The sequence below is a fragment of the Malaclemys terrapin genome, chromosome 8 (genome assembly GCF_027887155.1).
Source record: "Malaclemys terrapin pileata isolate rMalTer1 chromosome 8, rMalTer1.hap1, whole genome shotgun sequence".
Taxonomy (NCBI): Eukaryota; Metazoa; Chordata; order Testudines; family Emydidae; genus Malaclemys; species Malaclemys terrapin.
The window spans coordinates 90,440,766-90,584,944 of record NC_071512.1 but is presented as its reverse complement, the minus strand read 5'-3'; the positions used below and the strand labels follow the sequence as shown (position 1 = coordinate 90,584,944).

General features: G+C 44.0%; 2 protein-coding genes across 4 annotated transcripts; both read right to left on the bottom strand.

Annotated features, from left to right (window-relative positions):
• Positions 1-13,747: 13,747 nt before the first annotated feature.
• DIRAS3 (DIRAS family GTPase 3) lies at positions 13,748-17,795 on the bottom strand. Of its 3 annotated transcripts, none has more exons than XM_054037930.1 (2): positions 17,666-17,795; positions 13,748-15,107 (listed from the first exon to the last, which is right to left on the bottom strand). In XM_054037930.1, exon 2 carries the CDS (start codon positions 15,015-15,017, stop codon positions 14,421-14,423), a length of 597 nt encoding a protein of 198 aa, XP_053893905.1. In that variant the 5' UTR covers positions 15,018-15,107; positions 17,666-17,795; the 3' UTR covers positions 13,748-14,420. The 3 variants fall into 3 exon arrangements, with proteins under 3 accessions (XP_053893905.1, XP_053893907.1, XP_053893908.1); XM_054037932.1 differs by lacking the exon at positions 17,666-17,795 and adding an exon at positions 15,307-15,405; XM_054037933.1 differs by lacking the exon at positions 17,666-17,795 and adding an exon at positions 15,357-15,390.
• A 41,537-nt stretch (positions 17,796-59,332) lies between these two features.
• Positions 59,333-126,570, bottom strand: WLS (Wnt ligand secretion mediator). The gene is made up of 12 exons (XM_054037328.1): positions 126,310-126,570; positions 87,701-87,973; positions 79,885-80,009; positions 74,063-74,224; positions 72,601-72,737; positions 71,659-71,827; positions 70,217-70,314; positions 68,784-68,847; positions 67,621-67,764; positions 65,883-65,966; positions 63,186-63,339; positions 59,333-62,770 (listed from the first exon to the last, which is right to left on the bottom strand). The coding sequence occupies exons 1-12, from the start codon at positions 126,413-126,415 to the stop codon at positions 62,661-62,663; spliced, it is 1,626 nt and encodes a 541-aa protein (XP_053893303.1). The 5' UTR covers positions 126,416-126,570; the 3' UTR covers positions 59,333-62,660.
• Between the last annotated feature and the right edge of the window lie 17,609 nt (positions 126,571-144,179).

The following is a 144,179-nucleotide window of genomic DNA, read 5'->3' as shown; positions in this document are numbered from 1 at the left end:
CAGCATGGATATGAAATGGATGCAACCTAAAAGAATTTTCTGGGTACTGATATACTAAGAAATTTACACCCCCCTTCATTTCAGAGTTGCTGTGCCCACATGCAGTGATAAGCCACTACAGGCACAGCAGTGCCCCAGAGCCAGAGTTACTTGGGACAGCTTGCAAGTGTTGACTCACCACTGAAGTACCTCCTTCTGGTCAGGCATTTCATAGGGGCTGTCTCCCTACCTGGCATCCCTTGCTAACAATCACTCCAGCAGTCTCTCTTCCTGGGACTCAGCCATCCAGTCAGAGCACATGTGAGTTTACCCCTTTCAGGATAAGAGGAAGTCAAACATAAATCAGTCTAATGTCCTCACAAAAGAGGCTTCAGCCCCACCTCTGAACCCTATGATCTCCACACCCTTCTAGACTTAGGGCTTTCCACTGTCCTTATCCCCTTCTCAGGGGCCAGGGCCGGGGCCAGGGCTCCCAGTAGGAATCACAACATGAAAAGCATACAAACAATCCCATTACTGCCTTCCTCAGGCTCGGGTTTGACCTCATATACCTCTGTGTTGCTCTGTTCCTCCATTGAGCACCTCCCCAAGGAACCTCGGTGCTCTCTCCCTGGTAGTCCAAATCCTGCCCTTCTATCAGGGCTCACCAGTAAGACCTGCTTCACTCCCAGTAGCTACTGTCTTGCTGTCCCGGCCTCTTGCCAGACTTCTCCTCTCAGGAATGGATTGTAGGGCCAACTCTATCCCCTAGACTTTATCCTCACAACATCTGAAATCCCAAAGACTAACTGCAATATTCCTCAAATTCTACCTACAGCCCCCTTTTTGAACTTCCTTTCTTTGTAATCACTACCCAGTTGGGCTTAATCTCTAATTAAGCCTGGAGAACTCGCCCCACGACCCAGGTGCTACCAGGTAACCTAATTGGCCTCTCAGGCCCTCATTAACCTTTTCAGGGTCTGTGTGGGGGACATACCCTACTACAGGTAGTAATGGATACAGGAATTCTTGGGGAGAATGGGCTGCTTATAGGGTTACCACCTGGCTGGTATTTGACTGGCCTGGCTCTTTTTTTTTTTTTTTTTTTTAATGGATTTGCCAGTTGCCAGAAAAATAATTTAATCTGTCAGGTTTTTTTCTTTTTAATGTGGGTCTAAAGATTTGCATTATTGTTACAATACACTGGGCTATCTAATGTTAAAAATTTCTGTGTCCAGCTAAAGATGCTGCAGTGTTCAAGTGATGATAGATCAAAACTGTTGAAAATGCAGCAGCTGTCTGCCCACCAACACGCAAGTGTACCACGTGAGTTTGAGAGAGGGTTTGAGTCACACGAGAGTGAGGAGACGTGCAATGTTATCAATCTTGTCTATATGTGTTATCTTTCTAGGTACTATAAGTCGCTATTGAAGATGGGGGTTGTGGAGTTGTCTTGTGGTTGGGGATTGAGGTTGCGCTGGGCTTGCCCTGTGGGGAGGTGCCGGGTGTTTTTTTTAATTTCAAAGGTGGAAACCTTAGCTGCTCAGCACGATCACTTGTGAATCAATAAGCAGCATGTTCTTCCAATGTACAGCAATGTTATAGTGGTGCTGATGTCTGGGAACAAATGGAACAGTTTGCATTTGCTGGGCGCCCTCTGAGTTCTGTCAGTGCAATATTACATGGAGAGAGGCATATTTTTATTCTGAAAAGCATAAATGCATCACTAAAAAAGGCCTCCTTCCCTCTCTCGGGTGGGGACTTTTGTAGAATTCTGTTATAAAGGCTCTGCCCACATCTCACTTCACTATCAGCCTCCTTTTCACTTTCCTGCTCTGCAGAGTAGGAGTGGGGGACTCTAGTGGGGTGAAATGGAACCAATTTAGGAAAAGAGCAGGCTGCCTCTCTGCTCACATGGAAACACCCTCGGCGACCGCCACTTAAGAGAAATATCTGACATCGTTCTGGAGAAAAATTGCAGTGGGAGTCTTTCCCACCCACTGGCTGCTAGTGTAGACAGCAGCATATTTAATAATCCCTCTCTCTCAGGCAGTATAAGCCTTGTGTTTAAACATGGGCACAATACCAAGTGTACGCATAAGGTTCTGGGAAAAGAGAACTGAAGAACAGTGACAACTGAAAGGTCACTCTTCTTTGTCTGGGGGAAAAACTGTTAGGGCTTGTCTACATGGGGATGCCCAGGAAAATTGACTCAAGGTGTGAAGTTTTAAAGCTCTTTAAACCCCTGTGTGGACTCCTTCACTCAGAAGTAAAATGGCCTTAGCCCTGGTCTACACTGGTGGGGGAACGGGGGTGTCGATCTAAGTTATGCAACTTCAGTTACATGAATAACGTAGCTGAAGTCGATGTACTTAGATCTATTTACTGCGGTGTCTTCACTGCTGCCGCTCCCCCGTCGACTCTGCCTGTGCCTCTCGCCAAGCTGGAGTACAGGAGTCCACGGGAGAGCGCTCAGGGATCCATTTATCGCATCTAGACTAGACGCGATAAATCGATCCCCGCTGGATTGATCGCTGCCCTTCCATCCAGCCGGTAGTGAAGACATACCCTTAGTTTGCTATAATGAACTATTCACCTCCCGCTGTTTGTTCAGGCACCTCATGAGATCAAAGCCCTGCCTGTGAAAAATGAGAACATAGTGGGGAATTTAATAAGTACATGAGCTTATTCACTTATCCTAGGAAACCCTTGGCCAAACACAAATGGCCATGGTTCTCTTCTCACTTACATAGCAAGAGTCAAGAGCAGTCCACGGAAGTCAGGGGCATTGTCCCAGTGGAGTAACTCAGGAGAACCTGACCCTACAGTAGAATTGGTCGAAATACAGGCCACATTTTATAAAGAGGAGCTTCTCTGCTCATTTAATAAGTAATACATATTTAGCATTTTCATCCATATTATTCCCATTTACACATGGAAAAACTGATGCACAAAGCCTTATGTTACCCAGGAAGCGAAGAAAATGCAGATCTCCTAACACCCAGTCTGATGCCTTATCCATTGGCCCACATTGTCCCTTGATGCCAACACAGGCAGCATGACTAATCAACGTACAGTTGTCTGACACACCTTTAGTTCAAACCTAATTTGCTTATAATTATGGTCAAATTCTCAAGTCCCTAACAGTCTGACAACTTACTGCACTGCTGCAGTGAGATATTTTTAGATGTCTTTAGCCTAATCCTGTACCTCTTACTCTGTTGCAGAATCAGGCCTGTATTGTGCAGGCTGGATAAAACTAATCCAAAGCAGTTTCTGGGCAGCTAATATTTGCCTGTTAAATTCTACTCACTTAGAGCAGTTTGATGAACTATAAAAGGCAACCACTCATCTATCCTAGATAATGCTCAATCCCACTGTAAACTCCAGTTGTTTAACCTTGACCATTGTTCTGATGTTGACTCATTTTCTTTTAGATTGTCCTCTACAAATAAACCTTGCTGTCAGCTGTGTTTGTCAGTTGTTTTAGGGCCCGGGGAAAAATTTACAGGCATATAAAACACTTCTCTTGTTGAAGAAAGTATGTTGGCTTCAGATGATGAATTATAAGGGTTTTATCTCTGATTTGTAATAGTATATTTTATCAATAAAATAAAAAAAAAATACAGCTGCTAAAAACACACACAATATTTCATTGATGGGCCAAATTCTCCATTGATGTAAGCAAGCACTTTATTATAGAGTTAGAATTGCACCTGCTTCCATTGGCAGTGAATTTGCCCACTTTTGTCTACTTGTAAAAGTTTATACAGATTGAACAGGGGAAATCAGTTATGTTACTGTATAAAAGGGTATATAGTTTACATGAGCAAAGCTGCACAATTGCGATTCCTTTTATATAGATAGTCTAGCTAAATTGTCATGATTCTGCAGTTTAGAAGGATATAGTCACTTTCAGGGTGCTAGGATCCTGGCTATCCATCTACTCTGTAGTCAGCCTATCTACTAAGAAAGATAGAATGAGCTCTTCCGTGGAAGGCCAAATGTGCATGCTGCTGCTAAGTATTGTACACTGGGACCTAAAATAGCCAAAGAGATTTAAGAACCTAAGTCATTCAGGCAATTTTGAACATTTTGCCCACAATATGAAATGGGAGACCATTAGAGCAAAACTCCCATCAACTTCAGTGAGAGTAAGGGAGCACTTTTAGGCTCAGATTCAGCAAACCATCTCTATTAAGCTAAACACTAAGCGTGTGCTCAATTTCCATTGATGTCAATGAGACTTAAGTATGCGCATCAGTGTTTTGCTGAAATGAGGCTTTCATTTGTGATGTACTGAAGCCAGAGCCACTGCAATTTGGTACTGTGCAGAAAACACTGTCCCTGTGGTTGCCAGTACAAAGTCAGCGTTTGCCAACAGTCCCCACAGTGGAATCTGAGATACCCAGGGTTTCCCCAGTGTTTAGACTAGGATATAGCTGCTGTAAAACCAGAAAGGGGCATTAGAGTAGTTTCTGTTTCTAAAGGAAATTAGTGATAAAATCAGCCCTGTTTAATAAAAGTAGCAAACAAAACACCTATACTTGGAACCAATTTTTTTATAATAATGATCCACCAGTGCCAGGTGTGATGACAGGCTTCACTCTGAAACATCCACCACTGTATTTCACTAAGGAGGAGGTGGGGTGAAAGTGAGGAAATTTGTCAATAGCCCACACAAGTCAAATGAAAGCTGCTACTGTTGAAATCAGTGGCAAAATTCCCACTGACTGTAATGGGACCAGGATGTCACTCATTGTCTTTTGGGATCTCTTGGTTGCTATATTTAATTTTTCAAAGTTTTCCCTTTTCCTTTGGAACGCAAGAGTGCTGAATGGTCATCCTGAATTTTTCCGGGAGGGAGAAGCTGTGATTAGTGCTAATCTATACCCAAATTTGCTTAAGAATATTTACTACAATATTTACACACATATTTACACAATAGCCAAGAGGCAGGCTGGCCCTGCTAGCTAATTCATAACCTGCTGGTAAATGCATTAAAAAGCTTACAGAATGCTTTTAACATACATTATATATTTATACCATAATTTTTCTTCTAAATAAGTGTTAATATTCAACCAATGTTAAATTCAAACACATCTAACACATAGTAGAACTTACCTTAAAACAACATGTAAAGTTCCAGCTTTTCTCATGCATTCATGTCCTGAGTAGCACTTTTGGGGCCAGTTAAGTCGGATACATTAATCTGTTTCTTAAAGCATGGTAAGGAAAAATGTACTGACATACAGGAGTCTGTAGAACTTGGAAAACTGTCTGCTAGGCCACAGCTTCAAAGTATTACAGATTCTCCACTTGAGCAGAAAGAGATCCACAGTTTGGTAACATTTATTCCTTATTTGGAAGATCTTTATTCCTCCTGTATTTCGTGCCAAGGGCTGAAGCCCAAGACCCGCCACTGAAGCCGAAGCTTCAGCCGCGCCACCCAAGGCTGAAGCACAGGGTGCATTGACTTCACCGCCAGCTGCCCTCCCCCCCCCCCGAATGATCCGTCATGCTCCCCTTGGCTGATCGTAAACCTGAATCTGACCCTTTCTCATTTTGATTCTTCTGTATTCAATTTATTAATTTAATGCCTGTAAAGGATACTGCAATGACACTACTCTAAAGCAGTAATCCCCAAACTTTTCAGAGTCACACCCCCCCTTGCCTCCTGTGGAGGGGGGGGGGGAGCTTCACAGATAGGGGTAAGAGGGCTGAGGCTGGGGGCAGGTCTTGAGCCTGGAGTGGGGCCAGGGCTGCGAACAGAGCTGCGGCCAGGAGCTGTGGCTGGGAGCCGGGGCCGGGGCCGGGCTGGAGCACAGCTGGGAGCGGAGCAGAACTGAGTGGTGTTCCCTCCCTGCCCTCCATGAGGGCTGGCCCAGACCCCACAATGCCCCCCAGAACGTTCCTCCATGCCCCCCTCAGAGGGGCATGCCCCACAGTCTGGGGACCTCTGCTCTAAAGTGACATTGTCCATGGGCAGAGCAGGTATAACATAAGAAGCAGTTGTGTAAACTTCCCCACAGTGCCTTGCCAGTGTGCTCAAATCCTGACCTGAAGGAACTACTACTACTGGGCACGAAAATTGACCACCATACCTATGTTTGCGTTAACTAACTGAGCCTTTATCTTTTGCTCTTGGAAAAGAACATGGGTTCTCACCGGGGGCGGGGGGGGCTGGGGGGGCTGCAGAAGGGTGTGTGGCAGTCATGGCCACCACCCTGTCTTTCCCTGATTGCTAAATGCCAGGGACATTTCTGTTAGATTGAGAGGAGCCATGCAAAGGAAGGGTGTTTCAGTATGAAAAGGCTGAGAATTGCTGCAATAGAATATAAGCAGGGAAAGTTGTGAATAAATAATTGCTGTGCTTTCATGGTGAATATTTCCAATTTGCCAAAGCTAAGGTCCTTTCCCCTCTTTTTTTTCTAATTTGTCAATGTATCCCTTCTAAATATCAACAAGAAGAGAGTTTACAAAAGGGAAATATTCCAACCTAACTTCTTTCCATGCTATACACCAGTCTGGAAGCCAGGCCTGGGCATAAAACACTCTCTCTCAGATGAAAACAGGAATGCAGAAATTCTCTGCTGCTGTAAATGAAGGCTGTGTCCATTTACATCAGCAGAGAATTAGCCCCAAATATCTGAAGAATAATGGGGATGGAACTGGTGACTCAAAAGTGATGGAAAAATGATCCCCGGGTATACTTTGTTCAGCCAGTTGAGATCCTTCAAGCTGACAAGTGCTAGAAAAATGTAACAATCTTTATGCAACAACTATTATGAATAAGATCTGACAAAATATATAGCATGCCTCCTTGTACTGTACCAAAACAGATCAGTTGTGCTATTTAGGCTAAAACCAGTGCTGTCTTGATCTGGTCAATGTGATGCACTTTGACATGACACAGAATGGATACGTGACAAAGAAATCAGAGCTAATATTCTTGTTCTCTCATTGTTCAGATTGTTCTTTTCTATCATTCTATCCAGGTCAAAGCAGAAATCGTAGGAACATAATTAAACTTAGCATGCTATCCTGGTATCAACTAAGATCAATTACCTAAAGGTCATCATGCTGGAGTAGGTTTTACATGGTCTTTATAGGTTTCCTTAGCTTATAGCTGCTTTCTGAGTACTTAATTTACCTATGTCACAAAACAAACTGCAGAAAATGACAGACTAAGATTAAATCAGACATATCCGTACTCCACTAGCCCCCTTTCCATTTCCTCCTCTGAGTACCCTTTAACTGTGAAACATTAGACATGAAAACCCACGTCACTTATTTAAAAGCACTAATTATACTAATCATGGGCATGCCCTACTCTGATAAAGGGAATTAGACTATAGCAGCAAATCTCCCTCGCTACTCGTTCTTTAAACCCTTGTGTGGGTGGACTCTGAGTTTGCTGCTTACATTTTCTATTACAGATTGCAGCTCAGCTGTTTTATGATTACCATTATTGTCATTTCTGAGGGTAATTTTATTGGCCAGATGCAGGAAGGAAGCTGCATTAAGCCAGTCTCTAAGTGTAGCATGAAAATAAATATTGTTAATTGATAAATGTTTGAATATCTGGATTGTGACAAATGCTTTAAAATGGGAGCTTTTTAAAGCACCCACTTCCCCCCCCCCCAACAAACAAAAAACCTCTAGTGCAATTATCTTTGCCCCCTGAAAACACTTTGGTTCTGACAGTCTCTAGTTTAGTATGATTATTTTTCAACCTGTTTTATATGGTTAAGCTGCCAAGTGTTTTCTATACATTTTTAAAATGGTTGTAAGGGTGCTGAAGCAGTAGAAAGTTATTTTAGGTTATTAAGAGTAACATTTGTGGTGTGTTTTAACCAAGTTTGAAACTCTCCTTTGCTTTCTCTTCTCCTCAGAAATCTTCCATGCACTCTTGCTGCTTTCTTTCACCATATCATATATGAGGGAGAGAATACACACGCCCATGCTGCAGTGACTTGATGCCAGTGCCACCAGTGTAAGTGGCGGCAAAGCAATTGAAGGTCCCCACACTGAGTTCTCCTTGGTGGGGGTGGGGGGGAGAAATGGCATATCTGAGGAATAGCCAAGGTATTTCTTCAACCTGCTGCAGTGCCCAAAGGAGCTATGTCAGTGATATATTCAAGCTACTCCAACCTGCTCCAACAGCCGATCTGGCCTCCCCCCAGTTCTAGCTTCCTCTGTCAGAGCATGACCGGCCTATGGAAGGTTCTGCAGGCGGTCGCCCGTATCCCACATAGAGAAAACTACACTGCATCAGTGCTAGCTTCTCTTATGCTTTTTAGTTTGCTGCTAACCAGATTTGGGGAGGAGGCTCCAAGTTCCACTACAGTAACGCCACAGACTGGAGTAACTTTTTAAAAATTATAATTCTCTTCCATGACACGAATGGTGCTTTAACCAGAGCTGCTGCTGCTCCTATCCTCATTCCGGATGTTGCAGCCAGTTTGGATGGAAATAGATGAATATAATGGCATAATAATGGATGACACCAACCAGCACCAAGTTCCTTTCACTGATGACACTGCAGAAACTAGCAGACACGGGAGCTGGGTTGTAGTTCCGGCTCTGCTAAGAACTGAGTGAGCTCAGGCATACCACTTTACTCATGGGGTTTACTGTACATCAGTAAACCATGGGGTCGGTCCTGCTTTGGACAGGGGGTTGGACTAGATGACCTCCTGAGGTCTCTTCCTAATCTTCCTATGATTCTGTGTGTGTGTATGGGGGGGGGGTAATAATATTTGTCTTGCTCACAAGGGTGTTGAGAAGCAAACCTTTATGAAGTTCTTTGAGAAACATAGATAGAAGAGGCTGGGTAAGTTTAAGCTGTGATTTTATTGACAGGAATGCCTCAATGAGGCTGCCTTCATCCAGCCATTGCCACAAATGTTACTTCAGCCAGTATATTTAGCTACATGTGGAAAATATAGTTGAATGTGCTCACCTCTTGGTCTTGGAAAGAAGTGTTGTGGACAAGTAAATAGCATTTCCGCAACCTGTCAAATCTACTTCCCTAACCCCATCCCCCCAGAGTATGAGTTTTGGGACAGGCTGGGCAAATACTTGAGAAAGTGCATCAACTTGAGAAACAACAAATGCCGTTGTTGTCAGCTCGTAAGAACGAAGAGAAGTGACGGGGCATAGGCAGAGTGCACATTTTAGAAAAGTGTGGGAATTAATGGAACATATAAATATCTCCACAGAGAATGTGTCACTGTTACCTCACAAAGACCATCTGCTTCCGACAGCCCTAATGCACCATTGACATTCTAGGATCCAGGAACACACGAATCTAGCGTGCAAGGAAATGCAAAGCTGACTGAATTGTCTCAATATTTTGATAAAAGGCAAAGATTCTTTGTAACAATTCTTTGCCCAACTCTGTTGCCCTGTAATCATCATTTATATCCCAATTCAGCAAAATACTTAAGTACTAACTTCAAGCATGTGAACTGAGGCTCCAGTTCATTGTAAGACACTTTGCTGATTTTAAAAAGCATAGCTATTTGGGACAGCACTTAAGCATATGCTTAAGTTTCTTGCTTAACTATTGTTCTGAATAGGGATAGACTCACATTATGTGTCTAAGCACTTTCCTGAGTGGGTGCGTCTAAAACAAGTAGTATTATTCAAACTATGGCCTTAACAAAGCATTTGACAATCAGTCCAGCAACGTCTACCTTAGAGTGTCTTCTGAAAGGCAGCCAAAGTTTGTCTACACGGGGAAATTTACGGGCATAGTTATACCTCTATAGTTATACACCGGACCCTGGCTAGAACGTGGGATTTGTGATCCATGCATGGTACTGTGTTAAAATGAATTGCAATTAAAGTAATTAAATTTGGGATCCATGGCCGTGACCCCATTATATGCGAATTCGTGCTATATAGATGCATGTTCTAGCAAGGGTCCAGTGTACTTATATAACCCTCCACATGGAGTTATTCCTTATTCAAGAATTATGCCAGTAAATTTCCCTGTATAGACAAGACCTTCAGAGTGTGATCCTGAGAAGGGCAGAAGTAAAAAGGGGACTAAAGGTGCTCAGAAGCCTTTTAATAATGGTATTACCACTTCTCACAAAGCAATACAGCAACTACAATAACAATTCTTTAGATAGTAGTAGCTGTAATAATTCTTAGTAGAAGGCTAATGATTTATATTGTAGTTTATATTTGTAACGAAGTTTTAATAGTCACAATCTTAACAAAAAACAGTTCCATAAAAGTGACCTTTCATAAGAATAGTGTGTGTGTGTGTGTGTGTGTGTGTATGTGAGTGAGTGAGTGAGTGAGAGAGACTGTCTATATCCAGCTTGGGTCAAATATCAGTGTTGTTGTAGCCTTGTTGGTCCCAGGATATTAGAGAGACAAGGTGGGGGAAGCTAATATCTTGTGTTGGACCAACTTTTGTTGGCGAAAGAGCAGATTTCAAGCCACACAGAGCTCTGCTTCAGGTCTAGTAAGCTTTACAATTCGGTTTTTACATCCCCAATATTTTTATGAGACTGTCACCAAGCAAGGCTTCTCTCCAGCTCCAAAATATACACTGCCAGTCAGTCTCTTTCAAGGAGGTTTATTTTCTTAATGGACGCACCTAAACAAACAGAAAAACTGTATTTTAATTCAGTCCTTATTTTCAGGTTTCAGTTCCACCCCTCTTCAGGGCCTTGCCAGCTTCCCAGGTCTGCTCCCTCTCTAGGGCAGTAGCCTCCTTGCTCTAGGGGCCCACAACAGTGTCAGATTGGGTCAACCCGTCTCAGTCAAACCATTTCTTCCTACCTACTAGTAGTTCTTTATAGGCCCAGGTAGATCCCAGCCCCCTTGAATTGGCTGGATTGCATGTACCTGCTCTGATATAGGCTAGCTGGGCCTAGGCTAGTCACAGAGACCAGCTACCCTGAGGCAGCTAGTTTGGCAGTATAATACATCTCTGGTACATATTCTCACTACTGAAAAATCAGCTTGTAAGAGGACTGTTAAAATGTTATAGATTCAAGACTCTCCTGATGCAGGAGAATGTCCCTGCTGTTATGATTGAAACAGCACATCTACATTTAAACAGGGAAGCTTTGGATGCTGGTATTACTACTGTTCTGTATAGGTTCTTATACCATCCTCATCACTGCAAGATTGGAGCATCTTCTGGCCGTGCATCTGTCACATGTGATCCTGCCTCCATTGAAGTCAATAGGAGTTTTGCCCTTTACTTCAGAAGGTGTCGGCTGGATTGAGCCCTTTTACCATAAATAGTACTTGTCCCTGGTACACTGCCAATGCCTGGTTTAGTTATCATTGCCATTTGATAAGCAGGAAAAATAGTGCAGTGAAAACACATTCCAGAATGGTAAATGTGAATAGATAACTCCACTCTTGGATATGCACTGATGTCTCCGTAAGTCAGAGGGCATTGTGTTTATGGAGAGATTTTTAGGCTGTATGACTATTTTTCTCAAGGTTTACATGTAAAATGTCATATCAGGATTTCTCAGACTGGAATACAGCAGGTTCAGATGGAATTTAAATGTGGTCCCTGGCAACATTACCGCCAAACACTCCATCGTGTAAGCACTGTGTAACTGTTCAGAAATGCTGAAGAAAGAGATCAAAGTCCTGGATATAAAGGAAGGTTATTTACAAACAAAACCACTATTAGTTCTTCCAAGATCAAATGTAAGTCTGACCATCTCGGGTCATAGTTTTGCAGCACACACTCCCTGTTGCCTCCCATACCTGTACAGATTTAACAAATAACGAATTTGGCAGGTAGCTTTCAGGGTTTAGTAGCACTCTGGAGACAGGATGGAGAGAGAAGGTTCAGCACATTTATTAACCGCATGAGTGCTCAGTGCCAACTGAGTCTGCTCAGATTTCTGGGAGACATCCTCATACCTGCTCCAGCTACTTTATGCTGGATAAAAGGGATCTAATAGTCCTAGTTCTGGCTGAGAATGAAGGCAAAGACAACTGAAAGGCAGCCTTCCAAGGAACCCTTATAAGCCCTGATGTAGGGGGGGGTGTCAGGGCCAGGAGAGGCATAACAGACAGTGCTGCAGTCCATAGAGCAGCCTACGGGCCTGTCTAAATTACACTGGGCGCTGCGTCAGAACAGGCAAAGATCAGAATGTTGCAAAAGAGGACGTAGCCTGGACTGTGAATTTTGTACTGTGCCTTTGCTAGGTGCAGCACAAACCTGACCTGTACTTTGCATTGAGCCTGCACAGAGAATTAACACACACATTAATATCATATCTATCCTTACATTTAATATACTGCCTCTTGTGTTAGCATCTAACTACAAGTTGTTCAAATGTGAGACTTTGCTTTAAAGAGGGGAAATATATTGTAAGCTATGTTGAATTCCATTTTTTTTTTAACAGTAATAGAGCCATTACAAACCAGAATGAAATAACTTGCCAATTATCAACAATACAGTATCTCAGCCCAGATGCTCCACAAATGCACAAAGAAAAAAATAGTAGGCTGTGTCATGGGACCAGAAGATTACAGCTGTTAATTACTATTTTCCCCCAAACTCATGAAGACACTTCAAATCATATTAGGCTGTCCATCTGTGAATTTGGGACCTTAAACTAATACAACCCAAAAGTAACATGTTAATATCTATATTATATGCTGGTACATCTACACTACATCGGGGAGTTGATTTAAGATACGCAAATTCAGCTACGTGAATAGCGTAGCTGAATTCGATGTATTGCAGCCGACTTACCCCGTTGTGAGGACGGCGGCAAAATCGACTTCTGCCGCTTTTTGTTGGCGGCGCTTACTACCACCTCCGCTGGTGGAGTTAGAGCGCCGATTCGGGGATCGATTGTCGCGTCCCGACGGGACGCGATAAATCGATCCCCGAGAGGTCGATTTCTACCCGCCGATTCAGCCGGGTAGTATAGACCAGACCTCGTTAAAATAGCTTTACTGATTTGCAGACAGTGGATCAAGGCTGCATATGCAGAAGGCTACTACAAAGAGCCAGGGCACAATTACAAACACTTGTCAGAGACAGAAAAAAGGGGAGGGGTGGCATATAAATTGACTGGGACTCTTGTTCAAGTTCAGAAGGGAAAAAAAAAAAAAAAAAGCAGCATCACCAGGAGTATGCAAAGCTGGATTTGCAGTTCAAAAGGGTAAGTTGGGTTGACAAAATAACCAGCCTCACTGTAGCCAATAATATACCTGTGCTTGGAGTTACCTGAACTTCTCTATAAGAACTCGGGCCATCTCTCTTTAGGGTGATGAAAGGGACAGGCCACTGGCCTAGGAGTCAGACAGACTGAAATCTGTTACCTCAGAGACAATGATAATGTGGCCCATATCACACATATGAGGCAGACTTAAGCAAGTCACTTCACCTCTATGCTTCAGTTTCCCCAGTAGTTCCACAGAGATTGTAAAGCTTGTTCACATTTGTGATGTGATTTGAAATCTATGGCTGAAGAACGCTATATACAATGCAGAGCATTATTTCAGTTGTTGGTGCTCAGCTATGCAATAAGAGTCAAGTTAGCAGACAATTTCTGTTAGTAACTATGCTACATAAGTGCCTGATCTTCTGGGGTTATGAGCTCCCTCCTCTCCAGCTGAAGCCAAGGTACTGTGGATGCCTCCCACTTTACAGGATTGGGCCCCTAGGCACAACATAGCAAGAAAGACATAGGGAATTAACCAAGTTACGGAAATGGAAATGAGAACTGTTGGCAAGAAAAAAGCCCAGCAAACAAACTAATTACATGCAGGAATAACTTTAATAAGTCACAGAGCTGTAAAATATCAATAGCTGCATAACAATACACAAATTTAATTTTTATTATGAAACAACAAGCATGTCTTTGGTAAGCCAGTCAGTCTCTCCCCAAATACCTACATATCTGAAAAATCATGTGTTTGTTCCTTCGTAATAAGACACCTTAACTTTGTGAAAGATTTGCTGCGGTCACTATATTTCTGAAAACATTTTTCCTTGAAGTATATACACACTGTAGGCAAAACAGGATTTTTGTTTCAGGCTAATACATAATCTGAGAATATTTAAAAACCAATATATACTCAGGGATAACGAAGATGATTTCTGCCTCTATTAACACATTCCGGTATTTTGATCTCGTCTGTAAACTTTTTTGTTCAAAACCTGGACTACTGTGTAATGGCTAACACTGGACATTCCATTTGCTTAAAAAGACACGTTCAAAAAAATCAGTGTCTTCCAAGTCAATGATTTAAATGACCCAATTGAGTTATCAGAGAGAAACTATAGGCCTTAAACCTATTTATTCTTCTTGGATTTCTAGCAAATGCCTATGAGCAGACTGTTTCCACTTTACATGAGAATATTCTGAGAGAGAAAGTCCATGCTCTTATTACATCATGCAGTGATGAGGCTCCAGCCATTCAAGGTATACTCACATAACAGAACACTTGCCTTTCAGTTTATCCTTCTTTTTCTGCTGCTTGGATTTCTTCCCATCCACCTGGAGACTGACAGTTCTTCTCTTCTCCAGATTCAAGAGTTCTTGGAAGAGCTCCTGTACATTGTAGTTCATTTTAGCTGATGTCTCCATGAAGGAACACTTCCACTTGCTGGCTAAGGCTTCCCCTTCACTAGCATCCAGTTCCCTCTGGGTCTCATCACTCTTGTTACCAACCAACATTATTGGAATCTTTTGGATATCCCCTTTGAGCTGACAAATCTGATCATAGATTGGCTGAAGTTCTTCCATGGACTGCCTGCTGGTGACCGAGTACACCAAGATGAAAGCATGACCTTTGGAGATAGACAACCTCTGCATAGCAGGGAACTGATGGCTGCCGGTGGTATCTGTAATCTGAAGGGTGCAGATGTTCTTATCACAGCTGATCACCTGTCTGTAAGTGTCCTCAATGGTAGGGATGTAGGTTTCCCTGAAAGTTCCCCTTACAAAACGAAGGACCAAAGAGCTTTTACCAACGCCTGCAGCTCCAAACACAACCACCCTGTAATCATTGCTTTGTTCTGGCATGTTTGCTCTGATGTGACCCAAGAAGTGAGGAAGGTCTGAATTGCAAATGCCCAGGTTTCTTGAGTTTACATGCCCTTATGCAGAGACGGCCTGCAGAGAGGAAAAACAAAGGGTGGGGGAACCCCAACCCTCATCATTCACAGTACACAAGAGGTTTTGCTATGCTGATAAATACACCCCCTTCTCCCATCCTTCATCTCTCTGCTGTATTACAAAGCCAAACCAAATCCCCATGGCACACGTCCCATACACAGCAAGCATCATATTGAAAGTGAAAACTGTAATTCACCTGTGGCCACCAGCTCCAATATCCGGAGAAACGAGATTAAAATCACCCACCAGAGCTAAGATCAGGCAGCGTCTCTCATTAAAGTTCTTCTGTGCCCAAGCAACAGAGCCTCGCAGCATTTAGCTCCCCTGCAGCTGGTGCAGAGGCTCTGCTCAGCAAATGCCTTGGAATCACCTCCTGCTGCCTACGCCAATCCCAGCGACAGGCTCCCTCACTTCCCACCTTTTGTCGGATGCTAATCCTGGAGGGAGAGGGGGGGTTGTTTTTCTCTCTCTAGTTTTTGTGCACTCTCCCACGCTGGCTCTCGCAAAGCAACAGGCAGCACAACTTGGCCATCACTAAAGCTGCATCACCTCCACTGATGGATCTAAGCTAATGCAATATTTCAGCTTCTGGTACAATCAGAGGCATGCAGGCATGAGAGTCACGCACTAGGGTCATCTATAACCAGGAGTGGCTGCATCATCAATCCCCTTCAGAAAAAAGGGGTAAGGTGGATCCTGCTGATTTTTGCATCCAAGCCCCCCTCGATTGGACCATCAGAATAATAATAATAAAAAAAATCTGTCCCAGAAAGCCTGAACCCCCAACATCCTGGCACAACAGACTCCCAAAGCCCAGATCCAGTACCTGGACTCTGCTGGATCCAGCCACATTTTGGCTCCTACCTTCAAATTCTACTGCATAAATAGAGAATGAGGAGAGAGGTACTTCTTACACCAAAAAGAAATTCCAGACTCTGATACACCACAGAGCAATAGTAGAACAGCTACCCAGAGCTGGCACTTGGTTCTCATTCGATCTAGCCAATTTTTGCCCCCAACCATGAAAATTCCACTGGTCAAGTATATCAGCAGAACTTCTGTGTGGGTTTTATTCTGATGGAATCATTTAGAGCTACAGAAGTGAATTGTGCTATTAAAAGGGGGAAAAAATACAGCCTTCACCCCCACCAAGCCTTGATATTTTCCAGTTTAGGCTCCGGTGCTTTGATTTTGTTGCTGATAAAGAAATAATGCCTTATTTAGTTAGGGGGGGGGGCGGAAATCCAGCTTGCATGGCTGACCATTTATGGGACATCACAGGCTGGAGGATGTTTCCAGCACTCTATTTATTTAGAATACACAGACCTAATTTTGTTGCTGTTTCAGTGGTATGTTTACAGTGTTCTGTACAGGGTTGTGAAATGTGCATCTCCATCACCTTTTTGGCAATGCTGTTGCATGAGGATAGGTAAGGATCCAGATTATGCTGGTGATGTAGGGGAAGGTGCATATATATAGTAAGTGTAAGTAGAAAGACTGGGGAGTATGCAGCTAAAAATTATCCAGATTCACAAAGACACTGGTGCCAAATTAGAGAATTGCAGTTTTCTTGAAGGAGGATATCTTGGGAGGAATAGAACAGGAGTACTTGTGGCACCTTAGAGACTAACAAGTTTATTTGAGCATAAGCTTTCGTGGGCTACAGCCTACTTCATCGGATGCATGGGAGGAATAGTAAAAGCTACACCTGCTCTCTCTTTTGATGGTACAATTTCTGGGTTTGCAGCCAAAAGTTGGCAGGATCCCTGGATCCAAGTTTTTGCAGCAAGGTCTAGATTTGTTAAAGGTACAGAAGAAGCAGTGATATGTTCTCTACTTACATGGTAGATTTTAGGGGATTGGGGCCCCAAAATTGGCAGCATCCAGGTGGGTTTTGCAGAGCAGTTGCACCAGGATGTGTCCTGGTCTGGGTGTTTTGGTGGCAGGAAAGTAGCTATTTTGGTACTACATTTGGGGGTGTAACTGCAAATATCAGCAGGATCTAGCCAGCTCCAGGGCTGCCCAGAGGGGGTGGGGGGGAGGCAAATGGGGCAATTTGCCCCAGACCCCATAGGGGCCCCCACGAGAATATAGTATTCTATAATATTGCAACTTTTTTTTAATGGAAGGGGCCCCGGAAATTGCTTTGCCCCAGGCCCCCTGAATCCTCTGGGCAGCCCCAGCCAGCTCCATCTTTCACCCACTTACCTGCCACATTCAAGCCCCAAACATGCACCACTCTCACCCCCTCCACTCCCCAACAGTAGAGCAGACACAACAAGTGCTCCTAGCTCCAGACAAGCAGCTTCCTCCCAGGCAAGTCACCCCGGTACTGTTCAGCTATCAAGCTCTATATGCAGGAGAAAGTGGTAGCCCCAGGCCCTCCCAAAGCCAGGAGGGAGCAAGCAACAGCACCACTGCTGGCTTTTTGATGAGTAATAAGATTGTTGCAGTGCAGCTGAAGACAGCACAGGGCTTTAGCAACAGCCAATGAAAGCAGCCCCCTTTCCTCATCCAAGCCTCAGCATAGAATAAATATGTATATGAATCTTTACCTCATTCTTTTGCTCTTCCAAAAAGCCGGCTAGTGCAGGGCAGCCCACACCCACAGGCAGCCTGGTGTGGAGCTGGCACTCAATGGAAATACAAATTCCACTGTTGTACTTGTACCCGATGGAGAGCAGAGGCTGGGAAGCACCACTGCACCGAGGGAGAGGGCAGGCGTGGCTCCCCCTGTGCAGCAGCCCTAAAGCCAGCCTCCAAATCTGCCCTTGCTGGGAGCCCTGCTCCGCCCTGGCAGCTGGGCCGCTCTGGCGTGGCTGCCTAGCTGTATTTCCAAGGTGATGGAGCCGCACAGACTCACCCCTGCTTGCAGTCACCCTGTCTTTCATTCAGTTTTTCCAGGAGTGGAACATCCCATTCATGCTGCTGGAGTGGAATAATAATAGTTAAAGGAGCCAAGTCTTCCATTAGAGGGTTATCATCTTGTCTGGGGAAAACTGCCTGGGTTTATTAGAGCACTTTTCCAAAGCCAAGCACGGTGTTTAGTGCTGGAAGAAGCAGCTCTGTATAATGCAAATGCTAGCAGGGCTTTCTCTGAGGTAGATGGTTGTCTTTAATGTCAAAACACCTGATGTGAGCCTAGCAAAGCGTTTCTTGGCCAGATCCCAAACCAAAATTGTTATTAATTTCTTATTTGCACCCAAGTACTTATCCCAGCAGTGGCTAGATTTTTCCCAAATTCTATTCACACCTTTTACCATCCCATGAGAGAAAAAAAAAATCAGTGTACTCCTAAGTAAAAATCATTTTAAAAAATGAAGCCAACACTGGAATTGTAGGTACAAATACTACACTGCTAACTGTGAGTGCTTCTATCAGAGGGACCCCCCCCCCCTGAATTGAAGTCACCTGCTGTTAAGACTGGAGATGTCCTCCTCCTTTGGGAGCATTGTAAGTAATGTTCAGCCAGAAACTTCCTGACATTCTGCACAGATATCTTGTTCAGGACAAGCAGTCCAAGACTCTCTCTAGTAGATCAGCATCAGTTGATCAGTCTCTAATAGATCAGCAGTTCAAGGAAGCTATGCTGCCTTATTAGGGGAGCTCAGGTGTTCTTTCTCCTTATTGTCCCAGCCTCATTGTCTGAGACAGGGCAATTTAACCTTCTGTTATCTAGGCGGGACCAGTTTTCCAACCCATCACATGCAGCTGTGCTGATCTTCATTATAAAAAGGCTTTTCTGAGCACTTCTTTATACTAACAAACAACAGTGGGAGAAGATTTTCCTATATTTAGTTGTGCAATGTGCTTCTTCCTTCTTACATCCTGACCTATGGTTATTTATTTGTATTTTAAAAGCAGACAAATTAATTGCATGTCTTCTTCTTGGCTATTTGCTAAAATTTCTGAGCATGTATTGTATAGGGCAGGTGTACATTTGCTTTAGCTAAAAATAGGATTCCTATATTAGCATCTATTGTATTGTCCCCACTGAATGGAGGTTGTTTCCATAGAACTATTCCAATTCAATATAGTCTTCTTTCCTAATACATGTAAGAGAAAGGAAATTCCTAATTTTGTTTCAGGATAAATTTTCATATGGAGTTTTACTTATTTCGATCAGCAAAAGGACTTATCAAAGCGCAAGGTCACAGGTGCCTTGTTACAAGTTCTAAAAAACCAAGACTACGCTTTCTCATTGTTAGTGGAGCCATTTCCTGTTGCAACAATGGAAACTACATCTGTGTAGCCGAGTGTCTGTGCCCCCTGTGACAGTTTGGAGGATATGTCTGTGGCCAATTATGAATACCTCTCTTTTACAACTGGCATGTAACATTTGCTTTTAACGACTCTCTTCCAGCAATCCCATATGAGGCTGAAGCATGGAAAATCCCAGGGGAAGGACAGGAACAAAGAAGATGTGTCGCTTATTTAAAAAGTGACATGCTCTCTAGCATTGGCAGTCATTTCATTACCAGAACCAGAGGAGTCAACAGGAGGAGTGGAGGCAGGTGGGACCTGGCCTCCCTGAAGGATCTGGACCAAACCCCAAGATTCACAAAATGGGGACACAAGATTCCCAAGACTAAGTGGGGATTGTGTTCAGGAGACCGTTGTTTTGCCTAAGTCTAACTCTCTGGTGCTGTCTAAGAGTAAAGCATGAGTGTGTTTAAGAAGTTCCTTTGCAAAGCCTGTGTTCCTCGCTTTAATGGTCATGTGGTTTCCAAAGAGTTAGACTATACACCGGAGTGCACTTGAGGGTGCATTGCTGAAGGGAGCATGTATAAAGTATTTGGGGGACTCAGAAGAGCTGAGACACTAGTTTAAGGGTAGTTGGCTGTATGGCAGGGGCATCCTACCAAGACATGAGGCCTAGAGAGTGTGTGGAGTAACCCAGAGCTAGGAGCAGCAATCAGCCACTATCCCGGCCCAAGAGCGTAGCTAGGGTGGGAGCAGGGGGAGCGGCTGCTCTCCCACTGAGCATATTCACCAAAGATGGCGCCTTGCCGCCAACTCTGTGTGCTCCGGGGCTGGAGGGAGCACCCATGGGGAAAGCCCAGCCCAGCCCAGCTCCCCAGTCCCCGCCCAGCTCACCTCCAGTCCATCTCCACCTCGTCCCCTGAGCGCCGCGTTCTGCTTCTTCCCTGACCTGGCTCCCAGTGCTTGCCCTGCAAAACTGATTCACAGCAAGCCTGGGAGAGGGAGGAGGAGGAACGCAGCATGCTGGGGAAGAGGCAGGGCAAGGGCATAGATTTGGGAAGGGGTCCAATAGGGGCAGGGAGGGGGCGGAGTTGGGGCAGGGCAGGGTTGTTCTTTGGCAGCAGGCCCTTGACTCGCTCCTGGTCTTTGGCGGCATGTCGGTGGCGGGCCCTGCAGAGCCATCGAAGACCCGATAGGGAACTGCCCAGTGAGTACAACCCCCCTGTCTCCCCTCAGAACCCGCAACCCATCAACCCCCTCCCTTGTCCCCTGACCACTCCCTCCCGAGACCCCCCAGGACTGCACCCTCTACCCAACCCCTTCCATCCCCTGACACACACCCCCAGAACCTCCGCCCCCTCCAACTGCTCCATGTCCCTCATCCAACCCCTCCTCCTAGCCCTGGCCTGGCCTGGCCCCCTTACCATGCTGCTCAGGGCAGTGTGTATGGCTGCCGCACGGCCCACTGGAGCTCGCAGCCCCACCCCCTTACCATGCTGTTCAAAGTGGCAGGAGCTGCAGAGCTGCCCAGGAGTGGTCCAGAGCACTGGCGGCGTGGCAGGCTGAGGCTCTGCGAGAGGCGGGAAGGCAGGGGAGCCTCCCCAGCCAGGAGCTCAGGCGGGCCGGATGTGGCCTGCGGACCAGTGTAACAACAGCAAAACCTCCCTCTCCCAGTTAACCACCCCTTTAACAACCGGTTCTAAACCAGCTTCTAAATTTAACAACCAGTTCAGGCGAACCGGCTCCAGCTCACCATTGGATACGGGTGCCTCCAAATAATTTTTGAGCGGTGTCATTTTCTTCTGGACAAGCTTCTGACACCCCCTCCATGCACTTGAGTATCAAGTTTTCCTTGGCATTTGGAGTGGGGGCTGAAGGAGGGGGAATGATGACCCCTCGGGTTTGTTTCAGCAACACTAATGTGGGGGGGCGGGCAAAGTTGTAGGAGAGATATCTTTATTGGGCACGCTGAGGCTGCAGAGTTTGTGCAAGGTGCCTGGCCCCTGCTTGCGTCCCTGAGCCCCTGTTGACACAGCGAACTAGGTCCTCCGGAAACATGGCCCTCTGTGGCCCAGGTCAGGGGAGATGCTGCTGTCTTGGGTCTGGACTAAACAGTTCAGAAGCATTCTGCCATTGCAGGATGTGTGTTATGGGAGCAGTCAGAGACTGTAACAAAGATCTGGACCCCCAGTATAGACACGTGGAAAGAGAATGAGCCTGCAACCTATGTGGGCAAGACAGGCCCAGGTTGGGAGGAGAAACAGAGGCACAGAGAGGAAAGTGACTTGCCCAAGGCCACTTAATGGGTCAGTGGCAGAGCTCAGATCAGGGCCCAGCTCGCCTGATTCCCAGTCCAGTGCCCCATCTCTAGACCCATGCCACCTCCCACATATGTATTGGGTTTGATCCCTTCTTGTTCCACTCATTCAGATCACCTTTATGGAAGGGGGCCTCTACGGTCTGAAAAAAACCTTCTGGTATTAGGAAGGTAGCTCCTGGAGGCTCCAGCTAGAGGAGGGCCCATTGTGCTTGTCAAGGCTGGATCCCCACTTTGAACTTTGGGGTACAAATGTAGGGGCCTGCATGAAAACTTCTAAGCTTAACTACCAGCTTAGCTCTGGTTCCACTGCCACCATTTCCCAATTTTTCCCTCCCTGGGAAGCCCTGAGAAACCTTTCACCAATTCCCTGGTGAGTACAGATCCAACCCCCTTGGATCTTAAAACAAGGAGAAATTAACCATCCCCCCTCCTTCCTCCCACCAACTCCTGGTGAACACAGATCTAATCCCCTTGGGATCTAAAACAAGGAGAAATTAACCATCCCCCCTCCTTCCTCCCACCAACTCCTGGTGAATCAAGATCCAAACCCCTTGGATCTTAAAACAAGGAAAAATCAATCAGGTTCTTAAAAAGAAGGCTTTTAATTAAAGAAAAAAAGTAAAAATCATCTTTGTAAAATCAGTATGGAAATTAACCTTACAGGGTAATCAAACTTAAAGCGCTTAGAGGACTCCCCTCTAGTTTCAGGTTCAAAGTACAGCAAACAAAGATAAACACTCTAGTAAAAGGTACATTTACAAGTTGAGAAAAACAAAGGAAAACTAACACGCCTTGCCTGGCTATTTACTTACAAATTTGAAATAGGAGAGACTTGTTTAGAAAGATATGGAGAACCTGGATTGATGTCTGGTCCCTCTCGGTCCCGAGAACGAACACACTCCCAAACAAAGAACACAAACAAAAGCCTTCCCCCCCCCCAAGATTTGAAAGTATCTTGTCCCCTTATTGGTCCTTTAGGTCAGATGCCAGCCAGGTTACCTGAGCTTCTTAACCCTTTACAGGGAAAAGGATTTTGGAGTCTCTGGCCAGGAGGGATTTTATAGTACTGTACACAGGACAGCTGTTACCCTTCCCTTTATAGTTATGACAGTGCTAGTAAGAGACAGTCCCCTCACTCCAAACAGACAGAGGATGGAGTATTATCCCCATTTTACAGACAGGGAACTGAGGCCCAGAGAGAAAAGTGACTTATCCAAGATCCCCCCAGGGAGTCTGTGGCAGAGGCAGGAACTGAACCTACATCTCTCAAGACCCAGTCTGTTGCCTTATCTAGAAGCCCATCCCCTAAACTGCAGATGCCCCCTAAAGAATGGGAAATGCTCCAGAGCTCATGTCTGCACCCCACGCTTTCCAAGATGGCAGCTGAGTTTTCTCTAGCAGCAGCAGGATTGGCTGCTTTAAATGCTATATTTACAATACCGCCCGCCCCAGAGATTGTACCCTGGACCTGTAGCCCCACAAGTACCAACCCCCTTGAGCCAAGGGAACTACCTCATTGGCTGTGAGTAAGTGGAACCAGCCACTAGGGGGCACCGCACCCCCACAGCCTACTCAATAGTTACACCCATAGATGAGTGAATCTGATTCCCCCGCCCCCTTCACTAAAAATACATCCAGGGTCAGCCTCCTCCCCCACACCGGCACAGAAGATGACCTGGTCCCCACTGAATCCCTCTCACATATCATGCAGTCCCCCTGCATATCTGGGTTGGAGGGGTGCTCCCCAGCACCCCTCGCCACTGGTTCTTTTATGCACAATGTAGGCTCCAGCAATAAAACCCAGAGACCTAAGCCGAGCTCTCAGGCATCTCTCTTGCCTCTCTGCACTAAGCCTTCAGCCACTTGGAATTGCTCACTGCCTTCCCGAATGGGTTTGTAGTTGATATTCTGCGCATGTCACTGGTAATATCTTTATCTGATCTTTTGAAGACATTTTGCTGCAGTAAATGGAACTTGGTAGGGTTTTTTAAAGTTTTTTTATTTTTATTTATTTGGACTGAATGGCACACTGGAGAGCGGTGATGGTACCTAGAGACACCTCTGTTCCTGTAGAACAGGAGAGCAGCAGGGCCAGCCAGCCCCCCCTGGTCCCCCCCATGATGGGCTTCTGTAGATAAATCTCTGATAATTTTCACATGACTTTACATTGTGCCTCTTCATATAACCTTGTAGTGGGTCTACCCATGTGTGACCTCTGTTTTCATGAAACTTTGTATCAAAGCCTCATATAGACACCTTGTACTAATTTGTATCAAAGCCTCATGTAGAAACTTTGCCTTGAACCTTGGTATAATGTTACAGCCCCTAAGGATAGAATAAGATAGAAGAAAAATTTCTCTTTGCTAAGAATAGACTAAGATTTCCCCTCACCCCTTAATCAATTGCCTTGTTGAATGAATGAGGTGTGAATGAGGAAGGTATGGAAGACAGGTACCTCCAGACAGCTGCAACAGTTGGAGAGGGGATGGAAGCCAGACCCAAGGACAATAAAACTTGTCAAGTGGGCTCACATACTTGTAAAACAATATAATTCTTGTGTTTTTATTTTAAGTACAAAATAAATATGTATAACAAATTTAAAAGTATGTAATTAGTAATTTGATATGTCGGGTGGTGCCTTTGTTTATGTGTTCGCTCCCCCTGATGTTAGAACCTGGCTATGCCACTGTCCAGGCCCAGAGAGTTTAGGAGGACGTGGTTCCAATGGTTAGGTCTGACACAACAGACTGGTGACCACCCATAAGGGGAGACCCACCTGGCCTATTACACCCACATTTTCAACCCATTTTTGATCGGAGGTCTGTGGTTTCCATCCTTGTGTGAATAACATTACTAGACTCTGACTTTGGCTGCTTCATTGCCTGCTGCCACCTATTCCAGTGTGTATGCGTATATCTAACCCACAATGGAGCTTGGACGTCCTAAACCTGGCAGCCTGCAGTTTGTTTTTGGAGGGGTTTCCCAGTGGATTAAAGCATACTGAAGGGAACGTGGGTGATGACAGTGCAATGGGCACTGCCGAAGCCCATCATTAATACTTCTCTTATTTAGCAGCTTTTCATTCACACATCTCAAAGCACTTCACAAAGGAAAGCAAGGACCATAATCCCTTTTACAGCTGGAGAAATTTAGGCAAGTCACTTCCCCTCCTGGTGCCTCAAGTCACAAGGCAGATCAGTGGCAGAGCTGGGAATGGAATCCAAGTCTCCTGAGTCTCTGGCCACATGAGGATGAAGACTCTTCATTAGGGGAGCCTAGAATAGGGTGACCAGACAGCAAATGTGAAAAATCAGGATGCGGGTGGTGGTGGTGGTGGTAATAATAGGAGCCTATATAAGAAAAAGACCCCCAAATCGGAACACCTGGTCACCCCAGCCTAGAATGTCCATCACAAGAGTCTGAGTACATTACTGTTATGTGTGCCAGGGTTGGGATCTGCTGCCATAGAGACAATATATATGCAGCATATACATGGAACTGATTGACTATAATGTCTCCCAATCTGACCCTTGAACTGTCAATGGAAAGTTTTTCTTAACAAATGTCATAACCAGATATTTATAGGATAGAGTCTGAAGTGTCACTTTAGAGATCAACCAAACAATGTGTTTCCAGAAGTCTGCAAGGACATTATTATCATGCTCTATAAACAAGTGTTCATGGCCTGACTTTCCATTTCTCACCTCCCCCAAACTACACAAATAGCCCTTACTTCTCTCAGACATCACACCAGTAGGCGTATGGATTTTTTCCACTTTAATAAATATATATATATATATATATGACACTCCTCTGTCTGCACCTCCAAGCACATCTTGTCTATGTCTATCTTCGACTCTCCCAGGAAGGGACTGTCTTAACACGTGACTCATACATAGCTGAGCCCATTGATGGTGCTTAACAAATAATGGATCCTCTATCAGCAGATGATGTCAAATAACCTGTGGTTTAAAAAAGGCCAGTTATTACTTATTGACACTCTAGTCTTAGAAGCAAGACATTATTGAGCACTGAAGTGTGACTAACACAGCTGGTACAAGTACACCTCTTGATGACTTGGGGAGAAGGAAACTTCCTTTGGTTCACCTGATACAGCTGCTCCTTGTGGGTCACAAGGCTCCTAGTTGCAGAAAACATTGGATATACTCACAAGTCCCTCCACCAGCTGCAGGACTCTGCTAGTTAGTTAAGTCTACAGAATAAGGTCATTATCCCTCATCCAGCACCTATAAACTGGTGGTGAAATGTTGTAGAGTAGGGTGGGCTGACCGTTTAAAGGCATGCAGAGCCCAGGGGCAGTAAACCTTGGCCTAAGGAGAGGCCCAGCAGGCACATGTTGGGAATCAGTGGGTCCAGCTAAGCAGCAGCAAATGATTGGCTTGTATTCCCAGCTGGAAGATATAAGTGAGGACCTAGCCCCGTAAAAGAGAAATACCTTTGTAAGTGTTAAAAGGTTGTAAGCAGGTCCTGGGACTCCCTTGAGATTAAGGAGGGCTGTGCACCATGAGGTGCTGAGGACCCAGCAGTATCATTCCAGGTCAGGACACTCATTTTTTGGGGAAGGGAGGCTTTTATGTAGCAGAAGAATAAAGAGCCTATATTGAGTTGGGTGTGGCTAACTGTTGTGTCCCCCCACAGACCCACCAGCCTATAGGTGCCATCCATAGCAGCTGTCCCCAGTTCTAGGGAGGGGGGAATTCTCCCCCAGTGCAAGACCTGCTAATGATAAGTGTAAGGCTATTCTCTGAGGACCACCTTCAAGCTCTGATGTGACGGGTGCTGTAAAAATTGGGCCTATACATTTATCTTAATTGTAAACTCCTTTTTGAAAAGGGAGTGAAGTTCATAAAATACCAAAATAACCTATAACCATATCTTTTGATGGGGGGGAAAAACTGCAAAAAGAAAACAAAAAGGTAGGTTAATCCAAACAAAAAGGACTGTTGATATAATGGCTAGTTCACCTTGAGTGGTTCCTTGAAGTATATGTTAACTACTTATGCTAAACAATTTTTTCCACCTTGTAGTGAGCTGTGACACTCAGAGTACATTTCCCAGACCTGAAATCTGTGTAGCTCAAAAGCTTCTCTCCCTCCTGAAGAGAAGTTGGTCCAATAAAAGATATTTTCACCCACTTTATCTCTCTAATATTCTGGGAGCAACATTGCATATGGTATAAGTGGAAACATAATTCTGAAGTGTGAAAAGAGTGATTTTTGCATAGGGATTAAAATTATTGCAAAGAAGAGCAGGCTGGCTACCTACATGTCTAAGGAGTTTGTAGAATGAGCAGAACCAGGTTAGTAGACTGAGATAGTTGGACATGGCTGAAGAATGAGCGTGAAATGTTAAGGAGGCAGATATATATCTGGCACAGAAACAGGGCCGGCTCCAGGCACCAGCTTAACAAGCAGGTGCTTGGGGCAGCCAAGGGAAAGGGGTGGCACCTGTGGCAATTCGGGGGCGGCAGGTCCCTCACTCCCTCTAGGAGCGAAGGACCTGCCACTGAACTGCCGCCGCCGATCGTAGAGTTGTTTTTTTTGCTTGGGGTGGCAGAAATGCTGGAGCCGGCCTTGCACAGAAATCCCCTTTAAAGGGGAATTAGGGTCCCTGCCTGCCCTGACCTTCTCCAGGAAGAGGCTGGAACGTGGGGAAGGGGGGGCGGAGGGGTGTGTTGCTGTTGCTTCAGGCAGCGCCTCCCGCAGCTCCCATTGGCCGTGGTTCCCCGTTCCCGGCCAATGGGAGCTGCTGGGGGGTGCTGCCTGAAGCAACAGCAACACACTGCCCCCTCCCCACATTCCAGCCTCTTCCCGGAGCGGTGCAGGGTAGGGCAGGCAGGGAGCCTGCCCTGTCCCTAGTGCACATCCGGCTGGAGCCGCTCTAGGTAAACATGGGGGAGTGTGGGGGTGCTGCGAGGGGCTCGTGGACTGCAGAAAATAACCCTGCGGGCCACGTGTTTGAGACCCTTGGTTTAGACTAACCCTAAGTCTCATTTTCAAAAGTGACCGACACTTAAGAGCATAAGTTCCATTGCTTTAAACTGAGACTCAGATGCCAAAGTGCCTAAATCCCTTTTGAAAAGGGACTTAGGTTCCTAAGTCACTTAAGTGCTTTTGAATTGCTTTGGCACCTTTTCTTACTTAAAGTCTTCATTAATATATAGAGAGGAGTCAATGGAGTTATGCCAGGTTACGCCAGCTGAGGACCTGGTCCTAAAATAAAATTGTGAATCTCACTCATTGGACAACAGGTAACCAAAATATATAGCATATGCCTTGGTATGAAGGATAGTCTGGCAGGTGCTGGCCAGTGATGCCAACACATTTAAAAGCACCTGATGTTTCCTCAAGGCAACTCCTCCTCTGACAGAACAAGGAGTAATGGTCTCAAGTTGCAGTGGGGGAGGTTTAGGTTGGATATTAGGAAAAACTTTTTCACTAGGAGGGTGGTGAAGCATTGGAATGGGTTGCCTAGGGAGGTGGTGGAATCTCCTTCCTTGGAGGTTTTTAAGATCAGGCTTGACAAAGCCCTGGCTGGGATGATTTAGTTGGGAATTGGTCCTGCTTTGAGCAGGGGGTTGGACTAGATGATCTCCTGAGGTCCCTTCCAACCCTGATATTCTATGATTCTAACATGCAGAGATGCAATTGTTACCAGCACCCACATCAACCCACTGCAGAATTAGTGCACATTAAGAAACCGTTTTATTGTGTGCTCCCCTTCATTAAAATAGCTGATTTCCCCCACCCTGCTCCTATAGTTCTGCATGGATCTGTTACAGCTGCTTGATAGTTTGTCTACCTGCGACTCAACTAAAAACGTGAGTGTTTCAAAGCTCATTAAAGGATTTAGCCATGCAGCTTCCATTCATTCAATGGTTGGTATAGGGCTAAATTCCCTCAGCAGCTCTGAAACATCTCATCCTTAAGTCTTCCTTTATCCCGTGTCACAGGCTTTTGGAGGCTGCATTTCTTTTCAGGCTCAGTAAATAAAATGGCCAGAATATTTATTACAATAGTGCCTGGGGGCCAATGCAGAATGGCCATCATGTTAGGTGCTGTACAACCACAGAGAAAGATGTGGTTCCCTGCCCCAAGGAGCTTGCAATCTAACCAGACATTGGTTAGAGGCTAGGATTATAATGGGATGGTCTGCAAGTGACATGTTAGTGCCACAACTTTGGTTGTTTCTGTCATTTTAGCTATTTAAATCTTTCAGGTGAGGTTTGTTAGGAGGGGATTAGCTAATTGGAAAGACAAAAGGAGGGAGGAGTTTGGAGCCAACAGCACAGGGGAGAGAATATTCAGCGTGAAAGCTGCAGAAAAGGGTCTGATGACACCATTCGTGTCCATTAGTCTCTGGTTAAACTGCAGCTGCTCTGCTAGCTTTAGTCTCTGGCTGGACCCACCCTGCAGATTCTTTCCCATAGGTCACATTGCTGGAGGGAGAGAGGTGGGTGCCGCACTAGTGGCTCCACATATTGTAAATAGGTTTCATTTTGGTACAAAGTCACACCCCTTGACTCTCATGGATTTCAATGAGAGCAGAATGGGGCACATATTTGTGCTTACCACACCGTGGTTCCTTGATGGGCTCAGCATGGTTGTCTAGTACACAGGGACTCCCAAGCAGCACCTGTTCCCATTTTGTCTAGGAGATCTTGAAAAAGAGTTCATTTCTAGCCACTGCGGAGGAGGAGGAGGTTTTGCCACCACCTGTGCCTGACTAATTCAAACAAAAACCAGTCCTCTTTGCAGTTGTGGCAAACAGAGCTGACTCAGCCAGTGACTCAGAGATGGGAGGAGTGGATGCAGCACTGCTAGCAGATGTGCCTCAGGTCTCATTATCTGAGCTAGTTATGTAGGAGGAGGGTTGTTGTTAGTGCTACAGAACTTCTCACTCCTTCCTGCAGCTACTGTTGGGGTTCCCCTCACCATGCAGGTGCTACTGACTAACCAGCATAACCCTTCTGCTGGGTGGGGTAGGTAGCAATAAGGGCTAGGTTCAATATCTAGAGGTGCCTCTTAATAATACAAAACAGGACTGGCTTGAGCCCCTACCCAGTAATTGGGGAAACCTGAACCCTTGGGCACCTTTAAGAGGCACTACTTCACCACTCACAGGCACTGAGTCTATGTATAACTAAATACTTTTATTAAAAGAAGAAAACAGCATTAATTTGGGGGAAACACTGCAACAATGACTTGAAAGTACACAACCTAGCAGTAAAATACCTGCACCATTGTACCTTGGGTAGTGTGTTGGGAAGAAGGGTTCCCCTTAAGACAGGGAGAGTTCCATGAAGCTGTATCTTGTGGAAGCAACAATGGAGTGCATTACTGTTGATGTGCTTGGGCCTTTGCCTAAGACAAAGGCTGCCAATCACTACTGGCTAATAGCTAGGTACTAAATTACAAAATGGCTGAGGCTTACTCAATAAGGAACCAAGAGGCCATAGCAGCAGTTGGAATCCTAATGAATGAATTCTTCACTAGATTGGGGGGAGGTGAGTTACACACAGATCAAAGAATAAACTTTGAACTCAAAGTGTTTCAGCAGGTTTGTGAGATTCTAGGGATCCACACCACCCTGCACACCCACAGTCCAATGTGATTTAATCAGACTTCAGGGATTCAGCCAGCTACCTTTGTAGAACAGCACCGAAGGGAATGGGACTGACATATCCCAGTCCTTTTGATGATTTATAGAACAGTAGTCAGAGTACAAAGTGTACTCCAGCAGTCCTCCGGTTTGGACATCAGCTTTGTGTGGGATGGGTTGTTTATGGTGCCACTATTTTAGGCTCCAGTAGGGTCATGGATGAAGCTGAGGTGGTGGGGAAGGAAGGTTATGGATTGGGCTAAATGTTATTGAAACTGGTGGGTGTAACCACCTCCCTTCATTTAAAACAGTTGTAAGAAACAGTTAAGCTCCTCTATATAACCAGGTAGTTGAAACAATAGCAGCCTTCACCCTGAAGATGGGCACATGTGATCACCCAAAACAAAGGCACATGCCAGGCAGAGGGGCTTCACTAGCTCTTGTTTTGTGAAGTCAGTGAGAGAGAGGCAGAAAACCCAGAGAAGCAGCAGAAAACCAACAACTCAGTCAGCACAAGTGCTGGGAATGTTGCCCTGAAAATGCCTGGAGAGTGAGCTTTTGGGCTAAGTAGTGGCTGGAAAGGGTCTTGGAACTATGACCAACAAAACAGTGGTCTTCTGTTTGATGCCTGCTGTGTTCAGAGTAACAGACCTCTACGTACATTTGTTGTAATAAATAGGATAGCATCAAAGAAATACCTGACTCAGTCACCAATATCTCCTCAAGACCCTACATTTTTGGCTAACCGCTTGGGTCAAAAGGGCAACATTTTAGGGCCACATCAGCACAGCTATGGTAGGTGATTAATCAAACCGCTGATAGCACAGCCATCTTGTCCCATCAGACAATTCTGACAGAATTAGCTTCAGCATTTGTATCATCAGGACAGGTTCTGGGCTTTTTGAATGATCAAAATTCTGTAGTTAGCCTTCCACAGGGGCAGCACGCCCCAGAAACTGATGTTTCCCTTCATAGTGAAGCTTTCATTTTATGGTATCAGATAATACTGTATGTACAGGTGTCTATTTATGACTCTTCTACAGATGTGATTCATGGTGCACAATGATTTCCTATACACTGAGAGTATCAACACTGACAATAGGGGCCTAACTGTGCCTTCCTTATATCAGGACCTGCATCTGATACTGCCACGGAAGGTTGTTTATATAACCAGAGTACAGCAGCTAATAGGCCTAGTCTTTCCTTCTTCCACCTGAGACAGTATGTCATTATGTAATATAAGATTAGCTCTGAGGATTGAAAGCAGATATTTAGGGTCATACAAGGGTGTATAACTAGGAGAAATGAGATGACATTAAGCATGGCACAATCTGCACTGCATCAAACCTGAATGAGGTGACCTAATGAGTCTTTTCTAGAAGTGAGAGAAATATGGGATTTCTATCCCCTGGGAAATTCCAACATTTCAGCATTTATTTTCATCCAAATTGGGATAGAAAGTTGAAGTTTTGAATGAAATGGAAATTCTGAAAAAAATAGATTCAGAAATTTGTTTAGACATTTTCAATTGAAACTGAACGTTTTGACATTCCCAACATCAAAATGTTTAGTTTTGGTTTATTGACCTGACCTGAAATGCTTTGTTTTGAGTCAGCTCAACATTAATCTGCATTCCCCACAGTGTGCCTTGCCTTGTGGGAGTTGTAGTTTGGGAGCCTGATGCCCATATTACCCACAATAGGCCAGGTTCTTTGTCTGGACTACAATGTAACGCATCCTGAGTCATGTAACTCCCATGATGCACCATTCAATTTAGCCTGAGAAAAATCTACAGTGCATTAGGGGAGATGTAGTGCTCCGGGGAGTCTAGTCTATAGGGGAGAATGTGGGACAAATTACAGCTCTCTTAAGGCAATGCATTGATAGGGGAAAACAGTTCAATGTTTTGTTGAACCAATTCAAAATAAAACCTTTCAGCTAGTTAAAAAAAAAAAATCCAATTTGGGTCAAACAGGCCTGAAATGAAGTATTTCCTGACAGTCTTCTAGACAGAAACATAGAAAAACGTCAGCAAAAAAAATCAAAAATTTCCTGTACAAAACTTTGATGTTATGGAAAATGTTGTGCATTTTCATTTGGAACTCATTCATATGGAAAATTCCCAACTGGCTCTCGTTGTTTCTGCTCTAATTTCTAAAATTCTAGGGCAGGAAGTTTAAAAATGAGCATATGGAGGGAATAGATTTGGGAGGAATGCTCTGCCTCACAGGAGAAAGCCAGCTGAGAGAGAGCAGACCAAACTGTGACCAAGCCATATCAGGGGGCAGTCAGCAAAAGGTTTATGGAAGATAGGCTTGCAGATCAAGTTATTTATCTAGCACTTAAACAGGGCAAAATGGCCTACAGCTGGTGCATAGGAAAAGGTTACTGAAGAGGGGAATTATTTACTGATAACCAGCTGAAAGCCTCCTTTTCCCACCCACATTCCTCAGAGATTACAGGCAACCCAGCAGTGGCCTGCCTTTTCTGTCAGATGAGAAAAGTGCAATTTACAGCTGAGACAGGCCTGGGACTTGTGCACCTTGGCTGGGGGGGGGGGGGGGGCTGCTGCCCAGAGGCAGGGGTGCTGGCACAATTCTTATTGTGGGGGTGCTGATGAGGGAAATCACACATTTGGTGTTTGTTATAACCACTTCAAGCCAGGGGGTGTGGCAGCACCCCAGGAACCCTAGTTCTAGCCCCACTCCCAGACGCACAAGGGGCCGGGCTGGAGTCTGGGCTGCAGAACCTACCCACGAGGAGCCTGACCACCAGAGAAGAGGACAGGGGTGCTGGAACAATGTGTATAGTAGGGGTTCTGAGAGCCACTGAACAAACTGTACACCCTATACATGATGGAAACCACTTCAAGCCAGGGGGTGCGGCAGGCCCCCCACGACCGCTAGTTCAACCCCTATGGAAGATTGTTTAAACACCTGGCTTGGGCAAGGGTTGAGCATGCAGCGCAGTATTAGAGAAGAGACTTGTAGGGGAAAGAGGGAGGAACCAGGCTGTTTCAGAACTTGGATGATAGTCACTGCCTGTCTCTGAGGGGTAAAATGACCTGTTGGGGGAAGGGCTCCTCCTCTTAGAAACAGCCAAAAGGAGGTAAAATATTGCTATAGCCACCAACTCAGTTCCTGTAAAAATATACACAAATAGAAGGCATTCATGCTGAATGTCAACCTTCTAGAGGGATTTGGCCAAGGTCATCAGGTTGACTCTTACTCAAAACAGCCAGGAGTCACCACTGCTGGAAAATATAAACCAAGGCTCTCCCTTTTTGCACTGGGTTGATGGGTGCTATTTGGCAGACACCTTGTATGTAGCCTTTTCCTAAAGGCACCTCGGCATTTCTGGCTAAACTCCCCCTATTCCTTGTAATGTCTTCTCCAATACTTTACTCAGGCAAGCTTCAATGACCACCCCCCCAAACCCACTTCACAGTCTCTCCAGCAATGACCCACAGCCTCATCAAATCTACATTAATTCAAATAAAAGAAAGCCCAAGATCAAAGGGAATCAAAAGGATGCTTAACAAGTAACCTTTTGTCCTGTGTCTAGCAGTGTCATGGCTAACCTAAGTTGTAAGCTCCCCGAGGGGAGACCTGATTCAGTGCTCACACCAGGGGAGAATTTGAGTAACTCCATTAAGGTCGATGGGAACTTCATATTTCTGAAATACTAGCCTCTTATACAGATGTGAGGGGGGCTGGTCCTCTGCAGTGCCTGTGCTGGAGGAATCCTTCCCCAGCTTAAACCAGGGCTTTTGTGTCCCCTTTATGCAGCTCTGGCCCTCTTCTCCCATGTAAAAAGGCCAGACTGGGGGTGAGAATCTTACCTATGTGTGGAGAACAAGGGAGTTGTGGAGTAGTATTTTTTAAAATAAGTAGCATATGCCCCTAGGGTGACCAGATGTCCCGATATTTAGTTGTTTGTCCCGCGTCCTGACCGATGTATGTCCCCTCATTTTGCACTCTGGCTTTTTTTTTTGGCTTCAGCAGCAGCACCCCAGCTTTTGTTTTTTCTTATGTCTCTGTGATATTTTGTTCTTGTCATCTGGACACCCTATATGCCCCTCGGGTTACCTGTGTGATATTCTCCTGAACATCTAGAGTTAAATCAAAGGGGCTGTTAAAGGAACCAAGCAGGAAAAGCAAAACAATGATGCAAATAAGAGTCCTTAAGGAAACAATAGGGAAGCTGTTTATTGGGGAATACCCCCTACTCTATCAAGGTTAAGAACAGTTTACTCTTCCCTAGGCTAACCCAAATGTCAAAAGGGAATTCTAAACTGTGGAGATGCTCGCCCCAGGAAGGAGCAGGAACAGCCCGGGAGTGTCAGTGTCAGGCAGTGCAAAGTGACAGAGACAGAGGTATGCTGAGAGCAGGCCAGCCTGCGAGAGATGCAATGCACCAACGCTTGGCTAAGGGGGAAAAATATGTATATAGATCTCTCGTTTTTACCTTTGCTTGGCTGTGCAAGAACGTTTTGTTTTTAAGACACTTTGTTTTGTTCAAAACTTATCATGGTCATAGGCTCCTGAAGGGAACCCCTTAAAGTTGCCATTCCAAACCCAGGTGGGCCTCTTAGGTTGACACGATCTTTTAAAGGGGTGGGGGGCCTATGGGCAGAGATTGAGTCAGAGTTTCTGAACCTTGTAGTCCCACCCAGAGTGAAGTGTTAGCAGCCAGTCCTGTCACCTGAGGGGTGCACCCAAGAGGGACAAATGGGGGGAGGGGGTGTCTAAGGCACATCTCGCCTGGTCACCATAGATTTCCAGTCCTAACTTTAGGCTCCTACTTAGTAAACTCTTGGTCTCTGTTAAGCACTAAGGCTAGGTCTACACTACGGTGTGTGTGGGGGGGGTCGACCTAAGATACGCAACTTCAGCTACGTGAATAGCATAGCTGAAGTTGCGTATTTTAGGTCGACTTACTTGGCTGTGAGGATGGCAGCAAGTCTACTCCGCTTCCGCCTCTTGCCGTGGTGGATTTCCGGAGTAGACAGCAGAGCCATCAGGGATTGATTTTATCGCATCTTCACTAGACGCGATAAGTCGATCCCCAATAGATTGATTGCTACCCACCGATCCGGCGGGTAGTGAAGACGTGCCCTTAGACACCCACTACATTATTTATGCAGCTACTGCTAATAAAATGGTGCTAAACTTTAAAGCCAGCTCTGTCACATTTTAAAAGCAGAAGCAATATGGTACAAAGTCAGTCAGTGATAAAGATTAGGGCTGATTCTGAGTTCAGCTTGTCTCCAGACCACCGGATTAGATACTTGGCAACACACATAGGTGGGACTAAGATCAGAATCCAGCCAAAAGTCTGAGGAACCATGACAGGAATTTTCAAAGGGGCCTTGAGTAGTTAGAGGCCCAATTCCCTTGGCCTACCTTGAAAATCCCAGCCCCCCAAAGTAATTAATAAATAAAAATCAGAGGGGAAAAGAGTATGTTATATCAATACATCAATAATAAAACCCAGGTTACTGTTGTGTGAAATACAAAAGAATGGGAATTTGTTCTGGCAAACTGTACCCCTCTTACAATAGTAAAACTTACGCGCTACAATCACGCTGAATGAATCACAACTATCTGGAGATTGTGTGTTTTGTTCAGGACATTTTCCTCCTGTTATTAGTCATCTCTCAAAAGAAATTGTTCTCAGCTCACTGGGAGTTAAGGTGACGCTATTACACACAGCATAACCACACAATGTGTAGGAGGGTTAGACTCCGAACAAAAAAAAAAAACCTCACGCATTGCAAATGTCGGGGGTGGGGGCACTGCTTTTGTAACAAGGTTCCCTGCAGAGTTGCACGATGAAATGTAAACAGGGTTAATAGCATTAGAGAGAGGCTGACTCCCTATTTATTCCATTCAGATCTGTGCTGGAACATCAGCAGAGATCCTTTTTTGTTTCCCAGTGTTCAGCTCACAGCATTAACAAACGTGTATTTCAAACTAGAAGCTCACTGAGGCTGGGATGGTCTGGTGCTGGAAGATATGCTTTAGTCAAACACAAGTTACTGGGATCAATACAGGGGTGACTGGATGAAATTCTATGGCCTAGATTAGGCAGGAGGTCAGACGAGATGCTCCTAGAATAGGGAACCCATCCCCAGTTTCAGCCCATAGTTCAGAGTGACTGAAAGCAGTAACTATCTATTGGCTATTCAGTATCCTAAGTGAAGGGAGCTAGTTACCTCAGCAAATCTCATTATGACTGTCACTAATTAGCACTTTGGCTATTGTCTGCACAGAGAAACCAAGGATTAAGTAGAGCTGGAGAATAAACTCTCCCCTCATCCTGCAGGAAGATCCTTTCAGCTCAGGCGGAGAGAGGAGGGAAGCTTGCGTGGATACTGCACATGCAATAATTACTCTGCAGATAAACAGCATCTTTCACTATGGAAAAAATGGAGGGCAATGAGCATGTCATTTCATGGTAGTGATTAACTATTTCTTCCCCATGCTCATACCCTGCATTGAACAGCAGTAACTGACATTAAGCAGCAGCAATTTTCCCTTCTAGGTAAGAGAAAACAAATTGCCAGCCTGACCTTGTTCACATACGAAAGGTGAGTCCTTATGGACTAGTCTGCATATCAACTTGTACCTCATGCTTGGGGCTCTATGGGGAGGTTCAGCAGGCACATTTGTATCCTTTCACGGACGAGAGCACTTTGTTCTCTCTTATAGGAGCCATACATTCACCTGACAAATTCATTCTGTGGGAGTAGACGTTACCTCCCATTCCAGGAAGCTTAGAAACTAAACCGTCAAATAGCTTGTGGTGTGTGATCTTAGAGTCTGAAGAGGAGAGGAGATCTGGCTAGAGTGCCCAAGTTCAAACTAGAAATAAGGCACAATTTTTATTATTATTTTTTTAAACAGTGATGGTAATTAACCAGCGAAACAACTTACCAAGGGTCCAGTGGATTCTCCTTCCCTGGCAATTTTTAAATAAATAAAGATTGGATTTAAAAAAAAAATAATACATGGTCCAATTCAAACAGGAATTCAGGGAAGTCCTATGACCTGCATTATACAAAGAGGGGAGACTGGATGATCACAGTAGTCCCTTTTGGCTTATAATCTGTACTCCACAAAGCCTACTGGCCATATTGACGACATGAGGAACAGGCAGGGAAAGGCCCTAGCTCTGTTCTTGAGGTGAACACTAAAAGGGAAGAGGTGCGCTCTCTCACACACACAGTTAGAAAAGAAACTGATCTACACATGGATCTCCAGACAGTTGTAAATTATAGAAGTAAACAAACATTTATGGGAGAAATCTACCTCCATATTCCAGCAGATGGCAGCAAATAACTGCCACAAATTGGTGAATCACTCACGCTATGTGGGGGGGGGGGGGGGGGGGAAGAAAGATGTATGCAACCAGCTCCAGCCTGTGAATTTTAAGAACCAGACGTTTTTGAAGTATAAACACCCCTGGGAGTGCGGCCTTAGGAAACACAGTCCATATTAAAGGGGGACCCGTGCCTCAAATCAAGTTGGAAGCTAACAAACCCAATCCTAAAAACATTTTCACATGCACAGAGGCCTACAGACATCAATGGAGCTACTCACATACATAAAGTTAAGCTGGTGCATAAGTGTTTGCAAGATCAAGGCCTACCATACAAACTATCAAAGGCATGATGATCCCTTTAGTTCCCTACCTAGCCTACTGTAGCCCGGCAGTGTATCTCTGAGGCAGACTCATACAGGCACAGCGTATTGGACCCTTTACTGACATAAGCAAGTCTTATTTTTTCTAGGTGGATTATAGTATGAATATATTCTAAATCTAAAAGGATTAAAAAACTTTCACAAGACCCAAAAACTGTTGTGGATTCTGTAATTCTTACTTAGTTTGACACAAGTTATGCTTTAAAATGTCAATGCCCCATATGTAATAAATGTGTAGATTATTTAAAAAAAAATCGGAGAAGCATTTATATTCTGAAGTACCTAAATATTTATAGAATAACCTATTTGTAATGTAAACCAAAACCAGAAATAGTCCTGAACTAGGCATTAGGACTAAGGAATAAATCTGAATTTTGGATTTAATGCCAAGAATGCCTACAGCAGAGGAAAAAGTTCTAGGCTCACAGTTCATTTAATAAGATTTTCATATAGTTAAGATATTTGCTAATCTATAGATTCCTAAACGTGGGGTTCACTAGCTGACCAATTCCTGGCACAGAGATTATATTATAGAATATTTGACACCTATCCCAGAAAATAAGTAGTAAAAAAGGATACACGTACCTGACACTCCTGCTCTGCCCACCCACAAAAAATAAAGCTACCACTGTGACGGGTTGGATCACAGAAACCCCCTTGGGAGCTGCCACCCGATGTGCAAAGACTACCCCTGCTTCTGTTTTCCCTGCCAGCTCAGGACTCCAGCACCCTGTCTTGCTGAGCCAGACACTCCCGTCTGGCTCCAGACACAGACCCAGGGTCTGAATCACTTGTCCCAAAGCTGCAAGTTTACCTGAAAACAGCTCGCAGTAGCGTGCTTGTCTTTAGCACTCAGATGCCCAACTCCCAATGGGGTCTAAACCCAGATAAATCCGTTTTACCCTGCATAAAGCTTATGCAGGGCAAACTCATAAATTGTTCGCCCTCTATAACACTGATAGAGATATGCACAGTTGTTTGCTCCCCCAGGTATTAATACATACTCTGAGTGAATTACTAAATAGAAAGTGATTTTATTAAATACAGACAGTAGGATTTAAGTGGTTCAAAGTAGTAACAGACAGAACAAAGTAAGTCACAAGCAAAATAAAATAAAATGCGCAAATCTATGCCTGATCAAACTGAATACAGATAATCTCACCCTCAGAGATGCTTCAGTAAGTTTTTCCTCAGACTGGACACCTTCCAGGCCTGGGCACAATTCTTTCCCCTGGTACAGCTCTTGTTGCAGCTCAGGTGGTAGCTAGGGGATTCTTCATGATGGCTCCTCCTTCTCTGTTCTCTTCCCCCCTTTATATATCTTTTGCATAAGGCGGGAACTCTTTGTCTCTCTGGGTTTCCACCCACCCTCACTGGAAAAGCACCAGGTTAAAGATGGATTCCAGTTCAGGTGACATGATCACATGTCACTGCAAGACTTCATTACTCACTTGCCAGCACACACACATACAGGAAGACTCACAGGTAAATACAGCCATCTGCAGACAATGGGAGTCATCAAGATTCCAAACCATCATTAATGGTCCACACTTTACACAATTACAATAGGCCCTCAGAGTTACATTTTATATTTCTAGTTTTAGATACAAGAGTGGTACATTTATACAAATTAGATGATCACATTCAGTAGATTATAAGCTTTGGAATGATACCTTACAAGAGACCTTTTGCATGAGGCATATCCCAGTTACTTACATTCACTTATTACCGTATTTTCTCTAAAACTATCTCAGTTACATTATATTGACTTATTATCAAGTTTTTTATAAAACCATATAGACTGCACAACGTCACAACCACATTAAAGAAAGTTAACAAATGTTGATCCAACTTGTATTCTCCTGCAATAAAACCTGCAGGAAGAGGCTTTGGGCTGGATATCTCTGCAAAAGTCCCTTCAGAGATCCTTCCATGGTTAGGGGTTGGGATTTGTCCACCATCATGGAAAAGTCTGCAGGGCCCCCACCCCAAAAGCTGGCTGATTCTGCCCAGGATTCCAAGGCACTAACAGCTGGTGTCCAGATCCCTGAGTATGTGGGGGAACTCTAAGCTGTAGTATCTTTGGCAGGTGTTTCTATGGGCTGAGGGGTGGAATGATGGACAAAGGCCTATCCAATATCCTTTCTCAGAGAAGACCAATTATAAACACTGATCATTTATAAAGTGAGTAGTTTTAAGATGTAGCTCCTCATGGAAATTGTTGAGTAGCCTAGTATCTTATATCTCAGTTCAGGTTTGTCTTAAAGGTGATGGCATAGCAGTTACTCCTAGGCCTCCTTGTGAGCAGGTTACAAACTTCTATTGGCCCGGCCAGCCTGGTGGTTTCTCCCCACTTCTCATCCTAAATCACCCCCCCCACCCCCACCCCCCCCAAAAAAAGGTTGGATACTTTGATTTAGAAAGAAAAGAGAGACTCCAAGATTCAAGTGACTGAGAGACACTGCCAGGTCAAATTTGGCTCCAAATTTTAAAAGTGGTGTAAAGATTTTTTTCAACCCCCCAAATCAATTTGAAGGTCACATTCTCTTTACACTGGATGCTTTTTAAAAAAAAAAAAAAAATTCCCCATTAGTGTTGTAAATGTCGCACTAGATTGGAAGAGACAGGGGTCCCGTGCAGTAGTTTTCAATTTGTGGTCCACTGACCCCTGGGGATCTGCAGACTATGTCTAAGATCTCCAATGGGGTCCACACTTCCATTTGGAATTTTTTAGAGGTCAGCAAATGATCAAAAGGATAAAAAAGATAAAAACCACTGGTCTAGTGCATGAAAAACAAAGTGAAACTGACTACATTAAAAAAGGGGGGGGGTGATAAAACTTTGCAATACATAGTTTTTTTTCAGCTGACCATTTCAAAGCAATTCAGAAACCTGGGTAAATTTACTTCCCTGTGTCTCTGTTTCTAAGCCAATAAAACAAAGCTAAGTGACATGCCCAGGGTCACAAAACAAGTCAGTAGTACAGTCAGGAAGAAAACCCAGGCTTCTTAGTTGCTCTGTCCATTAGAGACCTTGCTTTCCCAGTTAATGAACCCAACTAGTTTATTTTCATTGTCCATGCTGGGAGAAATGCAGAAACTGAACAAACAGAATTAGATTTTTAAAGGCCATTTTAATAATCTAAAGTGTTATTTGTAATGTAGGTCAGGACAATTACTTTTTTTAAGTGAGTAACTTTACCGTGTTCCTTAAAGAAAAATATCTTTGTATAGAATCGGAGAAGTTAGAGAAGTAAAATACCCATTGGATGTTCCAGTCATTCCCTAAAGCACATTTTTAGTGGTTTATTACCAGTGTCTAAAAATGTCAGTAGCACCTATGTCCCATTAAAAGTAAAAATTGCAAATGCCCCTTGGCTTTCCAGATCTGTTTTTTCATTTACTGCCATGTGCTAACAGCTCTAAATCCAGCCAATAACAATACGAATTTCCCTTGGAGAAACAGATGGTCGCTAGACATTTCACCAGCTCTAGGATTCTTTCACAGGGCCCCCTACTGGTACAGTTCTGCTGGATGTGCAAACAGCAGTAACCACCACATTACTTCAATATGCAACTGATTAAGAACAGCTCCACAGCCCAACTTACTGTTAGCTGCTGATCTTCGCCAAATTTCTCATGTGAAGGCGCATACAGGAACAGAAGAGCGAAGACGTAAAGGTTCCACATCCCATAGATGCCTGTGAAGAAGGCACCATTCCCGTAACCTGGGAAGTCCCCCCATTTCCAGTGCCCTTCAGGCACCTGTCCATGAGAAAGCAGAGATTCAATAGGGCCAGGCAGGTAAGGAAGAGTCTCAAATATGTTGAATGAGCACCTAGGTAGAATCAAGGTATCTCTATGGGAGTGGATGTGTCAGGCTTAAATAAAAAGCCCACAAGTTGCTTTTTGGATGGATAATGGACCAAATGTTTGGCTTACCACTCAGAACCACGCATGCGCACACGCACACTAAAATACAGGACAATGGACAGAGCAGGTGGCGGAATTGCTCAAGCAATTCCTGCAAAATCTATAAATAGAAACCCACTGCCACATTTTTAGAACTAAGATATAACCATGCAGCTCACACTGGTGCATTGTTTTCTATAAGCATTTCAAAGGGCTCTATATTAAGACATCACATATCTGTACATCACCACTGCAGCCCATGAGAAGGCACTTCTACACACAAAACCAGAGCCATAGGGCTTGTAGTTAACCAAGAATCATAACCATTTCTTCCTGAAGGTGTCCCCCTTTCTACTCACTAACCCAATGTGCTGCCTTTTAATTACTAGAACAGAAATCCCTCCAAGTGCAACACTGGAAGACTGAGTTTTTCAAGGGCATTGTTCAGTACAGAAAAGGGGATTAGTCCCAGAGGAAGAATCTTGGATAAGCCTCAAGAAGCTCCGCAGTGTTTGAGACACTGATGAAAATCCATGGTACTGAATGGCCTTTTTGACTATGGCCCTTCTCACTCCAGACTGAGCTAGGATGAACCCGAGATGTCACAACACAACGCAGGAATGCTTTCATGCAGGATTACCTTTCAGCACACTCACCTGCCGGACAATGAAGATGATGATAGTGATGGCAGCACAGATCAAGGTGATGACCATCAAGAACTTGAACCTGATATTCAGCTCCTGGGTACACAGACATCATTAAAGACTACAAACAAAAACAGACTCACACATGTCCTCTCGGAGCAACAGCCAATGTTCTTCATTCCCTTACACATCTGAATTCCCCTCAGACGCACGGAGAAGGGGTTTAAGTGTCTGAGATTATTACTGCTTTCCATTACATTTCCTTTTGTGAAATGATACAGGATAGAGTGAGGCTGATTTACTAAGTGAATGTGCTGGAGGCACCACTTCAACTTAATCAAAAGGTTTCATTAAAACAGCAGCAAATTTGACAACCCCAAGCTTCCATGCTTAACTGTTTACACTCCCACCATGCTTACAGTGAGAGACTGGACAGAATTCTGACTTACTTAGCCAGGGACAAAGGAGGCACTTTAGGAACAAAGAGTGAAATTTTCAAGTGTGCCTAACTGACTTAGGAACCAGACTTAAGATGCCTAAATCGTTGAAAAAAGCAACAAAGAGTCCTGTGGCACCTTATAGGCTAACAGATGTATTGGAACATAAGCTTTTGTGGGTGAATACCCACTTTGTAACACGGCTACTCCTTGGAGACTAAATCATTGAGTTGCTTTTGAAAATTTTACCTCAAAGTATGATGTATTTCTAAATAATAACATAAGAACGGCCGTAGCAGGTCAGACCAAAGGTCCATCTAGCCCAGTATCCTGTCTACCGACAGTGGCTAATGCCAGGTGCCCCAGACAGAGTGGACCAACAGGCAATGATCAAGTGATCTCTCTCCTGCCATCCATCTCCACCCTCTGACAAACAAAGGCTAGGGACACCATTCCTTATCCATCCTGGCTAATAGCCATTAATGGATTTAACCACCATGAATTTATCCAGTTCTCTTTTAAATGCTGTTATAGTCCTAGCCTTCACAACCTCCTCAGGTAAGGAGTTCCACAAGTTGACTGTGCACTGTGTGAAGAAGAACTTCCTTGTATTTGTTTTAAACCTGCTGCCTATTAATTTCATTTGGTGACCCCTAGTTCTTGTATTATGGGAATAAGTAAATAATGGGGAATTATTAAGTAATAATGATTAAATAATAAGAAAATAATGGGGAATTAGACTTACCCAACATTTGCTCCTTTTTTAATAAAGGCTTTCCACTATATCTAACCAAAGAATGGCAGGACGCAGAATCCTCTAGGACATCCACTATGGACCTTGCTATGGTCATTGACTTTCCCTGCACAGTACTAAGATACCCCAGAGAAGGGCAATAAAGAAAACCTAGCACTAGATTACAATTGGACAGAAGGTAGTATTTGGCTCCTTGTCCATACACTGTACCCTGGCTCCGTTACTTCTTCCTCTTTAGTTAACAAAGAGTTTGGTCAGACCTTCTGTGCCTATGCTAGGGATGCTCTTAACACAATCTTTCAGTTGAATCAGTAGGCCTTTTTGTTTGGACTAATTCAGGTTTTTTGGCTCACTTTTGCAGCTTTTCGCATCAACATTTGTTGTTATAGGTTATTGTGACATTTTATAAACTTTCATTCAGTTGAGTTCACAATTAGGGTACATTTGTAGGCCCAATTATCACATGTGCTGCATATGACACATTTTTATTGGAGTAAATAACATATTCCTAGTGAGACAATCACCTAAGATCAAGATTCCACCTGTGATAATATCTACTAGGAAATGTTCAATAGGGGCTTAAATATTTTTGGAAAATAATCCATCAATACAGATGCCCTCCGGGTTACGCAAACCCAACTTACATAAATCCGCACTTATGGAAAAAGTTCTGTAAGCTAGAAATAGGAGTGGTGGTTGGGTTTTTTTTTTTTTTTTTTTTGGGTGCATAATGGTCAGGTATATGTTTCCGACTTACGCAAAATTCTAATTATGCAAGGTGTTCTGGAACAGAATGCTTGCATAAGTCGGGAAGCATCTAACAGCACAATGGACATTTTGAGCATGTTCAGAAATCTAGAGGGGACATTCATTTTCTCCCCTGCAGCAGAAACAATTGGGAGCAGACCTGCAATCAAGTGAGTGGAGCTATGTTGATTTAGGCCAGTTTAGGATCTGGTCCAGACTCCAGTCTCCCTAGTAAGAGTTATCAGAACGAACACACACACACTCACTCACTCACTCCGTCCCTCCCTCCCTCATGGTATTTGAACAGGCTTTTCCAACCTGATACTGAATCCTGCAAGTCTTCTTTATGGGTGGAAGACTTAATGGCTTCCCATGGAAGTTCTGAAACACTTTAAACACCAGGAAGCACAGAAACAAGAAGTAGAGGCAGAGACAGATGCCTGCTATTGTAATGAATGCCATCAGCTGAGCATACCAGTTAAAGGAAATGACTACTTGACAGAGTGGTATTTACAGAAACAACCATCCAGGTAATTAGTCTGCTTTCAGCTATCCTAATTCAGGCTTCTAGTGTGTATTCAATGGAAGCTTCAGACTGCAGTTTCCGTCTGAGTGAGGGTATATGCTTCACAGTTCCTTCCCCAGCTCAGTCCCAGAGCTGATGCTTTGTTGTTCCCCCTAAGCACTTGACATGGTGTTAATGAGGGATAAAATATTAAAACTTCTGCAGGCTAAAAAGGCTAAGCTGGAATTGTCACTTCTGCTCCACTGGCATGAAAAGGCAGGGCTTAGCTAAGAAGTAATCACCAACCAATCTTAGACAACTCCTGCAAGAGGACTGGGATGCTGGAGAAGTGGAACTAATCATGTTACCTTATCTCACCCTGGAATAAAAGTTAAGGCAGCTGAAAGAACTTCCAGCGTGAACAGGCAACTTTAAAAATCGTATAAATGCTGTAGGATAACGCTCCCAATCAGCAATGAAATGAACTGCCCCCTGGGGGCGGGGGGAGGGAAATCACTTACAGTTCAGATCAGGAGAGGAAACAGCATAACCTGTACTTGTGGCACCTTTGAGACTAACAAATTTATTTGAGCATAAGCTTTCCTGGGCTAAAACCCACTTCATCGGATGCATGCAGTAGAAAATACACACACAGCACGAGAGAGCATGAAAAAATGGGTGTTGCCATACCAACTATAACCAGAGTAATCAATTAAGGTGGGCTATTATCAGCAGGAGAAAAAAAAAGTTTGTAATGATAATCAGTTTCCAACAGTTGACAAAAAGGTGTGAGTAACGGGGGGGGGGGGGGGGGGGGGAGGAGGAAAGAAATTAGCATGGGGAAGTAGTTTTTACTTTGTGTAATGACCCATCCACTCCCAGTCTTTATTCAAGCCTAATTTAATGGTGTCCAGTTTGCAAATTAATTCCAATTCTGCAGTTTCTCGTTGGAGTCTGGTTTTTGAAGTTTTTTTGTCGGAGTATTGCGACTTTGAGGTCTGTAACTGAGTGACCAGTGAGGTTGAAGTGTTCTCCCACTGACTTTTGAACGTTAGAATTCTTGACGTCTGATTTGTGTCCATTTATTCTTTTGCCTAGAGACTGTCCGGTTTGGCCAATGTACATGGCAGAGGGGCATTGCTGGCACATGATGGCATATATCCCATTGGCAGATGTGCAGGTGAATGAGCCTCTGATAGTATGGGCAATCCTGATTATCACTACAAACGTTTTTTTTTCTCCTGCAGCTAACAGTCCACCTTAATTGATTACTCTCATTATAGCTGGTATGGCAACACCCATTTTTTCATGTTCTCTGTGTGTGTATCTATCTATCTATATCTATCTCTTACTACTATATTTTCCATTGTATACATCCGATGAAGTGGGTTTTAGCCCACGAAAGTCTCTAAGGTGCCACAAGGACTCCTCGTTCTTTTTGCTGATACAGACTAACATGGCTACCACTCTGAAGCATAACCTGTGCAATTTAGACAGGGTTCAGTAAGGACAGGATTTGCTCTAGAATCACTGTAATACCCAAACCCTAATTCCAGATGCGCCCTTTTCCAGACTTCCTACAGCTTGAGGCAGGTGCTAATTTTTCTAGTTACTTCCCTTATATTAACATCAGTCTCAGAATTCATCCTTGCAGCAAAATCTACATGCTGCACTAATGTTTGACAGAGTGTCACCCTACAGAACCATAACACTGTTCACTCAAAGGACACTCTGGATCATCCACTATTAAAATCATTAGAAACCAATTATTGGTCCCATTTTATTTTATGATAAGATGCTTTTCACCAGTTAAATAAGAACTTAAAGAAAAATAAATTACTTAAATATTTCTAGTTTCTACCACAAGGAACACATGGTACTAATAGATGGAAGGATACAGCCAGCTCCATGTCAACATCTGTGGTCCAGAAACCGTAGAATGGATTTTTCAGTTGTACCCCCCTGAAAACAGGAGAGAATCCGCAATAGTCATAGATCACATCAATATAAAGTTGAAAAATAGAGCAAGATGCAAGTTCTTAAGCGTTATTCTTTGCCGCTTGGAAAAACCTGAGAAATGTTATTTTCAACTGGTTGGGGAGAGGGATAGGAAGTGGGAAGGAGGGACATACTTGTCCATAAAAAACAGGAGTACTTATGGCACCTTAGAGACTAACAAATTTATTTGAGCATAAGCTTTCGTGGACTACAGCCCACTTCTTCGGATGCATATAGAGTGGAACATATATTGAGGAGATCCGAAGAAGTGGGCTGTAGCCCACGAAAGCTTATGCTCAAATAAATTTGTTTGTCTCTAAGGTGCCACAAGTACTCCTGTTCTTTTTGCGGATACAGACTAACACGGCTGCTACTCTGATACTTGTCCATGTTTCCAAATATCCATTTTCGGAAGAGCGAATATTTTAAATCGGAGCATAATCACGTTAGCACTACAGAGGCCAGTTGGACGATAGCATCTCATTTACCTCTCATAAATGTCAAAGATGAAAAGGCAGAAGGTTTGAAACTGAAACAGAATAATTACACTGAAATCACATGCAGCACAATGGCAGGTTCTAGGATACTGCACAACATGCAGGATGACACAGGCGTGGTTAAACTCACCTTGATGTGCACTCACCAGGTTGCTGTGTTTAGATCCAAGTGCTGGATCCGATCCCACATGCTTCTAAGCCCATTGAGACTGAGCAGTGTCCAGACACGGTCTCTAACTTCTCAGGTCAATAAATCAGAAGATTCAGATTCCCTGACAGGTGCCCCTTCTTGGAAGCGGGACCCTGCAGGCCAACTGTCCTAGGCCCCAGAGGTCCACCCTGATGGGTACTCTGATTTAGTTTAACCCTTTAGGAACATATGAGTTACAGCAAAGAACAGAGGGTTTGCACAGTAACTCCTTACACACACACACACACACACTCACAGAGAAAGCATAAGAGACTTACAGATCTAAGAAAAAACCAACAAGCCTTTGCAAAAATCCCTCTCTCCAGTGCCTCACCACAGAGAGGCCTTTGGTTTTGGCCAGTCCTTTCTAGGGATCCCTCTTGCTTCTTAGCCTTCAGGTTCTGGTCTCTCCCCTCCATTGCAATGGCCAGTCCAAGAGGCACACTTTTATATAAATTGCAGCCCCCTTTGTCAGGTGACCACCATCTTTCACTTCAAGTCCTTTGTTTGGTGATGCTTTTCTTGGCTCCTAGCTCACATGGAAGGTTGGGTTTGTCCAGGCAGTACCCAACTCATCATCCCAGGGTGCTTGTGTTCAAGTAGGAGACCCTCCAGATTAATGACCCTTGGACACTTGGTATTGTTTGCCCTCTGTCAACACCTCTTGGAATGTCAGTCCAAAATGGAGGCAAAAAGACCACAGGGAAGGCACAGTACAGTCTTACAACCAAAACGGGGCTCCTAAACCATTCCTAAACAAAATGGAGTTTGTAGTTTGATATAGATACATACAGGCATAAACCGAGTTGTCACATAGGGCTCTTCTGTTGCCTTTTCCTTCCATTTATTTGTTGTCCCCTTGTAAGATAGTCCGGCGCTACCCCTTTGGGGGCCTTTCACAGGAGCACCCCCCCCATAACAAACAAACAAACAAAAACAGACAGCAAATAGGGGGCCCACTTTGAGCAGCCCAGAGCCCTAAGCAATTGCTTAGTCTGCTTATGTCTAGTGCCAGCTCTGATTACAGGGTCCCCATTCAGCAAAGTAGTTAGGCACATGGGTAATTCCCCAACCCCTCCTTTTTATTAAAGATAATGCAGCAGTAATGAAGCCAAAGTAGAAATGATTTTACACTTCTTGGTTTTACACTTACCACAAGCTGTTTTGATAGGGTTTAGCTGGCTGGTAGCTCCCGGCCAAGCTGTGCTAAAACCACCGGTCTAGTTCAGATTTCGGTTTCAATAAATACATTTAACACTGAGTCCATCCCGATTAGTAATTAAACCAGGATGAAAACAGGGTTTAACTGCTTCAGGCAATATGGTTTTACTAGCTGGAAGGCCATCACCAGGACTCTGCACAAATAGGAGGGGAAATGCGGTCACCCTTTGTGACAGCTATGAGCTACTGACAGATTAAAGCCAGAGTAGAAATACTGGCCAGAATAAATGATAAAACTTTAAATCCTGCCTTGTAAAATCAGCGAAGCATGAGCTGGTTTCAAACTTTGTCAGAGGATTAGAAGTGGCGTTCCTCATCAGCAGAGCCTGCCACTGAACAACTTAGTCCTCCAGTTACAAGTGGAGATCATGCATTTGTTGTTGCTTTTGTCCTCTAAGCATCTACCCATGCAGCGATTCCCCCTACCCTGCAAAAAAATACTATATATAAGGGCATCAGCCACCTGCAATTGGCAGGGTAGCTAGGAGTGAGGGCTGAATGTATAATGTCTATGTCACTTAGGCTAGATCCTCTCCTTTTATACCATTACCTCTCCTTTCTTAGAGCTAAAAAGGGACTACTGCATTCCTAGCACCATATTGTTCCCAATAAAGGAGGTTGCACAAGCTGCACGTAACGGACATGAAACTAAGGAAGCTCTGAAATCCTGTCGAGCAACATCCTAGTTGCAAAAGTTTCCAGTAACTGTTGCAAACCTGGCAGTGAGTAAAAAGATTTCACCTGAAATCCACCATCTGTGGAAACTAAACATCACACTGCTATTTCCCTGCTTAGCAGCTTCCCTGACGTGAGAAAGGAGCTCTTCAAAAAGCCCTGAGGGGAAAAACATCACAAAACACAGAGAACCCCAAGTGTCACTCTACCAAAATGCCTCCTCAATCTCTTCCATTCTCCTCTCACTCTGCCAAGAACCCACCTCAGGAAGCAGACGCTCCCTCCCCCCACCTCTACTGTAACTTGTACTGAGTTTCCTCTTGGCAGAGTTCCTGAAATGAAATCTGCGAGAGACTTTAAAGAGGGAAAAAACCCCACCATCACAGCACAATTACAGATAAACAAGATTCTTCTGCTGGAGCAGTTCCCAGCAGTTGTTTTTGTTATTATTTGTTTAACTGAAGATTAAGTTACTTCCTGTAACTGCTCTGAGAGAAGTTAAAGATTTTTAGTTTCAAAGTTCCTATTCAATTTCCCTTCCTCTCCACACAGATACTGAAACTAGGCACTTTTTCCTCTCTGCCCTTTGTTTCCTGGTAGCCACTGGAGTCCACAAAGAGGTCTGGGGCAGATGCATGTTCAAAGAAGCAATTCAGCAACACATAACTAAACAGGACAGAGGGAAGGAGAAAGTTTGCACCTTTAACACTTACCCACAGGGCCGGCTCCAGGCACCAGCACAGCAAGCAGGTGCTTGGGGCGGCCAAGGGGAAGGGGCGGCGTGTCGGGCTGTTCGGCAGCAATTTGGAGGTGGGTCCCTCTTGGAGGGAAGCACCTGCCACCAAATTACCACCGAAGAAGAAAGCGGCGCGGTGGAGCTGCCGCCGATCGGAATTGCGCCCCCCGCCGCTTGGGGCGGCAAAAATCCTGGAGCCAGTCCTGCTTACCCATCAGATCTCCCACGAGAAAAGCAATGACTTGGGAAATCAGCAAGATCCCTCCAATAATGCATAGCTTTTTAGTGCTCATGTTTTCTATAACTGCCCCAGCCATACTTGGCCTCCTTCGCCAGCAAAACTGAGGGCTTGAAAAGTGCTGTGGGGATGGGAAGGAGATAGGCTCAACACTGGCTGCTGAGACAAGACTGGATCGGTCTCCCCTCTTCTGAGAGCTGTGATTTAGATTGGTGCTTGGCTGCTTTAAAAGGTGCAGGAACACAAAAGTGAATCACATGACACTATCTTGCCCCTCTTCCCCTTCCAATTCATGCAGCAGCTATTTATGGCAGTCTCATAGAGCCTCTTCAGCTGTGGGGAGAGCCAGAACTGCCCATTCAGCAGGTGCTTTTTAGTTCTTCAGTCACAGAACCATAGGCTAGCTCTACACTACAAACTCTTGCTGGCATAGAGAGGTTGGTCAGGGGTGGGATCCCTGGCCAACATAGCTGTGCGGGCAAAAGCCCCAGTGTAGATGCGGTTGGGCTGGTAAACACTATATCCACATTAGGAGTGCTTTGCAAGCTCAGTATATTAGGATAGCTGTAGGCAATGTGCTCTTAGTGCACATCTGGCGCTAGAAGTTGGAGATGGAAGGGCTAGTCAGATTCACAGGCTGGGGTTAGTGTAGGATTGTCCCCTACAACATATGCTTCAGGCAATTTGAAAGTGAAATTGGATCTGGAAGAACATGCAAGCAAACCTACAGGCAACAGTAAGAACACAAGGCCAGGGGACCCAGAGGGGGCATTTAGATTTCTGTGCTGTATTTAGCCTATCAAGGCTCACATCTGTTATAGGAGTACTCTGTATGCATATTAGAGCTGTGAGATTTCAGAAACTGGTCCAGTTGCATACCAGAAGAATCCCTGAGCTTTCCAAAGGTTTTGTGAAAAGGATGAGAGCATGAGCCAGGACCCAGAATAGCCAGTAGCCTGGTGGTCAGGGCACTGTCCTGGGATGGTGGAAATCCAGGCTCAGATCCCTGCTCTTCCTGATTTAGAGCAGGGACTTGAACTTGGTTCTCCCATATCCCAAATGGGGTACAGAGTCAGTCTCTCTCTCTCTCTTACTGAATGCTTAATTATTTATACCAAGTGGAACAGCTCCAGCAGGAGAAGCAGAGAGACCCAACCCAGAACAGCCGGTAGCCTGGAAGGCAGGATATTCGACTTCACTGTGGGAGAGTGGCAGAGTAGGGACACACACTTGGCTTGCCCACATCAGAGGTGAGTTCTCTCACCCTCAGCTTACTGGCTATTCTGGGGTCTCACTCTCTGGATTTGATCAGAAATTCCTGGGCCTGAGAAACCTTCCTGATGACAGTTTAATCCAAATGGATACGCTCCCACCAAAAGTGTCCGTTTCGACAAAACATTTCCAATGAAGAACCCTTTTACTGAAAAGTTCCTGAATACATACGGTACCAGTAGATGCACTCAATAATATGCTGAATAATTTCTGGGTTTTGTAGGCCAAATAGAACTTCTTGTGCACTGAAAATGGCTTCCTCTAGATTTTAAAGTGATGTAAAATGCAATCAGTTTCATGCCCCATACCTATCCTTTGCCAATTTTTGTGGTTTTACAGTCACCTTTCCTGTTCAAAAAAGGGTTTCTCTGTCCTGCTGCTGTGTGTAAGAACCACACAAGCAGGAGAAATAGACTGGGGGGGGGGGGGGGGGGAGAGGAGAAGAGGGGAGAGGTAGGAAGTCAACAAAAAACAAACAAACCAAACCACACAGTATTCTTAGATGTTCCATATCAGACTAAGTAAAACAATTGTTCAGACATGACTAATTAAATTGGTACTCTTTAACCATCCCGGCTTTTCTGGACTACTTCACCTCTGCAGTGTCAATAACATGTCTGAATGTTTGTGCCCTAATCTTCAGAGAATGGAAGCAAATGCAAACTGCATCAGTTTCTAATGCAACCTAGCCAGCAGTTTACAACAAACAGCCATAAGAGGCATTTTAATTGGTCTTTGTTTTTAAAATGTTAATTGCAGACATCTGTTAGATAAAGGACATGGCCTGTGATAAACTAAGTGTAAAAACTTTGTTCCCCAGTTAGCACCGTCTCCCATTAAGCCACTCATTGTCATGCAACATGCTCTCCTTAGTCTTTTTAGCTGGATAAACGGATATTCTCAGCTCCTTTCGCATCTGTCACTCTTGTTAAATATATGCTCCCAGTTTATTTTTCATATACAAATAGTCTTTATTTTTAATGGTTTGATGCCTCATTTAGGTATTCTACCTAATCCATTATCCCGGTTTTCCATTTAATCCTCATCCATAAATAAAGTCATGGGGCCCCTTTTATTGCACTATAAATACAACAGTAACGTTTTCTCGTCAAGAAAGCGTTCCCCATTGTTGGCAGCGTATAGAGTGAAGAGTGATTGTTAGGAGTGTTATGGGCACCAGCTTAATACTGTTTCATCAACAAAATACAGAAATTACAAAGGAGGTTTGATTACAGTGATGCTTTTTGACAACCTCTAATTTCACATTCCATCACAGGCAGAGGTGCAGCTGGGCCTCGCCCTGCCTTTTTTGAGCACCCAGGATTCCCACTGAAGACAAGAGAAGTCTGGGTGCATAAGAAATGCAGGGTTGGATTCCTATATTGAATGTGGGCCAGATGTAGGGTACACCAGATGCCTTCAACTCATTGTAGTGGTGCATTAGTGTACAGCTAGTTTTGTAAACGAAGTCACACTACGAATGTGGTGAACTGCACCTAGAATTGTAACAAAACTCAAGGTCCATTGGATCGAGACAGACAAGTAAAATGTACAAAGCATGCTTGGAAGCATAATGGCTACTGCTCAAGGCCTAAGGGTATGTCTACACTACAGGATTACTCCGAATTTATATAATTTGAATTTTGGAAACAGATTGTATAAAGTTGAATGTATGCGGCCACACTAAGCACATTAATTCGGCGGTGTGTGTCCATGTACCAGGGCTAGCGTCAATTTCCAGAGTATTGCACTGTGGGTAGTTAGCCCATAGTTCCCGCAGTCTCCCCCACCCATTGGAATTCTGGGTTGAGATCCCAGTGCCTGATGGGGCAAAACACATTGTTGCAGGTGGTTCTGGGTACAGCCTCACCCCTCCCTCCATGAAAGCAATGGCACACAACCATTTCGCGTCTTTTTTCCTGGGTGAACACTGCAGACTCCATACTATGGTAAGCATGGAGCCCGCTCAGCTCAAGACAGCAGTCATGAACATTGTAAACACCTCACGTGTTCTTGTGCAGTTTATGCTGAGCCAGGACCAGAAAAACAAGGAGAGAAGGCGGCAGCAGCGCAGCGACAAGAGTGATGAGGACATGGACCCGGACACAGAATTCTCTCAAACGGCAGGCCCCGGTGCTTTGGAGATCATGTTGTTAATGGGGCAGGCTCTATCCGTGGAACGCTGATTCTGGGCCCAGGAAACAAGCACAGACTGGTGGGACCACATAGTGTTGCAGGTGTGGGACGATTCCCAGTGGCTGCGAAACTGTCACATGCATAAGGGCACTTTCATGGAACTTTGTGACTTACTTTCCCCTGCCCTGAAGCGCCAGAATACCAAGATGAGAGCAGCCCTCACAGTTGAGGAGCAAGTGGCGATAGCCCTGTGGCAGCTTGCAACGCCAGACAGCTACCGGTCAGTCGGGAATCAATTTGGAGTGGGCAAATCTACTGTGGGGGCTGCTGTGATGCAAGTAGCCAAAGCAATCACTGAGCTGCTGCTATGAAAGGTAGTGACTCTTGGAAATGTACAGGTCATATTGGATGGCTTTGCTGCAATGGGATTCCCTAACTGTGGTGGGGTGACAGATGGAACCCATATCCCTATATTGGCACCGGAGCACCAGGGTACCCAGTACATAAACCACAAGTGGTACATTTCAATTGTGCTGCAAGCACTTGTGGATCACAAGGGACGTTTCACCAACATCAACGTGGGATGGCCGGGAAGAGTTCATGACGCTCGCGTCTTCAGGAACACTAATCTGTTTAAACGGCTGCAGCAAGGGACTTACTTCCCAGACCAGAAAATAACCGTTGGGGATGTTGAAATGCCAATAGTTATTCTTGGGGACCCAGCCTACCCCTTAATGCCATGGCTCATGAAGCCATACACAGGCAGCCTGGACAGGAGTCAGGAGCTGTTCAACTACAGGCTGAGCAAGTGCAGAATGGTGGTAGAATGTGCATTTGGCCATTTAAAAGGTCGCTGGCGATCATTACTGACTCGCTCAGACCTCAGCCAAACCAATATCCCCATTGTTAGTGCTGCTTGCTGTGTGCTCCACAATCTCTGTGCAAGTAAGGGGGAGACCTTTATGGCAGGGTGGGAGGCTGAGGCAAATCACCTGGCTGCTGATTACGTGCAGCCAGACACCAGGGCTATTAGAAGAGCACACCAGGAAGCGCTGCGCATCAGAGAAGCTTTGAAAACCAGTTTCATGACTGGCCAGGCTACAGTGTGAAATGTCTGTTTGTTTCTCCTTCATGAAAACCCACCCCCTTTATTGACTCATTCTCTGTAAGGAACCCACCCTGCCCCTTCTCCCAGCTTGCTTTCAAAGGAAATAAAGTCACTATCATTTAAAAATCATTTATTCTTTATTAATTGATTATAAAAAGAGGGAGAGAACCCGGGTGGGGTTTGAGAGGAGGATCGGAGGGAAGGAAGAGGCCACTAAAAATAAAAAGGTTAAAAAATGACAGCCTTTTGCTTGGGCTGTCCACTGGAGTGTACGGAGCCTCCCCCCAACATTCTTACACATCTGAGTGAGGAGGCTATGGAACATGGTGAGGGGGGTTATACAGGGGCTGTAGTGGCACTCTGTTATCCTGCTGCTGTTCCTGAAGCTCCACTAGACGCCAGAGCATGTCTGTTCGCTCACGCAGCAGCCCCAGCATTGCATCCTGCCTCCTCTGATCTTCCTGCCGCCACCTCTCATCTCGAGCATCTCTCCTGTCCTCACGTTCACTGGCTTCTTTCCTATACTTTGAAACCGTGTCCTTCCACTCATTCAGATGAGCTCTTTCACTGCGGGTGGATTCCATGATTTCCACGAACATCTCGTCTCGCGTCTTCTTTTTCCGACACCTTATCTGAGATAGCCTTCAGGACGGAGGAGGGAGGCTTGAAAAATTTACAGCTGCGGGACGGAGGGAAAAAAGGAGAGAATTTTTTTTAAAAAAGATACATTTTGCAGAACAATGCTTATACTCTTTCCCGGTGACCAACACTATTCACATTACATAGCACATGTGATTTCTGTGCAAGGTCGCATTTTGCCTCTTAATGTTGAGTGCCTGTGGCTTTGCTGCTAGAGATCACAGACGCAGGTCCAGGCAACAGAATTCAGCTTGCATGCGGCCATGGTAGGCCATTGTCTTTTGGCTTCTGCGCCCTCCTTTCCCACATACCAAGCAAAGCCCGTTGAGTGCTGCGGTTTTCCTGTTAACCTTCAGCAGCAGAAAACAAACTACCCCCCCCCCCAATCCAATTCTCTGGATGATCGCTGTACCCCTCCCCCCCACCGCGTGGCTGGTGTCAGGGAAGATCCCTGCAAGCCAAACACGAAAAGCTCAGGACCAATTCCCCCCGCCCCCCGCCCTGCGCTTGGCTAACTGCAGGGAAGCCTCTCTTTTCAGCCACAGCCAAACAGCCCAGTAGGAACAGCCACCTCTGTCCCCTTAATTAAATTCCCGTATTTCAGCCAGGTTATCATGAGCGATATCACTCGCCTGAGGATTACACAGCAAGATAAACAACGGATATTGCTTGAATGCCAGCAAACACTGGGACCATACACTGCCAGGCTTTGTCATGCAATGATACCAGATTACTTGCTGCAAGCATGGCGTGGTCAAGTGTCCTACCATGGAGGACGGAATAAGGCTGCACTGCCCAGAAACCTTGTGGCAAGGCTTTTGGAATACCTCCAGGAAAGCTTCATGGAGATGTCCCTGGAGGATTTCCGCTCCATCCCCAGAAACGTTAACAGATTTTCCAGTAGCTGTACTGGACGCAAATGCATCCGCAAGTCCTCAGGGCAAAGTAATCATTAAAACACGCTTGCTTTTAAAACAAGTTTTATATTTTAAAAGGTAAACTCACCTAAGGTCCCTTCCATGGGGTAATGGTCTTGGGTACTGGCTTGGGAGGGTACTTCAGTCAGGCTGAGAAAAAGATCCTGGCTGTTGGGGAGAACGGAGTGCTGTGTGCTCTCCGTAAGCTAGTCCTCTTCCTCCTCCTCCTCCCCGTCCGCAAAATCCTCAGGTGTAGCTGATGAGATTACCCCCACCTCGGAATCCACGGTCAGAGGTGGGATAGTGGTGGCAGCCCCCCCTAGAACTGCATGCAGCTTGGTGTAGAAGCGGCATGTCCGCGGCTCTGACCCGGAGCGACCGTTTGCCTCCTTTGTTTTTTGATAGGCTTGTCTGAGCTCCTTGACTTTCACGCGGCACTGATCTGAGTCCCTATTGTGGCCTCTGTCCATCATGCCCTTGGAGATTTTTTCCAAAAGTTTTGGCATTCCGTCTTTTCGAATGTAGTTCTGCTAGCACTGAATCCTCTCCCCATATAGCAATCAGATCCAGTACCTCCCGTACGGTCTATGCTGGTGCTCTTTTTCGATTATCGACCTGCATGGTTACCTGTGCTGATGAGCTATCTGTGGTCACCTGTGCTCTCCACGCTGGGCAAACAGGAAATAAAATTCAAATGTTCGCGGGGCTTTTCTTGTCTACCTGGCCAGTGCATCCGAGTTCAGATTGCTGTCCAGAGTGGTCACAATGGTGCACTGTGGGATAGCTCCCGGAGGCCAATACCATCGAATTGTGGCCACACTAACCCTAATTCAAAAATGACAATATTGATTTTGGCGCTACTCCACTCGTCAGGGTGGAGTACAGAAATAGATTTTAAGAGCCCTTTGTTTTGAAATAAATGGCTTCGTTGTGTGGACGGGTGCAGGGTTAATTAGATTTAACGCTGCTAAATCCGAATTAAAGTCATTGTGTAGACCAGGCCTAAGTGTAAACAAGACTCCAGCTCCTTTCCAGGTGCTTCCAAAAGCACAAGTCTCGCAGCACCGTTCATGCTTTCTGCTATCTTGCCAGTATTGAACAAACTATGGTCTTATGTCTGAAGCTATGTTAACTTTTAAAATGCTACAGTAGCACAACTCCAGTTCCACCACTGCACTGCTCTAGCGGTACAGGGTAGACCCTCACTACAGCGATGGGGCTGGGTTCTCCAGTTGCTGTAGTTAATCCACCTCCTCGAGAGGTAGTAGCGAGACTGACAGAAGAAATCTTCCAGTGACCCAGCTACACTGGGGGTTAGGTTGGCTTAACTACATCTCAGGGGTGTGGTTTTTTTGCATCCTTGAGAGAAGTAGCTATGCCGATGAAAGTTTCCAGTATAAACCAGTCCTAACTGACACCACGCCCTGAAGTACCCTAAGAAAACACAGCAGTTTGTACCCTGGTGCTAGTCACTCCTATATAGTCTGTTAATTAGGATGGTGTTAAAAGTACTTTACCTTGTTCTGTTGAATAAAGCTGGCAGCATGTACTTGGAAAGCTCTGCAGGTTTGCTAGCTTTTTTAAAGTGGTCATAGAGCAGCACGCTTGTTCATGCTCCGTGCTGTTTGATGGCATAGGAAGGGTTCAGAACAGTGTATGCGAGACTGAAATCATAGAATATGAGCATGGTGCCTCTCTGTTTGGAAATGTGCCCCCGCAGCACAATCACTGTAGCAGCCAAGTGCCTCCTACAAGGGCAACTGCTAACGGCACCTCAGGCTTCGTTTTCTGCTAGCAAGGAGCAGGCTTGGGAGTGTTTGGGGACATTAGTATGAAAGGGAGGGTACTATTGCAAGAAAGCCTAATGGGGGGGAGGAGGTTTGGTTTTAGCTCTGAACACTTTCTGACCAAGGGAACTCACTCTTCCTGACAGTTTCCTAGTTCTCAAAAAACAATGTCATAGCATGCCAATACATCAATCAATCAATCTCACCTTGTAGCTCAAGGAGTGGGTAATGGTCTCCCATAAGTTTAACTGTCAGTTCAAATTATTTCATTTAATACGTTAGCTTTCCCTTCACAGAATACCCCTGGGCAGATGTACATGCCAAACTAGTTAGGAAAGTCAGTTTGAAGTACAAGGAAACAGAAGGGGGATTCCAGTTAGCTGTAGGGTCCAACGCCAAATACCTGTGATATGGAGACCAGCCTCTCTTCAGTTCCCATTGACTTCAAAAAGCACTGGATCTGGCCCGGCGTAAGCAAGACCTAAGTTACTTTGATAACGTAACTGCTTCTAATGTGAGGGATTAAAGAGAGAATGAGGTCAGCCATTGAAGTACTGCTTTTCAGCACTTCAAATGTGAGGGGTAGCAGTGTTAGTCTGAATCTGTAAAAAGCAACAGAGGGTCCCTGTGGCACCTTTAAGACCAACATTTGAAGTGACAAGTTGCTTACATTAGCCATCTTGCCTCATAACGAGTTATGCAAAAGAATTCCAGCTTCCAAAAAAAAAAAAAAGAAGTTTTGCATTTTCATAATAAATGCAACGATTATTTAAAAAAAAAATTCTAAAGGTCAAAAAGATCACCAAGAACTAGATCAGTGGCTTGGTGGGAAATTCAGGTCTCCAGTAAAGCGCAGTTCTGCCCCACTGGTCTATCCACTGTAGTTCAGCAGACAAACCATAAAAAGACACCCAAAAAAGGCTACAATTTCTTCTCACTCAATGAACCAACAACAAACCCACAATATTGTATATTTTATTTAAATTAACAAAACTACATTTTTTCCAGGTTGCTGAAAGCATTTTGTAAAAAGTGAACATACAACAAACAATTTAATAAGACCCAGGGGCTGTTTCTGGTACGCAAGTGGCACTTAGTTTAGCAAATATAAAAAAAGATATCTACACCGTAACAGATGTTAGTGTTGGACACACAAGATTTGGTTTTAAAGCTGCAATGACTCTTTCGTAAATCAATCTTTACAACATGCAACGTTACACTACGCTATAAAAGAAATCAGGATGAATTTATTCTAGGTATATAGATATTACATAAAAACTAAAGTTAAAGTAACATTAAGGTTGCAGAGTCAAGCTCTCAAAAGTTGTGAAATGCTAGCATGGAGGTTGGAAGAGCAACTCAACTCTGCCCCCTTGGGAATATATGTTTTATGTTACAGTCTTTAATTATATGCTTATCTATATTTTTCTCCAGAGGACCCCGGCCTCATTGTGTGAGCATATATTTATTCAAGATCTTCTTTTATTCTCCTCAATGTGGATCCAGGCTTTATTTGACAAAACCCATCCAAACTCTGCACTGGATACAAAATTAATAATTTCCTCCTAGTGCTCTCCGAGTGCTTCAAACACTAATACATGGATCTTCACACACACACACACACACACACACACACACACACACACACAGCATTTACCCATTTACAGATGGGGAACTGAGGCACAGAAATTATGGCCAAAATTGTCAAAGTGTCCATTAATTTTTGGTACCAAATTTGAGAAGCCCAGAGCCTTGTTTTTAAAAGATTTAGCATTTTCACAGCACTTAATCTATGCTCCAAGCGTAGCACCACTTGACTTCAGTTGGAGCACTTAGCAGTTCTGCAAATTTGGTCCTCGGTATCTCAAGGTGAGCAGCCAGAAAATGAAACACCCACATTTAGTGATGGGGATGCTACAGCCAGTAGCATCCTTCACTACACATCCCTGATTTATCCCCACAGCTGGTCCATCTTCTGCACTGGATAAGGCAGAGGGGGCCTATGGGGAGCAGGAAATAGTGCGAGATCATTAATTAAAAACTACATCATAATGTGTATGCAGAAGAGGGTCATATTAAGGTTACACAGGCAAGCTTAATACTGGCATTTCCTAACTTCTGAGTGTTTGACTTTGCAACCTTAGCACTACTGTAGTTTATGGTGTGTGATTTCCCAGGCTTTAAAAAAAGCCAACTGAAAAATGATTGTGCCCCCCCCTCTGCCCATGGCAGCTGGGAGCTGCAGGATGACCATATTTCCCAGAGAGAAAACGGGAAACCCCAGCCACTCGCCTGAGGCATCCCCCTCTCACCATGCAAGGCGGTCGCCTGTTGCTGGAACCTTAAGGAGGGCCCGCTCAGGAGTCTATTACCTGTTGCTGGAACCATCCAGGGGGCCCCTGTCACTGGAACCCTGCCAGGGCCCCACTGGCTGTCAGCTCCAGAGTCCTGCAGCCCATGGGGCTGAAGCGGAGAATGTCACAGAGGTCTCCGAAAGTCATGGATTCTATGACTTTGTGACCCCAGTGACAAAAACATAGCCTTATGCATGAGCCGATTTGGAACCTTTAGATTCATAGCACAAACCTCTATTACTTGAGCAACTGATAGCAGTAGACTCATCCTCTGCATGGACCAAGCTCTAGAGGGGGAATGACAAACTTTACCAGGAGTTTTAAAAGATATTTGCTGACAGCAGGAATAAGACACTCAGGAATCCATTCCATGCACTCTAGTGGGCACAGACCCTTGTGCCCATCTCTCTCAGCCTCTCCCCTTCCGCCCCAGTCCCCTCTAACCTATGCCTGTCTTAGTTTTCCTCTCTCCCTCACCACAGCTCTAGCGCCTTCTCCTAATCTCCCTGCCCAGCCAGTCAGTCCCTCTCCCCCACACCTCCAATCCACATGTATCCTAGTCCACTCCCTCTCCCTCCAGGTCTGGATCATCCTCTCTGCATTTGAGATCAGGCTGTTTCCTCCTCCACACTGCCTGGGCATTAGCAGGGAGAGCACAGGACTTAATACCGTGTGCAGCACTACAGCATCCCGCAGCAGCCAAAAGCAGCAATTGCTGGGAAAGTCCTGCTCAACTGTTGAGTCCCCAAAGAGTCTAAGAACTGGTCATGAAGTTTGGCCAAGTTACGAGACACTGAAAAATATTGGTTCTCACATGCTCAGTGCAGATTTGGCAGCTAAGTTCTCCAGACATTCCATCTCTGAGTGTGCTCCATGCTAGTGCTGCAGTCTTTGAGCAGGAGTTGCCCTGCAATTGCTCCTCCCAGCTACTGCAGGATCCTGTGGCACTGAGCACAGGAACAGAGGGAGACAGTCTCTCCTGTGTCCTCAATGCTCCCTCTCCTGACACCCAGGCATCATGGATGAGAAGGAGCCATCACTGGAATGCAGAGTAATGAGAAATGGAGGAAGGAGGGATGGGGAGGGAAGGGAAGGTGTTTCAGGAGCCCAATGGGAGTGGGGCAGATAGGAGGATACGGGAAAGTTGGGGGGCACAAGGGCAGAAAGGTTATAACCACTAGAGTATATTCCCCTCCAGGACTTGGAAAAGAATCCAGGAATTCAGAGTTCCTACATTCCTCTATCCGCAAATAGCTGTGAAACCCACTAGTAAAGTGTGCATCTCTTCCTCCTTTAGTGCCTAGTCCACACACCAGGTAACAGCCTACTACTGCTGCCAGTCACTGTTAGCTTAAGTGGCAGAGGTCTGTGCTACAGGTCTAAAGGTTTGAACCCTGCCGGGGAGGGGGCACACTGAAGGAGGTATCAATATGGTTAGATACAGAATATAATTTTGCATTTTCTGTGTGTTTATGAGGAAATTACACACAAAAGATGACAAAATACGAAATACCTCCTCTTAAGTGATACCTCCACTGTCCATTTTGTGCACTGAATGAGGCAGAGGTCCTGTGTAAAACCCCCCAGTAATTAAAGACTATCATCCTGCATACACACAAGGAGCCAAATTAAAGGTTCTGCAGGCAACATTAATCCTGGCTTTTAACTCTTGAACGTTTCACTTTGCACCCTTAGTGTTCGTTTAGCGTGTCTGTAAAATATAAAATACATATCCTGCCCTCCCCCAGAGATAGCTACACCATATTAAAGAGAGTTTACAAAGGTTCTATTTTAGTGCCACCGCTCAGTGAACACACTATAAATACTGGGCATTTGTAGAGTGAGTTACTTCGGATGTCTCCTCAAGGAGGACGTGGTCTCAATCTGTGTATTGTACTTCATTGTGTTTGTCCCAAGTGAGGTGTTCCAGGAGTTACTCCTGAGCCTCCTTGCGAGCCAGCTTGTAAACCTCGGTTGGCCCGTCCACATGGGTGATGGTGGTGGTGAGCTGAAGCTCCTCCCCAGTACTTACTCCCAGGTCACCTGAAATACAAAGCTATGTTTCAGTGTGATGCACAAAGGAGGACCCGGGAACTAGAGAGTGATTGCCATTCAATTTCTCCAGAGTTTGGGTCTTGGAAACAATAAGCTTTTCTAAAACGGAGGACTAAGAAGGGTTTCCAGGATTCCTTCAATTCATTTGAAGAGAAGAAAGTTCCTTTGCAGTGGTTTCAGTCCAAACAAACACTGTTACATGAGCTAATGCTGGAGAAGCCACTGTGCTACTGAAAGATATTCCAAGGGAAACCAACTGTAAACTCAGTAAACAAAAAACTATTTAGTTCCATTCCTCAGTCTTGTCTTTCACTTCCTCCACCACAGCTACACAATGCAGTCCCCAGACTATTTCAAGTTAGTATTGATATGCAATTAAGAGCCACACCAAAGCCCAGTTTACCATTTGATTGATCTTCACCATAATTCTTGTGTGATGGAGCATATAGGAACATAAGAGCGAAGACGTAGAGGTTCCACATCCCATAGATGCCTGTGAAGAAGGCACTGTTCCCCTGTACTGTGAAGTCCCCCCATTTCCAATGGCCTTCAGTCACCTGTCCACAAGAAAGCAGAGATTCAACAGGGACAGATAGGTAAGGAGAATCCTTCTACGATGAAGTAGTACATGTTTCTAAGAGCAGATACAGAGAATTCTGAAATTAGACAGAATGAAGCAGATGGACAATTCATGTCCAGACAGCAAACACATGGAAGTAAAAAGTCTATACTAACAAGTCTCTTCCCCGCCACTAATCTAGAAGGATTGGCACATGCAACAAGATTTGTATTAGAAACTTTATTCATCTTTGGTTTTTTTTAAAAACTAACAAAATTTATCTCAGAACATTCAAGTTAGATCATTCCAGTCATACAAGATTATAGCGAGAGGAGAATTATAATCGAGCAGTACCTGGGAGACTGGCTACGTCTGGAAACTTTAGAGGGTCTATAAATAAACCTTTTATAGAAGAAAACAGCATGAATAATGCAAAGAGCTAATGGCATTCAGCACGTCTCACTGCTTCTGTCTTACAGCAGAGACCTATGGCTGATAGCATTAGCTCCAGATATAAAGAAAGACAGGAGACTCTATGGAGAGTTAAGAAAACAGTCATTTAATATCAATATTTTGAAAACAATGAAATGCATGAGCTATGCACCTTAAGACTGCCTTCCATTTTAAAAGCCAAATTAACAAGTCATTTGGAGCCATAGCCTACCATTGACTTTAAAGCAGAATTCCCTACAGAAAATGAGGAGCTCTGCTTTAAAAGAAAAAGACAGTGGCAGAACATAGCCTTTAGACAAACAAAAATACCAAACTTGATGAAAGTAACTGGACAAAATGATTTGCCAGATTTGAGGTAGAACTTCAAGCCAATTGCTTCAACTGAACAGATCTTTAGATCAGAGTCATTTTACCATGCCAATCAGACTACAGCATTGTTTTCCATAAGCAAAGGGAACACAGATGCTAGATTCTCTAATATAGTAGGTCTGAGAGTACTTCTGTGCACGACTCAGCAGAAGTGCTTACAAGTAAAATTGGCAAGAAAATAAAATCCCTCCCTGTGAAAAATTTCACCTTTTTGAAAGTTTTCATCGCAAGCAGAAATGAAACATCCAAAATTTCTCACAGGAAAGGATTTCAAGAAAAACTTCATTTTGCTTCTCTCAAAACTGAATCTTCCAGCTGCCCATCTCATCAAGTTTGCTTTCTGCCTGCAATGAAGCTGACCCACTCCTCCCAATTCCTGCAGCCAAAGAACTGGGCCTGTCAGTGGCCCCCACCCCAGTGAGTAGCTGGGGAGCGGTCTTTTCAGTTTCTCCTATAGAAAAGAAGAGATTCTCCCCCGCGCTCCCAGCAAAACTGAAATTGTCCTACAACTGACATTTTCCTTAGGAAAAGGAGTATTACTCTTTAGAAAATTCGGACAAAAAAGTTTCTGAACAGTTCTACATTCAAAGTAGAAAAGTTTGACTATTAACTTATAAAGGTGTATCCACTGTATTTCTGCAACTAAAGCCTACATACAACTACGATTGCCACCTTATATCTGAGACCAATAAAACATCTTAACACTGGAAAGTCATTTTGGGAGGCTGTAGTCCTGGGAACTGGTCAGGAGAGTGAAGGGGCTTATTCTCAGAGGAATACTGTGGGGTAGACCTTCAAGAGGGTGCATGGGGTTTTATCTGTGCAACTTAAAACAAGCCCAATACACTATATTTTTATTATAATTGTATATCCACATATCTATCTATAGGCTAAATCCAAGTTCAGAGGGAAGAGACATACATACCTTCCTCACGCCCAAAAAACTGTTAAGAGCATTTAAGATTGCAAAAATCAAACACTCAAAAGTTAAATACCAGAATTTAAAAAACCCCACCCAGACAAGTTCATGGAGGATAGGTCCATCAATGGCTATTAGACAGGATGGGCAGAGATGGTGTTCCTAGACTGTTGGGCAGAAGCTAGGAATGAGCAATACGGGGTGAATCACTTGATTACCTGTTCTGTTCGTTCCCTCTGGGGCACCTGGCATTGGCCACTGTCGGAAGACAGGATACTATACTAGATGGACCTTTGGTCCAACCCAGTATGGCTGTTCTTGTGTTCTTAGAATTAAGGTTGCCTATGCAACCTCAATTCAGTCCCCTTGTGAACATGCATTATGACAGTCTATAGTTGCATACTCACATATTAGAGATTTTCCAAAGAAAAAGGTCACCAGAATTTTTTTTAACACACGGACAAACCACCCTCCCCACCCCTTCATATTGCAAATGGTTAACCTATTTTGGCTGAAATGTAAGGGGGGGAGGAGGGGAAAGAGGGAAAAAGCTATCCTGAGGCAGACACTCAGTATGAAAAATTTCAGCCCAAACCGTTTAAGTTTGGCAAAGTCAAACAACTGAAAACAGGGTCTTATAATGGGAAATATCAGGCAGCCTTAACAATAAGAGGATACCAGCCCTGCCTACAGTCTATGCATTCCTGTGTCCTCTGAACTAGGATATAGCCAATATCTTGGCTACTTAGGAATTTGGATACTGCACTCTATCATACCAAGTTTGGTTTCAGCACACTCACCTGACTGACAATAAAGAAGATGATAGTCATCGCTGCACAGGCCAGAGTGATGAGCATCAAGAACTTGAACCTAAAAATTAGCCCCTATTGAGAGAGAGAGAGAGAGAGAGAGAGAACACGACACTGGTCACTGTAACAGAACAGACAATCCCTTTTCAATTTTTAGCTTCTACAAGATGGAAGTTGGAAAAAAGATTAGTCCAAAACTACAAAACCCACAACCACCCACTTGCTTCTTTGTCCCGCCCTGGTGACAGCCGATATTCTCTGTTCCCCACACATCTGCATTCCTCCCAGTTACATTGAATGGGGTGTAGAGATCTTGACTGCTACTGCTTTCCATCATGTTTGCTTCTGTAAAATTAAACTGATTTACTTAGAGCTAATGGGAAGGAGGCACTTGAGTTTAAGCAAAAAGGTTTCATTAAATTAACATCACATTTGATAGTCTGTGGCTTCCTTGCTAAATCAGATATGCTTTCTTTCTAGAACATATCTGTGATGAGGGTTTGCTAGGTTATACCAGGAATGATCTACTTTACAAATGTTTTCTGTTTCTGTAAGTGTAATGAGTTTGTGAGGAGGATGCAAACTTTCCCAATCTAATTTCCTGTGGCCGAGAATTTAAGGTGACTAAATGAATGTTAGACTATAGATTAAGGACAACAAACAAATGACATAAGACCTTCAAACCATGTGACTTTATCACAGACTGTTTGCTTTTTTTAAATCTGTTTTAAATTTAACAAAGATTGATTTTAGTTGTGTTAGTTTGGAATCATACTGACTCAGGCATCTTGGGGGAGTGTGGCCATTTTACAAGTTAGTTTGTGCAGCAGGTGGGCTGAGGGTGGCAAGACTGAAGTCCTCAGGGAAAGGACTGTCTTTTTGTTAAGTGTTTGCACAGTGCCGAGAGCAGTGGAGCCCTAAGCTCTCCTGTAACACAAATCCATAATCCCTGTGCCGTACTTTTAACTCAAGAAAAGAGATGAAAGAAGAGCTAAGACTTCAGGGAAACGTCTGCAAAAATACAGATTCTTTTATTGGAACAAGTAAGGTGTCTTTTAATGAGGCACAAACGACCTGATTAGACATGGAGTTTGACTCATCAGAACATTTTCTACCAAAGTTTTATGGACACACAAATCTTTATCACCAAGAAAACAGGCATTCTTGGTTTGACTGCAACTCTATCAGGGCTCTGCAACAGCAATTAAAGAGGAATGAGTACAGCTCTGACCAGAGACAAACGTGGTCTAAGGAGAGGATGGCAAGCCAGAAACTCCTGATTTTTAATCCTGTTCCGATGCAAACTGTCAAGTGGTTTGGGCAAGTCACATGAGTACCCTGCATCATTTTCCTCATCTGTAATAATAATGCTTTACATCAGTAAATCTCAAAAGGTTTTACCACCGGGCCACACCACTCTGAAGATTAAAACAGAGCTGATTGGGAGTAAATGCCTACGAGTACGTTGTGCGGGTTAGTGTTTGTAAAGCACTTTGAAGATTGAAAGCATTAGTAGGGGCTAAACATCAGAATGAAGAAAAGTTTATTGCGTTTTTGTGAGCTGACATTAGGGTGGTTTTGGCAGCATGAGAAAGCGGTTTTCTAAATTATGGAAAAAGCTAATGAGGGTGGATACAGTTTTTCTGGTAGATCATCAGTCGCCTTTTTGGAATACTAAAGCAATGAGCGCATGCACATGACAACTTTAATCCAACAAGGGTTTTCTAACCTCATAATGAAGCCTGCGAGCCTTGCTCATTGCTGGGAGGCTGGATTGTTTCCCACTAATGTTTCTGAACACTTGAAACACCATGAAACACAAAAACAGGAAGTAGAGGCAAAGGCAGATTCCTGCCACTATAATAAATGCCATCTGAGCAGTAAAGTTAAAGGGAACAACTACTTGACAAAGCAGGAGATTGAAGAAAATATTATTCAGGTAATTAGAACTTTACAAAAGCAAACTAATTATCGCAATAATCCTAATTCAGGCTTCCAGTGTGTATTAAATAGAAGCTTCCGTCTGAGTGAGGGTGTATGCTTCATGGTCCCTTCCCCCAGCTCAGTCCCAGAGCCAATGCTCCAGTTGTTCCCCAAGCACTTAACATGGTGTTAACGAGGATAAAATATTAAAACTCCTGCAGGCTAGAAAAGGCTAAGCTGGAATTGTCCCTTCTGCTCTGCTGGTACAAAGAGATGGGGCTTAGCAGAGAAGACGAGAAGTAATAACCAACCAACATGTGATCTTGGCGACTCCTGCAAGAGGACTGGGATGCTGGGGAAGTGAAACTAATCACATTACCTTATCTGAGCCTGGTAATAAAAATTAAATGCAGCTGAAAGCACTTCCAGCGTGACCAGGCAAATTTAAAAAGCAATTTGTATCAATGCTGTAGGACCACGCTTCCAAGTGTCAGTGATGAAGTGAACTGCCCCAGAGAAAAAACTGCTCTAGTTCAGGCCAGGAGAGGGAATAGCGTAAAGGGTGCAATTTAGACATGGTTCAGAGAGGATAAGATCTTTTTCTAGAATCACTAATACCCAAACCCTAACTCAAGATGTGCCATTTCCTAGACTTTCTGCAGCTTGAGGCAGATGCTCATTTTTCTAATCACTTCCCTTATCTCAATACTAATCTCAAAATTAATTCTTGCAGCAAAATCTACATGCTGCACTAATATTTTTAGAAGTGTCCCCTATAGAGCCATAAAGTTGTTCATTCAAAGGATACTCTGGATCCTCCACTATATTTGAGTCAGAAACCAATTTCCCAGTCCCATTTTACTAAAGTGAACAGGCTTTTCATCAGGTTCAATAAGTAGTTACTAAAAACATATTTCTCACTCCAAAAACAAAATAAATGCTACTGCACAAACACAGATAGAAGGATACAGCCAGCTCCGTGCCAACATCTGTGGTCCAGATACTGTAGAACGGATTTTTCAGTTGTACCCCTCTAAACAAACAAATAAATAAAAATAAAAAGATTCAGGGCAATCAGAATTACTGTGCGAAGAGTCAAAAATACCATAAAATACACATTCCTATACATCTAACTTAACAGTTTGGAAAAATGAGTCATGTTATTTTGTAATTTGGGAGTGTGTTTGGAGGTGGGTGGGGAGACTTCAGTTTACATTCCAGTGGACATGTAATCTTACAAAAAACTGTTCCAACACAACTTCACAGTACTATAAAAGCCAAAGGAAAAGCCTTCTTGTCTCTTTGCAAGAAAAATGGTGAAGCAAATGGTTGGACAGTTGCTGTCAGCATTGGGGCAGACTGTACCTTGCTTGTCCAAAGTGACTTGCATCAGCTATGCAAGTGATAGCATTTTTAAAATATGTATTGTTTATGGTGTCAAGCACACTAGCTGAGAAGGAATTCTCATCACTTGCACAGTATTAAACCTCCTTTTCAATTATGCAGAATTATAATGACTCCACATTGCTTAAAAAAAAAAAAAAAAAGTGTTCGTTGGAAATGTATAGGATACATGTAATAAAAATCTACCATGTAAATGTTAAGACCGGAAACAGGGATGAAACTTTCATATACAAGAGACTGGACTAACTTTTATGTCTTGATACACATACCAATGAAGTGATACTGTAAGGAATTGTATTTTAGCCCACAATGGGTACAGAGCTGGATAAAAATCCTTATTTTACACACACACACACACACACACACACCCTGCATTTTCATCCTGAAACTCACTCACTGTTCCAGTGCAGCTTTCTGAGATTGCTCAATATACCCTTTGAGCTACAAGTCAAAAACATTTTTTTTGTCCTGTGACAGGTAATATTTCCATGCGTTGTGAACTTATATGGCTAGGCAGGCAAAGAGCTACCTTTTATCTCTTTCTCTCACTTTCAGTCAGTCATTTTCCAGTAAAAAGTCTACTTTTAAGTAATGTAATCTGATCTGGAAGGGAAGACTTATATTGGGGAAATTACTACTGGGATGTCTAAGAGATTGACCACTGGGCTTGGAGGAAATTGAGTTATAAGGGGGCTAATGACTTGATTACCTAGTCTGAGGAAAAGGGACTTGCCATTCCCTTCCCCAAAGAGCACAGAAAAGTGGCTGGTGAATACCAGTGCTGGCAGGGGGAGACCCAAATGGCCTGAAAAGTGCTAAGCCTTTGTACCAACTTTTCAATCCTTGACTCAATAAAGCTATTAGAAAAAGGCAAACCAACATGGACCCAGTTTAAAGATCAATTGTATCCAAATAATTGCCCCTGTAAGAAGAGGACAGAGCACAATTGTATTAGCACTACAAAGCGTAAGAGGGGAAAAAAAAAAAGTCTCCGTTACCTCTCGCACATGTCAAAGATGAAAAGGCAGAAGGCACCAACAGCTATAGGCCCAACCTGTTTCCAGTACCCAGAAAGATGATTTCGTTCATTTTGATCCTAATGAATCAAGCCATGGGAAAAGAAAGTTAATTTATGAAAGGGGGAAAAAAAAAAAAGTGGGTGCATAATTCAATCAGTGAGAGTGATAGCAAAGAACATTCTTAAGTCAAGAAAGAGGTTACCTACTAGGTGCTGTTTTGAGTTACCTCTGTGCATTTCCATGGTGGGATATGGCATCCCAGATTTTGAGCTGCATAACTTCATTGGGAAGCCAGGTTCATTGGGGATACATGAAAGAGCTCGAGAGGGAGACATCATTGCCCTCCCCAGAGATGGGCAAGCTATTGCCCTGCGCACCACTGTCATTCCAGAACTGCTCCACCCCCTGCCCTGAGCCCCCTGCCACACCCCAACCCCCTGCCCTGAGTCCCCTTGAAGACCCAGCACCCCAACCCCCTGCCCTGAGCCCCCTGCCACACCCCAATCCCTTGCCAAGTCCCCATGTACACCCCACATCCCAACCCCTTGCCCTAAGTCTTCTGCACCCTGCACCCCCTTCCACACACCGCACTCCAACCCCCTGCCCCAGCCCTACATTCATGGCCCTGCATACTATTTCCCCACCCCAGTGTGGCCCTCAGGCCAAAAAGTTCACCCACCCCTGCCCTACTCTACATATGGGAATGTAGTCCCTCCCCATCCCCCTCAACTGCCTCTGTTCATTCTCCAAAACCACACAGTACTGATGTCAGACTTCTGTGTAGAGGGAAAGGTGGGCAAGTAGTGGGAACGCACAGAGGTGACTCCCAAAGAAGAGTTACTGATAAGTAACCTCTAAGCTTTGAGGGTATCTGTACATTTCTATTTGTGGGAGATTAGCAAGCAGTGTGTCCATCCGGAGGAAAGCAGGTGAAGAGTTCTGCTAAACTTAGAGCTTGTCTATGCGGTACATTAACAGGCAGTAGGGAACTTTAAGTGCCCGCCAGCAGCGTCCACACACAGGCCAGTTAGTGTGACACATGCTGGTGTGATCTAGAATTTACAGCCCACTGGTGTGGGCTAAAGCACCATGTAGCCAAGCCCATAGATTAACACTGTTCTGCCAGTCCGGCATTGGAGCATTATGCTATTTCCAAGGAAGAGATCTGATGAAAAATGTGCACAACACTCCCAGTTGTTGCTTTGCAAATATCCAGTATCCACCAGGGGAGCTTGTCTAAGGCAACCACTGATGCTGCAATTGCTCTTGGGGAGAGGGTTTGTAAAACCAGGAGATGCTCGTTTCCTAGCTAAGATATATACATCTAAACCAGTGGGAAAGACTGGCTGGTAACGTTCTACCAACAATTTATTGGATTTCTAAAGGGAACGAGATAATCTTTACTCTATAGTCACACCCACCATCATATGCTCGCCACAAAAGATTATCCAAAATGACAGAAGCATGGCATAGAAGATTCCTTGTCGAATATCTCCAAAGAGCAACATCCAAGTCCAGTCAAATCCAATGGAAAACCACTCCACTGGGATATTTATGAACGTCATGGAGATCCCAAGAGCAAAGATTACCCTGGAGAAGCAGACAGAACAGAATCTCTTTCTATTTCAAAGAAAGGACCAAGAGGACTAGGCCAAAGGAGCTCAAACTTCATGAAGAAGTAGAGGTTTCCTCCTTTTTGCCACGATACCTTCCTGTTCACCCACCCACATAGCAGTCCTGTTATCCTGCCTCCACAGAGACACCATTAATGAAGGGGGACTCAGTAACTGGCAAGAAATGTATCTATTCCAAACAAAGCCCATGTTCAGGAGTCAAAATGGAAACCCAGTTGCTGTTTTCAAAGGACTGGTTGGGCAGTCAAATTCCTATGGTGCTAATCCTACACATGCACCCACAGTCAGAGGGGACCCTGATGCAGCAGCCTAGCGTATTTCTGCTATATTGGGAGATGGGGATCAGAATTTGGGGAACTGACACAGAGGGTACAGACACTGTCTGCTACACAGCCCTGCAGGGGCTTCCCGTGGACCACCAAAAAGTTTTAGGAGGCAAATTCTATGGCTCCATGATTGCTGTGAGAGAATGGCACAAGGGTCTAGTCACGCACACATAGGAGGAATGTATCAGCTATGCAGACTATTGCAGAACAAAGACTGCAACAGAGGTTCATGAGCAGCTCTGTTGCCACATTGGCTTGGCTAAGAGTGGGGAAGGAAGGAAAATGGATCCACAGGGTTGGCAATCTAGCACGTGGCCAGTTTACCCAGGCTTTGCATGAGGCATACATTTTGGCCTTAATCTTACAAGTTGTCTGGATCACAGTGAGTTACTCCTCTACTCACTTTTCCAGCAGGACAGGAGCGCGTGTCATCATCGTGATCCGTCTCCAATACCAAACCATGATGATGAAGATGCTGGGCGTGAGGAAGGTTTTCATTGCAAACCACACCTTTGTAAAACCTCCATTTTGATGGATACTCTGAGGAGACAAGTTTAAACATGGGAGCTGTACAATATTTCACTTTCCTCATCTACAGACAAGATCAGATTTGCATTATCCTGTTATAGTCACAGGGCCTGACAGAAATTGCAATAGTCTAAACTACAACCACTTTAATATTAAAGAGCATTGCTTGTGAAATGCACAGCTGAACTGTTGGACAAAATGGAAAGAGCTGTACACCGCTGTTTAATGGGTGTCCTGACCATTCAGTCCAAGTCGAATTTTTAGGACTCCTGATAACTAATGCAAATATTCCACCACTTCAATTTCCAAATAACCAGAAATTGATAAAAACAGATTCTTTTATAACTGGTGTTTGATAAGTATATTTTTGCATACAATTTAATCAATAAAAGTTGCCACGCATTTAAACAAAATTAATTTATTCTAACATTAAAATTAGTCGACTTAATATTAAATGCAGAATGAGGATAATACATGATGGTAACCCCGATAAATACTCAGAGCTAATAGGCAAATTGATCATTGCTCCAGAAATAGCGCCGCTCAAAAGCCAAAAACAGTGAGAGGAGAGGGACTAGCTCTACTGCATTAAATGGTGGTAAACAGGAGAACTATTTAGGCTCTCAGCACCTTGATGGACAAAATTATTTAAGACTGAAATGAGGCAGAGACAAGGACACTTAACACATTTAAATTAAAATCAAAAGGTGACACGATTAAAGGGGTTTCCTCTTCAAGTGCTATCATTCCAGATCTCTTATTTCCTCTCATCCCTTATTTTAACTTCTATGCTTAAAGTGACCATGTGATAGGAGGCATTTTTTCCAGTTTAATTTAACTCTGATCCAAAGCCAGACTGTATGCAATAGAAAAATGTTAGTCAGGCATAATAAAATTGCCTGCTTCTGGAGTCAGTCAAGGAAGCAATTACCAGTAGACCAGAATAGCAGTGAATTATCCCACTAGTGTAGTCAGCATGGTGGGAAAGGGGAGGGATAATAGCTAGAGAATAGTAATAGAAGAGATCCAGTGGGTAAAGGGGCTGCATTGACGATGAGAATCATACAAGTTTACTGACCTTAAACAATAATGTCGTCATTATATTCTTACTAGGGAATAGAGCAATTGGCAATTGTGGTTTTGTACAGAACAGCAAAACTCCTTCCCATTTCTCTATCAGTCATGGGTTACTTTACCACAGCAAAATCATAAATCCAATAAAAGGCTGGATTTTACAAATATCTTCCCACCTTTGACACAGCAGTGAGTCTCCATTAAACACCTACTCTAGAGACGGGAGCCCAGAGTAAAGATAGAAATGAGACATGCACACTTACCACCAGGCGAACATCCTTTATTTCCCCAATTCCCACATTAATTAGTTTCCTTTCATTCACAGGGAGTCGAATATTGAGGAGGTAGAATTTGTGAGCCACCGTTCCAATTTCCATGAAATGGAGTGCATCACAGTCATAGTGTCGGCCTTCATGCTCTATGGTCTAGCGGAATAGCGGAGAGAGGGAAAATGCAAAGGGGTCAGCTTTGATCACTTATTTGGACTTCAAAGATGATAAATCAAATAGTTGTAGAGTAGTAACTAGTCCTTCCAGGGACTCTAATTTGGAGATGTACAGCACAGACTTCTTGTTTCATCACATCCCAACCTTACTTCCTGGTTCCCTAAAAGGGGAAAGTACTAATAAATATAAAAAGAAAGCAAATCCACATGGAGAAGCAGTTCAATTTATATTTTCAGAGAAAACTGGTTGATACATAGTGATGAGAACATATCTGAGCCCTTTTCTTCCTGAACAGGGACAATTTGCCTCAATACTATAGCTTTTGCCAGTTTTAATGCGTGGCCAAAAAGTTCATGGGTGTCACTATGCTATAGCTACTCAGAACTTCCTGTGGTAGCAAGGGTAGGTTACAAATATGCTTGGTCTGGCTTTTCCAAATAGAATTAAAGGAGACTCTCAGTTAGCAGAACATGGCCTGACACATGGTTGAACAGTTCCAGTTCCATCCAGTAGAGCTTAGTGGTGCACATTAATGCTGCAATTAACTGGCTAGTTTAGTCAGTAATATCGGCACTGTTAAATTATTCCAATTGTTTCACAGCACAGATCACTACAATCCAATCAAGTGTACTTAGGCATGTTCATTTTTAAAGTTATTTTATTGTGTAGCAGTTTTAGAATGTAAGTCATGCATTTTTAATGTTCAATTTTCACACAGAATGACTTATAAATAAGTACCGGTAGTGAATAGAGTAAGTTAGAGAAATTTGATTTAGACCCCTAGATGTAAAGTCTAATTGATATTTAATGCATTAAGCATTTAGACAAAAAAATGTAAGCAGGAAGTAGTTATGCAGCATCTAATATTCAAATATCAGATGCTAGGCAGGGATAATAGGTCTGTAATTAATTAATCAGCATTGTTTGTCAAACTGCCAGCAAAACCCTATTAACAGATCAATTGCTGCTTAATATTTATCAGGGTAGATAGTTTTTTTTTTTTAAATCAATGCTTTTCACTTGGTCACTTAAATCCTGCTTAAAATAACTGATTTTAATCAACCTCTCCATTTGTACTTCAGTTAATTTTCTAAAGAAAGGTACATTTTCATTGATTAATATAGCCATTAAAACATGTTTATTTACAATTAGATAGAGCCTTTACACTAGACTGGTACTTTTTTGCTACCTAGGAGGATAAACAAAGGTATATATAGTTATAGTGTAAGCACTTATATAGACTGATATTTTCAGAGTTTTAGTACGTTAGAAAATGGTGGTGAAGGATATATTCCTTATTTACTTGGACAATTGAAGTTGTACTCATGTGTGTTGAGCTGCATTAGGATGGCTATTGGAGTTTCATTAAAACAACTGCACAAAAATCTGCTTTTATTAAACAAAACCACCTTAAAATGTTTTGGATACATAATCTTCTCTTATAAGATGTTTCACATTTACAACTCAATGATTTATTAAAGGAACAGAGGGATCAGCTGCAGTAAGTGAATCAAAACTATTTCAGGTGAGCCTGGGAAAATTTTCAAATATGCTTAAGTGAAAGTGTCTTGAGCTTAACTTCCTACTCACCTGAGGGGCTGCTCTATACTTGAAAGTTAGGTCAACCTAGATGCATTGCTTAGGGGTGTGTAAAAGTCACACCTGAGAGACAGAGTTAAGATGATTAAGCCACACAGTGCAGACAGCACTTCAGATGACCTAGCTCCTACCTTTCAGGGTATGTCTTCACTACCGGCTGGATCGGCAGGCAGGGAATAGATTCAGTGGGGAAATAGATTTATCACGTCTAGTCTAGACGTGATAAATCAATCCAGAGCGCTCTCCCGTCGACTTCTGTACTCCAGCTCGGCGAGAGGCACAGACAGAATTGACGGGGGAGCAGCAGCAGTCGACTCACCGTGGTGAAGACACCACGTTAAGTTGATCTAAGTACATCACCTTCTGCTACGTTATTTACATAGCTGAAGTTGCTTAACTTAGATCGATCCCCCTCCCTCCTGTGTAGACCAGGCCTCAGAGGTGGATTTACTTCAGCAACAGAACCCTCCCTTCTGTCACTGTAGTGTCTCCACTGCCACGGTACAGTGTTTCTAGTGTAGACATACCTACCCTCGGTCTCATTTTCAAGAGACTATTTTCAAAGTTTTTCAGACTTAACTAGGAGATCAGATCCCCTACCTTTTGTTTTTATTCACAGCCTGGAAGAGAGACAAGTTTTCCTATTTTAACTCCCAATTGATTTTTCAACCTCACATGAATTAGTTCACATGAAGAAAATACTCTGTGCCTGCAGAAGAGGCTATTGCTGTCAAAAGCTGGTTTAGAACTTCAACGAACTATGGTTCCAAGTGCTTGGCTAGTGATTTAAATCAGTTAAGTGGTGTGACTTTCTTTAAAAGATCAGCAGCAAACATTCACTGCTTGAATGGCTCATCACTAGCCCTTCAATTTATTATGGTTGGCATGATTGATGGGTGAATATTTAGATGCCTATGTCATAGTAATATGATCTTCAGCAGTTAGGCATCTATCCTGATACTCTGGTTCAGAATATTTGCAAGAAAATTAAGGGGAGTAAGTGCTTAATCCATCCGCTTCTTTACTGCCTGAAAACAGCACCAGCAATACAGCAGCACTTTTTATTTCCATAGCCTTGGGCAAACTGCAGAAACTGCATATAATGAATCCTACCGCTTACATTTTCCCTTGCGTTCGACGTTGCCTACTTTGGCTGTGATAGTTCCATCTATTTTGCCATGCTTTTCTTCATAAACTGGTCATCGGAATGGGCCAGTTCTTAACAAACAGCTCCAGACAGCCAACCAACGAAATCATGCATCTTGGGGGAGAATTAGTTTGCATCCTCCTGCTCTCTTCAGTGAAGTTGAGACAAAGTGGTTGTTATGGAAGTACCTTGTAATTTCAACATGATTTTCCTTTATTCCTAGATTTGTACTTGGCTAAAAGATGCCTCAAATGAGCACTGTACTCATATGTCAAGTTTCATGTTCCCTTTGCTATCTTATCTTTGCAATGTTTGCAGCATTGACTGTGACAAAGCTACACACTTGAATTTTTGTTCATCTTGTTACAGCTTCATGAGAAACTAGATGGGCTCATTGAATGATCCTGATGAGAGGATATACAATGGTGTCTCCTGGAATCAGAGGCCAGGTCCCAATGCCTGCGATGACTTTGCCTTGTGCACAATAACGCAGCCCCAGAGTCCTCCACAGGATCACGCCCTTAATACAGTACATGATCTGTTTGTGCCACATTTATAAAAAACTACCTCGAAAGTTAGAATTGGGGAAAATATCCTTCATATAGAAAAGAAGACTTGAACTCCGTTTTAGATGGAGGCTCCATCAGGGATTCAGCATATTTAAATAGTTTAGCCTTAAAACATTTTGTATTGAAAAAAAATCAAACTGATTTTTTTAAAAATTTTTTTAACGACCCTGATATTTACCACTTTTACTTAAATACAGTTATTGTATGCATTAATCCTGCTTATATATGCAAAGTGGCCATTAAATATAAACTCAATACAATCCCTCAACATCCTCAATCTCTGCCCCACAGTCATTCTTTATCCTTCTCCTTAACCTCTCGCTCTCCTCTGGCTCTTTCCTCTCCCAATACAAGCATACTTTAGTCTCTCCCATCTTCAAAGATATCCTTGACCCCACTTGCCTCTCCAGCTACTACTTCATCCACCCCCTTCATTCCCAAGCTCATCGATCAGATGTGCTGTCTACGAGCCCTGCAGGGAGTGTCTCTTCCAATTCCATTCTAGACCTTCTCCAAGAACGCTTCCACCACTTGCACTTCACTGAAACAGCTCTCAGTCCTCTAATGACGTCTTCCTACCTGAATTAAAAACAGATTCTCCATTCTCAGTCTCCTTGACCCATTGGCCACTTTCAAGAGGAGCAGCATGGTTGGCTATGCTGAAGTTTTTGTCCTGTCTTGTGACTCCGTCCTTCCCAGGTTCTCCCTCTCTCCAATCAGCCTTCCGCATGTCATTTGAAAGATCCTTTTCCAACTTCAGGAGAAGGGAGGGCAGGTCCCACAGGGCTTTGCCCAGGTCTTCTCCCTCTATATACTGCCTCTTGGCAATCTCACCTCATTCACAAATGCAAGTTCCACCATAATTTCTTTGCTGCTGCTCTCTCTATTTTAGAGAGTAAAATCTTAGCCTATCTTTCAGACATTTCCTCATTGACTTCCAGCTGTCAGCTTAAGCTCAACATGACCAACACAGAGGTAAGCACTCTAGATAAACACACATCCTGACATCCAGGCTAAGTTTTGTCCGTTCTTCCTGTGTAATATCTTGAAGATACAGCCTCTCCATCCGCACATCTAAGATTCTTGTCCAGATCTTCAAACACCCTCTCCACTGCATTTGTCAAGGCCAATCTTGCCCCACTTATATCCATTCAAAAAAAAAAAAAAAAAAAAAAAAAAAAAACACCACTGCTGCAAAAGGTCATTTTCCTGACATTTTGTCCAAATCATCCAGTATTTGCATCCCTCGCTGGCTCCTCCTTTTCCATGCATCAAACGCAAGAGTACTGGTTTTCACTTCCCTAGTCAATTCTGCCAATTGCCAGCTTTTGATGCCCACGTGTTCAGTTTTTGAACAAATACCTTCATGCTTTCTCCCAACACGGTTTCTTACTCCCGGAAATAGTTCCCTACAAACACCTGCAAAGCTACCTCATTGATCTCTTTCAAATTCTTAGTTAAAGCTCTCTTTTGCCATTAAGCCTACTCATATCCACAACCTCCAAAACCACCACCCAACTTGACAATGGACAGTCAGCTGGTACAACACCACTGACGATCATGCTAATACTATCTCATTATTTCCTGGTGCTCCCCCATCCGTCTGTTACATCTACCAATTATTTCTGGTCTTACAGGGCTATGAACTAAGGCAGGGATTATCTTTTTGTTTTGTGTTTGTACAGCACCAAGCACAGTGGGGCCCTGGTCCCTAACAGGACTCTCGTACACGAATTCAACCACCACCATGGATGTGATTTGCTGCAGGAAATGCCATTTCAGACTCCTCAGCAGGAGCACAAAGGGCTGGAGTCACACAGTTATCTTCCCCCAAATACTAGAATTACAAAATGGAAAGTTACCTTTCCTTCTCCTTCCCACCTCCCCTACTATTACTCAACCTCAGGTACCCACACACACAACCCACCAAGTCACAATTGTTAGTCGTGTCCACAACTCCTTATTGTAGTAGGAATTCTCCCCCCTGCAACAAAATTTTGTTCATGACACTTTTTCCTTCCAGAACATAGTGATTTAAACAAAACAATCACCATTATTTCTTAAAATAGCATTTTTTTTTTAAAAAAGCATTACAAATCAATGTAGACCCCAGGATTAATGACTACTTGGGATCCCAATTTCATTCCTTAGAGAACACACACAGTCACTCTTGCCTTGGAGTCTTTGAAATCCAATTTTATTGGCACCATTCCCCTCTGCAACTCCCATCCACTTACTGTACACCCAACAGAAACCTAGTAATGCTAAAAGCGGTTAGAATTGTGTCCAGTTGCAAAGAACTCCTAGAAACCAGCAATACCTACTTTTGGAGAGGCAAAAGAACATTTTAGCTTTCGGGTCTCTATCGCATGTGCCATTTCTTTCCATTCACTGAACATGTCATCACGATAGGCCAAGGACACATCAAGCGTAACTTCTGCATTGTCTTCTGCAAGAGTAACAACCAAGCTTATTATGAAAGGAACAGTATGCAACAAAAAAAGGTGCAAGAATAAATATTTCAGAACACAAAGGATAAACTCTGATTTACATATGGTGATGGAAATCCCTCCATTCCAACTCTTATGGATATTTACCGTCTATAGGATGTTTATCTATTCTCCAGTAGGAGTCCTAGAAGTCCAGGGTGACCAATCTTTATTGGTCATGAGTGTTGGGTATTCTTTTCTATTCTTGCTAACTTGTAGTCTTAGGTAACACTGGTCCTAAGGCGCACACACACACACACACACACACACGATCCAGCATCCTATGTCAAGGCTCTGCTGCCTCATGACCCACTTCACTATGACTGCAATTGAATTTGTACTATAGAGATCGATGAAATCAGAACTCACTCAGTAACTGGCCCTACCCTACTTCCTGTGTGTACAGGAGCTTATATTAAGTATTGTAAGATAGAACATGTTAAAAAAAAAAAAAGCCACCTTAAATGGACATTCTCTTCTGCTTTTCACCCACTGTTATTCTTTTCATGTCCATTTTCATCATTTCTAATGTCTTTCTCAGAAGATAATCTTTCTTCACTGCACACTTCGAAGCAGATGCAGAAAGTGGACAGACCTGAAGCAGTAGTAGTTCAAAGTACAGGTTACCACAAACAGCATCTGCTTTGAAATTCCCTAGAAGTGGAAGGTGGCATGGTTGCCAACAAACCAGATCAGAAATCTCACCACGTGATAAGTTGCCATATGCATTCCATCTAGTCTACCCCATTGAAGAGGTTTAGAAAGGCCATTTATATACAAACCATGAACAGAGATGTTGTGCAAAAGGGATCTCAAAACAAAAATCCACCAAATCCCACCTCACTTACATAGTTCACATGGGAGCAGATTGACAAGGAACTCTGCACCCAACATATTCTTTTGAGTCTCTGGCCCCAACCATGGATGCTGTGCTCCTTTGAGAAACTGGCCTTTACAGTTTACAAAGGATGATATTTCAAATCTACAACAGAATAAGAACAGATTCTTGAAGCTCTGCTTGGCCTACGCATTTGTCATCTTTTTCAGAGTTATGTTTTTGTTGGGATTATGTAATGGTACACTCATACAGAATGCTGGGAAGGGGTGTGGATGGGTTTGTGGTTTAGACTTGCTATTTATAGTGTGTTTGGAGGTGGCTCTCTCAAGCTTTAATGTGGACGCCAACATGTTTTTTTCTGAGCTGTTTTTGTCACATGTGTGATCTGTGTCTTCCAGATTGATCAGGAGTTCTGATACCCCAGAGCCATCTTTGCATTAGTTAAGCTTCCTTGAAATATGAATACACGAGCTCAGGGCCACTGTTTTAGCGTTTCAGCAAATAATGGCTAAATAGTCCAGTCAAACTGGGCCCCAAAAGCCCACCCACACACCCCATTTTACAAAATTATAAAAACGGGACTATTCAGGACTTCATTTTTGCAAACTGTTCCCACTGGAACTGCAGTGGTTTTTAAACACTAAAACACTGCTGCACTATCACTGGTCATGAAAACCAGAAAGCAAAAAAAACTAGTATATTTTTGTCCAAGCCAAGAAAAATGCCAAAGAAGTAAAATCCAGAATATATTTGGATATATTTATAATTTTCAAGTTTTCAGAGTTTTATTAAGCAATAGTCTGGGATTACGCCGCCCATCAGAGATGCAACTTGACTGAAGTGTCCCTTCAAAATTGACAAGAACAGAAATGTTCTTACACACCAATACAGTATAAAGAAAAAGACTTTGATTCCGCACCTGGGTGCACTAATGACTCCTTTCACTGAAACCAGCTATTTTTGGGGGAGAAAAAAAAAAATTAAACTTCTGCTAAATACTTTAACCGTGAAAGGTTTGTAACTCTACCTGTATTGGCTATACTAACACCCTTAGACAGTTAACTGTTCTTTCATACTTTTTGTTCAGCTGGGTAACATTCCTGATGTTCTTGCAGATAAAAAAAACAACACACAAAACCAGGAACCATGTATATAGTTAACATACTGTAGCATGGTGTGGAAATTGGAGCAAACGCAGACACCACACTATGTTTGGCCACAAGACAAGGGAGTGGTTTTAAAACTGGATGTCAGACACACGTCTCAAGAGTCAACAAGACAGATCATTGGAGGAACGAACAAAGAGACTCCCCATCAACATATTACTCACTTCTTGTAGTGCCCAATACACAGTATGTGCTTTCTAAACAGAAAGCAGGCACAATATCTGTCCTGAGGAACTTATACTTTAAGTTAGAGAGGTGAACTGAGAAAGGGGCACTGGAAAAAGATACAACATACAAAGGTAGTCAAAATTGTGTTTCTTTGGTTAGTTGGTATAAGTTAGTTGCCTAGGAGGAATTTAGCATGGCAAAAAAATTGAGTCTTCAAGGAGGGATTTAAATATAGAGGATAGGGACCTTGCAGATGAAGTCACAAGAAATATTAAGACCTCTAAACAAAAGGTCTCACCCAATTGGCCCTCTGATATTCCATGAAGGGCTCATCTTCCAGTGGTCTTTTGTCTTCTCTACTCCTGGCTTTTGGGTGCCCCCACTCCAGATCCACATGAAGTGCTCTTTGGGCTCAGACAGCTGCAGGATGGGAACGGAGCCCATTCAAGATCGCGCCAGGTACTTTTGGGGATGAGAATAAGGAGCCCATCCCCCAAAACATATTCAGAACCAGGATAATAGGCAAGACCTTCAAGGCTTTGAAGAGGCAGCCACACATCCTTCTTATAAAAGGGAATTTAAAAAAAAAAAAAAAAAAAAAAGAGTCATGTATCAGAAGGGAAAGGTAGAGAGGAGTGGAAGACGGGGTAGTATCTTCTTCATACTGGAGGTAGAGAGAGACCAGGAGAGATTGCTTATTCAGGGGGAGAGAGAGAAGGTGAGGAAGAGAGACAGGCAAGGTGCTGCTGAATACCCATAAATATATTCAGCTTGTCAAAATATCAATGTTCAGGGAATTATTTATTCAGTTTCTCCATGTTGCATAGAACTCTCCAGTTTTCAGAACCATGTATGGCCACAAAAAACTGAGGTGGGAGGGGTCACACACAAACATGGTATCCGCCACCTCCTTTAGTGTCAAAACAGGAGACTGGCCAGGCACCTATAACAGGCTACCGTATATAGTTAAGATTCAGATTAATCATGTGTAGTTGCGAGGGTTTCCTCTTCCACTTCCCCCCACTGCACGCTCAGACTAGATGAACCTTCCACAGATGCACAGGACACTTGTGCACAGAAGAGGTGGCTATGCAATTCCATTGTCATCGTAACAGGATGCTGTATGGATAATGGAGATTTCAGATTTCACATCCTCATATAGCACCTCAGTTGTCAATACCAAGAGGTGGTGAATAATAATCTCACCTGCCCCACTGGATTATTTTGAAACACTCTCTAAATGAGAAAATAAACTTGTTTATACAGTAGGCAGTGTGCCAAAGAGGATTGTCTCCTGGTACACATGTTCTCCTAAGGCTTCCAGCCAGTCAGACTTCTCCATGACAGTTTCATGGACATCCATAAGGTAACTCAGGTCACAACTACAAGAGCCCTAAAGAAAGAGACGATTTAGCTCTCCTTGCATTCCCCATGTCACATCTCAAGATGTCTGGGATTTTGAGGCTAGAAATTCAGTGACTATGAGCTTTCACCCAATTCCCTTTAAACTGTTAGTACAGATATCTTCACTCACAAAAGACAGTCTAAAAATAGGGAAGTCATTTCACAGACTGACAGGTCTGTGCCAGCTGCATACTAATAGAACAACCTGGAAAGACACTAGCAACTAGGAAAAACTGTCAGTTTTTGCATTAGCAGAAAGCTAACAAAGGATGGAAGTACAAGCCAGCCAACTTAGGAAGAGAAAAGGGCCAGCTCATACAAATCTCAGTAGGAGCATACAGGGCTAGACGGACTATGGTGTGATCCCCTTCAGAAAAAAGAAAGTGATGATGGTAATCTTTTCCTCCATGCTGACAATACTGGAAACTTAAGTTATTCGCATCTATTAGGATTTTTAAGATTCATTTAAAATGGGTCTCCTCATCCTCCCCCCAATTTTTTTTTTTTTAAATTAGGCTGAAAGTGGTTTAAGTCCTTCACAAGACAGTTAGGGAATGTTATAGATAAAGTCATGCCATTGATTTTCCGTGTAATAAAATGCTGCTGCCACCATCTCCTGCTTATAAAGCACATTTCATATACAGATTTCAAATATTTTCCTCATTTTATACACGTTGAAATGGAGGCAGAGATGTCAAGTGACTTGGCCAAGTTTACAGCAGGAGTTGGGAATAAAAGCCAAGTCCAAGTTCACTAAGTGTGAATAGAAGTAAATCAGTTCTCTGCATAAGAGGTTAAATATAAAGCAGTCTGAGGAGGAGTGCTAGTGTACAATGGTCCAGTCTTCCAGGTGATGTACAAGAGGTGAAGATTGATAAACAAGAAAGTCTTATGTCCAAGAAGGTACAGCAGACAAAATAATAAATAAATAAATACATACATACAGTGTCCAGTGATACAGCACATTGCTTCATGAAGGAGAGGTATTCAGCTATAACCAATGTGGTGGTGGTGGCGGCGGCAAGATGTGCAGGCAGTTATTTCTATTACTTAAGACTAGAGAGGACTGAGGATTGGAAACTTAAGTTGAAGGACTTAAATTACGAGAACAACAGATAGAATCTAATGCAAACCTATTAAGCAAGTAAAAGAGGATTTAACTCATTGTTGGAAGTGTATCCAACTTGGAATATTACCTGCTGAAGGCAAAGTTACTGCCGAAGGATCAAAAGGCCAGAATGCATGAAAGTTTAGAAGAGCATAAGTGCAGGCAATGGCTGGGCTACGTTGAGGCATGTGTACTGTAGGTCAGCCAAGAAACAGTTGGTTTGAAACCAGGTGTTATATGGTGGAATGAGCACTGATGAGCTGAGTGGCATTTTACCCATTCCAAAAAAAGTTTCCAGTGTTCTCCAACTCAATGACAGGAATAAGATCTAATTGCATGGTAATAGAGTAACACTTCAAGTTTCAAAAGAAGCCTTTTGTGCTGACTCTTAAACAAGCGATTTCTTGTGGTCAGAAACTAGATCACCACCAATGCTCCCCCCTAATTCTACCTCACTTTCAAGGTTGCTGCCAGCCAGCTAAATGTCAGATTACTGCATACAAACATTCCCTCAGAGAGTGCCATCCATCGTCCTGGTAACTAAGCTCTTTCAACAGCTGTGTTATTGATGGAGACTGGCCAATGTTATTCACACAGAGCATTTGTTTCATACAGCTTATGTGAATGAGACTTATTGCACTAAGATAAGACTGGAATTCTATTTGCAGTCGTTACCTGCTTGACAAATTAAATGAAATATGCACGGCATATTTCAGTAGCCAAATACAGACCATTTTAACCAGTTCAGACTTCTTTGGCAGATTTCTCCATACTCCCCATCTTTTGGGGAACAGTCAAACTGAGCAAGAGCATTTGTTGTTTTCAGTATTTGAGTAAACATTACATTAAAAAGGAATAGTCTGTTTAGACCCAGAAATTAGCCTTTTTTAGAGAAAAAGCCAAGCTCAGGCAGCTTTCCATGTGAGTTGACAGATATAAGAGCAAACTGCTTTTTCTAAGTATCTGGATCCTTATCAAAGACCTAAAACATATTTCTAAAGACGTGCATGAATAAGGCCTTCCTTCCTTCCGAAGGGCATAATACCAGCCTTCCTGAAGGCATATTTTTGGGCTACCCAGTTTGTGTTGCTTTGAGAAAAATAAACCATCTTACAGAGTCCACTTGGGGCCCACAGTGTCATGACTAGCATTTCATTCTACCACAGGAAAGCCCCTGTTTAGTCAATGACCAAGTTCTGAAGTTGTTTGACTGACATGCATGCCTGACTCGTGGTATTCTAGTCAGTGATGCCTACTGAGCAAGCAGAGTAATACTAATTAAACTGTGATAGAACTATGACAGTCTCCCATTATCCTTGCCCTGTGGCTCAAGTGGCAAAATTTAGAACTTGAACTGGTCAGAGGAAAAGCCTACATCAAAAACAACATGAGTCACTGCAACCTTGTCACTGGAGCCCTGCCCCCACCAGGCAAATATTGTATACAAACCCCCTCCCAGAACCCTAATATCAGATTCCTCAAAATAATCTAACTCTGCTAGAAAATTTGAGTATAAAGAATTATTGCAAATAGACTTTTGTTCAGCTCAAACAGCTTGCAGACCACTAGTGAAAAGAAGTCCTGGTTTTTGCAGTGAAAATTGAAAACCAGTTTAAGCAAGCATCATAAAGTTACAGGGTCACTGTTGAGTACAGATGAACATCCCCCTTATCTTTCTCTGGTTTTCTGAGGGTGCCTATGCAGATTTCAGTAGCCTTGAAAAGCTAATTTATAAATGCAAGGGATATGTGCTCACTAGAAAAGAAGTGTAGATTTAATACAGTTGATTTTAGCTTGGTTAGGAGTACTGCTGATTAATTTGTAACAACACTACATAATAATTTGGGACATGGATCTTAGAGGAGTGACTTCCAAATGGTGTCATAATGGAAATCAACCATGCATTTTACCATTGTAAAGTCTTTAAGAAGGAGCCCTTGTAGGTGGGGCCATTCCTGGTTATCATCCAAAAGTGTAAGGCTACTACATCCAGTAACAGAAAGGAGAGGATAGATTCACGTTCACTCAACAAGAGTAAGATTAAAACAGAAATGATCTCAAGGTGACGTTCAATCATATGAAAGAGTCCACTCCATATTTGTGCTCGCAAAACTGAGATTTGGAGGGTGAGGGAGTAAAGAAAAAGGCCATTTCTGATTGCAGATCAGAATTATGCTTCAGCATTCTTTGTTGGGAGGAGTAGGAGGAGAGTTCCTTATGCTAGCTTTCCTTCCTTTAACATGCTAGAGCTGTCCCTTCCCCACAATTTATTTTTCAAGGAGAAGGGGCCTCTCTAGCTCACACAATTTTAATAACTGACTATTCTTTCCACTGACCATTCCAGCACTAGCATGCTGCTTAATAGCTCATCCTGTAAAATGCTGCACGTCAGATTAAAATGGCACCATCTTGTTAGCATCACTACCCCAGCATAGTTTAAAAAAAAAAAAAAAAAAAAGTTCCAGAAACTTTCTCCCATGCAGAGGGAGATAGTGGACCTCAACTAGTGAGCTTTGTCTTATGGTTCAAATCCCAGTTCCACTAAGTCAGTGGATTGTTGCCAGTGGACTTCAGTGGGAGCAGTATTAAAGCCCAAACAGCTTGTTATGTAGTAGGATCTGGCAAAGGGGGATTTGGAGAAGACATTGCTCTTACCAGGGTTACTCCCTTTTGTATTGTTGGGGGATATTTTGATTTTTCCATGATTAAATACATTTTATACACTGTAAATAATCCATAAATTGACAGACCTTCAGGACGTTAAAATTCTCCTTAAGATGATGGTTTCAAAAGGGAACAGTGTTTATACGGTCTCACTTTTAGTACGTATCCCAGATAGTTAAATAAAATTATTTTAATGGTCTAAGAGATTTAAGCCCCCACCCATACACATGCACGCACACACTCTATGGTCAACCTTTTCTTGTACTGATCAAGCATTTTTGGGGATACATAAAAGTGACATACTTATCTCATTATTTTTCTTGAACGCAATGTCCAGCTGCAGGATAACAAGTATGAACTGGAACCAGGGACTCATCTCTTTGGCAGGGAGGGGGATGTGAACAGCAAACACAATGTCATTGGCTTCTATTTGTCTGCTCATCGCCTCGTCAAGATCTCGGATCCTCTCACACTGGTTGGGTCCCCAAGGCATTAGCCACTTGGTTTTGTGGTGGTTTTTCCGTACATCTACACATTTTATGGACATGTAGTGCATAGCCGTAGTGGGACTTGGAGCTGAAATTGAAACAAGCCATATTTTTAGAATCTAACATGTTACATGACTAACTGCTTATGAAACCAGATTATCCTCAACCCCACAGAAAAGTACAGGAGACAAGTTACATCAGGGCAGTCATTGCCATTAGCCTTTTAAAAATACTTTAGGAATCCTTTAAACGTATGCAAGAAGCAACACAGTAGTTAAGTAAAGAAGTTTCTAGGTGAGAAAGTTTTATCCTTGTTCTACTGACTAGGCATGCCAGTGGCACTTTGCATCACATGGTGGAGTAGCCACTGTGACCATGAGGGCCACTTTTAATGAAGACCAACCGGAAGCGAGGTGCAGAACGTAGCATGTCTATCCACTGGATCAGGCAGTGTTGTCCAATTTATGGCCCTTCAGAGTGACTAAAGAAAATGTGGACTCAAAAGGCATTCTATAAGCTGTGTGCTGTGATTTTACTGTATCAGTTGGTACATGGCATAGTGGAAGAACTTGCAGATGTGAACGTGCCACCTATGCATTTCCGGCTTCTTTAGCAGAAAGAGGCAATTACAGATTTTCAAAACCTAGCCTCTTTGCTTGTGCTTGTAATTATTTGAGACAAAGAACTAGCTGGAGGCTCATATTAGACATATTGTTGTCTAATATCTTGTATATCTAGGTACTTGTCCAAGGAGATTTCTAACATAAGGGAGGTCAGGATGAAGCATCATAAAAAAAAAAAAAAAAAAAAAAAAACCAAAAAGCCACACACACATCTCAGCTTACTTTATCTAGCTAGAATACATATCGCTCCTAGCTCTTACGTGCAAACCCTTTCCTTGCCTTTAGCCTTATTTCTGCAGAGAGAAATTTGAATGCAAGTGGTTTTTAAAATTGCATCAGCATGATTTAGCCAGCTGAATGGAGGGAGCTTGAGACTAGACCCCATTTGGCTCCATCCACCAGCAGAGTGATATCATTCATCCAGTTGGTTAAGCCATGTTAACACATTTTAATCTGAATTAGTTTTCAGAACAGCACTTATGATAACATTACTACTTCTGGATTAACTAGTGACTTCCATTCATGGCAGCAGGTCTCTAATAGACACCATCACTCACAGGAAATTTTGATAGATGGGTTTTTACAAACCAAGAGCAAGAGGGTTTATTGTGCTTTTTGTAGCTTGCTAGAAATGCCACCTTAAAAATCTTTGGTCTGTGAGGCTCCCAGTCTTTGCAGTCACTAATTCAAGTTTCTACAGTTGTGCCATACTTGCTTCCTGTGCAGCTGGGGCCAGAGATCTCACTATGGCCCTTCAACAAGATTTCACAATGTCTTTTCACAACAGTTAGCAACTCGGCCCTGGTCTACACTATAGAGTTAGGTCAAATTTAGCCACGTTAGGTTGATTTTATAATGGATGCGCCTACACAAGCAACCCCGTTCCATCGGCCTAAAGAGCTCTTAAAATAGACTTCTGTACTCCTCCCTGGCGAAGGGAGTACGCTAAAATTGACCTTGCAGGGTTGAATTTGGGGTATTGCTGTCGTAAATTGATGTTCTTGACCTCCGGGAGCTAACCCAGAGTGCTCCAATGTGACCGCTCTGGACAGCGCTTTCAACTCTGATGCACTAGCCAGGTACACAGGAAAATCCCCGGGAACGTTTGAATTTCATTTCCTGTTTGGTCAGCGCGGCGCGCTCAGCAGCACAGGTGACCATGCAGTCCCCCCAGAATCGCTCCATGCTGGAGCTCGTTTGCTGTATGGGGAGAAAAATCCGTGCAGGCAGAACTCCAATCAAAAAGAAGAAATGCTAATATATGGGCCAAAAAAAAAAATCAAACAGGGCATGATGGACAGAGGCTACAACAGGGACACACAGCAGTGCCGCGTGAAAGTCAAGGAGCTCAGGCAAGCCTACCAAAAGATAAAGGAAGCAAACGATCACTCTGGGTCAAAGCCCCATACATGCCACTTCTATGATCAGTTGCATGGCATTTGGGGGTGAGGGGGACCCTACCACTACCCCAACACTGTCCGTGGACACCTGCAAGGGCGGGGGAAAGTCTCGTGCAACATGGAGGAGGATTTTGTGGATGAGGAAGAGGAGCAGGAGAACGCACAGTTGGCAAGCGGTGAATCTGTTCTCCCTGGCAGCCAGGACCTTTTCATCACCCTGGAGCCAATACCCTCCCAAGGCAGGATCCCTGACCTGAAGGCAGAGAAGTCACCTCTGGTGAGTGCACATTTGTAACTACAGTACAAGGTTTAAAAGCAATAGTCTTCAAGGCAAATCAAACATTAAAGACTTCGGATGCATTCATGGCCAGTACAGCTACTGGAAACTGTTAACGTGTCTGGGGATGGAGTGGGAATCCTCCAGGGACATCTCCATGAAGTACTCTGAAAGCCTTTGCAGAAGGTTTCTGGGAAGGGCTGCCTTATTTCATCCTCCACAGTAGGACACTTTACCATGCCAAGCCAGCAGCAAGTAGTCTGGAATCATTGCAGCACGAAGCATGGCAATGAATGGTCCTGGGTTTTGGTCCCATTCAAGCAACATTCAGTCTACATCTTTCTGTGTTCGCCTCAGCAGAGTGATATCATTCATTGTCACCTGGTTGAAATAGGGGAATTTTTGTAAGGGAACAGTAAAAGGACCCCGTTCATGCTGGGCTGTTTGTGCTTGCCTAAAAGGGATCATCCCTGAGAATAGCCAGGTGGCAGGGGGAGGGGTGAAGGGATCATCCCAAATAGCCACGTGGCAGGGGTTGGGGAGGGGGGGGAAAAAGGGAGGGAGAAGGTATGTGCTGCACATCCACCAGAAAACTGCAGCCCCTCTTTTTAAATGGCAAACCCAACCAGCATTGCTTGCTTTGGGAAAGGAGGGTGCTGCAGTTTGAAAACATTCCCACGTTATGAAGGCGTTAGAAGCCAAACCTGTGTACCCTTTGGCTTACCATGGCTGCCTGGAAACAGAATTCTGTTGCCCAGCTATGTGTGATGTGTCACCATACCGGCAGGCACTCAATACAAAAAGGCAAAATGTGACCTTGTACCTAAAGCACATGTGCGGTCTGCTGGGAATTGCTTGATTCACTGTGAAAGAAAGTCTCCCTTTTATTCTCAGAAATGTATCATCTTAAATTTTACTCTCCCTTTTTATCCCCTTGCAGGTGCAAATGTTTCTATGCTCCCCCTATCAACTCTGTCCCTGAGGTTATCGCAGATTAGAAGGCGGGAAAAAAAATAAAAAAAAAACGCACTCGCGATGACATGTTTTCTGAGCTAATGCAGTCCTCCCGCAATGATAGGGCACAGCTGAATGCATGGAGGCATTCAGTGGCAGAGTCCAGGAAAGCATTAAGTGAGCACGATGAGAAGAGGCAGGATGCAATGCTGAGGCTAATGGGGGAGCAAACGGACGTGCTCACGCATCTGGTGGAGCTGCAGGAAATCCAACAAGAGCACAGACTGCTGCTGCATCCACTGTACAACCACCTGCCCTCCTCCCCAAGTCCCATATCCTCCTCACCCAGATGCCCAAGAACATGGGGGGGGGAAGAGGCTCCAGGCACCCAGCCACTCCAGAGGATGGCCCAAGCAACAGAAGGCTGTCATTCAAACAGTGCTTATTGTAGCCACACTACAAATCAAAAATGTGGCCTTGTCCTTCCCTGCTCCCCCACCCCACCCTATCCAACCCCGGGCTACCTTGTCAGTTATCTCCCCCTTTTTCTTTTTTTTAAAAAAAGAAAGAATGCACGGTATCAAAACGATAGTGACTTTATTTCCTTTGCCAGCTGTGATCGAAGGGGGGAGGGTGGTTTGCTTACAGGGAATTAAAATCAACAAAGGGGGCGGGTTTGCATCAAGGAGAAACACACACAACTGTCACATTGTAGCCTGGCCAGTCATGAAACTGGTTTTCAAAGCCAATGCGCAGCATGCCTACCTGTGCTCTTCTAATCGCCCTTGTGTCTGGCTGTTCAAAATTGGCAGGCAGCCTGGACACTGGTAAGGAGCAGTTCAACTATAGACTGAGCAAGTGCCACAGCCCGTGCTTTCAGGAATGTCTGTGTCCATGTCCTCCTCACAATCATCCTCATGCTGCCGTCTCTCAGCCGGGTTCTGAACATACTGCAGTATAATGCATGAGGTGTTTACAATGCTCGCAACAGCAGTGGTGAGCTGAGTGGGCTCCATGCTTGCCATGCTATGGCGTCTGCACAGGTAACCCAGGAAAAAAAGGCGTGAAATGATTGTCTGCAGTTGAATGCTCTCAGTCTCCAGAGCTACACTATACCCTTATGCAATCTTCAGACTGTAGTGGCCACCCATCAATTTGTGTCTGCTGGATAGTCTCCTATACGCTGCAGGAGTGGGAAGAGAGATCTACAGGTCTTCAAAATTAGATATCCAGATATGTTCTTACAGTGTGGAGAAACTCCCTGCCCAACCCAAGGCAGCAACACCGCATTGGGTCTGCAGCATTCAAGATCTTGCATCGAATCACAGCACTGGAAGGAACCCCAAGAGGTCATCTAGGCCAGTCCCCTGCACTCAAGGCAGGACCCAGCATTATCTAGACAAGAGGTGGGCAAACTTTTGGCCTGAGGGCCACATCGGGGTTCTGAAACTGTATGGATGGCTTGGTAGGGAAGGCTATACCTCCCCAAATAGCCTGGCCCCCACCCCCTTCCCACCCTGACTGCCCCCCCCTCAGAACACCCTCTCCTGGGACCCCCCTGCCCCTAACTGCCCCCCCTCAGACCTCACCCCCCTATCCAACCCTCCCTGTTCCCTGTCTCCCGACTGCTCCAACCCCTATCCACGTCCCTGCCCCTGACAGGCCCCCTGGAACTCCCACACCTATCCGACTGCCCCCAGCTCCCTGTCCCCTGAAACTCCCTGCCTGCTCCCCACCCATGCTGCTCAGAGCGCCAGGACTGGCAGCCGGGTCGCCTGGCCAGAGCCAGCCACGCCGCTGCGCATTCTAGAGCACCAGGGTAGGCTGGCAGCTTTTGCCGCCACGCCGCCCAGAGCGCTGCCAGCATGGCAAGCGGAGGAAGGGGGACAGCAGGGGAGGGGTCGGGGGCTAGCCTCCCCGGACGGGAGCAAAAGGGCCAGGCAGGACAGTCCCGCGGACTGGATGTGGCTTACGGGCTGTAGTTTGCCCACCTCTGATCTAGACCATCTCTGACAGATGTTTGTCTAACCTGCTCTTAAAAACCTCCATGATGGAGGTTCTACAACCTCCCTAGGCAATTTATTCCAGTGCTTAAGAGGTTTTCTAGACCATTAATAATTTTTGTTGCTTTTCTCTGAACTTTCTCCAATTTGTCCACATCTTTCCTGACATGTATTGTGTCCATTTCTGGGCACCACACTCCAGCTGAGGCCTACTCAGCATGGATTAGAGCAGAAGAATTACTTCTCATGTCTTAGCTTACAACACTCCTGCGAATACATCCCAAAATAATGTTTGCTTTTCCGCCCCCCTTTTTTTGCGCACAATAGTTTTATACTGTTGACTCCTCTTTAGTTTGTGATCCACTATGACCCCCAGTTCACTTTCTGCAGTACTCCTTCCGAGGCAGTCATTTCCCCATTTTGTAGGTGTACAACTGATTGTTCTTTCCTAAGTGGAGTACTTTGCATTTGTCCTTAATGAATTTTATTCTATTTACACCTCAGATCATTTCTCCAGTTTGTCAAATCATTTTGAATTTTAATCCCATCTTCCAAAGCACTTGATTGCGAATGATGCAACTCCTCCCAGCGTTGTATCATTCTCAATCATTATAAATGTACTCTATACCATTTCTAAATCATTGATGAAGATATTGAACAGAACTGAATCCAGAACGGATCCCTGTGGGACCCTCCTATATGCCTCTTCAGCTTGATTGTGAGCCACTGATAACTACTCTCTGGGAATGATTTTCCAACCAGTAACTCACCCACCTTATAACAGCTCCATGTAGGTTGCATTTCCCCTAGTTTGTTTATGCCCAAGAACGTAGGGGTCAGAAGAATATAGCCTCTCTCTCACCTTTGTGAAGAGGTGTGGCAGCAGATTAGTTGAATGGAGAAAAGAATGCATAGAAATTGCCTCTTCGAGTTCAGTTGGCATGAGAGACAGAGCCCTATCAAATGAAGATCCGCCAATAAAAATACTGTTTCTTTAAAGACTATTAGGAGAAGTTTCTCAAAATTTACAGTCCCCATGTTCAGTTACCATATTAATAAGTTACCCAAGAGGCTTATATGCCAAGAAATATTTATCCTTCATGGCCCAGTTTCTGCTTAATCTTGCAGCAAAGTAAAAAAAAAAAAAAAGTGTTCAATTTATTAGGTAAGCAGACAGACATAGGAGTGTGACTGCACAGTGGGATCAAAATAAGATTAGCTGGTGGAAAGGGAATAAATGGATTCAGCTCCAGGTACCTTCAACAATAATAGAGATGAACTGAATATTTTTGGTCCTGGCAATTTACTTTGCCCACATTCCCTTTCAATGTGTCCCAGTGAGCAAGTCCCTGTGTAAAGCACATACTCATATCAGTAACTGATAAATAAGATGGTCATGAACCTCATTATGCAGATGGGATAATTACCTGCTCTGATTAATTGAATCCAAGCATGTTGCTAGGGTAAAATTGTATTTCTCTTGCTGCTGGATTACGACTTTAAAAAAAAATAAAAAGCAGCAAGTTGGACAGTACAATGAGTGTCTGAAGCTACTGTACCATCTGGAAAACAGCCATGAATTTAATAGTTTCTAGCACTGAAATTCAGTGCTGCCGCATCCCCCCATCCCCTAACCCCCAGAACTGATCTGATTTCCCTATGTGTCAGTGAGTTAATCACAGACCCATTACACTACACAGCTGTAACCAGTTCAGAGGACACACAATTATAACTTGGATAAAGAGCTCAAGTGTAGATGGGACCTAACCTTATTATGCAGGGAGGGCTGTAGTGTAGACAGAATATAGAAACCCAATTATGTTGGATTGCATTGTATTTATACCCAATGGCCTTGTGTACATTACACTGTTTTTCCATAAACAGTAGGGGGAAATTTGTTTCTGTAGTGAAGTTTCCCCATACTAACTTCTCGCTACTGTTACTCACACCTTCATGTCAACTGTTTGAAATGGGCCACCTTGATTACATTGGCCTCATTACCACTACCAATCGTTTTTTCCTCCTGTTGATAATAGCCCACTTCCACTTTAATTGAATTCTCGTTAGCACTGATTTCACCACCACCACCCCCTGCCCCCCACACACATGGGATGACAACTCCCATCTTTTCATGTACAGTGTCTATATGCATGTCTACTGTATTTTCCACGCCATGCAACTGATGAAGTGGGTTTTAGCCCACGAAAGCTTATGCCCAAATAAATGTGTTAGTCTAAGGTGCCACAAGTACTCCTCATTGTTTTTGTCTTTAATAGAGTTATTCCCGATTTACACCAATGTGGGGGGAGGGGAAAGAGTAACCCCCTTTGTCTTAAGATAAATGAAACAGATGAAACCCCAAGCAAGTCCTTCAGTACTGGATGTAGGAATCAAAGGATGTGATGTGTTTGGGGTTTTTAAAAGCTTCCCCCCCCCCACCCCTTCTCAAAGCAAATCCTGTATTTCTAACATCACTGCAATGCAAACAAACAACGATAATTCTTGTGTCAAAGTAGTTCTGTCATGTTTCTGGTGTCACCTGGGAAATAAATATTTTAAAGCTACACATAAGCATCAGAGAACTCTCAAACCCTGGAGCTAAGTGGAACTGGTATCATTCGGATGCTAAACCTAACAATCATGATTTTGAGAGGGTTCTAAATATGACAAAGTTCTCCCATTCCTAGCTGGGTGTTCATATTCCTGCAGTCTTGTGTGATACACAGTAGGAATTATTTTCCAGAGTGGGAAGTGGCAGAAGAAAAACCAATGAGGAAAAAAGTTGTGTGCTTTTCACAGCATTTGGGCATTTCATGAAGCATGCAATCACTTCCAGATTGTCTTTAGAAGCACCAAACAAACATTCTCTACATACAAAGCAGCAAACATGTCAGGGAAACTATCCATCTGTGGCATTTAAAAAGGAGAAGAGAGGACCAGCTAACATTAAATGGAAAAAACACCATTCTTGCTGCTTCTGCCTAAACCAAAGTCTAAAAAGCCAGGACTCTGGTATCAATTGGTTATGGAAATTGTGGCATCACAAAAATTTTGCATTATTTTGTTAAATGAAAACAATCTTTTCCCTCTTTACACCCAACTGCCATTAGTATAAAACAAAATCAAAAATACCCCCAAAAAGAATCTTATAATACATGTCACATTGTCTCTAGATACAGGAAGTTTAGAAGAACAGGAGTACTTGTGGCACCTTAGAGACTAACAAATTTATTAGAGCATAAGCTTTCGTGGACTACAGCCCACTTCTTCGGATGCATATAGAATGGAACATATAATGAGGAGATATATATACACACATACAGAGAGCATAAACAGGTGGGAGTTGTCTTACCAACTCTGAGAGGCCAATTAATTAAGAGGGAAAAAAAAAAAAAAAAACAAAAAAAAACAAACTTTTGAAGTGATAATCAAGCTAGCCGAGTACAGACAGTGTGATAAGAAGTGTGAGAGTACTTACAAGGGGAGATAGTCAACGTTTGTAATGGCTCAGCCATTCCCAGTCCTTATTCAAACCGGAGTTGATTGTGTCTAGTTTGCATATCAATTCTAGCTCTGCAGTCTCTCTTTGGAGTCTGTTTTTGAAGTTTTTCTGTTGTAATATAGCCACCCGCAGGTCTGTCACTGAATGACCAGACAGGTTAAAGTGTTCTCCCACTGGTTTTTGAGTATTTTGATTCCTGATGTCAGATTTGTGTCCATTAATTCTTTTGCGTAGAGACTGTCCGGTTTGGCCAATGTACATGGCAGAGGGGCATTGCTGGCACATGATGGCATATATCACATTGGTAGATGTGCAGGTGAACGAGCCCCTGATGGTATGGCTGATGTGATTAGGTCCTATGATGATGTCACTTGAATAGATATGTGGACAGAGTTGGCATCGGGGTTTGTTACAAGGATAGGTTCCTGGGTTAGTGGTTTTGTTCAGTGATGTGTGGTTGCTGGTGAGTATTTGCTTTAGGTTGGGGGGTTGTCTGTAAGCGAGGACAGGTCTGTCTCCCAAGATCTGTGAGAGTAAAGGATCATCTTTCAGGATAGGTTGTAGATCTCTGATGATGCGCTGGAGAGGTTTTAGTTGGGGGCTGAAGGTGACAGCTAGTGGTGTTCTGTTATTTTCTTTGTTGGGCCTGTCTTGTAGGAGGTGACTTCTGGGTACTCGCCTGGCTCTGTCAATCTGTTTTTTCACTTCAGCAGGTGGGTATTGTAGTTTTAAGAATGCTTGATAGAGATCTTGTAGGTGCTTGTCTCTATCCGAGGGATTGGAGCAAATGCGGTTATATCTTAGAGCTTGGCTGTAGACAATGGATCGTGTGGTGTGTCCTGGATGGAAGCTGGAGGCATGTAGGTAAGTGTAGCGGTCAGTAGGTTTCCGGTATAGGGTGGTATTGATGTGACCATCGCTTATTAGCACAGTAGTGTCCAGGAAATGGACCGCTTGTGTGGATTGATCTAGGCTGAGGTTGATGGTGGGATGGAAATTATTAAAATCATGGTGAAATTCCTCAAGGGCTTCTTTTCCATGGGTCCAGATGATGAAGATGTCATCAATGTAGCGCAAGTAGAGTAGGGGCGTTAGGGGACGAGAGCTAAGGAAGCGTTGTTCTAAGTCAGCCATAAAAATGTTGGCATATTGTGGGGCCATGCGGGTACCCATAGCAGTGCCGCTGACTTGAAGGTATATATTGTCCCCAAATGTGAAATAGTTGTGGGTGAGGACAAAATCACAAAGTTCAGCCACCAGGTTAGCTGTGACATTATCAGGGATACTGTTCCTGATAGCTTGTAGTCCATCTTTGTGTGGAATATTGGTGTAGAGGGCTTCTACGTCCATAGTGGCCAGGATTGTGTTTTCTGGAAGATCACCGATGGATTGTAGTTTCCTCAGGAAGTCAGTGGTGTCTCGAAGATAGCTGGGAGTGCTATCCTCAGTGGGATCAGAGGATAATGGCCTGTAGAATGTGGTGTTAGAGAGCTGTCTAGCAGCCTCCTGGTCATATTCCAATTTATTCATGATGACGACAGCACCTCCTTTGTCAGCCTATTTGATTATGATGTCAGGGTTGTTTCTGAGGCTGTAGATGGCGTTGTGTTCAGCATGGCTGAGGTTATGTGGCAAGTGATGTTGCTTTTCCACAATTTCAGCCTTTGCACGTCGACGGAAGCAATCTATGTAGAGGATTACCTAAAGAAACTACACCATCTGCTAAAAAAACTCCCTGACAAAGCACAGGAACAAATCCGTACAGACACATGCCTAGAACCCCGACCAGGGGTATTCTATTTGCTACCCAAGATCCATAAACCTGGATATCCTGGACGCCCCATCATCTCAGGCATTGGCACCCTAACATCAGGCTTGTCTGGTTATGTAGACTCTGTCCTAAGACCCTACGCTACCAGCACTCCCAGCTATCTTCGAGACACCACTGACTTCCTGAGGAAACTACAATCCATCGGTGATCTTCCAGAAAACACCATCCTGGCCACTATGGACGTAGAAGCCCTCTACACCAATATTCCACACAAAGATGGACTACAAGCTATCAGGAACAGTATCCCTGATAATGTCACAGCTAACCTGGTGGCTGAACTTTGTGATTTTGTCCTCACCCACAACTATTTCACATTTGGGGACAATATATACCTTCAAGTCAGCGGCACTGCTATGGGTACCCGCATGGCCCCACAATATGCCAACATTTTTATGGCTGACTTAGAACAACGCTTCCTTAGCTCTCGTCCCCTAACGCCCCTACTCTACTTGCGCTACATTGATGACATCTTCATCATCTGGACCCATGGAAAAGAAGCCCTTGAGGAATTTCACCATGATTTTAATAATTTCCATCCCACCATCAACCTCAGCCTAGATCAATCCACACAAGCGGTCCATTTCCTGGACACTACTGTGCTAATAAGCGATGGTCACATCAATACCACCCTATACCGGAAACCTACTGACCGCTACACTTACCTACATGCCTCCAGCTTCCATCCAGGACACACCACACGATCCATTGTCTACAGCCAAGCTCTAAGATATAACCGCATTTGCTCCAATCCCTCGGATAGAGACAAGCACCTACAAGATCTCTATCAAGCATTCTTAAAACTACAATACCCACCTGCTGAAGTGAAAAAACAGATTGACAGAGCCAGGCGAGTACCCAGAAGTCACCTCCTACAAGACAGGCCCAACAAAGAAAATAACAGAACACCACTAGCTGTCACCTTCAGCCCCCAACTAAAACCTCTCCAGCGCATCATCAGAGATCTACAACCTATCCTGAAAGATGATCCTTTACTCTCACAGATCTTGGGAGACAGACCTGTCCTCGCTTACAGACAACCCCCCAACCTAAAGCAAATACTCACCAGCAACCACACATCACTGAACAAAACCACTAACCCAGGAACCTATCCTTGTAACAAACCCCGATGCCAACTCTGTCCACATATCTATTCAAGTGACATCATCATAGGACCTAATCACATCAGCCATACCATCAGGGGCTCGTTCACCTGCACATCTACCAATGTGATATATGCCATCATGTGCCAGCAATGCCCCTCTGCCATGTACATTGGCCAAACCGGACAGTCTCTACGCAAAAGAATTAATGGACACAAATCTGACATCAGGAATCAAAATACTCAAAAACCAGTGGGAGAACACTTTAACCTGTCTGGTCATTCAGTGACAGACCTGCGGGTGGCTATATTACAACAGAAAAACTTCAAAAACAGACTCCAAAGAGAGACTGCAGAGCTAGAATTGATATGCAAACTAGACACAATCAACTCCGGTTTGAATAAGGACTGGGAATGGCTGAGCCATTACAAACGTTGACTATCTCCCCTTGTAAGTACTCTCACACTTCTTATCACACTGTCTGTACTCGGCTAGCTTGATTATCACTTCAAAAGTTTGTTTTTTTTTGTTTTTTTTTTTTTTTTTTTTTTTTTTTCTCCTCTTAATTAATTGGCCTCTCAGAGTTGGTAAGACAACTCCCACCTGTTTATGCTCTCTGTATGTGTGTATATATATCTCCTCATTATATGTTCCATTCTATATGCATCCGAAGAAGTGGGCTGTAGTCCACGAAAGCTTATGCTCTAATAAATTTGTTAGTCTCTAAGGTGCCACAAGTACTCCTGTTCTTCTTTTTGCGGATACAGACTAACACGGCTGTTACTCAGGAAGTTTAGAGTACATCAGGTTATTATGACCAGAAGGGACAGAGTTTGCATTGGCCCCAATCCAGGAAAGCATCTAAAACACACTTAACTTTAAGTTTGATTTCAGTAAGATGTAAGGACTGTCTTAAATAGTGATTACCTAAATTAGGGTCATGGGTTCCAAGATTCAAAACATCTCAGTTTAATAAAGGAGAAATAAGAAGTGTGTGCGTATTTATCTTGTCTCCCACTAGTTCACTTTTAATGGTCATGACAATTAGCAACTGAGCTGCAATGACTAGCCTCTCAGAAGAGTGAGGCAATCAAGACATTCCTTAAAGGTTATATTCCTTTCCCCCTGCACCACCACCACACCTCACCCATTAAAAAAAAAAAAAAAAAAAAAAAAAAAAGTGACATCAGCTTGCATTCTGGTTCATCCAGTAGAGCTCTTTGGCATTTTCTCAAATATCGCTACACTTGGTAAGTGCTGGAAGTCATAATATTTCTTAAATATTATGACAAGTTGTCATAACTATAAAAGGAAGTACACAGGAGGGCTGTTACCCAATACTATAATCCCTCCTGGCCAGACACACCAAAATTCTTTTACCTGTAAAGGGTTAAGAAGCTCAGGTAACCTGGCTGACACCTGACCCAAAGGACCAATAAGGGGACAAGAGCTTTTCAAATCTTGTGGGGGGGGCGGGGGAGAGAGAAGAAGAAGAAGAAAGCTTTTGTTTGTGTTCTTTGTTTGGGTGTTGTTCGCTCTTGGGAAAAAGGCCTAGTCTACACTAACCCCCCCCCCCCATTCAAACTAAGGTACGCAACTTCAGCTACGTGAATAACGTAGCTGAAGTCGACGTACCTTAGTTCGAACTTACTGCGGTCCAGACGTGGCAGGCAGGCTCCCCCGTTGACTCTGCGTACGCCTTGCGCCGAGCAGGATTACTGGAGTCGACAGTGAGCACTTCTGGGTTAGATTTATCACGTTCAGACAAGACGCGATAAATTGAACCCAGAAGTTCGATTGCCTGCCGCCGAACCAGCGCGGTAAGTATAGACAAGCCCTAAGAGGGACCAGACATCACTCCATCCTCTCCAAATCTTCTGAACAAGTCTCATATTTCCAACTTGTGAGTAACTGCCAGGCAAGGCGTGTTAGGTTTATCTTTGTTTTCTCAACTTGTAAATGTTCCTTTTGCTAGAGGGTTTACCTCTGTTTGCTGTAACTTTGAACCTAAGGCTAGAGGGTGTTCCCTCTGGGCTCTTTGAATTTGATTACCCTGTCAAGTTATTTTCCATCCTGATTTTAACCTCTCTTTCTTAAAAAGAAGGCTTTTAATTAAAGATCCTGATTAATTCCTCCTTGTTTTAAGATCCAAGGGGATTGGATCTGGACTCACCAGGGATTGGTGGGGGGGAAAAGGGAAGGAGGGGAATGATTAATTCCTCCTTGTTTTAAGATCCAAGGGGTTTTGGATTGGTGTTCACCAGGGAATTGGTGGAGGAGTCTCTCAAGGCTACCCAGGAAAGGGAGTTAGCACTTGGGAGTGGTAGCAGCAAAACCAGATCTAAGCTGGTTGTTAAGCTTAGAAGTTTTCATGCAGGTTCCCACATCTGTACCCTAAAGTTCAGAGTGGGGAAGGAACCTTGACACAAGTATTTACAGTATAAGGCTATATCTAGAGGTGCATTATACCAAATAAACTAAAGGGAGTCACTACAAAACCAGAACACACTCCACAATTCTTCATAGCAACCAATTCACTATAGTTTGATCTCACAATAATGTCCACTAGATCATTCCTACCACAGTGCTAGTTTAGCAACTGATATCCAGCTTTCTGAAGCATTACGAGTGATGTGGCATTAAAATAAAAGATACTCTATTGCATTTACTTCAGTTATCCAGTTTTCTGAACTCAGAGCTAGAGCTGATCAGAGAAGTATTTTCTGAAAAATAAATGTTCCTTTTGATTGTTTTGAAAAGTGAAAAATTTGACAATTTTTTAAAAAAAATTCCCCAAACTAACTTTTTTGTATACCAACCCCCCTACCCCTCCAAAAAAACCCCAAAAGGTTGACTGGCTTTACTCAATCATTACTGATTATGTCAACAAGTGCCCTGGTGATGTGAAAATATAAATGGAAACCTCATCTAAAATTACTTGGAAGAGTAAGATTCAAAACACCCTCCAACCATTTACATATTTTCACTCTATCACCTAGAGAGGGGGGGGGGGGGAGAATAGCATGCAGAATGCCAGTGAGCCACACCAAAACTTCTACAGGAAGAAAATGACTTGGTAAGTGTGGTCATTTTAAATATGAAAGAAGGGGGCTAGACTCAATGCAGACTCTAAGTTCCTACAGAATTCTGTTTTCATGCAGTCACCATTAGCTCTCAACAACCGGTAAAGAATTTGCTGGTAATGCTTTTTGATATGTTGATTTACTCAGGACATAATAAATAAAACCCACATGCAAATTGCAGTAGTTCCAATTACACAGCAAGGTTTAGGAATTCACAGGACAAAATCCTGGTCAGTCTGATTTTTGTAATGAGCTGGAACACATGTGCCAGCAACCCCAAACACTGATAAAATGGCTCAAGAATCAGAGACATCACATATACACATATTACACACAGGTCTATTTGCACAATTTTTTAAAAAGTTAGTACTGCCCCTCTGGTCTATTTGACTGAGCTGATTTGTAAAATTAGAGTTTAGATTTATAACAAAGTTATTATAACGGACAAGAACAAGGCCTGGTCTACACTAGAAAAGAATCAGATCACAACTATAAATTGCTCAAAGGTGTGAAAAGTCCACACTGATCAGGGTAGTTAAGCCAACCTAAGTCCACCTGCAGAGAGGGCTAGGTCAACAGAAATATTCTTCCATCAACCTAACTACTGCCTCTTGGAGAGATGACAGGGGGGCAGTACTTACGCTGTGCTGCTTTAAGTGCAGAGAAGCCACAAGGTGCTCATTAGGGCAAGAAGTGTGTGTTATTCCAAGAGCAGGCTGGACAGTTGAAGCTCAAAAAAGGTAAGTTTGCTGGGGTGGGGGGCTACTACTGTCACAATTTTATTTCAAAAAGTTATTTGCAGGTTCTTGGGTGAACTGAGAAACAGATCACCATAGCCAATACATGCAGGACTGTAACCAGGGTGGGTGGCTGCCCCGCTTGCCCCAGGGCACAATGCTGGGGGGGGCGGGGAAAACGCAGCAGGGGGCACAAATATGCTTGCTGTCACTGGCCACTAAAATATGTCTAGTTACAGCTCTGAATAGGTGTTTCGTCACGGAAGGTTATTAAAAGGCAGTTGCCTAGACAGATCACACAACTTTTTATTACAAAGATCCCTTTCGTTGTCTTTGCCCTCCACTATAAAAGCCACACAGACCTGATAATATCATGCCTGGATGCCCCTTTATATCAATCTCCTCAGACATATACTGCCCCCACCTCCAATAGTCCCTGCACTGCATTCCATCTATTCACTACTTCCACGGGTCCATGAGAAGCGAAGTATAGGTTATCACAGCCCCAGCAAAAACAAATCCCTGATAATTCTATGGTTAAAACCAAGAAACAGTTTTTTAAAAGGCAACTTTGTGTCCATGATTATGTAACAGATTTGTGTCTTTGGTTTTTTCCATCCCCCACCACCCTATGAAACACACACCTTAGCAATAGAGAGTGTTAACTTCCTTTAGCCCCACGACAAGATAGTAATCTAGCACTGATGACTAACAAAAAACAGCAGCTTTGCATGAAGAGTTTGAATTCTAGTTTTTTGTTTTTAATAAAGAAAAAAAGCCAGATGTTTCAGACAGGCTCTCCTGGAGCTTTTATACACACTGTAAGGTCTGTGTGTTTGATTTAAAGCAGGCATTTCTGAATTAAGAGGGATCATGATTTCTACTTTAATGTTTCCTGCTTTGATGCAACTCATTATGGCTTTAAATATATGTTTTCATTGCTGGCTGATTATGATTTTAGATACTTGGCCTGCAACCTCATATCTCCCCAGCCAAAGTTATAGCTTTGAGAAAGAAAAGACAATCTATATATTTCTTGTCAGGAACTGCACACCAAACAAGCATTGCCACTTGGCTTACATTACTTGTTTGGCTCAGATCCCATTAAATTGGAGAAAGCGTTGAACCAAGTGGAGAAAATGCTTTGTGAAAGCCAAGTCAACTAACAGTATTACAAAGTGCTATGCAAAACTCCTCTACCATCAAGAGATTTCAGTTAAATATTGGTGCCAAGCATACAGTTTTTAACCATGCAGTTTACATGCTTGCATTTGGTTCAGCTGTATGTGTGCCTTGGTATATTTCAGTAGAAAGGTAATTAAAAATGACATTTCTGAGCATAATACAGTGTGGTATTGTTGCCTGAGTTCTACAATTGCTGTTGTAATGAAAAACAAATGCACTAATTACTGTTTAGATAATTTACTAGAGGTAGCCAAGTACAAGGACTTCTAATCAGGAAGTGTGTTATAGAACGGGGATATTTTCAGAAATTCTTTAGTGTAGGCCAGTAGTTCTCAACCAGGGGTACCGCATACCCCTGGGGATACACAGAGGTCTTCCAGGGGGTAAGTGAACTCATCTAGATACTTGACTAGTTTTACAACAGGCTACATAAAAACCACTAGTGAAGTCAGTACAAACTAAAGTTTCACACAACGAGTTGGTTTTTACTGCTCTATATACTAGACACTGAAATGAAAGTACAATATATATATTCCAATTGATTTTATAGTTATATGGTAAAAATGAAACCGCAAGCAATTTCTCAGTAATAGTGTGCTTTGACACTTTCGTATTTTTATGTCTGATTTTGTAAGCAAGTAGTTTTTAAACTTGGAGTAACTTGGGGGTAGACAAGACAAAAACCACTACTGAAAGTGGTACAGTAGTCTGGAAAGGTTGAGAGCCACTGTTGTAGGCAAGGTTTAACAGAAAATACCTCTAACATAGAGGGCCCCAAACCTTTTTTTGGTCACCCTCCCCTCCCCTCAGGGGCCACAGTCGGGGCCAGAGTTGTGGCTGGGGCTGCAGCCAGGGCCAGAGTGGAGCCTGAAGGCAGAGCAGGGCTGGACAGCACTCCCTCCCTAACCCCCATGTGGGCTGACCTGGGCTCCACTGTGCCCACCCCGCCCCCCCAAACAAAAGCCACCACACTTTGACCCCCCCCTAAAGGGCAGGGCCCCACAGCTTGGGGACCACTGCTCTATCACCACCACTAGTTCACCTCCAGAGTTAGCCATATTGGGAGCACAACAACTGGGAAAGGCCATCTGGCATAGACATTGTGCTGAATACACTTGCTCCAAGCCATCTAAATCAACATGGTGCTGAAAACAGCTGCTGGAGCCAGAAAGCCAGCCACACTAGAGTTCCCACCGTTGCTAACACTGGTTGACCTGAACTGTGTCAGTAGAATTTTTGGATGAAGAGAAAAAAAAAAAAAAAAAAAATCCTTCCTCTAGCCAAGTCGAGACAGCAACTAATAGCATTCACTTCTTGGGCGGGGAGGCTGACTCTCCAAGGTGTGAGGGTGAATGCAATATTGCTGGTGCATGAAGCATAACCAAGGGTCACCTCCAAGTCTCCTTATCACCAAGGTTTATCCAGATTCCTCCTCCTCCCCCCATTTGTGATGGGGGGACAGAGACTGCTTAGCAAAGGGTCCTCCTGCTCTTTGTCAATAGCTTTCACCTCAGACCTGACAGACTCATTACACTATTAAACACACATCCTGCTGGGTTTTTATCCATAAAGGGATATCATGAGGTGTCTCCTGTGGGAGAAGCTGACACCTCCGTGTTGAAATACAAAAAGCTTGTAACTTACCTCTTGTAATGATTTGAGTCTTGGTATGTACAGGTCACATTTAAAGGAACAATGTATTTATATTGGAAGTTTGCTTTATGGACTGGAGTAGAGCTTAAATCACCAAGAATTAATGGGCCGCTGTCACGGAGTGTGGGGGAGTCAGGGCCCTGCACCCCTCTCTTCCTGAGATTCACCGTGACTCTCAGCCAGCCAGTAAAACAGAAGGTTTATACAGGAACACAGTCCCAAGCAGAGCATGTAGGTACAACCAGAACCCCTCAATCAAGTCCTTCTGGGGGGTATAGGGAGTTTAGCCCCCAGCTTCGGGTTCCCTGCATTGCACCACCCAGCCCAAAATGAAACCAAACCAAAACTCCTCCCCCAGCTCCTCTCTTCCCCCTCTCCCCAGCTCCTCCTCTCCTTTGTTCAGTCTCCGGGGCAGAAGGTGTTATTTCTCCCAACCCCCCTCCTGGCTCAGGTAGCTTCCTTCAAGGGAAGTCCCCCATCCCCAATGCAATCCCCCTGCAACATTCCCAGGTCAAACCTGCCCTGCTCCCTCACAGCCTCACAGATGGCCCATCCAGGCAGGAGGGAGTGGTCATAGAATATCAGAGTTGGAAGGGACCTCAAGAGGTCATCTAGTCCAACCCCCTGCTCAAAGCAGGACCAATTCCCAGCTAAATCATCCCAGCCAGGGCTTTGTCAAGCCGGGCCTTAAAAACCTCCAAGGAAGGAGACTCCACCACCTCCCTAGGTAACGCATTCCAGTGTTTCACCACCCTCCTAGTGAAATAGTTTTTCCTGATATCCAACCTGGACCTCCCCCACTGCAACTTGAGACCATTGCTCCTTGTTCTGTCATCTGCCACCACTGAGAACAGCCGAGCTCCATCCTCTTTGGAACCCCCCTTCAGGTAGTTGAAGGCTGCTATCAAATCCCCCCTCATTCTTCTCTTCTGGAGACTAAACAATCCCAGTTCTCTCAGCCTCTCCTCATAAGTCATGTGCTCCAGACCCCTAATCATTTTTGTTGCCCTCCGCTGGACTCTTTCCAATTTTTCCACATCCTTCTTGTAGTGTGGGGCCCAAAACTGGACACAGTATTCCAGATGAGGCCTCACCAATGTCGAATAAAGGGGAACGATCACGTTCCTCGATCTGCTGGCAATGCCCCTACTTATACAGCCCAAAATGCCGTTAGCCTTCTTGGCAACAAGAGCACACTGTTGACTCATATCCAGCTTCTCGTCCACTGTGACCCCTAGGTCCTTTTCTGCAGAACTGCTACCTAGCCATTCGGTCCCTAGTCTGTAGCAGTGCATGGGATTCTTCCGTCCTAAGTGCAGGACTCTGCACTTGTCCTTGTTGAACCTCATCAGGTTTTTTTCTGCCCAATCCTCTAATTTGTCTAGGTCCCTCTGTATCCGATCCCTACCCTCTAGTGTATCTACCACGCCTCCTAGTTTAGTGTCATCTGCAAACTTGCTGAGAGTGCAGTCCACACCATCCTCCAGATCATTAATAAAGATATTAAACAAAACCGGCCCCAGGACCGACCCTTGGGGCACTCCTCTTGAAACCGGCTGCCAACTAGACATGGAGCCATTAATCACTACCCGTTGAGCCCGACGATCTAGCCAGTTTTCTATCCACCTTACAGTCCATTCATCCAGCCCATACTTCTTTAACTTGGCGGCAAGAATACTGTGGGAGACAGTATCAAAAGCTTTTTGGTCACTTCTCCCTAATCAGCCAGTGAGGTAAAGGAAGGCTCAACTGACCACGCTTGCTCCCTCCCAGAACTATTAATGAAAAGCCATCAAAGACATCACCAAATCAATCAAAACCTGTTGGGGGGGGGGGGGAGAAAAGGAGAAGAAGAGCCATTACTGTAGACAGAGCTGCACCCTGGCTGTGAACAGAAACAAAAAAGAGACTTTCCAGTATTAGAGTACTGGAAAGGGGACTCTGGCTCCATTCACTGAGGAAACCGCTTGGGGAGCACAAGTGCCCTCATGAACATTTTGGATCCTGGTTACTGAGAAGCCAGCCATCTTGGCAATAGAGTAAGGGTTTTTTTTAAATCCTGTGTCGTGTCCCCCCCCCCCCCGCAGCTCAGTCTAATAGATAGGAAAGGAAACTATTGATAAGCGTATGTTCAGCATGTTTTATGGTTTTGTATTGTATGGGAACCACTTGCTTTTCCACCACTCTCTCGTTTCTAGAGAAATCTTTATTCTCTCAAATAAACATACTTTGTTTTACTCAGAAGTGCCATGTGGTTTACAGAAGTGTTATTTCCAGGAAAAACTTGTAAACTGGAGTATGTTGCATCTTTGGGCCAAAGGATCTGGGATTTCTGAGATTAGCTAGTATCAGGAGCTGGATATCACAGGGGAACAATCAAAGGGATTAGGCTTCACCTATTGTTAGCCTGCAAGGCGAAGGAAGGGCTGGCATAGCCCAGTGGAGACAGTGGTTGAAGGAGCTGACACCCACAAGATGACTCCCTCTCACTAGAGGCAGGAGGTAATAAGGTAACTAACTCACAGTCCAGGATAACCAGAGAACACTCACAGGTGGGCAGGCATAGAAGATGAACACAAGAGGCATCTCAGTAGCCTGTCTGTTGTAGCTCATTGCTCTTCCAAGAAGTCCTGAATACAGTGTATTTGCCATGTCTCACACTATGTTCAAAGAAACAAAAGGGAGGCGGTAATATAGTATTAAAATACTGTATTTTAAATCAGACCTACTTCTGTTCATGAAAGACAGACAAGCTTTCGAGCTACAGGTGACCTGAAGAAGAGCTCTGTGTAGCTCAAAAGCTTGTCCCTCTCGCCCACAGAATTTGGTCCAATAAGAGCTACTACCTCACTCACCTTGTATCTCTGATATTCTGGAACCAACATGGCTACAACAACATCACTGTTCAAAGCCTGTTCATATCCATATTGTAACAAGTTTGTCTGGAAGGTATTTGCTGACAAACTGGTCGTCTGACTATCTAGGGGGTCAGACTGTTCCACCTCTGCAACTGCAAAAACGCCTTACTCACAAAAAAGCCACAAGCATTTGGCAAGAAGAAGATTCCAATTTACACGGAGTTAGCCAGACTATGCAGCAGCCTTCCAGGGAAGCACTATACCCTTTGTTTTATCCTAACTAGACAGATCTCTCAAGCAACACTGCTCCTTCTTGCTAAATCTAGTAGCTCTCCTTGTGAAGGTTTTCCTGAATTTTCAGCTAAATTTCCTTTGCTGTTATTGCATTACTCCTAGCTAAACACTGTGGTACCACCCACCCTCAATGTCCTAGACAGTTTTTCCACTTTTAATATTAAAAAGTAATTCTGTAGCTAATGATACATGGGGTCTTCCACTCAAGTCATATCCATGAAACAAGCCATCATTTATTAGGATTAGGGTATTTCAATTTAAGTACTTCATGTAACTTCAAGAACCAAGACTTAATACTTGAAACTTAAGTTCTCGCTTATTTATCATAGATCAATTCGTTCTAGGAAGCCAGAAGACTGAAGCAGGCAGGGTGGCACTGTTCTCAGGACCATTTAAAAACAAAAACAAAAACAAAAAAGACACCTACAACCTTGAAGTCTTGCTACTGAGATCGCCATTATTTTATTTAAATTGCTAGCTATTATTGCCAGTTTGACACTCTGTATATCCCTCCCCCACTTTTTTGATCCTAATGGTTCATTCATATTTTTGGGACTCTAATCTTCTCTCCTCCAGAGCACCCAGATTCAATCCTTACCCCCAAAACCTAGTGCCATATTTCTATCTGCCAAAAATACTTACTTATTTTGTTAGGGCTTGTCTACATGGGGAAAAAGCCCATAATAGCCAGCTCAGAATAGCTATCGTGCACTAGCTCCACATGTGAGCAATCTTGCTCTGCAGAAGGTATGTCTACATTGCAATTGCAGCACATGAAGATATATGAGCTAGCTTTGATCTAACCAGATCAAAGCTAGTTCAAGGAACAATTGCAGTAGTGAAGCACCCGCTTGAGTATGTACCCAAGGTCCCAAGGGGGTGAGACTAACCCATACAGCTGCGGCTCCACTGCTATCGTTAATTGAGGTAGCTTTGATCTAGTGTGACCACAGCTAGCTCAAGTAGGTTTATACTGTACATGCTGCACATGCAATCACCACAGCTGATTACACAGCAGACATGCCCTACAAGTGCCTTTTTGTGGTTTAGGAAGGATTAACCTACAACACAAAGAGGCACTCTTAAATGCAGAATAAGTGTCCACATGGGGAGTTAAAATACAATCAACTATATTGCACTAGCTTCCGACCTTAGTTATTTCACACTAACTTCCCCATGTAGACAAGCCCCCACTGCAAGATTTTAAGTTCAGTTGTGCCAGTATTTGATGTGAAACAACCCCACCAGGCTACAAAAGCCTATGTAGGGTGTTGCAGAGCGTTTGATGCCAGGTCCTTAATAAAGGAATGTCCTGATGACCTCCAAGTTAGTATACTAAACTATCAGCTCAGTTTTTTTAAACTACATACAGACCACTCTCCCATAAAATAAGACATGGAAGTTTGTTACATGTTTGATAGTTAATTCTGAATATTTGATAATGCCTTAAACACAGTCACACAGGAGTACTCTTGCCTTCCTCTGGCACAAAACTTTTGGAGCAAATAGGACTGAGATGACAGGAGTGGCTACATCTCAAAACTCCAGTTACTGTGCAAGGTAAGTGTCTCCCCCTAGGGGTGCTCCACCACAAAGTGTGTTTACACCCATGCACTCTTGGCTAGAGATTTTTCCATCAGCAGTGTCTGCAGGCCTGTGCATGGGCCCTAGATATCCTTGTGCTTTGGTATGAGGGCATATCGGGGGGAGGGGAGAGGAGGGAAGAGAGGTGGATTCACCACCTCTCCAGTTTCCAAGGTCCAGCACAAAGATTCTGAGGCAGAGAAGGAGGGCAGGTAGTGGAGAACCCATAGAGACACACACACCTAAGAGAACTTGAGTTACCGTACAAGGTAAGTAAGCTCTTCAAGTAGTGTCCCTATGGATGTTACATCACAGGAGATTCCCAAGTAGTTCCCCAATTAAAGAAGAGAGTGCAGAAGTGATGGATTCAGTGTAGACTGAACAGCAACAGCTTGTGGACCACAAGCTAAATATGAGTCAGTGTGATGCTGTTGCTGTCTCACATGATTCTGGGATGCATTAACAGGTGTGTTGTGAGCAAGACCCGAGAAGTCATTCTTCCGCTCTACTCTGCGCTGGTTAGGCCTCAATTGGAGTACTGTGTCCCGTTTTGGGCACCGCATTTCAAGAAAGATGGGAGAAATTGGAGAGGGTCCAGAGAAGAGCAATAAGAATGATTAAAGGTCTTGAGAACATGACCTATGAAGGAAGGCTGAAAGAATTGGGTTTGTTTAGTTTGGAAAAGAGAAGACAGAGGGGACACGATAACAGTTTTCAGGTATCTAAAAGGGTGTCATAAGGAGGAGGGAGAAAACTTGTTCACCTTAGCTTCGAAGGATAAAACAAGAAGCAATGGGCTTAAACTGCAGCAAGGGAGGTTTAGGTTGGACATTAGGAAAAAGTTCCTAACGGTCAGGGTGGTTAAACACTGGAACAAATTGCCTAGGGAGGTTGTGGAATCTCCATCTCTGGAGATATTTAAGAGTAGGTTAGATAAATGTCTATCAGGGATGGTCTAGACCACGGGTAGGCAACCTTTCAGAAGTGGTGTGCCGAGTCTTCATTTATTCACTTTAATTTAAGGTTTCGTGTGCCAGTAATACATTTTAATGTTTTTTTAGAAGGTGTCTAAGTCTATATTATATAACTAAACTATTGTTGTATGTAAAGTAAACAAGGTTTTCAAAATGTTTAAGAAGCTTCATTTAAAAAAATTAAATTAAAATGCTGATCTTATGCCGCCAGCCTGCTCAGCCCACTAGGTGTGTGGGGGGAGGAGAAGGGGGGTGTTCAGGGCAGAGGGCTGGGTGTTGGGGGGGGACTCGAGGTCAGGGCAGAGGGCTGGGGTGTGTGTGTGTGTGGAGGTGCAGGGCACAAGGCTGAGTGTGGGGGTTTCAGGGCAGAAGGCTGAGGTGCTCCCAGCCCCCTGCCCTGAGCGGCTCAAGACAGGGGGCTGGGAGGGATATGCCCTGTTCCACCCCTCTTCCCCAAGGCCGGTCCCTACCTCTCTCTGCCTGCTCTACGGAGCAGCGAGCACGCTGCGCTCGGCTCTGCTCCTCTGGGAGGAGGAGGGGCTGGAATGCACCATGCTGTGGGAAGAAGTGGGGGAGGGGGGAAGCTTGGCTGCCGCAGGACCAAGCTTTGCCTCCTGCCCCCGCAGGGGAGAGCGGTGGGCCAAATTTTTTTAAAATCAATGTAGTTAAACTGATGCAAGTTGAGTGTTTAAAAACAGCTTGAAAAATCCTCTCTTCTCAACTACTTAATTTTCGCATCCTGGAGATGTCATTTCATTAGTCTTCAAGTCTGTCTAGCTTGGACAGGACCTGAATATTGAATGTGCATCTTAAAACAAATCCAAAACCAACAACCAATTTCTATTTCCTCCCCCCCCCCCCCTTATTTATGATGTAAAATGAACTTGGAGTTAAAAAAAAAATTCCTCTACTGCCCTCAGGCCTTCCATATAATGTATAAAGCAACAAAAAAGAGCCCAAGCCTGGTTTCTGGCCCATTCCCCTTTTCATTTGCAGATTCTCCTTAGGAGAAGAGTGCAGCCAACAGGAGGAAAGGATGAGAGCAGAGATGTAGACTGGGCAGGGTTATACCTTAAAGGTGAAGGCAAGAACTATGGTGCAGAAGGTAGACTAAGAGTGGCCCCTCATGACTGGAATCTCTTTAATTTCTTCTTTGAGTAATATCCTGCAGTAGAACATGCACAGGACACGTACGCCCCTTTGTGTTCTTGATTGGAGATTTTTCTTCAGCACTCAACTTCCCACAGAAGGGAAATTCCAGAAAAAAAAGTTATTTTTCTATTTAAGAAAACTTCAAAACTAAAAATTCTACCTGGTTAGCTGATGTGGAGATAGGAGCTGGAGCCTGGTTTCCAGACTGCTGGGATTCTGGAAGTCCAGGGAGCCAGCTGAACTCAGGAGCTGAAGAGCCTGGCAGCCCCGAGAGTCCCAGCTCCATGACAGCTTGCAGTTTTCCACTAGATATTCATCAAAATGGCCACATTCCCATGGAACACTTCAATTTAGATGAATCTGCATTTTCCCCAATGGAAAAATGTTCTACTGGAAAGCTTCTGATCAGCTCTAGCCTGGACACAAAGCCATCACTTTCAAACTTTGATTGAAGTGAAATAGGGGTTAACAAAAATAACTGATTAATCATGGAGAAAGGAAGCTTTTTGCTGAAGCTTCATCACCTCCAACTCTCCAGTTAAAAGCTGAGAGAACAATATACCTCCTCCAAGAGCCTCAACCAACCAGTTCTCCATCAAGACTAGGAGAGGCTACATTTACCTTTTAGAAACCCAGTGAGTGTTAAAAGAACCAAGCAGAAAATTAGGACACCCAAAAACATGCCTTTCAGGGCTTTATACATCATAAAGTAAAATAAGGCACAAACCACATTTCTGAAAATTATTTGCGTGTAAAATTTCATGCCCCTTTCATTATCCTTGTTCCACATTAAAAACAAAATTTGTTATGCCTCCCTTTGAACTTGAAGTCTCCTCCTTGAAATCATTTCTACTACAAAGCCTCCACGAAGCAGGTCAGTATTAGGGCTTGTCTACAACTACCGGAGGATTGACGCTGTGGCGATAGATGCACTGGTGGTCAATTTAGCAGGTTTAGTGAAGACCCATTAAATTAGGGGTCTCCAACTCAATTTACCTTAGGGCCAGTGCCAGTTCTCAAATCCTCCCAGCAGGCCAATGTCACTCATGCTGCCGACAGGCACCCCCCAAAATTCAACCCCTCCCCCCACCTGCCTAAGGCTCTGGGAGGGAGTTTGGGGGCTGGGGGCATGGGGTCGGGTCGCATGCTCTGTGAGGGAGTTTGGGGTGGGGGCGCAGACTCTGGGAGGGGGTCGGGGTGCAGCGCTTACCTGGGGCTCCAAAGTGGGGTGGGCCAGGGGGACTCTGCACGCTGCTGCCCCCAGGCACCGGCCCCGCAGAGTCCCATTGGCCACAGGGGTGCTCAGGGAGGTACAGCCCAGACCTGTCCTGCAGGGAGGGGCCGGCAGCCATTGGAGCGAGCAGGCAGATGCCACTCAGCTCCGCTGCGCTGCCAGCCCCCTTCCCCCCCCCCCCCCCGGGATGGGGGGGGGGGAAGAAGAGCACCTGGGGGTGGCTTGTGTGGTTGCGGCGCAGTTCTCCCAGTGCTCTTAAACAGGAAAAAAAAAAACCCCACACACAGACCCCCCCCCCCCCCCCCGCCTCCACAAGAGGCATAGCTACCAGCGCTGGTGCACTGTTTACACTGGCGCTTTACAGGGATGAAACTTGCTGCGCTCAGGGGGATGTTTTTTCCACACCCCGAGCGAGAAAGTTGCAGCACTGCAAATTGCCAGTGTAGACAATCCCTAAAATGGTGGCTGTCACACTAACTTCTCTGCTGTAGCAAGAGCAGAGAATTAAACTTCAGATAAATAAATAAAACAATCTTCCCCACTGACATTCACCAAGCACTCCACATTTCTTCTCTAACAAAAAGCTGAAAGCCACACACTCCCTGAAGACCCACCTGTCCCATGAAGTGTTCCAAGAGACCACACTCCCACCCTGTTTGTCCAGTGTTGTGCTTTGCTATATTCAGGGCTCTGTTTAGTTTAAGTATATCAAGTTCTTTTGGACAAAAAGATGAATTGTGAATTGCATTTTTGCAGTACTAGGTACATCTATAGCAGTACATAGATTAACTGTAGTTTAGAGAAGAGGTAATCTAAGCGGCCCTTTTTAAAAACCATTTCTTATACACGAGTTCAGCCCAAAATTTAAAATGGTCACATCTATCCCATCCTACTGTTAAGGATATTTGTGAGAAGTATATTCTGTACCTTCTTTTTTGAAGCACCTACAGCATTTCAAATTAACTACTAACCCTTGATCTCACACTATAAACAAGCCCTTTAGAAAATCTCAATTGCATTGTGTCTACATTGATTAAAGCTTGAAGCCTAGTGACCTCACATGGTATTAACTTCTCCCATGCACCAAGAGCATTCTGCTTTTCTACTCAATTACCCCCTTCTGTGCAGAGCCACCACTACCCAGTGAGCATGTACAATGGACTTCTGCTTCATTACACTAACCAGCAGCAGGATTGGAATAAACAAGCTAATTTATCAGGACTGAGCTAGCTTTTGCTATTCTGAAAAGTTTGTTGGTGGGTTTTTAAGTTATTCACAGCAATATCAATGTGAGGTAAAAATCATAACTTCAGACAGCCAAGGTATTGCTACTGGCATAAACATGTATATTATATTGACAAGACACCTGGGGTGATTTTTCAGTAGTTACAATTTCCCAAGACTAAGTGAAAAATCCCCTTCCAATCACCAACAGTAGCACTTCCTTGGACAGAAGTTATTGTATAAGACATCCCCATTCCTTGTGTGTATATAAAAGGTGTTATTTATTTTTGCAGTTATAGTACGGCCTAGAGACTCCTCTCCCCTAACAGATCTTGGGGCCCTTTTGTGCCAGGGACAGCATAAAAATATGGAAATAACATCCCTGTTCTGAAGAGACTACAATCTAAAAGAAAATAAAGGGTGGTGTGGGAAGGGAAAGAGGCCCAGTTGAGCTGTCTTGCCCAAGACCACATAGCAAAATCAGTGGCACATCAAGTAACAGAGCCCAGATGCCCTGACTCCTATGCCAGTGCCACATCCATTGGACAACACTGCTTTTAATTGTAATTACAAGAGTAAATTTTTGCCACGTTTTACTTCTATTAGCGCCACACCGTTAAGTGAATAGATTCATTCCACTCTAGCTCAAAGATCAGAATTGTTAGTTAGTTACCAGTAAGTTCTGTCTGTTTTCATGCTTTAACTATCCAAGACCCATGCATCTATATTGCCCCATAAGTCAAGGCAATGAAGGAAAAGGCACACTCCTGTGCTGGAGACATGAGTGTCATGGCCATGTTTTGATAGCAACTCCGTGCAGCAACTGTAACTCCATAATTACAACTGTAACTGGTTTTCCATTGTAAACCTGAGTTGGGGCTTTCTGCTAGATATTTCATATCTTGCCCATACCCAGGAGACTCTTGACAAGATACAAGATTGATCAGTGCCTTAATGGCTCTACTAGTTGAACATCATTATTCCCCAAGATTTCTACAATATAATAAGATCCAGTCTCCAAGCATGGACCATCTAACTGAGTCCATCACCCCACAACAGGCGATCTGCTTAGGAGATTCTCGCTCAGAACTACCACCACTTATGATAGGTTCATCATTAAGACACAATCCATTGGATTTAGAGAATGCACTTATTGTTGGCTTTATACATTGGAACTGAACCATACCAATCAGTCATATAAACAAGACCAGATATGCACTGTCCCAAGAAAAAGTAACGGGAATAAATTGTTCAAGATTTGTAAAAAGTGACTGGGGGGGAGGAGGAGAGGAGAAAATAAATTGGGGCATACACTCCTGTTAAGTGGTGTAGAAGGGAGTCCATGCAAACAGGGGGAGGGGAGGGGAAAGAGTGGCATGGGCAGAGGGAAAACAGCTCCATACTATCTTTGCCCTGTAACATTGCCATGTAGGGACTAGATGCAGTTATGTAAGAACTCAGCTGTACACAACTGCTGCCATAGATGGTAAGAGGGAGAAGTTGTCTAGGAAATCAGCCATTCCGCACAGCATGCGCTTTTCAGAGGAGTACATGTTGAGAGGTTTTTTGGTATCCTAAGTTACTGCTCACAGATCAATAGTAATAACTACTCCCAACATGTTTACAAACCAAACAAAGGATATAGACTGGTGGGGTTCCCAGTCAGTGAGCCTTTCGTATGGTTTCTGACAGAAGGGGTTTCAGATGGCCTTTCATAGGAAGTACAGAAAGGCAAAGATCTTTGGGAAAGGATATAGTTTCCACAGATCTTGGTACTACCACCAAAGTCACCCTGCCGCCAGTCCCAAATCCCAGAGTGACCAATATGGTAGAGTGGCAGCCCAAGGGCAGCATGGGTGTACTTACACATGGTAGTACATAGAAGAGGGAGCAGGCATGTACCTCACTGCTCCACTTGCATGGTTTTGCAAGGTGCTGAATTCTTACTGTGCTCCTCTCAAACTAAATTAACAAAACCAAAATAGGAGATACTTTCTACAGATGTGAAGACAGGGAGCACCTGGCTTTTCCAGGTGCTCCAAAAGAATCACCTGTGCAAGAAGCATTTAATGAATGGAATGTGGATTCACAATGAAATTTAAGCAGACTGTGTTCAGACACTGCATTTAAGTACACAGATAGTCGTCATTTTACAGCAAAGAACCAGCAATTTGAGTTCTGTAAGTGCAGAAACATGCACCCAAGATATTTTATTAACTTAAAAATGCTAGAATTAAATTTTCTAATTCTTACAAAGCAAGCTGAATCTTCATCCAAGCTTGCATGTGTCAGTTTTCAGGTCAAATCAAACAAGTGTTTCCTGCTACACTGAGTCAAGCTAATAAATCCCTGAAAATGGAGATCTGTAACTGCAGTGGTGACCCATCTCTCATGCTACAAGCAGAGGTGTTTTGACAACAGATATTTCCTTGGCGCTTCTCTCCTCCAATACATGGATACTGACATTAATTCTGCATTTTGAAATCAACAGCTTAGATTCTCCCAGACATATGCATGGTTGCCTATATGAGTATTTCACACACGCCTGAACTAGTGCTAAGGAAACACTGGAATGCATGTGTGCACGCCTTTCCCTCTTCAGAGGCATTCCTGGGTTAACAGGAGAGACTTGTAATTTAACATGTGTCTTCTTGCAGTTATTTGCCAGGGAAAGACTTCCTGTTTAGTCTGAGAGAGAGAGAGAGAGAGAGACTTAAAGAGGCAGACCACCACCACTTGCTAAATCTTCAGATAAAATTTAGAAATAAAGTTTGTTATACTTGAAACCAGACACATCTAAGATGGAAAACCATGCAGTTGTTTTCACTTTACATCAACTATGAAGCACAGACTGTCACCCAGACCTTTCAGGTTAATTGTTATCTTGAAAGAGATGCAGTTACAAGAGGATCTAAAAATATTACCTTGTAGAGTTTACTGCCTGCTCCTCGAAGGACAGAAGTTTGTATCTGGGAATTGTCAACTCTGGCACGTTTGCCCATTCGGCTACAGTAACAGCTCTTAAAAGAAGAATTGAGTAGACCTAAACTAAATAGACATGACCTTTCATTTCTGTTTTTTCATCAGCTCCCAGAATCCCTGCCAAGATTTCAGGCTGAAGGAATCTTTCAATACACAAGAGAGTATCAGTATTCGTGTCCACAGTACAGCATGGACCTATTCAGCACAACTTGTCCATAGTTTTGGAGTGTCAAACAATTTAAAAAAAAAAAAAAGGTTGTGTGCTGGAATTCACAACCATTTTACTTTGAAGGTCTGCACGGTGTTCTCTCAGGAGCAACATTCAGTCCTAAAAATGTAATAAAATCAGAGCCCAAAAAAAAAAAAAGGAACCGTAGAAAATTCACAGGTAAGTAACAGAAGCAAGCAGACTCAGATAATGAACTGGAATGGTTGATAACTGCTCAACCATTTATATAAATGGTTCATTATCTAACTGGTTAAGATCTGCAAGTAATTGTTTTGATTGGAGCACATGGACTTTTCAGCATTTGCTCAGCCTTGACCAAGTGCAAGCAAGCAGTGATGCTTGGTGTTTTTAAATGAGTCTCTCTCCTCCCAGCAACTTTATACACTAGAATGAAAACCTCAATTTCTCTTGTGTAAAAATAGTCACCTGAAAAATCAGAGGCTATAAGGTATACTTTCAAAACTCAGCAGTACTCCCACTCTTTGGCCTCCTTTTTACTACAAGAAAGACGTGTTCTTAACTCAAGTTAGCAAAAATGCTAGTGACAAGAGTTTGTAGTCTTCACATGAATTAGCAAATGAACGACTACGGTGAAGCCTAGAACTTGTGACAACTTCCTAATAACTCTTGCACATCCTGTGCTCTTCATTGCAGCGATACATTGGTCTTCACAGGATCTTCTACATAACTGGAAAAAAAATCCTGAAGCACAAGTCAAATCATACTGACGCATGGGAGATGTAGAATTACAGCAGATGCCAAGCCCAGGGGAGTCAGGACAATGGGAAGATATCCCTACTCCAAATATTTAAAATAGAGCAATCCAGTCTCAGTTAAGCAGGAGTACTGAGTCTAAGACTACATATCTACACAGATTATCAAAATCATGTTGCAATGCACAGATCTGGTCTAAGCCCCTCTTCATAATATGCTGCCACAGCACCAGCAGTGCAAATGGAATTCTCTAAGGACACAACTAATGTGTTATCTGTACATAAAGGTAGATATACTTTCTATTCAAGATCACAAACAAATACAGTTTATTGTAAAATATTCACTCAGACTCCAAGAAACAAAAAAATAAGTTTCCCCATTGTTTTTAAAAAGACACTTACTGCATAAATAAATTTTCCCTCCACCCCAGAGAGAGGGTGTGTGTGTGTGAGTGAGAGAGAAAGAAAGATAACTGTCAACAATTCTCCATATTGACTATGCTGAAGATTGCTTGATATTAGCAACTTTCTCTCTCCCTTGTGGTTTATTTTCCCCCACAAAACTCCTCAATCCTGAATTGGCTCTTCAGTGGAAGAGACAAGTCTTAAAAGGCCAATTTTAATAACTACTTCAAAACCCAGTGGTTGTTTAAGCTGCTGGGGGGAGGGGGCATATCCACACTTTGCTGGATAACACCATACCTGAAAGAGGGGTGGGATGGGGGCCAAAGCAAAGGTCTGTAAGGAAAGAACATTCCCAATGAGACCAGTGCTGGAGTTCATATGCATCTCCCAAGGCAGTGAGCATTGGTCAGATTTATGCTTGTGCAGAAATCAGAGCAAAGATGGGAGAGGAAGTTGGGGCTTATATTGACCCTGGAGCTGCCTAGAGGCAGTTTGGCCCCAGCTGCTAGTTAGTGCAACTCAAGACTTCCATGGCTTGGTGGCAGTTATGGGGACAGATCACCCTGGCCCCACCCCTCCCAAATCCTGAACACCCTCTGGGTACGTCTACACTACCCGCAGGACTGGCGGGTAGTGATCGATCCATCAGGGATCAATTTATCGCATCTACTGTAGACACGATAGATCAATCCCCGATCACTCTGCTGTCGACTCCTGTACTCCACCATGGCGAGAGGCAGAAGCGGAGTTGACGGCAGAGTGGCAGCAGTCGACCCTGCACCGTGAGGACACTAGGTAAGTTGACCTAAGATACGCAACTTCAGCTACAAGAATAGCATCGCTGAAGTCGATGTATTGTAAGTCAATTCCTTCCCCCTCCCCCCCCCCCGTAGACCAGGCCTCTGTGCCAACAGCACAGTAAATTCAGTGTCAGCAGGCAGAGCTTAGACCTGGGGGGGGGGGGGGGGGAGGGGTGTTTCCCACCTTCCTCTGCAGCATGGGTCACTTGCAGGTTTAAACTGCGTAAATGGTGGATTCTCTGTAACTTGAAGCCATGGTTTGAGGATTTCAGTAACTCAGCCAGAGGTTAGGGGTCTATTACAGGAGTGGATGAGTGAGATTCTGTGGCCTGTGACGTGCAGGAGGATGGACTAGCTGATCATGATGGCCTCTTCCGGTCTAAAAGATTATGAGGGCTTCCTGGTACCAATGAAATCAAGTCCCATCCCTAGTTTCTCATACTCAATCATTGCTGCTGACCACAGTGGTTGACTGGCTTCACAAAGTGTCTGTGTTTGTTAACACTGGCTAGGCCATGAGGTCTGGCATACTGCACACCCAGTCTTCACTTCTGCTGTGTAAACAGCTGTCTCCTTATTTACAGGAAAGAGTCTTCTCTTAATCTCCTTCATGTCCCACAATCTCAATTACATGTGTACAATATTTAGGAGAGTGAGTTACACATACATCAATGAACTGTTACTACAAAGCTTAGCAGAAGTCAATGGGAGACGCTGCCTGTCCGGAGAGCAGTTGGTACAGAATTTTCACATAATTCCAGTTGTCTGGAGTCAGCATTTCATACCAGAAGTATGATGGAAAAAAAAAATCCCCCTTTCTGGGCTGCTTATTCCTCCCTACGTCAGGCAAAGATTCCATTGACTTCAGCAGGAACTTAGCCCTTACTTCAGTCAGACATACAATTCCATGTGAATACTGATAAAAGCCCTGCTTCCTAAACAGCATGTTTGCAGCCTTATTACATTTTAAGTATTGATACAATTTAGTGTCCAAAACTAGATTGGCAGCCAGCACTGGCAGATCCACAGGCTCAGAACATGCAGTTTTGTTGCAGTTCCCAAATCAGACAGCAAAGTAACCTGCTAACATAGAACATCACTTAGCATTGTTCTGAAACATGACCTAATTTCCTGATAGGAGAGGTGTTGTAGCTTTGTAGCTGTGGTCCAGTTGTATACGTACCTAGACCCGGATGGCATTAATAAAAAAAAAAAAAATCCTTGATTTAGTTTTAGTCTAGACTTAACCAAAACAGACCAAAGTCACCATTTCAGATGCATCTTCAGCTCCCATCCCTGCTTGTATTGTAGTAATTTCATGTAAAAGACCACAGTTCTGATGTGTGAAGTTACCATTCCTGTCAGAGCCATGAAAAGTTTGACTAATCTATGGGAGTTGTTCATATTTTAAGTCTCCGGCCATTTTGTAAGACAAAAATCCTGCCATGGACCCACTTTTCCCTAAACTCCACTTAGTTCATACAATGGAAGTTCTCCAAGTGGAAAGTTTGTGTGGATCACGGATGGTCCAGGGACCATAGTTTGAAAGACACTGGGACATTGTTGGGGGAGGAAGAGTTCAGAAGATTTCTTACTGAATATTGAAGTAAGATTTTAGTGCAGGTGGTCCCATGTAAACTTTGCACTATGAGTACACTATCAACATGCCAGATCTGGAGGACCACACCCAATTTACATACACGTATACTTAATAAAAATTTGGGTAAGTATAAGCAAATACTGTACATGCAATTGTTGATGGAGTATTAGAAACTGAGTTCACTATCAAGCAACCCAGACAATGACTAAACTGGATGGGGAGGAAAGCAAACCCTTTAACTCTTTACATGTATCCAAAGGTTGTAAACCCCACAAAGGGAAGGAATTGTTGTGGGTGGTCCAACTTCACTTATATTTGCAGCTTCCTTGATAAAAGGATTAAAAGCTCACTAACAAAAACCTCGGCCTTCCCCGGGAGAGTCACTGGTTTAACTAAAGATATTATGTGGCACAGACATAATTTTAACTGTGTAGCTTTGTTTTTAGAGCAGTCCCTGAGAAATTGTATCCTCAGTTATGATGAGAAGGCCATTGTGCCATGCCCTTTAGGATTTTTGCGTGCCACCTTTGACCACCACTACCTTCACCATCTCGTTTCAGCAGGATTTCTTTTTCAAAGAAGTAGCTGTGTCCACAGCCTGCAAGTGGCATAGTAGATACAAAAAAAAGTGAAAACTGAACTTGTAGGATCCAAGTATCAGGGGGTAGCCGTGTTAGTCTGTATCTACAAAAACAACAAGGAGTCTGGTGGCACCTTAAAGACTAACAGATTTATTTGGGCATAAGCTTTCATGGGTAATCCAAAGAAGTGAGGTTTTTACCCATGAAAGCTTATGCCCAAATAAATCTGCTAGTCTTTAAGGTGCCACCAGATTCCTTGTTGTTTTTTGTAGGATCCAAGTCATTTTGGCTCTAAATGAGCCTTCTTGTGTTTTTCATACCTGTTCTACGACTAAAATGAGGAATACTGCTGTCCAGTCACCCTATTTTCAAATGAAAATTGAGCAAATTGGAAAGAAGGCTTGTGACATTGTGCAGTCTATATGGTTTTATAAAAACATGATAATAAGTGAATATAATGCAACTGCGATATGCTTCGTGCAAAAGGTCTCTTGTGAGGTATCATTAAAAAGCTCATAATCTACTGAATGTGATCATCCTATTTGTAGAAATGTACCACTCTTGTATCTAAAACTAGAAATATAAAACATAACTCTGAGGGCCTATTGTAATTATGTAAAGTGTGGGCCATTAATGATGGTTTGGAATCTAGAGGACTCCCATTAACCAGGACCATTGTCTGCAGATGGCTGTGTTTACCTGTTAGTCTTCCTGTATGTGTGTGTGCTGGCAAGTGGGCAATGAAGTCTTGCAGTGACATGTGATCATGTCACCTGACCTGGAATCCATCTTTAACCTGGTGCTTTTCCAGTGGGGGGAGAAACCCAGAGGGACAAAGGTTTCCCACCTTATGCAAAAGATATATAAAGGGGTGGAAGAGAACAAGGAGGGAGAGGAGCCATCATGAAGAATCCCCTAGCTATCACCTAAGCTGGAACAAGAGCTGTACCAGGGGAAAGAATTGTGCCCAGTCTGAGAGAAAAAAAAAAAAAAAAAACCCACTTACTGAAGCATCTCTGAGGGTGAGATTATCTGTATTTAGTTTGGTTAGGCATAGAATTGCGCATTTTATTTTATTTTGCTTGGTGACTTACTTTGTTCTGTCTGTTACTACTTGGAACCACTTAAATCCTACTGTCTGTATTTAATACAATCACTTTTTATTTAGTAATTTACTCAGCGTATGTATTAATACCTGGGGGAGCAAACAACTGTGCATCTCTCTCTATCAGCGTTATAGAGGGCGCCAGTGTAGCCAAGGCCCGAGTGATTGAGGCATCTAGCCCAATAACTTATGCTTAAACCAAAGCAGAGCTTTTAAGAGGTATGGGAGTCTGGATCGTTAGCCCTTTCTCTGTAATGTTACCCTTTTGTGATTCAAGCACACAGGACTGAAATAATACCAGATCTTTCCAGGTCTGCCACAGACATCCCGTGTGATTGACCTTGCCCAAATCAGTAAGGGTCTATGCCTCATTTCTACAAAAGCTGTAAAAATCCTCATGGGGTGCTGCAGGTTATGTTTGTAGGACACTTAAGGATTCTCAAATATAAAAAAGTGTTCTAGAAATTCAAGGTATTCTTGCATACACAATGGATCAGCTCTTAGGGGTGTAGATAGATCATTGGTTCATAGGCTATAAAAGGAAATGAGACGGATTGGTAAAGGTCAGGTATGGTAACAGCCCTGCTTTATTCCTAAAGTAAGGAGGTTGGATTTGTGACCAGCCATAATTAAAATCCTTACAGCAACCACTCATGAGCAAATGGTGTCTGTTAGATAATCTTCGCCAGTGCCATCACTCACATCAGAGCCCTGAGTAACTGTACATAGAGATGTGGTGAATAAATACTTGTCTAGTTTGTGGGATAATTTCCACCTCATAGAAAGGGACAAAAGAGGAAGGATTTTAGGGGATTCTATAGTTCACCTGGTTTGGGGCAAAGTTTCTCCTAGGAGATGCTGCCGCCGCCGCCACCACCTCCATTTATCAAGACACCGAGATAATATTTGTCTGGATGCTGTAGTGGCTGTGCAAGGAACTGACACCCTAGGTAGTAAAACCACCCATGAAACTGCTTTCTGGGACTATTCCTATGTGCAATTCATACCTCCAGGATTGTCCAAACTCTGGGATCTCCCTCAGCAACTCTCCCCCTCCCTCCCCACGTCACCCCCCAACAAAATCACAGCCATCACAGACAGGATAAGTTAGACAATAGGCACTGAATGAGAATATGGGGGCAAAGAGGATTACAAGTTATGTCAGCACTTCCATAAAGATTTTGTAGTGAAACAAACTTGCCCCCTTCAAGGTTAAATAAATAAACAAATAAAAAATAAAATAAAAATCTGTGGCTCTAACATTTTACCCAGGAGAGTCTGCACAGGTGCAGGAAAGCTTGGAGCTGCTGAAAAAGTATGGACCAGTTGGCTTCCACCAGAAAGCGAATTTTGGGAAGTGGCTAGACTCTGGGAAGCTGCAGCCACAGGCCCTTCATTAACAAAAGGAGCAAGAAAAAGGATCTAGTTAATGGGACGTCTGCGGAGCCCATCACAGCATCTCTTACCCGCAGGGTATCAAAAAGGAGGTAAAGTGGAGGCTGTGGTCACAATACACATTTGGGGAAGGGAGTGTTTCCAAGCCCATACACAATAGCCAGAGAACTTTTCACAAGCAAAACACACACACAAAAACCCACCAGTCTCAAGCTTCCTGAAGCAGGATCAGAGGAGGTTTCTCCCCCTCCACCCCCCCCCTTTCTGGGCTAGGAGAAGGGGATGGGTGAGAAAAACCTTTCAAGCACAAAGTTAGGAGCAGAACTTGCTGCCATGGCCACCCAAAAGTCTCTCCCACCCACTCCAGCTTTGCTGAAAGCTCACATCACCCCCTCCCATTATGTTAGGAACGCCCCCCCCCCAAAGCCCCTCAGGCTGAAATACAACCTAAAACAGGAGATTGTTGGAGAATAAAGTAAACAGTGATCTAAAATACAAAACACCGCAAATTAGAGACAATAAAAACGTTCCTTTCCTCTACTAGAGCAGCGTTCATTGATTTTTTTTTTATTGAAGGAGATTAGATTTCCTCCTGCAGCCGGTTCAAAGAGAGAAAAGGGTTGAAGGCAAGGAGAAAAAAAAACAAAACAAAAACAAAACTTTGTAACCCAACACTTCCATGCACGATCAGTCGCCATGCTTAAGATTTTCTCCCCCTTCCTCGTTCTTTGAGCAGACACTGAAACTAGGCCAAAAAAACTTTTCCCTGCCCCTTCTTTTCTTGTAGCCACTAGAGTGAAATGTGCACAAAGAGACCCGCGGAGCTATGTTTTCTTAACTACAATAGCAGGACTAATTAGATCATAGAAGCAAGACAGTGATACAGTAACAAGTAGCTAAACAACACGACAGAGCGAAGGAGAAAGTTTGCACCTTTAACACTTACCAATCAGACCTCCCACTAGAAAGGCGATGACTTGGAAAATCAGTAAGATCCCTCCAACAATGCACAGCTTTTTAGTGCTCATGTTTTCTATAATTGCCCCAGCCATTTTTGCAGAGATTTCCGCCCCCCTTCTCTCTCACTGCAAAACTTAAGGCTCTGAAAGTGCTGCAGGGATGGAAAGGAGACAGACTCAGCTCAGATTGCCCAGGCACGCCCGGATCTGGCTCCCCCTCTGCTGAGAGCTGTGATTGTGGCCGGCACTCGGCTGCATGTGGCTGCTTTAAAGGAGCAGGAAAGCGAATCACATGATACCTACCTCCTCCTCTCCACCCCCCCTTTTCCCTCCCTGATCCATTCAGCAGCAGCAGCAGATATTGGTGTCAGTCTCATACAGCAGTGGCAGCCTCTTCAGCTGCGGGAAAAGCCAGAGCTGCCCATTCAAGGGTTGCTTGTTTTGGTTTTTGAAGAACACAAACATAGAAGTTGGAGGTAGAAGGGCTAGTCCAGTCCAGTCCAGGAGTGTCCCCTTGAGAGTGTTCTCCAGGGCCTTGCCCAGTGCAGTTTTAAGGGTGAAGTTTGCACTAGCCTAGTAGGTTTTTTTTATATATATAATGCATTACAAACACTAAGTGCTTTCAGTGCTAAGCATTATCCATTGTTTTAATAATATTATGTTCTATTTTAGCACCTTTCAGAAGGAGGATTTCAAAGCACAATGTAGGGTAAATAAAGGATGCCCCAGTGGATAAGGACTTTAACACATCACTGAAATGCAGGTAAAGGTAAAGGACTTAATATGCTGCTGAAACAGTCACCCTGGGGCGAGATGCAGATTTGCTTTAAGGGCAAACAATAACACCACAAATGAATTATATCCATCTGATACAGCAGGAAGAGTTTAGATGAGGCATAATGTGAATTAAGTTGAAATTTAGCCAGAACAACAAAGATCATACACCTACACAAAACAAGTTCTTTAGTGTCCACAAGCAGTCAGGGCTGTTGCAGCTCCAGATAAAGACAGCAGTAAGTTTTCTATGATATTCAGTTTCTTCCCAGTTATGCCACCATTGAATAAAGGCTCTCCCTCTTCCGTGTTCAGGTCCGTCAGATGCTACAAAGCTATATCTCCTCCTCCAATTAGTGATGCTTCAGCCAAAGTATTTTCCTTACTTCAGTTCCTCCAACCACTTAATTATTTTTGTTCCTGTCCTTTGAATTTCCTCCAAATTACAGCAAAGTTTGGAGGTGCCCAGAACTGAATGCAGCATTCTAACTGCAATCTCACCAGTGCCACAGAGGGGACTTATCACCAGCTGGTCTCTGACAGTACGTTTGCTCGCATGTTGCCATATCACAATCTAGAATTAATTCACTCTGTTCACCCCTGCCCTCATTAGTGGTTTCTGGCATTACTGCTTTTCAGTTATTTATGGGATTCCACAGGGACCACTGTTAACCCTGATTATTTAACATCTTGATACTTCTGAGATCTTTAATAAATAGAACATTACCATTTACAGATTAAACTAGATTGGGAGCTGTTGAGAACATCTATGAGAACATAAACAATGCAAAGGGAACAGAAGAGATAGGAATATGGGCAAGGCATATCAAAATGGGAGCCAGCTGGGAAAATATGCAAACAGCAACCAGTAAGAATAACCTGAAATATATATATATATATAAAATGAAACAGAGATAGCTGGGAAGCAGTAATAGCACAAGAGACCAATAGAGGTGATAGTAAGATGAGATAAGTGTTTGCACTGCAGTATGGCAGCAAAACCCCCCAAACACCTGTATTTACTTTTCTTTGGGACAAATATCATATCTATGTGAGTCTGAAGAATGAGGCTGTTGGTCATTCAATAATAGAGATAATTAACACCTCAGAACCAGAAAGACAAGAAGTTAGAAAGAATTCAGAGAAGGGCAATAAAACAGACTAAGGGTCTGGAGGGACTGATTTGTGAGGAAAGATTAAACTACAAAGAGCTTGGCCAGTGTAGGCTAATTAATTCTTGGCCAATTAGTATGAGGTGATGAGGGGGCACATGTTAACTTTCTATAGGTAGAAATAAAGGTGGGGAGAAGAATTGTTTTGGGTGGTCTAACCAGGGGTAATTTTTCATGTACTTTTATCTTCCTTAACAGAGATTTAGAAATAGTCCATCCACAGGTAAGAATGTGTCCTCCCTTTCAGATGTAGTTGCAGGATCAAGGCTTAAATCACTTCAGCTAAATCCCATCCTTTATACTGTTTTCTTTAACTAATAAGGGAATCTGCTTTCCAACCAACATATTTCCTCATTAAGGGAACACTGGCACAGGTTCATTAAATGCAAGATGGTACTGATGCAGATTATTCAGACAGTCTTATGTTAGCAAGAGCAAGTGAAAAAAATAGAAGGGTGACACTGGAGATCAGCCAATAGTGTAGTGAGGAACTTTGGATTCACTAAGGGTATGTCTGCACTACAGGATTAATCCGAATTTATATAATTCGAATTTTGGAAACCGATTGTATAAAGTGGAATGTATGCGGCCACACTAAGCACATTAATTCAGCGGTGTGCATCCATGTACCGGGGCTAGCGTCGATTTCCGGAGCGTTGCACTGTGGGTAGTTATCCCATAGCTCCCGCAGTCTCTCCCGCCCATTGGAATTCTGGATTGAGATCCCAGTGCCTGATGGGACAAAAAACATTGTTGCAGGTGGTTCTCGGTACAGCCTCACCCCTCCCTCCATGAAAGCAACGGCAGACAACCATTTCGCGCCTTTTTTCCTGGGTGAACACTGCAGACTCCATACTATGGCAAGCATGGAGCCCGCTCAGCTCAAGACAGCAGTCATGAACATTGTAAACACCTCGCGCATTCTCGTGCAGTTTATGCTGAGCCAGGACCAGAAAAATGAGGAGAGGAGGAGGCGGCAACAGCAGCGCAGGGACAAGAGTGATGAAGACATGGACACAGAATTCTCTCAAACCGTGGGCCCCGGTGCTTTGGAGATCATGTTGTTAATGGGGCAGGTTCTATCCATGGAACGCCGATTCTGGGCCCAGGAAACAAGCACAGACTGGTGGGACCGCATAGTGTTGCAGGTGTGGGACGATTCCCAGTGGCTGCGAAACTTTCGCATGCGTAAGGACACTTTCATGGAACTCTGTGACTTGCTGTCCCCTGCCCTGAAGCGCCAGAATACCAAGATGAGAGCAGCCCTCACAGTTGAGAAGCGAGTGGCGATAGCCCTATGGAAACTTGCAACGCCAGACAGCTACCGGTCAGTCGGGAATCAATTTGGAGTGGGCAACTCTACTGTGGGGGCTGCTGTGATGCAAGTAGCCAAAGCAATCACTGAGCCGCTGCTATGAAAGATAGTGACTCTGGGAAATGTGCAGGTCATAGTGGATGGCTTTGCTGCAATAGAATTCCCTAACTGTGGTGGGGCGATAGATGGAACCCATAGCCCTGTATTGGCACCGAAGCACCAGGGTACCCAGTACATAAACCGCAAGGGGTACTTTTCAATGGTGCTGCAAGCACTTGTGGATCACAAGGGACGTTTCACCAACATCAACGTGGGATGGCCGGGAAGGGTTCATGACGCTCACGTCTTCAGGAACACTAATCTGTTTAAACGGCTGCAGCAAGGGATTTACTTCCCGGACCAGAAAATAACGGTTGGGGATGTTGAAATGCCAATAGTTATCCTTGGGGACCCAGCCTACCCCTTAATGCCCTGGCTCATGAAGCCATACACAGGCAGCCTGGACAGGAGTCAGGAGCTGTTCAACTACAGGCTGAGCAAGTGCAGAATGGTGGTAGAATGTGCATTTGGCCGTTTAAAGGTCGCTGGCGATCGTTACTGACTCGCTGAAACCTCAGCCAAACCAATATCCCCATTGTTATTGCTGCTTGCTGTGTGTTCCACAATCTCTGTGAAAGTAAGGGGGAGACCTTTATGGCGGGATGGGAGGCTGAGGCAAATCGCCTGGCTGCTGATTACGCACAGCCAGACACCAGGGCGATTAGAAGAGCACACCAGGAAGCGCTGCGCATCAGAGAAGCTTTGAAAACCAGTTTCATGACTGGCCAGGCTACAGTGTGAAATGTCTGTTTGTTTCTCCTTCATGAAAACCCGCCCCCTTTATTGACTCATTCTCTGTAAGGAACCCACCCTGCCCCTTCCCCCATCTTACTTTCAAAGGAAATAAAGTCACCATCGTTTAAAAATCATTTATTCTTTATTAATTGATTATAAAAAGAGGGAGAGAACCTGGGTGGGGTTTGGGAGGAGGATTGGCGGGAAGGAAAAGGCTACTAAAAAAAGGTTAAAAAATGACAGCCTTTTGCTTGGGCTGTCCACTGGGGTGGAATGGGAGGGTGTACGGAGCCTCCCCCCCCCCCCGAGTTCTTACACGTCTGGGTGAGGAGGCTATGGAATATGGGGAGGGGGGTTATACAGGGGCTGTAGCGGCACTCTATCCTGCTGCCATTCCTGAAGCTCCATCAGACGCCGGAGCATGTCTGTTTGCTCACGCAGCAGCCCCAGCGTTGCATCCTGCCTCCTCTGATCTTCCTGCTGCCACCTCTCATCTCGAGTGTCCCTTCTGTCCTCACGTGATCCCTCATGTCCTCACGTTGGTCCCTCCTGTCCTCACGTTCACTGGCTTCTTTCCTATACTTTAAAACCATGTCCTTCCACTCATTCAGATGAGCTCTTTCACTGCGGGTGGATTCCATGATTTCCGCGAACATCTCGTCTCGCGTCTTCTTTTTCCGACGCCTTATCTGAGATAGCCTTCAGGATGGAGGAGGGAGGCTTGAAAAATTTGCAGCTGCGGGAGGGAGGGAAAAAAGGAGAGAATTTTTTAAAAAGATACATTTTGCAGAACAATGCTTATACTCTTTCACAGTGACCAACACTATTCACATTAGATAGCACATGTGATTTCTGTGCAAGGTCGCATTTTGCCTCTTAATATTGAGTGCCTGTGGCTTTGCTGCTAGAGATCACAGACACAGATCCGGGCAACAGAATTCGGTTTGCATACGGCCATGGTAAGCCATTGTTTTTCGGCTTCTGCGCCCTCCTTTCCCACATACCAAGCAAAGCCCATTGAGTGCTGCGATTTTCCTGTTAACCTTCAGAAGCAGAAAACAAACTAACCCCTCCACCCATTCAATTCTCTGGATGATCGCTTTATCCCTCCCCCCACCGCATGGCTGGTATCAGGGAAGATCCCTGCTAGCCAAACACGAAAAGCTCAGGGCCAATTCTCCCCCCCGCCCCGCCACCCCGCGCTTGGCTAACTGCAGGGAAGGATTTATTTTCAGCCACAGGCAAACAGCCCAGTAGGAACAGCCATCTCTGTTCCCTTAATTAAATTCCCGTATTTCAACCAGGTTACCATGAGCGATATCACTCTCCTGAGGATTACACAGCGAGATAAAGAACGGATGTTGCTTGAATGCCAGCAAACACTGGGACCATACGCTGCCAGGCTTTGTCATGCAATGATACCAGATTACTTGCTGCAAGCATGGCGTGGTCAAGTGTCCTACCATGGAGGACGGAATAAGGCTGCATTGCCCAGAAACCTTGTGGCAAGGCTTTTGGAATACTTCCAGGAGAGCTTCATGGAGATGTCCCTGGAGGATTTCCACTCCATCCCCAGATACGTTAACAGACTTTTCCAGTAGCTGTACTGGCCGCGAATGCATCCCAAGTCCTCAGGGCAAAGTAATCATTAAAAAACGCTTGCTTTTAAAACAAGTTTTATATTTTAAAAGGTAAACTCACCTGAGGTCCCTTCCATGGGGTCATGGTCTTGGGTACTGGCTTGGGAGGGTTGGGAAGGTACTTCAGTCAGGCTGAGAAAAAGATCCTGGCTGTTGGCGAGAACGGAGTGCTGTGTGCTCTCCGCAAGCTCGTCCTCCTCCTCCTCCTCTTCCCCGTCCGCAGAATCCTCAGGTGTAGCTGATGAGATTACCCCCGCCTCGGAATCCATGGTCAGAGGTGGGGTAGTGGTGGCAGCCCCCCCTAGAACTGCATGCAGCTCGGCGTAGAAGCGACATGTCTGTGGCTCTGACCCGGAGCGACCGTTTGCCTCCTTTGTTTTTTGATAGGCTTGTCTGAGCTCCTTGACTTTCACGCGGCACTGATCTGAGTCCCTATTGTGGCCTCTCTCCATCATGCCCTTGGAGATTTTTTCAAAAGTTTTAGCATTTCGTCTTTTCGAACAAAGTTCTGCTAGCACTGAATCCTCTCTCCATATAGCGATCAGATCCAGTACCTCACGTATGGTCCATGCTGGTGCTCTTTTTCGATTATCAGCCTGCATGGTTACCTGTGCTGATGAGCTATCTATCTGTGGTCACCTGTGCTCTCCACGCTGGGCAAACAGGAAATGAAATTCAAATGTTTTTTGAGTGCACCCGAGTTCAGATTGCTGTCCAGAGCGGTCACAAGGGTGCACTGTGGGATAGCTCCCGGAGACCAATACCATCAAATTGCAGCCACACTAACCCTAATTCGAAATGAGAATATAGATTTTGGCGCTACTCCGCTCGTCAGGGTGGAGTACAGAAATTGATTTTAAGAGCCCTTTATTTCTAAATAAATGGCTTCGTTGTGTGGACAGGTGCAGGGTTAATTAGATTTAATGCTGCTAAATCCAAATTAAAGTCATAGTGTAGAGCAGGCCTAAGCATTGCATTGCCTTCTGTGGTGTCCTCCTGGTAAGGATTGTGTGTCAGGCTAACAACCTGTCCATGCAAAAATGCTTTCTGTTATGGAAACAAGCCAGAGAGACAAGCCGCATCTGTCACAGATTTGCAAATACAATCATCAACTGTGGAGAACCACGATCTGCTGGATATAAGACAAGATAGTACTGGTCAACCAGCAAGTCCAGCTGATGCTAGGATGATGGAGAATCAAAGCTGCAAGAAAGTTCTTCATCTGAAACAAGGTAGCTTCACAGCTGAGATTAAGACAAGAATTGGGTGTTGGAATGTTAGATCACTTTGAAGCACAGAGAGAATGACACAAGTTATCAGAAAAATGAAAATCTTTGGCCTAAGTATACTTGGCTGATTGAGATGAGGTGGACTAGACAAGGCAAATTATTGTCAGAGGGTGTGATGGCTTTATATTCTGGAAGAGAGGATGACAAATACTGGGAAGGTACAGCCTTATTATTTTGCAAGGAAGCTGCTAAAGCACTGAAGGAATTGGAACCTATAGAGTCAGGAATATTGACTGCTTGCTTTGTGATGAACCATGCAACTCACAATTGTTCAGTACCAACACACAATAGCAATGAACAGACTATTTCTATGAAAGATTGCAGAGCATCCTTGGAAGATCAATAAATATGACATTGTTTCCTTGTGGGAGATCTAAATGCACAGGGTGGTGATGATAATACTGGATATGAAGCATTATGGGCAGACATGGCACCCCAGGACAGACTGACAATAGAGAACATTTTGTTGAACTCTGTGACCTGTGCAATCTTTGCACTGGGGGGTACACTATTTTCACACAAAGACCGACATAAACTGACATGGAGATCAAATGATGGCTTCATCCACAAACAGCTTGACCATATTACTGTTAATAGGTGCTGGAGAAGCTCGCTGTTGAACTCTAGGGTGTATATTAATTCTGATGTCAGAAATGACCACCATCTTGTTATTGAGACAATCAAAAATAAAACTAAAGAAGGTAACTTCATGCACGGCAGAAGGTATATGTATGTTACCAGAAAGTTAGCAGCTCCACCAGTGCAGGTGTATTTCAACCTGCAGCTTAGCAATAGATAGAGCTGAAGAGTTAAAAGAAACTGATGGAAGACACAAAAGAACAATGGCAGTTTTTCAAAGAAGTAAGTGTGAATGCAGCCAGAACTACAATGGGGATGAGACAGTCTCAGAAAGAATGTCTCCAAGTAATTATATGAAGAGAGGAAAGAATTAAAGAAAGCCACAATACTGCCCCAAGAATATGTGGTCAAAGGCAAGGAAGTTAAAAGATCAGCCAGAAGAGAATGGAAGGAAAATTAAGCCAGAGAAACTGAAGACGTGTACAAGAAAGGGAATTCTAAAAAGCTTTTGCTAGTATCTAAAAAACTCACATGGCAACTCTTGAACCTTGTAGTGGCATTGTGAAGGTTCAAGATGATACAATTTTAACTTCAGATGAAGGACAGAGAGCCCCATTGGCTGGAACATCTTCAGGCTATTCTCAACCAGTCAGAACCACCCACTGAGATATCTGCAAAATAGCAGACTTACCTGTATGACTAGAAGTAATCGCCATTGAGGCGGTAACTGAGACCATAAACCATCTGAAGAGTGGTAAAGCACCAAACTGTGATAAGATAGATGCTGAAAAGTTAAAAACTGTAGAGGAAGTGATTGTGATTTTCATGTGCAAGTTGTAAAGATTGGTTTGGGAAAAGGAGATTTGTCCTAAAGATTGGAGAAGAGGTGTGTGACGTTATTGGCATGAACTGTGATCAGACAGATCACTGTTGCAACCAAGGTCCTATAGTTGCACCAAATCTTGTACAAAGGAGATCAAGTGAGGTGTCTATGAAAAGGTTGTAATTTGCTGATTATGATTATGCTGTCTGTATGTGTGTATCATTTTTGTATTTGAAGTTATGAATATTGGCTATGTACTTGCATCTCAATGTGTTTGATTCTAAGTAGCATCAAGGAAGCATTTGGTCAACTTCTTGAAAAAGAACTATTCTGAATAAATGCCCAATCAAGAAACACTTAACTGACAATGGACCTTGGGAGACTCCAATCCACATCTGAGGAGCCTTCCTGGGAACGTTCAAGGTAGCATGTGAGCAATGGCTGCCGCCTGCAAACTGAGTCAGGCATGGACATGTGACTTGCCCATGTGACTCCAAACTCCATCTTGCTGCTGTGATTTTCCACTGTAAGAACAAAGGGGTCATTCCATGGCAGAGGATATAAAAAGCCCTGGAAACCCCTCCATTTTGTCTTCAATCCTGACCTCTGGAGAAACTGTGCTTGAAACTGAAGCTCTGAACAAAGGACTGAACGACCCATCCAAGCTGGGGTGTTTGTACTCCAGAGACTTGATTGGTTTAAATCAGCAGTAATCCCATCAAGCCTGAAACAAGCCCGATCTAAGAACTTTGCAATTGTTGTATATATTTTATTCCATTTAACCAATTTTAACTCTCATCTATAGTTCTTTCTTTTTATGAATAAACCATTAGATTTGAGATTCTAAAGGAGTGGCAACAACGTGATTTGTGGGTAAGATCTGACTGGTATATTGACCTGGGTCTGGGGCTTGGTACTTTGGGATTGGGAGAACCTTTTTTTTTTTTTTCTTTTACTGGGATATTGGTTTTCATAACCATTCATCCCCATAAGGAATGGTGCTTGTGGTGATACAAGGGAACTGGAGTATCTTAGGGAATTGCTTGTATGACTTCTGGTTAGCCAGTGAGGTAAAACCAAAGTCCTCTCTGTTTGGCTGGTTTGGTATGCCTTAGCAGTGAAGGACCCCCACCCTTGGGCTGTGATTGCCTTGCTCTAAGCAATTTGTCCTGAATTGATACTCTCAGTAGCATCCCACCAAAGGCCACTTTGTTACAAGGTGTCATCTGTAAAATCCCTGAAAAGGGCGACCAGCTTATTTGTGATAACAGGGGACGGGTGACACTCCTATCTGTACCTAGAAAAGTGGTTTACATTATTAGAATAGGATGAAAACTGCCATTGATAAACTAACCATCAGACCATCTTGCCATTGAGTACAGTACGGATTACTTTCTATGGTTATGCAAGTGCTGGTGGGTCAATGGGGACACTTCAATGACATCAAAGTTGGTGGCTGGTCAGGGAAGGTGCATGACATTTGCATCTTTAAGAACACAGGACTGTTCAGAAAGCTACGAGCAGGGACTTTCTTTCCTGACTGTCAGATTACCATTGACAATGTTAAGATGCCAGTAATGACCCTGGGGAGACCCAACCTACCCATTGGTCCCCTGGCTCATGAAGCTATACACAAGCCACCTTGTCAAGCCCAAGGAAAGAGTCAACTACTGGCTCAGCATGTGCAGAAAGTAAGTTGAATCTGCTTTTGGTAGACTGAAGCCCTGGCATTGTTTACCCACAAGACTGAATCTCAGTGAAAAAAACATCCCAATGGTTATAGCTGCCTTCTGTGTCCTGCATAATATCTGTGAAGCAAAGGGGGAAAAGTTGCTGATGGGGTAGAAGGTGGGGGTGGAGCAGCTGTCTGGTGAGTTTGAACTGCCAAACACAAGGGCTATTAAAAGAGCACATAAGCTACAAGTGGAGCTATAAGGCTCAGGGAGGCTTTGAAAGAGCACTTTAACAGTAAGCCACTTTAATACATTGTGGTGTACTGTGCTCTTCCTGGCCTGTTAGGAATTGTGTGGTGCTGGGTGTACATTTATGAATATAACACTGTTGATGCACCTATTAATTTTGTGGTGCTTGCCGTACATTTATGATTATTACACTGTGGTTGTTGCTGATCCTATGAGTTGAGTCATGCTGTACAATAACAAGTAAAGTAGTTGCTTTCAGAACTGCAAGGCACTCTGCAGCATATGTTGTGAACTAATAAAGAGGAATTATTTTTCAAAAATAATTTTATTCAGTAACAAAACCAGTGCAAAGAAAAATCTGTGCAATTTAAAAGCAAATGCATTAAAAACCCCTTATAAATTAATAGAACAGAGCTTAACAAGGGGAAAGAACATTCATATGCATTTTCCCTACATATACAGCAACCGTGGCTTTCACAGGTCAGTGTAATGTGAAGCTGTGGTTGTCCCTAATATCCCCCGGTGTGGAGCATCAAGGATAGGGATGTGGACCCTGGTGCCCCGTGGAATGTTGTGGGGGTTGTAGGGAGGTGCTGTAGTGGAGTTCTCCATGGACTGCAAAGGGAGGCGAGCCAACGACTGTTGAACCTGTAGGCCCACAAAAGTCTGCAGCATAGGCGCTGACTCCGTGGGTGCTTCACAGGGAAAAAAAATGTTCCACGGCAGCCCCCCATTAGTACCTCCTCCTCCTCCTCCTCCCACCAGCGGCCCTGCCGATCAGCACCTCCTGCCCGCTGTGATCAGCTGTTCTGTATCATGCAGGAGGCGCTTGGGGGAGAGGGGAGCGAGGGCTGGGTGCACTCAGGGGAGTGGGCAGAACGGGGTGGGGAAGAGGCGGGGCAGAGGCAAGAAGAGGCAGGGTGGAGGCGGGGCCTTGGGAGAAGAGGTGGAATGGGGGGGGCCCGGGGCAGAGCCATGGGGGAGCCCCCCCCCAAGCACATTAGTAACTCGGTGTGTATAGTCTGCAGCATCCATGGGCGGCAGGTGGAACCCCCCCCCTTTGGAGAGGCTAGCCCCCAGCTCCGCCTCTTCTGCCCACGCCCTCCCCATGGCCACAGCCCTGAGCCCTCCTGTCTCCCCCCTGCGGCCGAAGCCCTGAGCCCTCCCCCCACTGCCCAGAGGAGCCAAAGACTGGCCGCAGCACGGAATACCCCTCCCTCTCGGCTGGAGGAGCCCCCGGCTGGCAGAAGCCCCAAGCCTCCTCCCCCGACCGCCTGCCCACTCAAAGGAGCTGGCCAAAGCCCACCGTCCATAGGAGCCCCGGGCTGGCCGTGCCGTGCCGTGCCTACCTTCCCAGGACACAACCCAAGCAGGGGAAAAGCATCTGTTAGAAGATGCTTTTGATATGCCCCAAGCAGGTACCAGGGCGGCTGAGGAGGCGGTATGTGCCTCTTCAGCCGTCCTGGAACCTGCATGGCGCATAATAAAGCAAAACTTCGCTGCCAACCCCGCAACTGGGGGTCCAGCAGCCGCGACAGCGCCAGGGGAGACAGAGCCTCTCCTGGCCTATTATACCCGCCGCCCATGGCAGCATCTGTGTTTGCTGCCAGAGAAGCCCCATTATGTCCTGATGAATCTTTAAGAACACAGGACTGTTCAGAAATTAAGATTTCCTGGACAGACATCAGGATATGTTTCTATGGGCACAACATTCTGAAGAATCAGAGCAGGCTGTGCAGTGGGGACAAAAGGACGGTGAAGAAAATTGGCAGCATGTGACCTCCAGAAGAAGGAGGTATGCAGATACAGCATACAGATGCAGATACAGATGAGCAACAGTTTTCATGTTCTCTCCACAGGTACTAATGCGGAGAGTGGACTACATGATGTATTTGAGGGAAGGGAGCAGAAGGAGACTCCACCGACTGGAAGGCATGAGATGCACTGTCCTAGGGATGGGGGTTCCAAGACCACCGCTCCCAAGAGAAGGAGGTGGGTGGTGGTGGTCAGGGACTCCCTCCTAAGGGGGACTGAGTCATCTATCTGCCATCCCGACCAGGAAAGCCATGAAGTGTGCTGCTTGGCAGGCACTAGAATTCATGATGTGACGGAGAAACTGCCGAGACTCATCAAGCCCTCAGATTGCTACCCCTTCCTGCTTCTCCGCGTGAGCATCAATGATACTGCCAAGAATGACCTTGAGCAGATCACACGGCTCTGGGAAGAAGAATAAAGGAGTTTGAGGCACAAGTGGTGTTCTCGTCCATCCTCCCTATGGAAGGAAAAGGCCCAGGTCGAGACCGTCAAATTTTGGAAGTCGATGAATGGCTATGCAGATGGTGTCAGAGAGAAGGCTTTGGATTCTTTGACCATGGGATGGTGTTCCAAGAAGAAGGATTGCTAGGCAGAGACGGGCTCCACCTAATGAAGAGAGGGAAGAGCATCTTCGCAAGCAGGCTGGCTAACTTAGTGAGGAGGGCTTTAAACTAGGTTCACCGGGGGAAGGAGACCAAAGCCCTGAGGTAAGTGGGGAAATGCGATACCAGGAGGAAACATGAGGAGAGCGCAAGAGGGGAGGACTCCTGCCTCAAACTGAGAAAGCAGGACAATCAGTGAGTTATCTTAAGTGCCTATACACAAATGCAAGAAGCCTGGGAAACAAGCAGGGAGAACTGGAAGTCCTGGCACAGTCAAGGAATTATGATGTGATTGGAATAACAGAGAGACTTGGTGGGATAACTCACATGACTGGAGTACTGTCATGGATGGATATAAACTGTTGAGGAAGGACAGGCAGAGCAGATAAGGTGGGGGAGTTGCATTGTAGGTAAGAGAGCAGTATGACTGCTCAGAGCTCCAGTATGAAATTTCAGAAAAACCTGAGAGTATCTGGATTAAGTTTAGAAGTGTGAGCAACAAGGGTGATGTCGTGGTGGGAGTCTGCTATAGACCACCAGACCGGGGGGGTGAGGTGGACGAGGCTTTCTTCCGGCAATTAACAGAAGTTACTAGAGCACAGGCCCTGGTTCTCCTGGGGGACGTCAATCACCCCCATATCTGCTGGGAGAGCAATACAGCAGTGCACAGACAATCCAGGAAGTTTTTGGAAAGCGTAGGGGACAATTTCCTGGTGCAAGTGCTGGAGGAACCAACTAGGGGCAGAGCTCTTCTTGACCTGCTGCTCACAAACAGGGAAGAATTAGTAGGGGAAGCAAAAGTGGATGGGAACCTGGGAGACAGTGACCATGAGATGGTCGAGTTCAAGATCCTGACACAAGGAAGAAAGAAGAGCAGCAGACTATGGACCCTGGACTTCAGAAAAGCAGACTTTGACTCCCTCAGGGAACTGATGGGCAGGATCCCCTGGGAGAATAACATGAGGGGGTAAAAAGCAACAGAGGGTCCTGTGGCACCTTTGAGACTAACAGAAGTATTGGGAGCATAAGCTTTTGTGGGTAAGAACCTCACTTCTTCAGATGCAAGTGAACCTCTGTTGCTTTTTACAGATTCAGACTAACACGGCTACCCCTCTGATACATGAGGGGGTAAGGAGTCAAGGAGAGCTGGCTGTATTTTAAAGAATCCTTATTGAGGTTGCAGGAACAAACCACCCCGATGTGTAGAAAGAATAGTAAAAATGGAAGGTGACCAGCTTGGCTTAACAGTGAAATCCTTGCTGATCTTAAACACACACACACAAAAAAAAGCTTACAAGAAGTGGAAGATTGGACAAATGACCAGGGGGGAGTATAAAAATATTGCTCCGGCATGCAGGAGTGAAATCAGGAAGGCCAAATCACACTTGGAGTTGCAGATAGCAAGGGATGTTAAGAGTAACAAGAAGGGTTTCTTCAGGTATGCTAGCAACAAGAAAAAGGTCAAGGAAAGTGTGGTCCCCTTACTGAATGGGGGAGGCAACCTAGTGACAGATGATGTGGAAAAAACTAATATACTCAATGCTTTTTTTGCCTCTCTCTTCACGAACAAGGTCAGCTCCCAGACTACTGCACGGGGCAGCACAGTATGCGGAGGAGGTGACCAGTCCTTTGTGGAGAAAGAAGTGGTTCAGGACTATTTAGAAAAGCTGGACAAGCACAAGTCCATGGGGCTGGATGCACTGCATCCGAGGGTGCTAAAGGAGTTGGCGGATGTGATTGCAGAGCCATTGGCCATTACCTTTGAAAACTCATGGCGATCGAGGGAGGTCCCGGATGACTGGAAAAAGGCTAATGTAGTGCCCATCTTTAAAATAGGGAAGATGGAGGATCTGGGGAACTACAGGCCAGTCAGCCTCACCTCAGTCCCTGGAAAAATCATGGAGCAGGGATAGATTTTATTGCCTTACAAACAGTGAGCAGTACTTTACTTTGCAAATAGTCCCTTTGAAGTGAATGGAGTAAGGCTGTACTCAACAGGAGTCAGGCTATCAGACTCTGACCCCTAACACAAATAAAAGTTTGTTCAGATAAAGAATTACATAATCAATAATACTTAAGCATCTTTCATCTCTGTCTTCTCCAATCACCCACAAACCTCCAGCTTCTCTCCTTAACCCACACAGAGCTTCCAAGCAAAAGACCTAATTCTCTGCTGCATTACACCACATCTATGCAAAGTGAGTGTAGAAAACTACCATTCTGATACATCTGCTTTGCAGAGATGTCAGTGATTACACAGAGCAGTGGAGAAACAGGTCCACAGTTGGTTTATAAGCCAATCACCAGCCACTATTGCCTCTTCTCAGCTACTCATAGTGCAGAATCTGTACTTACAGCTGCAAATTTTCTGGAATTATCCATTCAGGAACTCACCTATTTGCAACTGATAATTAATTTGTCATCGGCTCCCTTAGGTTTCTTTGAACACTTTAACCTCACCCACTCAAGCCCCAATCCTGCAATCAGTTGCATTCAGGTGCAGGAGTCTTCCCATGCAGAGATCCTTGCTGAATCAGGCCTACAGCCCAGATTTTCAAAGGTATTTAGGTGCCTAAATGTGCAGATAGGCACCCTGTAGGATTTTCAGAAGTACCTAGTATCTAACTCCCATTGATTTCAATGGAAATTAGGTGCCTTGGTGCTTTTGAAAATCCCACTAGGTACCTATCTTCATCTTGAGGCACCTAAATACCTTTGAAAATCTGGTCCTTTGCACTAAACTCCCACACAGATCAAAACTCTCTCTTTCTCTCTTTTAAGGGATCAATATTTTCCCTTATTCAGCTGTTTTCTCATTTTAGTTGATCCCCAGAGCTCAAGATTAACATGAACAGAATGTAAAATGACTCAGAGATGCAATTCTTAGAACAATTTCTGAATTTCAGAAGAAATTTTGAGGCAGACAGTTGTAAAGAGAAATGTGCTCTAGCTCAACCACAACATATGGGCTTGAGGCAGGAATTACTGGATGAAATGCTATCACCTGTGTTAGGCAGGAGGTCAGACTCTATAATTGTGATGGTCTGTTCTAGCCTTAAAATCTAGAAATCTATAAAATTCTAGCAGCCTCACAAGTCTCCAAAGTCAACTGACTTCTTTTCATGTACGTGGGCCTGAGACCGATCTCCCTTATGCTTGATTTATAATGATATAACTCCACTACCTTCAATACTTACTCCTGATTTGCACCAGTGTGAGACCAGAATCAGGCCCTGAGTATAAATAACATAACACATGAACATACAAAAGGTTGGACAAACAAAGCCCTAACTATAACCAAATGATTGCTTGTAAAGACTTGTTTGAGACTATCACTGTGTCTGGAATTAGGCTTGAACTGTAGAGGGGGATTTTCAGCCATACAGTGTATCAACTATTTTTTTTAACATTTATATATGAGTTCTTTTATGTTTGAAATACACCTCAAACATCATTCTCTCCAATCAATAGTGTGCGTTTCGATGCTACAGCTAAGGGTGAAAGGCTATACAAGGTTCAAGTGTTTTAAATCTACTGGTCAGGGATGGTCCGGAATACTTTTGTAATTAGCTTCAACATCTTTTTGTTGTTTTGCAGAATACTGATACCATGGGAAATTATCTCATAGTACAGGAAATGGGTGGTTCTTGCTATCCCTAGTGCATAGAAGTTGGGAAAATTCTCACTTTATAAACAAATCCTTTTATATTTGTAAAGATGCCCAACTGTAAAACTTTTTGCTGTATACACAGGAATAGTCCTTCAAAGAGGGGTCAAACACTTTTCCCAGGTAGGGCAGCTGTCTGGAATGCATTACAATAGGCTGCCCTCAGGCACGTCTAGATGCCTGTTCAACAAAATGGAGTTCACAATCTGATAAAGACATATGCTGTTCTTTCACAGTGAGAATATAGGCTCCTGTGATTCCTTGCAGGAGACAACCTTATACTTTATTTAATATTATTTACTTTATCTATCTGCCTCTGCCCTCACCACAGGATCAAGGGCCCTGAACTCTTACAACCACTGCTGTCTGGATACTCCATATCCCCAGCATGTTTCAGTGTTGTTCAACTTTCGTTGACACCGTACAGGGGTCATCAAGGGCCAGAGTTGCTGCAGCAGGGTATGCATGTAGCCCATAAGGCTAGCTTGCCTTTATTATATTCACTGCCTTGCCTTCATTATATTCTGTCTTTATTATATTCAGCAGTAATGCAAGGAACCTACAGGCCCATATCCTGACATCAGAAAATCACAGAAACATGAGCTTTTGGAAAGTTTTCGAAAGACCATCCAACCACAAGAGTGCTATGGCAATGAATGTGATAATCATTTGAGAGCATTAATATACTAACCTGTAGGAAACGGGCACCTCAACATTAGGAGGGTGAGGAAATACAAATAAGGAAGAGGGGAGAAACCCCTACTGAATATGCATTAGACATAGTGGCGTCAGCGTAACATACTATAAAAGTTGCATCCCAGCCTGTGGGCAGTAAGAGGGAGAGATGTAGCCTTTGAGAGGTGCCAGAATGATGGCCACTTGGGGTGAGGAGGAAAGTGATGGTGATGAGGAAGATAATGGCTAACATTTCTGGTTGTTCTGCAAGAGATGGTGTGAGTATGAATGTTCAGAAATACTTTCTGTATTACCCCTATCTACCTTATTAAGTTGGAGTGTTTGTGACTTTGCTAAATGTATTAATAAACTATTGTAAATGTAGAAGCATTTCTATAGTGTGAGTGTAGCAGCAGTGCACACTGGAGTTCCCAAAAATATAGTAATTTTAACAATACTGGGTTTGAGCTTGGGACAAGAATTTGTTAATCCTCAAAGTTATAACTGGGAATTCTTTAGTAGTCAATATAATTAATACATAATCTATAGATTGGGCTACTGCAAATAAGAACCACCAGGGCAGATCACAAAATCCAGTCTAACCAAAACCCACCACCAATAACCAAGCACTTCTGTCCAACCTTCACCCACAATATAAAGATCAATCTTCAATTTAGTGCCACTTCACTCCATCTATGTAACTAATTAACACATCCATCTCAACCCACAGCTAAATAACCTTATGGGTCT

Coding starts and splice junctions, on each gene's coding strand:
- DIRAS3 (XM_054037930.1), bottom strand. CDS start 15,017: ATGCCAGAACAAAGCAATGATTACAGGGTGGTTGTGTTTGGAGCTGCA.
- WLS (XM_054037328.1), bottom strand. CDS start 126,415: ATGGCTGGGGCAATTATAGAAAACATGAGCACTAAAAAGCTGTGCATT. Junction 65,967..67,620: donor CTCGCAGGCTTCATTATGAG/GTTAGAAAACCC, acceptor CTCTCTCAATAG/GGGCTAATTTTTAGGTTCAA. Junction 63,340..65,882: donor TCTTCTTTATTGTCAGTCAG/GTGAGTGTGCTG, acceptor TCTTGTGGACAG/GTGACTGAAGGCCATTGGAA.